General features: G+C 34.3%; 15 protein-coding genes, 1 long non-coding RNA gene and 2 pseudogenes across 19 annotated transcripts; 6 read left to right on the forward strand and 12 right to left on the reverse strand.

Moving 5' to 3' along the window:
- The first annotated feature begins 11,596 nt into the window (after nt 1-11,596).
- On the forward strand, nt 11,597-14,219 carry LOC103854503 (probable 2,3-bisphosphoglycerate-independent phosphoglycerate mutase). 2 transcript variants are annotated; one of them, XM_009131441.3, is made up of 6 exons: nt 11,597-11,716; nt 11,835-12,161; nt 12,398-12,543; nt 12,623-12,899; nt 12,976-13,248; nt 13,534-14,219. In XM_009131441.3, exons 2-6 carry the CDS (start codon nt 11,850-11,852, stop codon nt 14,011-14,013), a joined length of 1,488 nt encoding a protein of 495 aa, XP_009129689.1. In that variant the 5' UTR covers nt 11,597-11,716; nt 11,835-11,849; the 3' UTR covers nt 14,014-14,219. The 2 variants fall into 2 exon arrangements, with proteins under 2 accessions (XP_009129689.1, XP_009129688.1); XM_009131440.3 differs by having other exon boundaries at nt 11,604-11,716; nt 11,806-12,161.
- Nucleotides 14,220-19,971: 5,752 nt separating this feature from the next.
- LOC103855060 lies at nt 19,972-26,683 on the reverse strand. The gene is made up of 6 exons (XM_033285896.1): nt 23,936-26,683; nt 23,160-23,864; nt 22,569-22,954; nt 22,409-22,490; nt 22,187-22,326; nt 19,972-20,366 (listed from the first exon to the last, which is right to left on the reverse strand). The coding sequence occupies exons 1-6, from the start codon at nt 24,812-24,814 to the stop codon at nt 20,120-20,122; spliced, it is 2,439 nt and encodes an 812-aa protein (XP_033141787.1). The 5' UTR covers nt 24,815-26,683; the 3' UTR covers nt 19,972-20,119.
- LOC103854505 lies at nt 26,681-32,876 on the forward strand (annotated as a pseudogene).
- Nucleotides 32,847-33,796, reverse strand: LOC103854504 (the record flags this gene model as incomplete). The annotated part of the gene is made up of 2 exons (XM_009131442.3): nt 32,847-33,350; nt 33,509-33,796. Coding segments are annotated over 2 exons (663 nt in total), but the record flags the coding sequence as incomplete, so codon positions are not given.
- Nucleotides 33,797-34,014: 218 nt separating this feature from the next.
- Nucleotides 34,015-40,863, forward strand: LOC103854506 (protein ACCELERATED CELL DEATH 6). Its single transcript, XM_033285897.1, has 4 exons — nt 34,015-35,479; nt 35,574-37,760; nt 37,841-38,379; nt 39,943-40,863. The coding sequence occupies exons 2-4, from the start codon at nt 37,076-37,078 to the stop codon at nt 40,555-40,557; spliced, it is 1,839 nt and encodes a 612-aa protein (XP_033141788.1). The 5' UTR covers nt 34,015-35,479; nt 35,574-37,075; the 3' UTR covers nt 40,558-40,863.
- Nucleotides 40,864-41,212: 349 nt separating this feature from the next.
- LOC117132015 lies at nt 41,213-43,682 on the reverse strand (annotated as a pseudogene).
- Nucleotides 43,683-43,925: 243 nt separating this feature from the next.
- Nucleotides 43,926-45,549, forward strand: LOC103854508 (NADH dehydrogenase [ubiquinone] 1 alpha subcomplex subunit 2). Its single transcript, XM_009131448.3, has 3 exons — nt 43,926-44,113; nt 44,235-44,341; nt 45,237-45,549. The coding sequence occupies exons 1-3, from the start codon at nt 44,028-44,030 to the stop codon at nt 45,338-45,340; spliced, it is 297 nt and encodes a 98-aa protein (XP_009129696.1). The 5' UTR covers nt 43,926-44,027; the 3' UTR covers nt 45,341-45,549.
- A 3,817-nt stretch (nt 45,550-49,366) lies between these two features.
- On the forward strand, nt 49,367-54,444 carry LOC103854509 (respiratory burst oxidase homolog protein D). The gene is made up of 8 exons (XM_009131449.3): nt 49,367-50,307; nt 50,390-50,552; nt 50,765-50,813; nt 51,095-51,208; nt 51,953-52,765; nt 52,860-52,955; nt 53,192-53,984; nt 54,069-54,444. The coding sequence occupies exons 1-8, from the start codon at nt 49,680-49,682 to the stop codon at nt 54,176-54,178; spliced, it is 2,766 nt and encodes a 921-aa protein (XP_009129697.2). The 5' UTR covers nt 49,367-49,679; the 3' UTR covers nt 54,179-54,444.
- A 1,661-nt stretch (nt 54,445-56,105) lies between these two features.
- Nucleotides 56,106-59,917, reverse strand: LOC103854510. Of its 2 annotated transcripts, XM_009131451.3 has the most exons (2): nt 57,035-59,917; nt 56,106-56,927 (listed from the first exon to the last, which is right to left on the reverse strand). In XM_009131451.3, the coding sequence occupies exons 1-2, from the start codon at nt 57,556-57,558 to the stop codon at nt 56,921-56,923; spliced, it is 531 nt and encodes a 176-aa protein (XP_009129699.1). In that variant the 5' UTR covers nt 57,559-59,917; the 3' UTR covers nt 56,106-56,920. The 2 variants fall into 2 exon arrangements, with proteins under 2 accessions (XP_009129699.1, XP_033141789.1); XM_033285898.1 differs by having other exon boundaries at nt 56,815-59,917.
- A 363-nt stretch (nt 59,918-60,280) lies between these two features.
- Nucleotides 60,281-61,165, reverse strand: LOC103854511 (40S ribosomal protein S27-2). The gene is made up of 4 exons (XM_009131452.3): nt 61,050-61,165; nt 60,849-60,950; nt 60,742-60,770; nt 60,281-60,558 (listed from the first exon to the last, which is right to left on the reverse strand). The coding sequence occupies exons 1-4, from the start codon at nt 61,050-61,052 to the stop codon at nt 60,438-60,440; spliced, it is 255 nt and encodes an 84-aa protein (XP_009129700.1). The 5' UTR covers nt 61,053-61,165; the 3' UTR covers nt 60,281-60,437.
- A 766-nt stretch (nt 61,166-61,931) lies between these two features.
- On the reverse strand, nt 61,932-65,525 carry LOC103854512 (chaperone protein dnaJ GFA2, mitochondrial). Its single transcript, XM_009131453.3, has 18 exons — nt 65,206-65,525; nt 65,038-65,131; nt 64,873-64,947; nt 64,711-64,802; nt 64,541-64,624; nt 64,430-64,468; nt 64,243-64,338; nt 64,082-64,126; nt 63,902-63,989; nt 63,752-63,816; nt 63,582-63,656; nt 63,351-63,423; nt 63,029-63,120; nt 62,874-62,945; nt 62,702-62,758; nt 62,501-62,549; nt 62,323-62,389; nt 61,932-62,222 (listed from the first exon to the last, which is right to left on the reverse strand). Exons 1-18 carry the CDS (start codon nt 65,290-65,292, stop codon nt 62,129-62,131), a joined length of 1,344 nt encoding a protein of 447 aa, XP_009129701.1. The 5' UTR covers nt 65,293-65,525; the 3' UTR covers nt 61,932-62,128.
- Nucleotides 65,526-65,557: 32 nt separating this feature from the next.
- LOC103854513 (laccase-15) lies at nt 65,558-70,448 on the reverse strand. Its single transcript, XM_009131454.3, has 6 exons — nt 69,144-70,448; nt 68,906-69,057; nt 68,410-68,654; nt 68,208-68,336; nt 66,221-67,159; nt 65,558-65,867 (listed from the first exon to the last, which is right to left on the reverse strand). Exons 1-6 carry the CDS (start codon nt 69,222-69,224, stop codon nt 65,734-65,736), a joined length of 1,680 nt encoding a protein of 559 aa, XP_009129702.1. The 5' UTR covers nt 69,225-70,448; the 3' UTR covers nt 65,558-65,733.
- Nucleotides 67,549-68,197, reverse strand: LOC117132168. The gene is made up of 2 exons (XR_004455692.1): nt 67,934-68,197; nt 67,549-67,879 (listed from the first exon to the last, which is right to left on the reverse strand). It is a non-coding gene; the product is annotated as an uncharacterized LOC117132168 (long non-coding RNA).
- Nucleotides 70,449-70,679: 231 nt separating the features above from the next.
- Nucleotides 70,680-76,608, reverse strand: LOC103854514 (MMS19 nucleotide excision repair protein homolog). Of its 2 annotated transcripts, XM_033285895.1 has the most exons (21): nt 76,351-76,608; nt 76,200-76,262; nt 76,076-76,130; nt 75,911-76,008; nt 75,669-75,827; nt 75,522-75,581; nt 75,032-75,220; nt 74,882-74,935; nt 74,698-74,784; nt 73,887-74,595; nt 73,408-73,787; nt 73,205-73,278; nt 72,905-73,010; nt 72,455-72,805; nt 71,967-72,421; nt 71,712-71,787; nt 71,529-71,640; nt 71,382-71,458; nt 71,193-71,273; nt 71,040-71,119; nt 70,680-70,947 (listed from the first exon to the last, which is right to left on the reverse strand). In XM_033285895.1, exons 1-21 carry the CDS (start codon nt 76,420-76,422, stop codon nt 70,914-70,916), a joined length of 3,372 nt encoding a protein of 1,123 aa, XP_033141786.1. In that variant the 5' UTR covers nt 76,423-76,608; the 3' UTR covers nt 70,680-70,913. The 2 variants fall into 2 exon arrangements, with proteins under 2 accessions (XP_033141786.1, XP_009129703.1); XM_009131455.2 differs by having other exon boundaries at nt 71,967-72,805.
- A 2,393-nt stretch (nt 76,609-79,001) lies between these two features.
- On the reverse strand, nt 79,002-80,659 carry LOC117132135 (polygalacturonase-like). Its single transcript, XM_033285757.1, has 4 exons — nt 80,476-80,659; nt 80,082-80,390; nt 79,476-79,994; nt 79,002-79,390 (listed from the first exon to the last, which is right to left on the reverse strand). The coding sequence occupies exons 1-4, from the start codon at nt 80,584-80,586 to the stop codon at nt 79,136-79,138; spliced, it is 1,194 nt and encodes a 397-aa protein (XP_033141648.1). The 5' UTR covers nt 80,587-80,659; the 3' UTR covers nt 79,002-79,135.
- A 12,913-nt stretch (nt 80,660-93,572) lies between these two features.
- LOC117132119 (polygalacturonase-like) lies at nt 93,573-95,334 on the reverse strand. The gene is made up of 4 exons (XM_033285707.1): nt 95,118-95,334; nt 94,724-95,032; nt 94,118-94,636; nt 93,573-94,032 (listed from the first exon to the last, which is right to left on the reverse strand). The coding sequence occupies exons 1-4, from the start codon at nt 95,226-95,228 to the stop codon at nt 93,778-93,780; spliced, it is 1,194 nt and encodes a 397-aa protein (XP_033141598.1). The 5' UTR covers nt 95,229-95,334; the 3' UTR covers nt 93,573-93,777.
- Nucleotides 95,335-101,991: 6,657 nt separating this feature from the next.
- On the forward strand, nt 101,992-104,595 carry LOC117132173. The gene has a single exon (XM_033285909.1). The coding sequence runs from the start codon at nt 103,039-103,041 to the stop codon at nt 104,533-104,535; it is 1,497 nt and encodes a 498-aa protein (XP_033141800.1). The 5' UTR covers nt 101,992-103,038; the 3' UTR covers nt 104,536-104,595.
- A 5,359-nt stretch (nt 104,596-109,954) lies between these two features.
- On the reverse strand, nt 109,955-111,699 carry LOC117132121 (polygalacturonase-like). The gene is made up of 4 exons (XM_033285711.1): nt 111,504-111,699; nt 111,108-111,416; nt 110,502-111,020; nt 109,955-110,416 (listed from the first exon to the last, which is right to left on the reverse strand). The coding sequence occupies exons 1-4, from the start codon at nt 111,612-111,614 to the stop codon at nt 110,162-110,164; spliced, it is 1,194 nt and encodes a 397-aa protein (XP_033141602.1). The 5' UTR covers nt 111,615-111,699; the 3' UTR covers nt 109,955-110,161.
- Nucleotides 111,700-117,471: the final 5,772 nt, after the last annotated feature.

The raw sequence follows: 117,471 nt of genomic DNA on the forward strand, positions 1-117,471 counted from the left end.
TTGGCTGGAGCTGATGTAAGGAGGCTTATCTGGCACGTCGAGGAGTTCGGCGTTTTTTCTAGAATTGCATCACTGCTGCTCGTTTTTCTTAAAAATACAAATTCAAGGAGCCAAGGATCTTTGGAAGGGATATGTGGCGTGGAAAGGAGAGAGAGCTCACGTTTTTTTATTCTAGTTTTGTTAGCAAATGATCGTGTTGGTGATATTGGGTTGAGTATGTTTATGTTTTCGGGGTATTTGAGTTATAAAGGAGACGCTTTCATTTTTCTTGTGTGTATGTTACCGTTTTATATAGATTGGGGCAAGGAGATGGATGTATTTTTCAGGGTCTTTGTTGGGATATGGGAATCTTTGGATTGGAGGGTACGTAACATATACGTAAGGAATGGAATCTTCTCACCCATGTTGATAGCTCAGAGGGAGGAGTTTTCTTTTCTATTACAAGTAGTTATATTTTCTGCATTCTACGTGAAAAAAGAAAATGGCAAATATGGGTGTTTAAGGCCTCAAACAAAGAACAATAGGAGGTTCATGGAAATAGGGTATCTTTACACCCGTCAATTTGGCTTTTCGGAGCATAGTAAAAAACAATATTTTAAATGAGAGTATTAAGTTGGAATTGTCGAGGAATGGTAAGTAAGTGGACCATAAGCTATTTGAAGGAGATAAGGCATAAACATAAACCAGATTTTTTATTTTTAGCAGAAACGAAGCAAAATTCAGAGTTTGTTCAAAATTTTCAAGCACATATTGGTTATGATAATCTGGTCACAGTGGATCCAGTGGGGAAAAGTGGAGGATTAGCGCTTTTTTATAATAATGATTATGAGGTCAAGGTATTATATTCTAGTAACCGTATGATTGATGTGGAAGCGGAGATCCTTGGCAAAAATTGTTTATCTTACTTTTGTATATGGAGATCCAGTTCAAAAGATGCGAAAACAAGTGTGGGAGCGATTAACTAGATATGGACTATCGCGATCCGAGCCTTGGTTCATTAGAGGTGACCTTAATGAAATCACTGGTAATCATGAGAAAGACGGAGGATCTATACGGAGCACGGATTCGTTTATTCCTTTTAATAACATGATAAGAAATAGTGGTTTACTAGAATTTCTTGCTCGGGGAAATAAAATGTCTTGGCAAGGAAGAAGAGGAAAAGGGAAAGGGACAATGCTGGTTAAATGTCGATTAGATCGTGCTTTAGCAAATGAAGAGTGGCATACTTTATTCCCATGTTCTTTTACAGAGTATTTACGGATGGTGGCTTCGGATCATCGACCGGTGGTGGCTTATCTAGAAGATAAAATTCCCAGGAGGAAGGGACAATTTCGGTTCGATAAGAGGTGGATTGGACAAGAAGGACTTATGGAATCAATTACAATGGGTTGGCTAGACCATAGCGAAGGAGGTGTAGAAGGGGGAACGGAGAGTATAGTGGCACGCATTAGCAATTGTCGTCATGAAATTGCTAAATGGAGGAAAAATAATCCACCCTTTGGAAAGAAAAAAAATAAATGATTTACAACAAGCACTTTAGGAGGTACAAACAGATAATACTAGGTCTCAGGAGGATATTCTCGAGGTGTCAAGGAAGTTACAAGATGCATATAAGGATGAAGAAGAGTATTGGCACCAGAAAAGTAGGAATATGTGGTATTCCTCTAGGGATCTTAACACGAAGTTTTATCATGCTTTAACCAAGCAACGAAGGGTTCGTAATAGAATTGTTGGGTTACATGATGAGGATGGGACTTGGATTACAGGGGATAAGGGTGTGGAAAATGTAGCTATTGACTATTTTGACAAATTGTTTACTACCACTTCTCCATCGGATTTCAATAGTTTTCTGGCAGAGGTTACACCGGGTATTACTCCCCAGATGAATCAACGGTTGTTGAGATTAGCGACGGAAGAGGAAGTCATAGAAGCTTTGTTTATGATGCATCCAGAGAAGGCGCTCGGGCCGGATAGCATGACTGCTCTTTTTTTCCAACACTCCTGTCATATTATTAAGAATGATTTGGTAGAGATGGTGAATAATTTTTTGGTTACGGGAAAAATGGATACACGATTAAATATTACTAATATTTGTATGATTCCAAAAACGGAAAGACCCACAAGGATGACGGAATTGCGGCCAATCAGTCTTTGTAATGTAGGATATAAGATTATTTCCAAGGTTTTGTGTCAGCGACTAAAAATCTATCTTCCCTTACTTATATCTGAAACCCAATCGGCTTTCGTGGCAGGAAGGCTGATTTCCGATAATATTCTTATAGCCCAGGAAATGTTCCATGGACTACGAACAAACAAGGCATGTCAGGGAAAGTTTATGGCAATTAAAACGGATATGAGCAAAGCATATGATAGAGTAGAATGGGACTTCATCAAGGCCCTACTACAAAAACTGGGTTTTGACATCCATTGGATTAAATTGATGATGGAATGTATATCGTCGGTTCAATATAGGGTACTTCTTAATGGTCAACCATGTGGACTCATTATTCCACATAGGGGTTTACGTCAAGGGGATCTTTTATCGTCTTATTTATTCATTCTTTGCACTGAGACCTTAATTGCAAATATAAAAAGGGCAGAGAGGGGGAAACAACTGACGGGAATGAAGGTGGCAAGAGCTTGTCCATCGATATCCCATTTGCTTTTTGCAGACGACAACCTCTTTTTTTGTAAAGCCCAAAAAGAAGAGTGTCAAACTATTCTTCGGATTTTAAAGGAATATGAGGCAGTTTCGGGGTAGTTAATAAATTTTGAAAAGTGTTCAATTCAATTTGGACATAAGATTGAAGAATCAGTACGACAGGATTTAAGGGATATTTTGGGTGTTCAGAATCTTGGAGAAATGGGATCTTATCTTGGTTTGCCAGAAAATATGGGGGGTTCAAAGATCCAAGTGTTTAGCTTTGTTCAGGATCGATTAAATAATAGAGTCAATGGATGGATTTTCAAGTTCTTCACAAAAGGAGGAAAGGAAATGATCATTGAATCAGTGATTACGGCATTACCAAATCATACGATGTCATGCTATCGTTTACCTAAGGCAACTGTGAAAAAACTGACGAGTGCGGTATCACAATTTTGGTGGAGTTCAGGGGGAACCATAAGAGGCATGCATTGGAAATCATGGGACAAATTATGTTTAGATAAGGATGAAGGTGGTCTAGGGTTTAAGGACATCACTGATTTCAACACAGCGATGCTTGGTAAACAGTTATGGCGTCTAATAGAGAAGCCAAACACATTATTCTCTCGAGTTTTCAAAGGTCGGTATTACAGGAATGCTTCACCTCTGGAACCAATTCGTTCATATTCTCCGTCATATGGCTGGTGGAGTATCGTCTCTGCTAGATCTCTGGTAAGCAAAGGACTAACCAAAAGGGTGGGATCAGGTTCTTCCATATCTGTATGGAATGATCTATGGCTCCCAACCACTCGCCCAAGACCAGCAAATAAAAATCAACATAATTTATACCCGGATCTTACAGTGGAGTCTCTCATTGACTCTACCTCACGTACTTGGAACTCACAGGCAATTCAGTTATTGGTGGATCCACAGGATGCGAAACTTATAGAAAGTTTACCACTGAGCAGGATTCAGAGGGTAGACAGAGATGGGTGGCACTTCACAAAAAATGGGAAATACACGGTCAAATCGGGTTATCAGGTAGAACGGATTTATCCAGATAGGAAGAGACCACCATTGCTGATTGGCCCCACAGTGAATGTTCTGAAGGCTTTATGTTGGAAGATAAGGTGTCCACCAAAGTTAAAACATTTTCTATGGCAATTGGTGACAGGATGTATATCAGTAAAGAAGAATTTACAGGCAAGGAGAATTCAAGGGGATCTTTGTTGTGCAAGATGTGGAGCCCATGAGGAATCAATAAACCATGTATTTTTTGAATGTCCTCCGGCACTCCAGGTCTGGGCTCTCTCGAAGATACCATCAAATCCAGATATTTTCCCAACAAGTTCTCTCTTCACAAACATGGATCATCTATTTTGGAGAGTTTTTTCGCAGCTGGAAGATCATCACTTTGCATGGATACTATGGTACATCTGGAAAGTTAGGAATAATAAAGTCTTCAGTAATTTGGATATGGATCCCATGGATACACTTAAATTAGCGGAAACATAATCAACACTGTGGGCTGAAGCACAAATATTGAATGAACATAGGATAATACCACAACAAGTGGATACGACATTGCCGTCAATTCCAGGAAGATGGTGTTTCACAGATGGTTCATGGAAAGAGGGGGACATTTTTTCAGGACAAGGTTGGCTCAGCACCTTAGAAGGATTTGAGGGATTGTTGGGGGCAAGGAATGTGAGGGCTAGTATCTCTCCCCTTCATGCGGAGATGGAAGCGCTTCTTTGGGCAATGGAATGTATGAGGAATTTACGTCAGTTTCAGGTTACGTTTGCAACGGATTGTTCTCAATTGGTGAAGATGGTTTCTGAACCAGATGAATAGCCAGCTTTTGCAAATTACTTGGAGGATGTCAAAACCCTAAAAGAGAGCTTCACCAGATCAGAGATCATCTATGTACCAAGGACGCAAAATACAATGGCGGATAGACTAGCACGCAGTGCTAGGAAGCAACCGTCTTTTGTCGTTCACATGGATGCAGATCACCCGGTTTGGTTTACAGAGTCATTATGAGTCTGTAATAGTTGACGACAAAAAAAAAATAGAGTAAAATATGATATTTCTCTATATTTACTCTATTATAGAGTAACACAATTGAAGCAAAAATTACATTATAATATAGTTACTTTACTTTTGTGTAAATTATAGAGGAAAAAATAGAGTTCCATTGGAAATGCACTAAGTACTCAAATAAATTGTTCAATCCCATCTTCATCGAATCAATAAATGATACAGAAACTGACTCAATTTGACAATATGACCAAAATTGAGTTTATATATCTAAATAAAAAAATATCAAGTAGTGCTTGATTCGCGAATATTTGATTTGAATTTTATAGACAAATATATTTTGTATAAATGGTAATATAAATTTTAAATGTATCTGCATTAAAAAAATTGTTTAACATAACATTTCTAAATACAATAATATATAGTTTATATTGAAAAAAAAATATTTTGTTTTTTAAATCGTCAATTATATCATTTACATTCTTAGATTTTTACCAATGCATCCACACAAATATATTTCTATTTTTTACAAATCAAAATTTAATGTATGATAAAATTGGTATATATATATATATAACTATTAAAATTTGGTAATATATATTTTATAATCTTCTACATTTATCATATTAAATTTATATTGGATTGTTATTTACATGAAATATATGACATATTAATTTATATTTTATTTATATATTATATAAATAACTTCTTACATGGCTTTAAATTTTTAGTTATTATTAATAAATAGTAAGAAATATAACTAATCTTTAAAATAAATTTTGTTTAAGATTTAGTAAATGAATAGTTAAATCAATTTAGGTGGCTTTATGGCTGTTTTTATCATTTTTATTAATAATATAGCATTAACATATCTAAAACGATATTTCTCATGGATTTATTTTTTAGCTAAATCAATATAGCTTTAGTTGTTTTTATCATAATTATTAAATAGTTATTTTAAATATTTGGTTTAACATTAACTATTTTGAAGATCAATTTAAGAATGTTTTATGGTTGTTTTAACTGATAATAAGATAATAAATGCTAAAAGTTAAGTTTATGGAGTTTCTTAATTGCATTAGAATATAATTAAGAAATTACTTTAATAATATAGATATGAACTAAACAGTTCCAAAATTATGATTCATATAAAAATAAAATTTTAATTCTTGTTTGATATTTAAAATAGAAAATAAAACCTTTTTGTATCAAAAGAAAATTAAATTTTCAAAATGAGGTAAAAGGCAAACAACCGCCATGCTACATTATAATTTTCATGGGTAAATTTGATAATTTATTTGTTCGGACCAGTAGAATAACTCATGTGTGTAAAATAAGTCTGAAATATTGAACCGAACCAAATCAACTAAACCAAATCAAACTAAAATTTCAGTTAATTCAGTGAGAATTTCGGTTTGATTCGACGGATTTATAAAAAATAAAATTTGGTTTTCTATTCGTAAACAGGTTAGTTCGATGTTTTTTAAAAAAACTTAACTAAATTTCAAACCGAACTAATTGAATCAACCAAAATTTTGAATTGAACAAATTAACCAAAATTATCTAAAATTACCTGAATTCAACAGAATTTTAACCAAAATTTTGGTTATTTCGGGTAAAATTGTTTAAAATTAAGTTACCCAAATATCGATCCAAAATTTTTTTGGTTAAATTTGACGAGATTTTGGTCAAACCAAACTATCCGAATTTCAACTATCCAACCTAAACTATCCGAACTCGCATGCCTAGTCTAAACATTATTATTTCGATTTCAATCTTGAACATGGCTATTATCTTCAGTTATTCTAATTTTGACAGTTGGCCTGATAGCTTTAATGTGTTATTAATAATACTTTTGTTTCTTTTTGGATAGTGTCTTGTTTTTCCTTTGAAAAACCTACTACTAAAATTAGTTTTTGCCACAGAAGTCTTTTCATTATACTATCTCGTTTATTAAATTAATGATTAAAATAGCCCAAATTTTAAAATTCAGCCATTGGCGTCTTAAATTATAGGCACGGCACTGTCTGTGTTCATAATCAAACGCTAATAAGATAAAACCGAGCATATGTCAGTGTCATGGACCTATGGTACTACAAAAGTTCACGATTTCTTTGCGTCTTATTCAAAGAATCATTAGTTTTCCTCCTAGCTTCCTCTCGTCCGTCAATAGAGAGTTGAAAGCAGAATTAGAAACAAAATATATACTATATAACAACCATGGGAACATATACATAAATAGATAAACACAAACTCAGAATTTACCTCCCAAAATACGTTCTACCAGCTAGATATTCATACATTTTTCCTGGATAACCATTTTTAATTAGTTTGTAATTATATTTTAATACCATTTTCCTGATGTGTAGTATTTTTCGTGGGGACTACATACCTAGTGTAAATCTATCTAGTACTTTTATACTTTAATAGGATAGTGAATGCAACAAGTTGAGTCCTTCCGAAAACCCCACATGCCAAAGGTTTTTAGAATAATGAAAATGCCAGCCCATGAACTGCCAAATTAATTTAATTGTGATGAGTCAAAAATGAGTAGATGCCAACAATGTTGGAGACTTCTCAAATTATTAAATTATACATGTATATATATATATATATATATGCATTCCACATATTATTTCATTATGTAGAAGTAGAAATGTATATCTGTGGACCTAGTTAGTTAGACCCCTCAAAAATGCATGATTAGTAGTTAAAAGTCAAACAGATTACTACATGACTGAAATATGATAAAATAGATCAACATGTTAACAGAGAGGCAAGGAACAGAGTGGCTCGGATTTGAAACACCGGCTCGGATTTGAAACACCAAGGACAAATAATGGTCTTTGGTAGGGAAAACGGCCATTTCATACCTAACATATCGCGATATGTTCAATTCATATCCGACTTATATGGTCATGCTAAAACATATCTGAATTTTCAATTTTTTTCAATAACATACCTAATATTTATTTTTTTGTTCAAATCATACCTCAGTCACCACATCAGCTAACACATCATCTAATTTTGCTGACGAAGATGTCACGTGTTCATTTTTTTGAAAAAAAGAAATAATCATTTTATATAAAAAAATTTTAAAATGTTAAATTTATAAATTTATAAATTTTTATCATTTAGTAAAAGTAACATATCATAAATATTTTAAATAATAAATTTAGATTAACATATCATAAATATTTTAAATAAACACAACCACAATTAATTATGAATATGTTATTTACATTTAAAGAATTTAGATTAACATATCATAATTTTTTTTCAAATAAACCCAACCATTATTAATCGAGAGTAACACAACTGCAATACTAGCATTGAATTTGAAGAATTACAACACATATATAACTCTTATAAGGGCGGTATTGTGATATGATTGAAACATTTACAAATCTATCTCTTATACAAGATTAAAATTTAACTATTTAATTATTTTTGTTAATTTCCCTAAATAATAAAATTTTATAAAATTTTACATTTTCTAAAAAAATATTTTTATAAAACGTATTTTTTTGTTTTTTTTTAAATGTACATGTGACATCTTCGACAGCTCCAAGTCAGTAAAATTAGATGATGTGATAGCTGATGTGATAATTGAGGTATGATTTAACTAAGAAAATAAATATTATATTATTTGAATTTTTTGAAAATTCATGTATGTTTTAGCACGATCATATAAGTCAGATATAAATTGAACATATTACAATATGTTAGATATGAAATGACCGTTTTTCGTCTTTGGTCCTTCGGATAGAAAATTTGGTATAAAGCTATTTTACGATTCAGCTAGCTTTGTGTCAGTATCTGAATTCAAACAAACTCGTATAGTGTTATGTAAAACAAAATTCTCGACTAAAAGAAGTGTTAACTGGATAATTAATTTACTCTCGCTTTGCACGTTCATATACAACAACCGACTGTATTAGGCCTAGACTGAATAAAAACGAAGCCATATCACAACCGACTGAGTAAAAACGAAGTCATATCACAACCGACTGAATAAATACGAAGACATATCACAACATCAATGATTCAATATATGATGATAAGCAAACTATGATATAAATATCTTTGTAAGAACATTTTCAAAAGACACTCTATAACTTTAAATATGAAGTTTTTTGCTTTTCAAAAAGAAACTATAAAACTTCAAATTTGAAGTTTTGAGAAGTGAAACTCTATATTTGAAGTTTCACTATTCAAAGTTTCATATTTTTATTTGCATTTTGGTTCCTACAATCATAAATCACCTTTATGATTCATAAATATTTTCTCGTTTATTGTTTTAATTCTTAAAAAAAATTATGTCTCATAAACATTTAAATTTTGTTTACAGATTTTAAATTTTACAAATAAAATTAAATAAAACTTTAAAATAAGATTTAAAATATTTTAAGCTAGATTTAAACAACAATAATATACAAAAAAAACTTAACAAAAAGATTTTTAAAAATTACATGAAGACATAACTATTACACATATTTAAATATTACAATAATACTAATAGTTAGGTAAGCTTGATCCGGAACCTTCAAATTTTCAAATATTGTCCAAATTATTTTGTGTAACTGAAGATGGTTGTTGTTGTTGTTGTTTTTGATGTCTTTTTTTCGTACAATTCTTTCTTGTTTATATCGATTATATTCACGAGTATTAATATCATCAAAAATAAATTAGTCTTTTAGCAATATTTTATGTTTCTCTTTTATTTTCTTGTTCTGATCTAATGTATTTACAAGTATCAATATTACTCGATTTCAAGAATTTTTAGCTCGTAATCTAAAAAGTAAAAATGAGGAGAACTATTTTTACTTTGAAATGCACTAATAGATCATATATGCATTACGAAAAATCATTTTATGAAATAATATAGTATTTTGTTTAAAGTTTAATATTAATTAAGTTATATTTACTTAATTTTTTATATTTAATATAATATTTTATTAATTAATATTGTTGTAATATGTTTATATATGTGTTACTTATTTATAATTTTTTTTATGAATTCAAATTAGTTATGATAAGTACGAGGATCATATTATAAAATATAAATAGTTTTGAAGTTTTGTTTCGGAGAAAAACACTTTTAAATTTTAAATATAGAGTTTTAGAAACTTTAAAAATAGAGTTATTTTTTGTAAATGCTCTAAAAAAGAAAAATAAGCGCCGACCAGTTGTTTTGAAAGAAATAAAAATGTTTGTTTAGGTCATTAATTAGGTCAACTAATGTTTAGTGGCGAATGAGTGGTGCAACTTGCGCACTTCATACCAAACTCCAAGTTTTCTCTCACAACGAGGATATTGTAAATCACAAGCAAAGTGAGATTTTCATGAACGTAATGTAGTCATCTCTATTTGTCGGTTTGACTCGATTTTCATTTCTTTCTTTTACACTTTATACTAATTTTTTTTTTTTGCTAAATTGTAAATGTCATTCATGGAATGGAATGAAGGTTTGGTTACAAAGAGATTGGAACCAGAATCTGCTAGAAAGCCATTCTGTTTCTAGTGACTGCAAAAAAGTTAAAAAAAAGTCCCTAGAAAACAAGCAAATTAGTCCTAGTCTAATGATAAACTTTGGAACTAATAATTAAGAAGAACAAACGACAACAATATTTCCCCAAGATAACACTTCTCAATCTTCCAGTGAACCAGTTAATCAAGAGTATAGCTCATACAGGTTGCTTGAAGTTCCAGTGGAACACTCACCCGAAAGTGGCTCCCTTGGGCTTTATACTAATTTTAAGGTAGAATCAAAGATGAATACTAGATAAATACCAAAAATCATACACCTTAATAATATAATTAACCAACACGACGACGAGTATCCGTTATTTTTCAATCACGAAGCCTAATTAAAAGTGGACGAGCTTTGGATTCTTACCAGAATTTAGAACGATGAATCTCGCAGGTAAATTGATTAAAATTTCACAATACTTTAAATAGTTAGTAATCAAGTACGTCAACATTTTATCAAGATATGTGAATTTAATCCAAAATATTATCTCATCCATAGATTTTACAATTTGAATGTATTTTCCTTTAAGTTATAAGTTCTAATGTTTTTGTTTGTTTGTTTTAAGTTGGGAATATTCATGCCGGAACTTAACTAGTCATCCAAATCATCCAAAAGAAATAGTACCGATGATTAATTCAACTTTAAATTTTCTAATAAAGTTAAAGATACGGCTCTTCTTTATTTAGTTATGTGGTACCAACTTCGTTTTTACTTTTTAGCAAGATTTGAATCCAATATTGACGGATTTACGCTTTGTTTCAAATTTTTCCTAATGAATTTTGAAGTATTTTTGAAGTCATTCTTTATTCTTCTTTTTGGTATATTTGAAATTAGTTAGCTAGTTGGTCTTACGCCAGAGTTAGTTCTATACAATTCTAAACTCTGTCTGCCCATGGCCAGTCCTGGACCAAATCGGATAAAATATTCACTTTAAGCTTCTAATTTTTTTAAAAAAATTATATATAAATAAACCTTTAAATTTGTTAAAAAAAATGTTTAGGCTCCAAAATATTAAAACTCTTCTTAAATTTAGAGCCGACCCGGTCTGTCCGACTGAAAAGCTATGGGCAGTTTAGTGAAACATACCATTACGGCCGACCAACACGTTAGTGAAGAAAGTCAACGTAAACTCTTTGGAAGTTGAACCATTCCCATCGACCAACACGTCGAAGACGATGCTGAGTGCTATTGCTGACACAAAGTTTGGTTACTAACCTCCCTTCTTGATTTGGTTACATAATGGGCCTAACCGCCAAAGCTAAAATAGATGATTAATAATCTTACCTTGGACTTTATGTAGTGGCCCATCAAATGTCCATATAACAAAAAACCCCACAAGGCCTGTTCAATCTAAACCGGTCTATTAATATTCTGATCCGGTTTGAATTAATTTAAAACCCTTTCTTTTGTACAGACAGATTCTTAAAGACAAAACAATCTGAAACACAAGTCATGATGCTAGAGAATCACATTCTTTGAAGATCACTTCTCTTTGTCAGGTAACGAAGTTTCCGATCTTGCAAATACTAAAAATCGAGTCTTTTTTTTAATTCCGAATATCAATTCTATTGCTTTGTTTCGTTTCTAGATTACCCATTAGAACATAATCACTTGTAGAAAAAAGACAGCCAGATGGAACATGGTGATCGAGAAGTCAAAAAGAGAGTTGCTTTTGTCCTGATCGATGGTTTGGGAGATGTCTCGATACCGAGATTAGGCTACAAAACTCCTCTACAGGCAGCAAACATACCTAACCTCGACGCAATCGCGTCAGCTGGTATCAACGGTCTAATGGATCCAGTGGAAGTTGGATTAGGATGCGGTAGTGACACAGCTCACCTCTCTCTGATGGGTTACGACCCTAGAGTTTATTACAGAGGACGTGGCGCGTTTGAGTCAATGGGTGCAGGGTTAGCTATGTCACCTGGTGATATAGCTTTTAAGGTGTGTGTTCTGAATCTATCTTTACCATCTTGTAGATTCTTTTGTTGATCTTACAAGTTTGAGACCAATGCCAGGTGGCGGTTAGAATCTTTATAGAATATTATTATCTAGGCCTATGTTTTTGAATGTCTAGAGATTTAGAAAAATCAAAATTTTAGACCTGATTTGCCGCCTAGGCGCCGTCTAGACCGATTTTTAGAGCAATGTTTGAGACTGTGAATGTTTAAGTTATGCAGTCTAATTTTGCGACATTGGATGAGAGTTCTGGAGTTGTTGTTAGTAGGAGAGCTGATAGGCATTTTGAAGAAGAAGGACCTATACTTTGTGCAGCTCTTGATGGAATGAAGCTTCCTTCTTTCCCTGAGTATGAAGTGAGAGTCAGGTGCACTATGTTATGTTACTAAGTCTCTTTATGATAATAGGGTATAGGGTTTTGGCTAAAGTAAGATGATCTTATACAGATATGCAACGGAACACAGATGTGGTGTGGTTGTAAAAGGGCCAAGGCTTAGTGGGAACATATCTGGAACAGATCCATTGAAGGATAATCGTTTGCTTCTTGAAGCTAAACCTTTGGATGAATCAGAAGAAGCCAAGCACACAGCTAAAGTAGTTAACGAGTTGTCCAAAGAGATCTCACGCATTCTTGTTTCACACCCGGTTAATATAAAGAGACTTTCACAAGGCAAGAACGTTGCCAATCTTGTCCTTCTACGAGGCTGTGGCATTCGAATCGAGGTACGTGTGTTTTCAGTACTTCAAATAGGTCTCTATATACATATCTGTAATGGTTCTTTTTGTTGTGTGTATAAAGGTTCCTCCTTTTGAAGAGAAGCATGGTTTGTGGCCTTGTATGGTAGCACCAACAAAGATTATAGCAGGACTTGGTATGTCACTTGGTATTGACATTCTTGAAGCTCCAGGAGCCACTGGTGATTATAGGACACTTCTTACATCTAAAGCAGTTGCTATAGCCAATGCACTCTCAGCTCCTTTGAATCCTTGTCCTAATGTCTTTGTACCGGGAGAGGATGGGCATAAACCGGGAAGGTCAGATGGTTATGATTTTGGGTTTCTTCATATAAAGGTGAACACTTCGTTTCCATCTTTTAACACAAAATTTTAAAGTTAATCGTTTCATAAAGATACATTTTTTAAAAATATTTACAGTGCGTTTTTATGAACTAATAATGATTAATTGTAAATTTCAAAAAAAAATTGCATTTATTGAATTCTTATTGATTTAGAATTACCGGGAATAGATAATCACAAAACATTATGCATTTATAGCTGAAATTTAATATGTTTTATTAATCTGTGAAAACTCTAAAAAATCTATTATTTTGAAACGGAGAGAGTATAATGCTTGCAGGCTATAGATGATGCTGGTCATGACAAGGCGACATTGTTCAAAGTTCGAGGCTTAGAAGCTGTGGATAAGGCGATACGTCAGCTTGCTAAGCTGTTATGGCAAGCTGAAACTTCTACAAATTATCAGTACTTCTTGTGTGTGACTGGTGATCATTCAACACCAGTTGAGTATGGAGACCACAGTTTTGAGCCTGTCCCATTCACAATGTGTCGGTTAAGAGAGTTTGTGAGCGCGGTTGGAGGAGAAGCAGCCTTGTTAGAGACGTCTTTGGAGCCTTTTCCACTTCCAACGGTTGTGGAGTCTGGTGAATATGTCGCTGGAAAGGAGGAAGACGGTGAGAGGAGGGAAACTCCTGAAGCGGTTGGTGGAGATTCAGTTGTGGAGTTGAATGAGATTGCTGCTGCAAGAGGATGTCTTGGCCGTTTCCATGGTGGTGAAATGATGGGAGTCATCACCAAGTTCCTTAAGGTAGATGTATGAATTTCGCAAATTTAACATTTTTATTTTCCGACAGTTTGGATTTTTGAAGTGTAATAAAAGTGTCAAACTCTGATTGCTTCAGTTTAGTTTGTCCTTTAAGCTCTCTGACTATTTGAAGCATGTGAGTGCAAGACGGTTTGGCCTGTTCCCTTGCTCTCTGGCTTCTTCATGTGTTTGTTATAATAAGAGGAGTTTGCGAGAGTATACATTAAGTTGTTGTAGAGAGTGACAGATAACTTGTGGAGAAAGAAAGGTCAGGTATAGGGATAGTAAAATTCTTGGTTTACGTAAAGGGCAAGCTTCTAGTGAAGTACCATTTGCTCCGACAAATACAAATAACATGAGTTAAAATCTTATCAGTCATATGAAAATGGAGAAAGTTAATAAATTTTCATAAATTATTAGTTATATATCTAACATTTTGTTTTCTTGATTTGACATTTCTTCTTCTTCTTTTCTTCTTTAACGACACTCAACCTCACCTTTCTTCAAAATGTTGATTAACACTATGGTTTGTTAGTAACAGTGCGGCACCTCAATTCGACACGTCCATTTCTACCAAACCAAGTACAATAGAATACATAACCCACGTTCCAAAAGAAAAAGACTAATTATGTGAGAATATAAGTTGGTACATTCAGAATTTCGATAGGACAAAAAATTATTTGAGGAATCTGAGTCATCTATTTATCGTTAAATGGTTTTTAGGAGTCTATGATAAATATAAATTTAAAATGATATTTGGGTCCGAACACACATTTGTCAATCTGAATATAAATCGATTTGGTCTATCGAAAGAGTCATGATCGATTTTAACCCGATTTGAACCGAATTTATCTAGCCAATCTGACCTGAACCGAATCTTACACGATATTATCAAAATTAATAGTTATATGAACCATAATTTCAAGGAAGGTTGTAAGAATATAAGCTTCTATTTCATAAGTTTTGATAAAATATAAATAATATATAAAAGATTTGAATCGTTCTATTTATCACCGATTAATTTTAAGTTGGAATTTTATGATAATTCTAAATTTAAATAACAGATGTCAGATATACATTTATTTATTTTTATTTTTTATTTTTTTTGTTTAATAGATATACATTTTATTGAAGGGAAAATAACAAAGGAGTGGAAATGTGACTCGTGAGGAACGGCTCTTGGTCTTGGGGCAGTGACTTGCCCATAAAGTCTATATCTATGGGACCACTTCGCTACAGCCATGTGACCACGATTCCTCAGCCAGCTCGCATTGTCTCTAATCGTGGACCCTTCCCTAAAAGTCGTCCTTTGCTTCTTCTTAATATTATCATGCGCGTTAAACTGTCAAAGAAAAATATAACCCTTTTTGACAACGATTGTATCAACTTTTTTTATATGGTTTAATGTTACGGTTGCATATATTTAATTTCTCTTGTAGCTATCACTAATATCGCCATCGGGTAGTGCTAATCTGGTTTTCTCTTCCCCTCTCAATATTTAGATTAGCATGGCCGTCTTTGCTTCAAGGTTACGTCAACGTCACCAACCCATTTCTATTTGGCGGTGTGTGTCTTCTTATCTCATAACATCTAATACCAAACTGAATATAAAAAGCTTAACTTGGATGTAAAAATTTAACCAAAACGTTAGTCTTTAGCTTGTTAAACATATACATCTATACATTAAGGTTGGTTGTTGACTCAAAGCTGGCAAATTTTAAGGAAGACAAGATCAATACTTACAGCAAGATGAGTGTAGTTGGAGTTTAGGCAAGCATATAATTGCCCCTTTTTACGCCGGAAAATCTAAGTCCAAACCAAACCATAAAGCTCATGTAATAAATAACTACAGTAGTCTGGTATGTACAATTGTACGTGTAGATAGTTAGATGCAAACAACCCACTCTTAAAGAGTATGCATGTGCACTTTGGATCAGACCATATCCGTACTTATCTAAATTACTTAAATTTGTTTTGGATAGATGTAATAATGATGATCCGATAGGATAAAAAGTTAAAAGCAATTTATGGATGGGGTAATAAATTAAGATATTCGGATTATCTATTTCAGTAATCAAAAATGTAAAAACGTAATCTAAGGAGTAAGGATATTGTTACTAGTTGTATGAGTTGAAGTTAAATCTACTAGATTTATGATTATCAGAATAAGTTTTTATTTATTCTATTTATAATTTAAGAAAGCATATTAAATTTTAGTTATAAATGTATTTTGTGATCAAATATTAAGCAGATATATTTAGTTTTGATTATAAATTCATTATGTTTATGATAATTAGAATTCTCATTTGAGATGCAACTTCAATTTTATTATTTAAAATAAAACTAAAAATCGAAGTACACAAACCATGTGAGGACATAACAAAAAATTGTTTTAGTTAGTTGGATACTAAGTAAACCTGAAATTGATTTAAGAAAAACTAGATTTTGACCCGTGCAACCGCACGGGTGTTTGTTTTCATTTTTCTATACATAAATTATTGTTTTAGAATATAAGTGGTATATATTTTTAATGTTAATCATATATTTAAATATTTATATAACTATTTCAAATATAATAATTTTATAATTTACATGTTATAATTAATTAATTGTTTAAACCTTATGTATTTACCACTTCTTATTATATATTTATCTTATTGTATTTGCATTTAGTTATTAAGAAAATTAATGTATTCATGAGAAAATATATTTAAAAAATATTTTGCATTTAATTTATGCTAAATTCTGACCCGTATTTAAAAACTGGATTTCTTTTTACCAATATTTTTATGCTTAATCATTTTAGATAATTTATTATTGTATATATAAAAGTGTAAGATATATTAATTTTTAGACATGTATTATATAGTTTGTTAATTTTAAGTCGTTCTATCATCATATTATATTTTAAATAAATAGTTTATATTTATGAAAATAAAATTTATAAATTTATCAATTGAATATAATTTTATCATATTTATTTTAGTATAATAATTATATTTTAACATGATCATGATTATAAAAATAGATAATATAGGATATAATTTATTTATTTTCATTTCTAAACGATAACTTAAAATACATTAAGTTATTGTTTAAATATTACACAGATTTATTAGAATTTTTTAAATATAATATATAAATGTATATTATATTTAAAATGAAAATATATTATGATTAAAGTAGTTACAAAGATTTTATATTATTAACTTTAAATAAATACATGTTAATTTTTATACATGTATTATATAGTTTGACAATGTTAACCCATCTTACCAACATATTAGATTTTATTTTTAAACATAAATATTTTATAATTACGAAAATAAAATATATAAATATATAAATTTAATACAATTTTATTATATTTAGCTCAATATAATAATTTTAATTTAATATGATTGATTATGATTATATAATAACTAAAATATCATAGATTTTTTATTTTTCATTTTATATAACTGAATATATTAATGTATAATAATATTTTAAGCTAATTTCGAAATTAGTGAAAATATTTAAATATAATTTCAAAAATGAAGATCTTGTAAAAATCTTTTTAAACAGATTTGTTAGAATTTTAAAATAAATATATCTTATATTTAAAATAAAAAGATATCAAAAGATACTATGATTAAAATATTTTAAATATTATATTTATTATTAGTCTGAACTAAAATATAGTATGAAGTTTTATGTATAGGTCCATTAGGTCCATTTTTAAAAAAAATCACACATGAATCAAGGTTGTGACTTCTGTTTTAATATATAAGATACTTTTTTTTGGGAAAACTGTTTTTTTAGAGCAAAAAAATAGTAACTATGTCCCTTTAGACTAATCTATATTTTGTGTCATATTTTCCTATAATACCCTTTAATATTTATGAAAATAATTTTAATAAATAGTTTTACAAACAAAAAAAATTTGGAAAAATAGTAACATTTGTTAAAATACCTATATGAACTTAATGGTATATTTTCCAGTTATAAAAAAGTTATAATTATAAATTTCAGATTATGTTCTAAAAAAAGTAGAAATGACATTCTACGAAGTAGAAAACGAAATCTACTTTTTTCATTGAATCTACAATGTTTAGAATACGTGATCTACGTAAATAGGAGTATTCTACAAATATGTAGAATACACATTCCGCGCTTAACCTAGCATTCTACAATTCTTAGAAATCAAAATCTACACATTAATCTAATTCTAAAACATGTAGAAACCGACTTCTACAGATTTACTATAAATCTAAAACATGTAGAAATCAAATTCTAAACATTACTATAATTCTAAAAAACTGTAGAAATTGATTTCTACATATTAGTTGTATTCTACGGATAAGAAATCAGTTCCTAAAAATATGGAAACAAAATATTTGAGAATATTCACTTTTATTTTTTTAAAAAAAATCGATTTTTAAAAAAAAAAAAAAAAAAACGAAAAAGAACAAAAAAAAAACGACAAAAAATACCTTGGCAACCTTCTTAGCCGTCTTCTATATTCCATTGATTGTTCACAAAATTTTCACAAAATTTTCACATTATTTCTACCATGATTCATGTCTATGCTTCATGTGGTGTTTGGGAATTGGTTGTATCTTCAGGTTGGAGTTTTAATGTTGATAAAAAGAAAGGGGGAAGGTTACTTGCTTTGGAATTGAAGTCTTCTCTGGAAGAGTTACAGAAAATTGTTATAGAGGATTTTGGTTTTGAAGAAACAGATGCTGATTTGGAGTTGAGTTACCTTCCTATTGGATTGATCAATTCATCAAATTGTCCACCAGTGATCATTGGAAACTCAAGGCAAGTTCAAAATTTTCTAGGGTTTTGTAAGAAGCATCAGTCAACTCAATTGTGTGTCAGCTATAAAGCAAAGCAAGGAAATCCAAATAAGATCGACATTGATCTTAATAAGATGCCAACTGATGCAAGCACTAGTGAAGAGAACAAGCGAAATCCTTGTGACATTGGGACCGCTTCAAATACTGTTAAGGGGGCTAAGCATAACGAGAAGAAGAAAGGGAAGATGAAGCAAAGTGAAGTTGATGGAGATGATTATGATGCTGACAAGCATAACGAGAAGAAGAAAGGAAAAATGAAGCAAGACGAGGTTGAAAGAGATGATGATGATGCTGAGAAGATCAATGCTGAAAAAGAAAACAGAGAAAAATTGGCAAAGAGTCAGGTGGTCGAATTGGTTAAGACGGGAGATCTTTTCCTCAACAAAACAGTTTTGAAAGCGAGGTTTGAGTTATGTGCAATGAAGCATAACTTTCACTACACAGTTACCAACTCCAATAAATCAGTTTGGTGTATTAGATGCGCTGATAAGGTGTGCTTTTGGGGTGCTCGAGCTGAGTGTTTGAAGGGCTCCACATATTTTATTATTAAGAAGTATGTCGGTGTACATTCCTGCGCACCTTCAAACAAAACCAGTGCCGGAAGGACAGCTTCAGCGAAAACGATAGGCAATCTGATAATGCATAAATATGAAGGTATCAAGGAAGGGCCTAAAGCGAAAGATATTGTTCAGATTATGCGCAATGATTATGGATGTGAGATCTCTGAATCTTTAGCATGGGATTCCCGTGAATATGCAGTCAACGCTGTTAGAGGTATTCCAGAGGAAAGTTATGGGAAAATACCAAAATATTTGCACATGCTGCGAGAGGCCAATCCGGGTACACATTCCTCTTACAAGACTGACGTCGATGGTAGATTTCGATATCTGTTTATAGCGTTTGGTCAATCGATCAGAGGCTTTAACACAGTCATGAGGCGTGTCATTGTTGTCGATGGAACATTCTTGAAGAGTAAATTCAAAGGGGTGCTACTGGTTGCAACTGCTATAGATGGAAATTCAAATTTATATCCTATTGCATTTGGGATAGTAGACTCTGAGAATGAGCAGTCTTGGGAATGGTTTATGAGAGAATTAAAAGTTGTTGTTGCTGATGATAATGGTTTGGCTTTTATTTCGGATAGACAAGTGTCAATAGCGAAGGCAGTGGAGAAAGTGTATCCCCTAGCGAGACACGGTATCTGTATTCATCATTTGTTGAATAATGTGATATCATATTTCAAGGGGAAGGGATTAGCTGGGTTGATTTCTAAGGCTTCAAAGGCTTATAGAGTGGTTGATTTCAAGAAGACGTTTGCTCATGTTTGCAATATCAGTCCAGCAATTGGAACGTATCTTATGGAAGCAGATGTCAGAAAGTGGGCTAGATGTCAATTTCATGGATACAGGTATGACATTAGGACAAACAATCCTGCAGAGTCGATAAATTCTGCGTTGCGTTCGCCGAGAGAGTTTCCCGTAATTCCTTTGTTGGACAGTATTAGAGAAATGCTGACACGTTGGTTTTTTAAGCGTAAGAAGTTGATTTCAAAGCACACCCACCGTTTGACCATAGATGTGGAGGAAAAGATTGATAGGAGAATTGGAAAGGGGAAAACTTTCGCAGTTTACCCTGTAACCGATAGCCAGCTGCTTGTTAAAGGCGATACAATTGACTGCTTTGTTGATTTGGACAAACGGACTTGTTCTTGTGGGAAGTACGACCTCTCGAAAATCCCTTGTAGACACGCAATAAAAGCTGGTTTCTTTGTTGGTAGAGAACCATATACATTGACTGATTTTTTGTATACCACGGGAGCTTGGAGAGAAGCTTATCAAGAAAGCATAAATCCCATTTCAGTTCCTGAAGATGGTTGGTCTGTCCCACAAGTTGTGGAAAATTCTGAAGTGCTACCGCCTGAGACAAGAAGATCTCTTGGAAGAAATAGAAAACGCAGATATGAAACTGTTGAAGACAAAATCCGATCATCACAAGGATCACAGGGGGGTCAGTCTCGTAAGTGCAGTAGATGTGGTCTTGGTGGTCATAATAGAGCAACTTGCAAGATGCCAATATAGTGGATTTGTTGGCTGTGTTCTTCACAATTTAGTGAAATTTTAACAAACTTCTTTTGCTTGATTTCTAGTAACTTTGTTTCTGTTTGTGACAACTTTGTTTCAGTTTTTCAGATTATATTTGCTTGAATATTAGTAACTTTGTTTCAGTTTGGGAGGACTTTGTTTAATCTTCATGCCGTATTAACTTGGTTAGGAGATCTGATTCAATCAATCCCTTAAACAAACTGTGATGTCCACGAAGTGTGGATCGATCGATCTGTATATTGAACGGTCGATCCATTGGTCGATCCTGATCAATATGCAAAACAAACAAAAACACGGACAATCTTTTGATCGACCTGGTATAGTTCTCTCGATCGGCAAAGCTCGATCTCGTCCCGACCGAGCTGAAAGCGATCGAGCTTTGCCGAACGAACGTACTGGAACAGGTCGATCAAAAGATGCTGCGCGTTTTGTGTTTGTTCTGCATAATGCTCAGGGTTCGGGATCGATCGATCCGAAAGACAGATCGATCGATCCCGAACCCTGATCAAGCTTTGCCAAACGAGCGTAATGGAACAGATCGATCGATATACTTAGATTTACCGGATTCGCAATTGTTAATGTTGTCTTTTATTTTGTAAGATCAAGTACTGTATATAGAAAAAAACCATTAAAACACAAACTCCTAAAATCATTACAAAATAAGTTTAAAAAAGCATAACCAACAATAAATCATAAATCATCAATCTCAACATACTCGGCAGGCTTACTACACTTAATAGGTTCATACTTTGACATTCTCTCAATCAGTTCTAGATCATTAGCTGCTTCCCATAGATCCCACATAATCTTTATCCGAGCTCCCCAGATGTTCTCATCATTCACCATAAATATGTCCAACCCAAGCACGTGGCATTCGATGTGTTTTATAGTGTACACACCACAATGACATTGAAGTCGGTTAAGACCACTCATAGGTACATAGGAAACATTGTACGGAGTGATGTGGAGATGCTTCTGTATTGTCAATGACTGCACGGCCTTGACAATCCGAGGAATAAGCTGCGCGAAAGCTTCCACTTCCTTGATTTTTTTTTTACCCCCGCAGTCAAACACCTGGATATTCCTAGTCACAAAACTGATGCATAAAGCAATCCAATGGTTGCAATTGACCCAGACAGGAACGTACATCCGATCCACATCGACATTCCACAACATTTGTGTTCTTCCATGGGAAGGCAGTTCACCTTTACCGTATTGCAGTAGTAATGGATCCTAGTGTATTTTTTAATTCCCTTACAGAAATTCTGGTAATCCTTAGCAATGAGGTCGCTGAAGACGCATGTCATGAAAGCAACACGATCTACGTTCCATCGTTTCAATGTTGTTCTTTCCCGGAAAACATACATTATAGCATCAATTTCCTGCAAAAACGAAGACAAATCTGTAATGTATACAGTAATATAATAGGTAACATTTTATAGAAATAACCAGTCGAATGCTTACGTAGTTTTTAAGCCAACTGCTGGCAGACATAATACGTCCGGCTAGATCACCGTCTAACATAGAAGGACCAATCTGTATAGCTCTGTAAACAAAATACAATGGTAGAGATGTCAATTATTAAGAAAATCAACCGAATGATATATACAAAGGAATAACATACGTTCGTGTATCTTGCCAGTCCTGCATCTTCTTAAAATCTGTAGGATGCACAAACACCAAGCAGCGATCAGGGAAATTTTCGCCGTCTAGCTCTATATCTCGGTCATCTAATCGGACCGCTGGCTTCTTCAATGATTTTTGAAGTTCCAATGAATCTGTTGGCTTCTTCAATGATTTAGGAAGTTCCAACCAATCCAATGAATCTTCGACTTTAGCTTGAGAAGGATTCAAACCTTTCACAAATGTGTCTAATGGAAGGTTCTTCATGCAACTTTCCAAAAACTCTTGTGTACCCATACGAAGATCACTAGCTGATGATTGAGTAACTTTTGCACGAGGTAAATTGACACACGAATCAGCAGTCTTTAACTCTTGGTTTTTTACAGCCTGTTGACAAACACGTACAATTACAAATTACACATACAAGTTTCATGTTCAAAATAGAGAATAGACATAAACGCCAAGTTCGAAATCCATAATAAACATACAAACTTCCAAATACATATTACATCAAACCTAGCTTCAAAGACCTACATTCCATCGCCTAGTTCCAAGCTTTCAACATCTTTTAACTCTTTCTCTTAGTAGTTACCTTTTTCTTTGTTGGAGCAGTTCCTTTTTTGCTGGTGCTAGGACCACTGTTGATTTTGGTCAAGCTAGGACCGCTTGCTTGATCACTCTTTCCCACCAATTCAGTCACCACTAAACTTGTCCTGAGCTGTGTAACCTCAGCCTCAATTTTCCCCAATCTGTCGGTTACAACGGTCTCAAATTGCTCAGTTCTCTCTGAAGCTGTCCTGAGTTGTGTAACCTCAGTCTCAATCTTACCCAACCTGTCCGAGAACTGCTGACAGAATTTCTCCCCAAAAGCAGTAAAAGAAGCTTGTACCAGATCCTCCAAGAAATTTTTCATATCTGTGTCAATATTTCCTTTTGATGAAGCAGCTAGGTGGCACAAAACATTCTTTTTCCTTGACTCTGCTCCTCGGTCTGCATGCTTTCTCTTGTTTCTTCCCGAAACATCAGCTGTGCCATCAACATTCCCTGCAACATGACTATTTTCACCTCTCTCAGTATCAGCTGTTTGATCCTCTCCTTTCTCTTCGCCAGATTCCTCAAATTCAGAGTTCGTACCTTCTTTTACTCCCCAAACATGATTGTTCCAATCATGTTTACTATTGATCATATCTAAAATACGATCTACTCTTTCATCTTTCTTCTCATCCTTCTGTACAAAATCAGTTGCCAAAAGGACCACTCCATCTATGTGGGATTCCATGAATGAATGCAAAATTCCCTACATCAATCAAATCATTAGTAAAGTGAACAAAACAATAAATATTTTAATTTGAAAATAAATTTGCATACGTTTTCTGGGAATAAGTTCTCAACGCCAATGATATCTTCATAAGAACATTTTGCACATCCTCTCCAATTACCACACAGTGGACCTGTAAAATCTTTACTGACTTTTGTGCCACAAATCTCTCCTAAAGCAGGAACAGCTTCCATTATCCAAATTTGGAAACCAAACAAGAATCCTTCCATCAGATACCCCTCTTTCTGCTCTAATTTATGCCTTGTTTTATCAATTTGCTTCAGAAGGAAATCAAACGAATACAGACCCCATGGATAATTCCGAAGCTTCTCCAAATCCATCGCCAACTTCATGTACAGATGCGGGATATTCACCTTCTCATCCTTTCCCATCACCACACCCATAATAACGCAAAGATATATCAGTCTCACCCTATCAACCCAAGTCCAGGTATTGCTCTCTTCCAAATGCTTCTTTTTTATGATCTGCAAATTTATTTTTCCATTTGTCTTTATCTGCTTGCTCCAAAAACCATTATCGTCTTTCCATGTCACTAGCCCACTGTTATTCTCTCGCTTCACTTTCAGACCAGTGACAGCATGATACTCTTGCAATCCAAAACGCAGAGGTCTCCTAGCGAAAGTGAACCACTTCTCATGTCTCTTGCTTGTCATCAACTCCTTACACAAAAAAGAGTGTACCAACCTCGCCGAAAACTTCAGATCATTCTTCTGGATAACCATAATCTGTGAAAAAATGGGATCTTTCATAACTTCATCGAATTCTGGTTCCATTTTTTCTTTTAGCAACTCGAGAAGTTTTAGTCGGCAGCTGTTATTAATCTTCTTAACCTGAGGTTCCAATCCCTCACCGTATAAACGATTAGGCAACTCCAACTCCATACCTGAAATTTGAAAACAATACAACATATATCTATTAATAACAAAAACCTAAAATCCCTAAATCTATCCCGAAAATATGATTTAAACCATGATTGTGTACAAAATCTTCTCTAATCATCACCTTAACACATGATTGAAGTCTAAATATCTTAACTAACTCAAAAATCTACCTTTTACCTTTCTAATTTCAAACTCTAAAAAGAAGTGGAGATAGAGTTTCATACCTTTGCAGAACGAACTAAAGAGTGATAGATTCGTAAAAAGCTCACGAAATTGTATGAGTTAGGCCAAATAATCGTCCAAATCAGAGAATTGAGTGAGTTAGGGTTAATGAACTTTGGGTGAGAATTTGATTTTCTCTCCCTTTGTTCGTGAATGGGAAATTAAGGGTTTTGTCCCAGAGAAATCGAGCTTAAAAAGTTGAAATCATGCTTGGTCGGTTCAAATCAAGTGGGAATCAACCCGGATATAATCATACAAAACCAAAAAAAATCGATTTGGGATTCTTTCCTGGGCACGGGATCGATCGATCTATTCTTAGTGGATCGGTCGATCTGTACGGAATCGACCTTTGCCGATCGAGTGAAATGGACCAGGTCGATCAGTATATATTTCGCGTTTTTTTTGTTCTGAATAATTATCGGGATCGATCGATCCACTGTAACTTGTAAATCTGGATCGATCGATCCCGATTGTCGAACTCATTATTTATCTTTTTAAAAAATTACAATTTTAAGGGCATTACTGCCATTTTCGAAAAAATTAGTCTAATAGGACATAAAGTAGTACAGATTAGTCTAAAGGGACATAGTTTCCTTTTTTTTGCTCTAAAAAAACAGATTTCCCCTTTTTTTTTTGAAAAAAAAAACTGGATATCTTGAAAAAGAATAAACGATGATAATAAGTGAATGATAATTTATTTTATTAACAACATAAAATTTAAAGGTAAGAATTTTAGATTTTGATGGATATATTCACAGATGAAGTTAAATTCAGATTCATCCAAACTCATTCAATTAAAGCGATTGTAAGAATCTACCAAATATAAACAACAAAAAAGTAAATTTTATATTCAAAACTTTAATTAAATAACAATAAATTTTGAACTTACCAGTAACAAAATTGAAACCACTAATAATAAGTTTTACAATTTAAGAAAATATTTTAAATACAATAACTAATAATACGAAATTTTAAAATTAATAATTAGATAACGATAAATTATAAAACCAAAAAGCTATTTAAGAGTATTTAGAATTGTTAAATTCAATTAAAAAGCAATTCTATTTTTCTAATATCATCCAAAACTATCCATAATAATCTAATATGCTCAAACATAAGCCCGACCTTTATCAGTTTGGATGGTGATCTTAGATTTTAGTTACAAAAACTACATATATTCTACTCACTACCTATATTATCCAACTTATTAATTACATTTCAGATAGTTATGTTGATATTCTATAGTAGGTATTTAAATGATCTCTATCCGATTGTTTACCCAAAATGAAGAGTCAAAACCTTAAATGCCTTATGATATAAATAACTAGAATCATTTTGGTAAGTACATGATGATACATAGACAACCCACTAATAAAGAGCAAATGGCACATGCAATAAAGTAAACTCATCTTGATCTCATTTCTCCACCATTAGAGAGGGCAAAGAGTGGAAGCAAAGTCACGTCGGTCCGTTTTGGTCTGAGAGAGACAGTAAGCCAAAGAGTGAAGCCTAAGGGAAGATAAAGAGAAGGCCTCTTGTCGTTGCAGTTAAGCTCTCTCTCGCCATGTCTTTCTAAATTCCATTTCTACCCCTTCATCTTCTTCTTCTTCTTCTTCCTGCTTCACTCTCTGTTTCTCATTTCACAATCACTCCTTCTCTCCTCTTTCATCAATGGAATCCACGACGCCGCCTAATGATTGTTCCGTTAAAGTTGCTGTCCATATCAGACCGCTCATCGGCGACGAACGGCTTCAAGGCTGTAAAGATTGCGTCACTGTCGTTCCCGGTAAACCACAGGTACTGTTTCTTTTCCAGCTTCAGACAATGCCAAAGCTCTCTCTGTCTTGACTTCAGAATAAATGTTCTTTTCATAAAGTTATGTCTAAACTGATTAGCTTTGTTGTCTGAATTGTCTCCTTCCCTGAGATCTAGATCTTGAGACGGCTTAGAATCAGTAATGATGTTCTCTTTGCTTTTGACTTAGTCAAATTCTAAGACCATGTTATAATTATTGCTATTAACTTTTTCTCCTTAATTAATTTGGTCACAAAATCAATTTATTTTGTTGCCAGTTCTCAAAACTTGGTCTCTTCCGGCAAAAAACAAAAATAAAGTCTTAAATTTTGGATATGTGAATTGGGAAAGGTAGTAATCTGAATTAAAAAAAAAAACAAAAAGCAATCTCTAATGTTTTACTTTTATTGATGTCATTAGCTCAACCGGAAAGGTCCCCCGGTTTGGTTTGAGTAACTGCTCGGACAAAACTAATATTACATATGTTAAAAAATGTTATATTGCTGGCTTTTGAAGTATTGTCAAAAAGTTGCATGGCTTGAATATAATAATAAACAAATATTATCGTTTTTGGATTGTGTGTTTGTGAATATAATTGGTGCAGGTACAAATTGGATCACATTCTTTTACATTTGATCATGTATATGGAAGCTCTGGTTCTCCATCTACCGACATGTACGAACAATGCGCTGCTCCACTAGTTGATGGTTTATTCCAAGGCTACAACGCTACGGTTCTTGCTTATGGACAAACTGGCTCTGGTAAAACATACACAATGGGTACTGGCTCCGGAGACAGCAGCCAAACAGGAGGGATCGTACCTCAAGTCATCTCTTCACCAAGATTGAGACTCTCAAGGATCAAATCGAGTTCCAAATACACGTGTCTTTCATCGAGGTGACAAGCTGAAACTCTTTGTTTTGAGTGTTTTGTAACCTCACCATTTAATGATTTTTTTTTTATTTGCTAGATTCATAAAGAAGAGGTGCAAGATTTGCTGGATCCTACTAGTACTGGCAAGGTAGCAAATGTCCCTGGGAAGCCACCAATACAGATACGAGAAACATCCAACGGTGTCATCACATTAGCAGGATCCACTGAAGTAAGCGTTAGTACTCTCAAAGAGATGGCTGCTTGTCTCGACCAAGGGTCTATCAGCAGGGCTACTGGTAGTACCAACATGAACAATCAGTCAAGGTGACACTATGATTCTTGTGTTATTATTATCATTAAATTGGACATTGCAGTCATAAAAATTTCTGTTTTTCTTTTTTTTTTTTTTTTGTATTGGCATGCAGTCGTTCACATGCCATTTTCACTATCACTGTGGAGCAAATGCGCAAGATTAACACAGATTCTACTGATAATGGGAGCTTGAAAGAAGAATATCTGTGTGCTAAGCTGCACCTAGTGGACCTTGCCGGTTCAGAACGAGCCAAAAGAACAGGCTCTGACGGTATGAGATTTAAAGAAGGTAAGTGTTCTTTCTCTTGTCATTTTGTTTTAGAACCAGTAATAAAAGTCTTTTTTTGATTCACTGTGCTTTTTTCACCAGGAGTACACATTAATAAAGGCCTCCTTGCGCTTGGTAATGTCATCAGTGCTCTAGGAGATGAGAAGAAGCGTAAAGACGGTGCTCATGTTCCTTACAGAGACAGTAAACTTACACGCCTTTTGCAGGTATTATTTGTTGAATGTCACATCGCTCAGTGTTTTGCTTCTTTCTCAAAAACTTTTTCATGTTAAAACTCTTTTTAGGATTCTCTTGGAGGCAACAGCAGAACTGTGATGATAGGTAACCCTGCAGTTAAAACTACTTTTGAATGTTAATATGCTCGTTAATGTCTCTAATGCTTTTGCTATTCTGGTTCCAGCTTGTATCAGTCCTGCAGATATTAATGCTGAGGAAACTCTCAACACTCTTAAATATGCAAACCGTGCTCGAAACATCCGGAACAAACCTGTTGTAAGCTATTCACTTATTGTCATGTCAATCAAAGATATTAGTTATTGACTTAAATTAGATTACTCTAGTTTTTTTTTTCTTTTTATTAATTTGTATTGTTAAAAACAGGTTAATAGAGATCCTGTGTCCAGTGAGATGCTAAAAATGCGCCAGCAGCTCGAATACTTGCAGGCAGAGCTCTCCTTACGGAGTGGAGGATCCTCATGTGCAGAACTCCAGGTATGTTGACCTTTACTGTCTGAATCTACTTGGCTAATTAAGAATAAAAGTTGTGGAGTATAAAGGCTAAGAGTGAGTTTGTGATGGTGTAGGTTCTTAAGGAAAGGATTGCTTGCCTTGAAACTGCTAATGAAGACCTTTGCCGTCAACTTCATGAGTACCGAAGCAGATGTGGTGGTGGTGTAGAGCCTTCTGAAAAAGACTTTAAAGACATACAAGCTGTAATCTTCTAAACAGATAACTTTTTTATTACATGTGGATAACTTTGTTATAGATATGAAACGTTGGATTGTTTGGTGGTAGGATGAAATCGTTGGTTCTGTCAGACCAGATGGGCTGAAAAGGAGCTTGCAGAGTATAGAGTCATCTAATTATCCCATGGTTGAAGCCACAATAGGTAAAAGAAAGATTAAAAAAAGTTCTGAAACTAATAAACAGAAATGTTGTTGAAGGAAAAGAGTTTTGTATTATACGCAGGTGAATCAAGGGAAGTAGATGAAGAGGCTAAGGAGTGGGAGCACAAGCTCTTGCAGAATAGCATGGACAAAGAGTTGCATGAACTGAACCGCCGTCTAGAGGAAAAAGAGTCTGAAATGAAGCTTTTTGACGGCTATGATACGGCTGCGCTAAAGCAATATTTTGGAAAGAAGATTGCAGAGGTGGAGGATGAAAAGAGATCTGTTCAGGTGGGAATAGATTTTTTTTGCATTAGTCCTTCAGGTGGAAGTTTCAATACATAATGAGTTGTTGAACTGTTTTGTTCTTCAGGAAGAGAGAAACCGTTTGTTGGCTGAAATTGAGAACCTTGCTTCTTCTGATGGCCAAGCTCACAAGCTGCAAGATGTGCATGCTCAGAATTTAAAGTCTCTTGAAGCACAGATTCAAGACCTTAAGAAAAAGCAGGAGAACCAGGTTCAGCTACTGAAGCAGAAGCAAAAGAGTGACGACGCGGCTAAGAGGTTACAGGATGAGATACATTCCATCAAGGCACAAAAGGTATATATATATACTCATGTCATATCTTCTCTTTTGAAGATGCATTTGTTTGATTCTCTTTCTTGGATATATATAGGTTCAGCTGCAGCACAGAATGAAACAAGAAGCAGAACAGTTTCGGCAGTGGAAAGCCTCTAGGGAGAAGGAACTTTTGCAGGTAACAGTTTTACCTTAACTCCTTTTGTTGATCTTAGATTCTAACTGTAGCTTTAAAACTGAAACATACCTAACACAGTTACGGAAAGAAGGGAGAAAGAGCGAGTACGAAAGGCATAAGCTGCAAGCTTTAAACCAGCGCCAGAAAATGGTAAGCACAAGAACGTTACTATGTAATTTTGAAAGTTTGGACTTTGAGTATTGTTCCAAGGTCTCTGAAAAGTCAAGAAAAAAAGAAGATTCAGAAGTTTGTAACTCTCAGGTTCTTCAGAGGAAGACAGAAGAGGCTGCAATGGCTACCAAGAGATTGAAAGAGTTGTTGGAAGCTCGAAAATCGTCCCCTCGTGATCACTCAGGTATGGAGCCTGATGCGTAGACAGCTTGTGCCCTAGATGAAGTAGTTGATATGTGGAGCCTGTTGCATTTCAAAGAATAAGATGGTGATTTTTTGTGATTTTGAGATTCTAAGTAAAACACTATCTATGCAGGTGGTACAAATGGCTTTGGAACAAATGGTCAGGTGAGGTTTGACCATAATCTCTTTTTTCTTTACTAGTTTGTATCATTGTGATTCTTTAAAAAAAATCTATTTCATTGCATACACTTTTAGACCAATGAGAAGTCGTTGCAACGATGGCTAGATCATGAGTTGGAAGTCATGGTAAATGTGCATGAAGTACGTCACGAGTACGAGAAACAAAGCCATGTGTATGTCCCGAGTACTTTTAACCTTTGTAATAAGTATATCATCACAAGGTTAACTGATTTTGATAATTTCAGACGAGCTGCTCTGGCGGAAGAGTTGTCTGTGCTAAGACAAGTGGATGAGTTTGCGGCGAAAGGATTAAGTCCTCCAAGAGGAAAAAATGGATTTGCTAGGTACATTTTTTTTTTACATGTACTTTTTAATTTTGCTATGGTTCTTATTTACAAGTTTATGTTTTCAGGGCATCATCGTTGTCACCTAATGCAAGGATGGCTCGTATATCTTCACTTGAGAACATGCTGGGGATATCTTCTAACTCTCTAGTAGCTATGGCGTCACAGCTTTCTGAGGCAGAAGAACGAGAGCGTGCTTTTACAAACCGTGGCCGTTGGAACCAGCTACGGTCAATGGGAGAGGCTAAGAACTTGCTTCAGTATATGTTCAACTCTCTTGCAGACACAAGGTACCTTTAGTTTCCAAGCGAAACACCTACAACTAGGCCTGCCCTTATTAACCGAACCGAAAAGTTCGGTGAAGGTTCAGTTCAGTTCAGCAACCAAAAAAAATCGGTTTTGGTTCGGTTTCTAAAAGAAAATTACCAAACAATACAATATTGACCAAAATTCTGAACCGAACTAACCAAAATAACCAAACTCAACCAAAAAATTTCGAATTTTATTCAATTTATAAACTGAAAATTTAACCAAAAACCAAAAACTTTGGTAGAAAATTTTGAAACCAAATTAACCAAAAACCAAACCTAACTGAATTTCTTTTCGGTTCACTTCGGTGAGATTTTAACAACTAACCGACCTGAACTAACCAAAGAAACCGAATCCACAGGCGTACTACCTCCAACATAGAAAACAAATTTGATTTCAGCAGTAGAGTTAGTCTCCAATCAATATCATCATGACATTTCTTTTCTTTATGCCCCATGCAGGTGCCAGTTATGGGAGAAAGATGTTGAAATAAAGGAAATGAAAGATCAGTTCAAAGAAATCGTTGGCCTTATGAGGCAGAGTGAGCTGAGAAGGAAAGAAGCAGAAAAGGAGCTTAAACTAAGACAGCAAGCACTTGCAACTTCCTTAGCTTCATCTCCACTTGTAAGACTATGCCACCTTTCTTAGTTTGGTTTTGGTTAGCAAAATAATGCATGAAATATAAACTGTTGGTATAGGGAACACCACCGAGTTCTGTGAAACATTTAGCTGAAGACATGATCACACCTTCTCCAATGACCATGCCAACACAGAAACAGCTCAAGTTCACTCCAGGGATTGCTAATGGCAAAGTGAGAGACTCTGCTGCATTTATTAACACAAACAAGAAGGTTATAGTACTCATTACATTCTACTTCCTTGGGACTATGATGGACTAAGATTCTTATGTAGTTTTTGATTGGTGCAGATGGTACCAATGGGACAAGTATCAATGAGAAAACTAGCAGCCGTGGGACAACAGAGTGGGAGACTTTGGAGGTGGAAGAGAAGCCATCACCAGTGGATTGTTCAGTTCAAATGGAAGTGGCAAAAGCCATGGAGGCTCTCAGAGTGGATTAGGCAGAGTGACGAAACACTTGTCAGGACTAAACCTAGACATAAGGCTCTGCCTAATAAGATCATGTGATATCTAGTTGCTTGAGAGAACTGTCTTTTTTTTAGTGTCCAAGCTCTCTACCTGTAAGTATGAATGTGTGCAGGTAATCAATCTTTCCTAAGATTATTCAAGCAACTTATAGGAGGATTGTCTTTTTTCTAACGAAGATCAAACTCATGCACTAGCAGAAACTGGACTTGCTTCCGTGTGATATTGGAGACGCACTAGGACGAGGGGTCGCCTTTTAGGACTCAAGAATGTTCTTTTTTCATTGTTGATAGAATTGACATCTTATACATCACTAATGGAACTAAAACTCATCTTCAAGTTGCATATAATTTATTTGTATAAAGAATTTACCAGTTTATTTATTTTTTTTGGTTTTGTTGTAAATGATAACATATAAAAAGCACAAAAAAAGTTTAGAGATACATATGATTCAGTGTCTTTCCTTCAAGCTTTTATTGATATGCATAAGAAACATTACAAGTCTATAAGATGATGAGTTATGAAATAGCATCATTCTTGTATCACATATTACTACACCAGTACGCATAGTGTTCATCTCTCCTATGGACGCTCACAAGACCACCGCATTTCAGACAGATAAAGCTGCTACCGTCAGCAAAGGCATCAAGCATGATCTGTGACCTCCCGCTTTTCTCCAGAATAGATACGCCATGAGCATCCGCTGTGACTCTTTCTTTGGTACTACAAAACAAGTCTGCTGATGTTGGCTGGTGCCCAAGAGGCTCTGCTTCTCTAATGGCACACTCCGCAAATAAAGAAGCCAGCTGATCTACACTAGCTGTTTCTTGGATTCTACGCTTGTAGAGTTCACGGGTACGGTTCAGTATCTGGAGTACCGCCTCATCTCCTCCTTGGGTCCTCATTGCCATCACCACCTGTTCAGAACAAGATCATCAAGGGTCAATGCTGAGCATACACATGAAGTGAATAATCTATACACTTATCGAAAGAGTAAGTCTTGAGGAGATCAAAAGAGTAACAAATCAACGAATGACAAAAAAGGGAGAAAGGGTAGAGGAAGAAGAAGGTGTACGGCATGGAGAGCTTGTGAAGGCTGGCCTTGATCGACGAGCCTCCGAGCGGCGGAGAGCAAATCCCTGGCGCTGGATGGTTTGTTGTCAAGAGCGAAAGTCTCACCACCGGAGTCTATCTCCATCGTCTCGGCTTTGAAATCACCCTTCATTGCGTAATATGCATCTGCAAAGAACACAGGGGAGAGAGAATCCAAAGAGACAAAAAAGAGAGAGAGAGAGAGACCAGAAGATTCTAGGAGGAGTTGCGAAACTTCTTGTCGGATTTTACTATTTCCTCTCCTCGTACAAATTTAATTTAATTAATTAATTTACCACCTCCCCTTTTAATTCGGTAACATTTATTTTCTTTTCAAGCCAAAGAAGGAAAAAAAAGAATTAACAGCAAATCAAAGATGTGCAGTTAAAATTGGTAGTGAGTGGCTCTAAGCTTATTATTATTACACATTGTGAACTTGGGCTACCTAATTGAATAAACATGATGTCCCGTTGCTATCTGTTTCTCTCCATGTTTGGTCTCTCCACGTTACATTGAAACAATCATCAAATCCTTGTGTCTAACATACTCTTTAATATCTCTGCCGTGGTCGACGAGGAGTTTCTCACTAAGTGAAAGAACTTCTGGATTCCAGACTAATTGTGAACTGTCTTCGAGTAGAAAAAGGTATATATGCTAGCTTTTTTTTTCCCTTTGTGTGACAAAATGATTTTATATAGCTAATGGCTTAAAGGAGTCATAAGAGGATCGTGCGTTATGTGCTTTTGTGCTGCCTACAAAGGAACTCAGGTTTGCGATTGGACCTACATATATAATGTCCTAGCAGGCAGAGCCGGCCCTATGGGGAAGCAGACCAAGCATGTGCTTCCGGCCTCAATATAATAATTAACATTTCGGCCACATTGTTGAATATAATCCTTCAGCAGATTTGGTTCTGCATCTTTAAGAATAGGGAAGAGGTACCAGGTTCGAATATTTCTTTCCACATTTACGTTTTTTCTTTGTTTTGTTTTAATTTTATAAATTTATTAGGCCCAAAAAATTATTTAGCTTGTGGCCCATATAATGTCAGGACCGGCACTGCTAGCAGGTTGATGTAATATTTTCAATTTCCTTTCCACAGGTGGTAAGCCCCGACCGCGTACCAGCATCATGCTTCTAGGACAAACAAAGCGCCCACCGGAGTAAATTTTTATTGGAGTCTGTATGCACATGATGTCATGAATTCAGTAAGAATTTCTTTCTACTTTGCATATTGTACTTAAATTCAAACTGTGTTACCTCTAACGTGAAGATGATTAGCCAACATGGAGACTGCATACGACAAGGGTTGCAAGAGTATCTGGGTTTTTATAGCATCCTACAGTGACCACAAACTAATTTTCACACTTGCACATATACATAAAAAATCCAAGAAAGCCGTGCAGTGTGAGAAATCAAGCAACAACAATACAACATTGATCTATAAGAACTTTGATGCATGTCAAATCTGATGGATTGTAAAGGAAAACACAAGGATTTTGATAAGTTTGTTTGGTGACTCAGTCTCTTACCTATTCACATGGTTTCTTTAGCTGGACTAAAAGCGTTCAATATAGATGTTTTCTTTTCCTCCAGTTGAATATTGTATGTTCTATGGATGCTACAGTTAAATTGACTTGCGGAAGCAAGGTTCAGCTCTAAAGACACTCAATCGAAAAGGATTTAGCTGGCAACATCATTGGATGATCTATACGTGGACGGCATAGAAAAGCTTTCACGGTCACTCAAACGCGTATTGTACAAGTAAGGAAACAAAAACAATCTTTCATGCTTTTAATATTTTTGGTTGCTGTGAATTCTAACCTCAGTTCTTTTTATTCACTACAAGATCGATGCTCCACTGAATGAGAGGGATGGAAGACTTCTAATGATGGTTATACTTCTCCACCACAATGGAGCTGCGAAAATAGGAACAAGCTTCCAGTAAATTAAGGTAAATCATAAGAGAAACTCCATTCAAAACTCATTGTGTCAACAGAGAATAGAAGTTCCAGTTTTTCAAAATCAGGTTTTGATTTATCACGCAGGTCTGGTTAATGTGTTTGTCACTGGTTGTTCCCAACTCTGATTGTGCTATGTACAATTATACCAGTGTTTGTCTCAAGCTGTCTAATTATTTCTCTAACGATCTATAACTATTCGGATGAAGATGAGACGCTAAGAAGGATGATATACTAGGTATGTTTTCACGTGCTATCTAGCGGCTGAGGAAGTTTGCAACTAACTATCTTATTATATAAGATACAATCATGTGTCAGACGTGGCCTACACATAATTTTTTTTAACTCACTGAACTTTCATATATCTTTTTATTTAGTGTTAGTTGGATTGCTAAGTAATCAGTAAGGCCTTATTACAATCTAAATTTGATGTCTTGTTTGCAATTTCTATTTTCTAATATTGGGAAAGTTTGGTGATCAAATCGGACTGGATGGGAAGATTTTAGCTGACGGAGAAACAAAGAATTATCAAAGATAAATTTACAATTGTAAGAGCTCCCACATGCATCACATGGTCTGTAAAAAAGAATATTCTTTGCTTAGAACATAACATAATTGTTACAGGTAAGGTGTTATCGCAAAATGATTACAAAATTACACTAACTCACTTTCCAATTTTTAGTTTCTTTCTCCTTATTTTCAAAAAAGTTTATTACTTCCTTTAATATTCACTTCATAACTGTAATTTTATTTTATAAACTCATAAAATATGTTCATTAGGCCTTTTATATTTGTATTCGTCATGCTTCACTTCATATTTGTTATTGGCCATGCTCTGCGTTTTTTTCAAGATCACTAATGTTAAAGAAAGGATAAAAAATGATCTCAGCATATCAATGATAATGTCAGTGCAAAAAAGAGAGATAAATGAAAATGTAAAGCCGAATTTAAGCCAAATTGTTATATGTAAATATGGATAGAATTGGTTAAACATGTATTATATAAAACTACATATATAAATATAATTACTGGATGAATTAATGTTAAGTAGTCCAAACCATAAAATATCACACATGGCTAATAAGTTTAAATGCTATTTTCGTGATTAAAACTGGATGTTAGTTAGTTGGCTAGTAATATTAATAAATTGGATTAATTATTTTCTAAATACTATTTTAGTGATAAAACTAAAAAGTGCTATTTGTGAGATTTGCCAAAAAAAAATAAAATACAAGTTGTATGGTAAATTGTTTTTTTTATCTAGTTGGAATAATTAAAGATCAAGTCACTTCCATGTATCCTTTCGTATATCAAAAGTTGCATTGAAACTAAAATCGCTGGGAGATTATTTTACTGATCTGAGCACGTCTAAATATTCCTGACCTGCTCATAAATTAAAGAATATGCTATTTTCGGGTGATAAATTTGCATTCTATCAAACCCTTAGTGTGCTGTAGCAAATTCAGTGGTAACAGAAAATAGCTGGTATTATTTTCACTACATTATATCAATTATTCCCATTTTAACATAAATGATCATTTCATTCACTGATATAATAGCTAGAAATATTTTCAGATTCGATATTATCAATGGGAAGGCCTGATGTGGACTTTGATGGACGAGTAGCACAACCTTCAATACCACCAATAAACAATGTTATATCCACACCATCTCTCAATGGTGAAACTATATCGATGGATCCAAAGACGATGTCTGCCGTAAGAGCGGGTAATGTAAATTACCTGAGAGATAACTACAGCTACGTTAGACTTGCTCCACGCTTAGTGACCAATCATGGAAATACAATGCTTCATCTTGCTGCATCATCGGGTCATGCCAGTCTAGTCCGTTATCTGATCAACCAATGCCCAAGTTTGCTGATGAAGTCAAACCTGATGGATGAAGTTGTTCTCCATGTTGCAGCAAGAACAGGCCATCTTGATGTTATGTTGAATCTAGTTGATTTCATAATAGAGATATCTCGTAATGCTGTCGGTGTTGCAAAAAGGATATATTTTGCTAAGAACAAAAACCAAGACACTGCTTTGCATGTTGCCTTAAAAGAGAAACACATGTTGGTCGCTTCCTATTTGGTCTCTACAGAGAAAGATTTGTCTTTCGTTGCCAACAGCGATGGGTTTTCTCCCTTGTACCTTGCTATAGAAGCTGGACAGGCAGATCTTGTAACAGCTATGTGTCACCAATCATCTGATTTACGTTCAAAGGTTGGAGGAAGATCCATCGTACATGCGGCACTGAAAGCTAAGAGGAAAGGTTTGTTGTTAATAGCCACTAAACATATATATAGAACTTTAAGTTTCTTGTTCATGCTACTCATATTATTTCTCGAACAGATATCCTTACTGCTTTACTCAGAAAAGATGCAAGTCTTATTGACTTGAGAGATGAAGGACGGACTTGTCTTTCTTTTGGAGCGTCCATAGGATATTATGAAGGGATCTGCTATCTCTTGGACAAATATCTAGACATGGTTTATCTCAGCGATGATGATGGCTTGTTTCCCATTCATATGGCGGCCAAATATGGCCATGTCAAAATTCTTGAGGAAATACTTAAACGTTGTCCAGAGGCACTTGAGCTGCTTGACAAAGACGGTCAAAATGTTCTTCACGTTGCAGCAAGGAATGGAAAACTTGAACCCATCAAGTTTATCCTAAGAATTTATAAGGATAAGAACAAGAAAAAGTTGGTTAATGAACAAGATGTGGATGGAAATACACCGTTGCATCTAGCCACCAAAAATTGGCACCCTAAAGTTGTTAGTATGCTTACTTGGGACAATAGAGTTGACCTTACGAAAACAAACAACAAGGGTTTCACAGCTTTGGATGTCGCCGAGGATAACATTGTTTCAAACTATGTATTCCATCAGGTAATATGTTTCTTCCATTCAAGGTAGTTTCAAACTATTTCAAGGTTATTTGAAGCTTTTTTTAATTAAACACCAGTTTTTTTCTTTTATTTTCCCTTTTATTCAACTAAAAAGAACCCAGTTACTGGGCTGGACATGATTTTTTTTTAAATTAAATATTTAGCATTGTCAAGTGAAATAACAAATCAAAAAAAATTCTTATTTTTAAATTCGTGGAAAGTATCAAATATCGTTATTTTGATACTTGTTTGTTGCTTGTCTTGTTATGTGTTGCTTGTTAGTTGTTCACGAAAATATTTGTTACTCAGTAATTACGTGTTATCCGCTAAAATGTATTTGTTACTTACTAAAAAGTACTTTTTTTACTCGTTAAAAGGTAATAGTATTTTTATATATATTTTGTTTTCAAATACTTTCAAACTAGTTGATGTTTCGCACCTTGTGCGGAATAATTCTTAATTCTAATGTTTATTTTTATTAAAAATAATTAAATTAGATACTAATTTATGTTCATTATAATTATAAAACTTCAATATTCATATTGGTAATCAATGTGTTAAATTATCTTCCTTTGTTTCATATTTTTATTTATGGGATGTGAATTTTGGATTAAAAAAAAAATCTATAGTAATAATCAAATTAGAAAACTTGGATTTGAAATTAAACACTTATTGTATTTGGACTGAATGAATTACAATTAATTACATCCCATAAAACGTTAACAAAATAACAATAGCCTAGGGATGTTCAATTCGGTAAAACGAACCATTTAAAACCGAACCGAAATAGAGTAGATAGTTTGGAATTAGTAGTATCAAATAAACCGAATTGATGTTATTTTGAAAAGCTTAGTATATGGATATGGTTCAGTATATTAACCGATCCAATCGAATAAACCGAAAAAACTAAATAATTAAAATATATTAGTATACTTATATATATATATTTATAATAATCTGTATTTGGATCACTATTTCCAATAAAATCAGAGAAACTGGCTATAATATTAGTCATTAAAACCATAAACTAAATATAAGATATAGATAATTATGATATTATCCGTAGATATTGTTAACATCAATTGTTAACATATATTTAATTAAATGTCTAAATATCATTATAATTATATATTATTTTTAAAAAAAATAATAGTATATATATACGTAGAATAAGTTAATGTATATTAATTATCTTTAATAGATTATGATAAATTTATATATTAAAATAAAAAATTTAAATAATATTATTAATTAAACTGATGACTTATCCTAAAATAATAGAGAATATGCAAGTAAGCAATTTTACTAAAATCGCGGAGAAGATGACAAGTAAGTAATTTCATTTTTCAAATAATAGTATAAATAATATAGGTAATCAAGTATTTTGTAGATTAGCATTTGATTTTTTGACAAGTAACGATTCAAGTCAAATAACTTGTAGGTATTAATTTTTTTCGTTGTATTTGATCCAACAAGTCAAGTAAACCAAATCCCTTATAAACTAGCTTAACCCGTGTTGCCATGTGTAAATTTTCCATACTAATGTGTGTATTTGTATGTACAGAGATTGACTTGGTTGGCTTTGCGGAGTGGTGGTACACCAAGGAGTCCAACTACAAATGATCGTAGAATAATCATGAAGTTAGCAGATGGTGGGAGGTACAAAGATCAAGTCAATACTCTTCTGCTGGTTGCAACTCTTGTAGCCACCATGACTTTTACTGCAGGACTCACATTACCAGGTGGTTACAACGGTTCTGCTCCCAACTTGGGAATGGCCGTTTTGACCAAGAAAACAGCTTTCCAAGTCTTTCTTGTATGCGATACATTGGCAATGTACTCTTCCATCATTATTATAGTTGCCCTCCTTTGGGCACAGCTCGGTGATATTTCTATCATACTCAAAGCGTTCTACATGGCACTTCCATTTCTCGGACTTGCGCTTACGTCAATGTCGATAGCGTTTATGGCTGGCACATATGCAGCGGTAAGCCACGTCCCTTTGCTTGGTTGCTTCGTTTTGGGTATCGGTGTCATCTTCCTGCTGGTCTTGTTGCTGTTCCTTGTTCCTTACGTGGCTCCAATTGGTAATATCCAATCCATTCTCGGACACCTTTTATACTACCCCTATTTCCTTAGGCTTTTGGCTGCTGGTGACAACATCAACAATAATGACTAGAGAATCCTGGCTAAGCAACTTTCAGGTTTCTTGTTAGTAACTCTGACCTCCAAATAAAACTTAACTTTCATGGTTATCTTTATATATAAAGTTGGGTTTGCTTCCCTCCTAGGCTGTCCACGTAGGTGGACACGTCACTAATTCGAGTCTTGAGAAGCCGACACGTATCTCTTTTATTCGATCCGCTGCGTTTCATTTATTCGTTTGGGCTTTGTGTTAAATGTTATTTTTATATTGTAAACTAAATTGTGATATATTTTCGTAATAATTAACTTAATATAGTAATATGTTTGACATTTTCATACACTTTATTCGAAAATGTTAGTACACAATATATCTTCTTTTTTAAATATAGTATTAAATAAAATAAGATTATTTGATATAAAATAAGACTATATGATATAATATAAGACTATTTGATATAAAATAATAATAAATTCATGGTAAATTTGTAAAGTATATAAAATTATTCAAATGTATATTAAAGCCAATGCGCAAAAATAATATTCACATATTAATCAGATAAAAATAAAGAAAATAACCAATTATACTTTACAACTAATAATAATATTTGTTTAAAATCCTAATCGGTTTGGATGATATAGTTTATTCGATAAAATTTTCAGTAAGTATAAATATTTTTGAATAGTAACAATCAACTCGACCCAATCGCTTCTGTGCTCTGGAGCTTTGCAGCTTCTCCATGTGCTTTGTTCTGGCAACATCGATCAATGAAGCGACGACTCCTCTCTCGCAACATGAGCCTCTCCGGATCATCTTCATCACCAAACCTGAACAGCAAAGCCGCCTTCAATGAGTCCCAGCTCCGATAACGTAACCTCGATTGGTTAACATATGTTTTCGCTTCTCTGTCAATCAAGGTTTTCGCCAGATCCAGCTTCCTCAAGTTCGAAATCTTAATCTGCTCAAACTTTTTCTCCAACCAGTCAGTCAATCCATTGACATAAAGCAAAACCTTCGAAAATAAAAATCTCCACAAAACTCATGGCGTTTGATCCGATCTAGCTCACGAACGCACCAATTTGATAAGTTCGTAACTCGTATCAACACAATCAATCTCGAATACGTAAAGAAACTCTCGATCTCATTGGAACCCAAAGCAACGTTTACAAGATGAAAAGGATAAACGAAAAGCTGTTAAAGTGAATCTCAGATCATGATCTCATGGCGATCCGTGTCTGAGGATTCAATCACGATCGTGATGAAAGGAGACTCATGGCGTCTACACTCTCTACAATATTTAGCATAAGAAACTAGAACGAAGCAGCCGAGTTATTTATATGACGTGAAGAAGTCTTGAGCAAAGACTCTATCCCACTCAGAGTCTTTGCTATCCACCTTGACCATCCCCGACTCATATGTTTCTTCTCCCCCAAGCTTCTATCCTCCTCATAGCTCCTACGAACTGGAACCTATCAGATTGCTACTCAGACTCATCATCACCATCACTAACATCCAAATCCTCTTCTTCATCAAAGTCAGCAACATCAAGCTGGTAACGAAGTATCCCTCCAACTCCTCCAAACCCTTTGCAAAACTTATCCCCTTCCTGCGACTTGTTGGTTACAAACTCCAACGCACAGCCGAAACGCCTGTACTCGTTAGCCTCGGTGTGGAACTTGTTGTCACAGAGGTAGAGAGTGTTGTTGATGGGCCTGAAAGGCTCAAAGTCAATAGTAACCTTCTTCTCCTTGCCTTCTTCGTTGACAATGGTGCCAGTGTAGAGGACGAGACCATTGGGAGGGACCCTGTTGTAACGCTTCAGCCTCTGCTGTGCAGAAGTGATGGCTCCCAAGACAGACAGGCGGTTGACTCTGCTCTTGATGTTTGACGCGGTTCCGTACTCATCGCACAACAACTTGGTGGCACGAGAGATGTGATCACATCATGCTAGTTCCGTTCCCCTTAGGAGCTTCAAGTGACTTGATCAGCTTCTTCATCTTCCAAATCTCAATGCTCTTGTCGTATTGTTGATTGTCTCCCATTGTGAGACACGTATCTTTATTCAAGAATGCAAAAGAGTCGCACAATAACAACTATTAGAGATCACAAGTTTAATAAGTAAACGAAGCCTGTTTAATATTGCTCTTGATCTTTCTCTCTTGCTCGTTATTGTCTGTGTTTTCGGATGATCCTTAAAGCCTTGTCTACCTCTCTATTTATAACTCCAGCCACCGTCATTAGATTTCCTATTCCTGATTGTATTCAACGCTTTATCTCTTGTTGAATGTGATTATTCCTTTTGTATTTTGTTGCAGGTCTTCAAACGTTGCTGGACTTGTGTGGGCCAGGAATTGGGCCTTTACTTCACAGAACCACAGTAACAGAAGCTAGGTAATATATATATATATATATATATATATATATATATATATATATATAGTGATTATTTTCTGTCAATACAGGGAAAGAATATAAATATTTGATATATTAAAATAATAAATAAATAAATAAAGAAAAAATAACTATACCACATTTATCGTAATTTCATTTTTATTAATAAGCAAAGATCTAACAAGATTTATATAAAATGTTAATTTACCATAAATCAATTCACTTTTTTTTTTAGAGAAAAAGACCAAAATAGCACTAAATCAAGTTTTTGTTCCTAAACTAGCACTCAAGGTCAAAAGTCACATAAATAGCATTCAAGGGATGGGGTTTAGGGTTTAGAATTTAGGGTTTAGGGTTTAGAGTTTAGGTTTTAGGGTTTAGAGTTGAGAAGTGAGGTTTGAGGATAAGATTTCAAATTTTGAAAAATAAAAAAATTTAAATTTTTCAAAAGATAAAATGCTATTTTGGTCATTTTAGTTTTTGAGTACTATTTTTGTGATATAAACTTAGAAAGGTGCTATTTTGGAGATTTGCCCTTTTTTTTATAGAAATTTTATAGTTCTGAAATTTATTGAAATTTTCCATAATTATTTTTTGTCAACTCCTATTAGAACATTTACAAACTCAGATATCATTTTTGTTAAATATGTGTGTATGAATTTCAGTAGATAAATTTCTTAAAAAAATTAGTGTTAGTTTACCATAATCAATATTTTATTTTTGATCAGTCAACTTATATCTAATTTTATTTAAAAATAAATAGAAGGTAGTTTTCCTAATTTAATTGACTGTAATTACCTATATATAGATAAAGATCATGTGCAACAGTAAAAAGACCAGAGAGTATAAATATTTGTTATCGAGATAATAATAATAGTATATATATATAAATTATTTATCATAAATATATATATATATCTATCTCTAAAATTAATAAAATATTATATTAGATATTATTATCATTATTAATTTTGATAAACAAATATAAACAAAGGCCTGCGTTGTAATCTAATGGGCCAAAGCCCAATAAATTCAATAACTCCATTTTCACCTGAACCATCAGAGGTCGTCCCGTCTCGTCTTTGACTGTAGGAGGAGGAAGAAAGAGAAGAGCAATGGCGTGGAGAGGAAACATATCGAAGTCTCTCAAAGAGCTCAGGATCCTTCTCTGTCAATCCTCCCCTGCTAGCGCTTCCGCCAGGTTTCTTCTCCACCCTTCCCTTTCGTTATGGTCTCCGATCGAATCAAACTCTGTTAAGATCGGCGGTTCAATCTCCGTTAGGGTTTCGATTTGTGTGTGACATTGAGCTGTTTCGATTCAGGACGTTCGTGGAGATGAATTACAGAGATTTGAAGACTCTAAACCCTAAGTTCCCCTTCCTGATCCGCGAATGCAGTGGGATCCAGCCTCAGTTGTGGGCACGATATGGTAATTGGCTGAGATCTCTCTCTCATCTCTTGATTAGAGTTTGAATATACACATTGGCACCAACATTCAAAGCGTTTGTCGTTATTCTGCTGCTACAGTAGAGAACGTTTGGCTTGAAAATGTTCAATGTAAATAGAGTAGAGAGGATCAGTGTGCTTCTTGGTTGTTGGTGATAGTGAGCTGTATGTTCTTTAAAGATTTGGTATGAATGTGCTCATGCTAGTGACGATGAGAATGTTATATGCATATTGGCTAGTGCTTAGTTTACCTCTAGGGCCTTGGCAGCACCGGTTCTGAGATTTGGGAGGCCATAGGCGATTTATTAAAGATTTCGACTAAAACTTTTTTTCTCTAACAAATTTGAGGGCCTAAGACTAATGTTTCATTTCGGCTTTGCCCAGGATTTGGGTTAAAATGTAATGTTTGTAACCATGAATTAACTTGACATGATTTCTGCTGAGTGATAGTTAAAGAATGTGACTTCTTTTTTTTTAGTAGTTCCTTGTTGTGTGTTTCATGTGAATGTTAGAATTTATAGTTTATGATAATGCATACTGCTGTTGCTCTTTTTTTTTTTTAACTTTACGGTAAATTCACATATCAGTGCCTTGAGCAGCTAAAAGCTTTCAGGCCATCTCTACTAAAAGCTTTATAGAGATCTGTCTCGCCATGCAGGTGACATGTTTAGATTTTGAGAGCAGAAGCCTATGCTTTAAGACTCAGCTCCTCATGGTTATTAGTATTAGGGTTTAGCTGAAGGAGGAAACATGATGCTTTCTTTTGGCTAATATACTTGTTTAAAATTTATGTTCTTGTAATCGACCTTGGCAACTAGTACTATTATTATGTTAGTGTGTGTGTCCGCTAATTTTGTGCACACATACAATTGTTGCAGATATGGGAGTGGAGAGGTGTGTAAACTTGGATGGGATGAGCGAGTCACAGATTCTCAAGTCTCTTGAAGACCTTGTCAAAGCCGGAGGAGCAACAAAAGCCTAAGGTTATTTGTTATTTGTTTTTTTTCCAGATGATCCCGAATAAAGCTTTAACCGGAAACGCTCATTTGACATTTTTCCTGTCAATCTACTATCGATTACTTTCGTTTTGAGTTGTTTTTTTTAATGATGTAATCCTTGAACTTGGTATACATCAAACCATTCCATATGATATGATTGAAGTCATGAAGAAAAAAAGAGGAAATAAACATATTGTAGGCCATTTAAAGCAATTATGGGTAGTGTGAAGTGCGTTTCCGAATCATGATTTGTCAATTCTAGCTATGAATTTGCAAATTCAATAATCTAACATATACTACAATTAACGTTTGTAGCCCAAAATCGTTAGTTTGCTTGGATCACATGAAATTGTAAATTTGCGTAAGCTGCGACCATAGCAACTTGTCGAATCTCCTAAAAGGAAGGGAGCTGAAGAAGCGTACCATTACTTGTTGACAAGATTCAATCTTGTTAACGCAGGAGTTGATACGGTAAAGAAGATTAAGCAGTACTATAGAAAACAATGTAGATAAACTAATTCCTCCTAATTACCGGATTGTTAAACGTGAGATCAGTGGTGATCTTTGACCATGTTTAGCTATAAGCCGTCGTAGATGTAACTTACCAACCAAACCAGGTCTAATACAGATACATCGTATGTTATAAAAGTTATTGGTATAGATTAAATACTTAAAAACTTATGTTAAAAGGTTCTAGAAGCTAAAGGCACTAACTAATGTTTGAAAGAGGAGAGGGGGACCAATGTCGTTATTGACAATATAATATCAAAATTCACTTTGCATTTACCACGCCAACCCCTTTTTCATATTTTTTTTTTGTCAACAACCCCTTTTCATTATTTTAAATTGAGTTTTTTCCTTTCTAAAATGAAGTATTTTCTTGTTTTCAACCAATATAATATATAAAATCTGCAACAAATTGAGACCATATATGTTAATGATAATATAGTTATAATTAATATTTTAGATGTTACAAAAAAAGAAAATTATATAGAACAATTAATTTAAGTTATGTGGGAACTCTTTAAATTGACAATAACTTAGATGTTTCTCAAACAGTTTTTTATTTAATTTCCTAATAACTCTTTAGCTATTCTAAATTTATAATAGAAGCATTTTAACTTTTATTTTTTCTCAAAAACTAAAATTAAAAAAAAAAAAAAAAAAAGAACTGAGAAATTCCTATGCAGATTGATTTTCCAGAGTCCACGAAAAACGGCTAATTCTAAATGTCATTGTCTACGTATAGAATATCAATCAACCTTCATGCCTAGCTATAAGTCTTGTTGAAATAAGATAACATACGCGTACGTAGTAGATAACAACAGAAGCGTTTCAAACAAATATTCAACCGCACATGTGGAGAAAGTTAATTTGCTGATCTAATGGAAGGTTTAGCTACGTGTGAAGTTAGGGATTAATGTTCACATTTCTATATTATAAGATTTTAAATTAAAGGATTTGTACGTAGATCACATATACATATTAGGTTAATTACGTATAATCTTCGAACTGTAACCAAGATGTATAACGACTGATAATTTTTTGGCCGTGACGGCAAGATTTTTGTTCTCTAAAAGGTTATCAGTAAAACACACAAGAAAGTTATGAGGAAAAGAAAATACGCCAAAAATATATATATAAATTAGATTGAAAATCAGCTGACCAACTATACATAGTATGTCGTCTACTTGTAGAAGTTGGAACGTAAGCTCTACCATCTTATTCTTTTTACTTAAAATCTTATACTTACAGTTTTAGAATATGATTTCTCTTTTTTCATTTTTATCAAATACATTAGTCAAATCCATCTAAAGTATCATGAATCATATTCTTGATCACCAATCGGAATAGTAATATTCTGTGACTTGATGGTAAACATCGTTTTCAGTTTTGTTGGATAGTACGACGTATGTATTATGGTAACGTAAGTTATTAGTATGGTATGTCTTTTGGAATTTAGGATCAGTTTAATTGCATGTGGAAAGCACTTACGGCTTTGAAATTACATAAAAAGAGCATAGCAAAGGAGATATTTAAAGATTCCTCCACTTATAGACTCGCAACGATTTCATATCTTCTTAGCCACCTTTCCTTCTCATCGGTCCTAATAAAATAGAGACAAAACAAAGTAAACCCCATCTACTTCTACTATGCGCCCTCAATTATATCATATGTTTTGTCCTCATATTATCTCTCGTTTGTCTCTTTCTTTTTTGATTTTGCTAAATTGTGGATCTCTCAAACTGACTTTTCTCTCGTGGCGGCTTCGAAGCAATATTTGGTTCATAAGTAGATATCGTATATGTTCATGCCTGCTGCAATTCTCTATTGCTATTCATTAGGCTCCCATTTTTTTACACTCTTCGATTTATCTCTCTTTCGAGGAATCTGTATATTTTCTACACATTTAAAATACTTCAATATACTAGAGAAAAAGGGAAATCATATGGATGAAAAAACTAAACTTTTGGCATATCTTTTAATTAACGGGTGTTTAAGATGGTTTCTAATGGAACTATCTATACCGGATTCAGATACGGGGTATCCGAAGATATTGTGCCACGACTTTTCATGTGAGTACTAATTGTAATTTTGTAACGTTGCTAGTTTCCTATTACATGACACTGAGGTTCACGCGTATGGCTTAGTAGACCTAAAGGTGTCTTAAATACCTTGTTCTCAGGAGATATGCTTTGATATGTCCCATTCTGAACTCTGAAGTACCATGTGCGTAAGGTTTGTTAGTTTCTTTTGCTCTTGGTAGACTTTGAAGTCTACTTATACAATGATTATGCGGGAGATGTGTCCTCGCATAGTTCCTTACGGATCTGAAAACCACGTGTTGTACCATACCAATATTGTAGCAACCGCATATGACTACTCTTATTAAAAACAAGAAAAAAGATTTCAAAATAGATACATCGACTCACAAGGAGCTGTACATGAATGATGTCTGGCTATAACTTTAGGTGCGGTAACTTACAAGTCAAACGTCGGAAGCAACACATGTATTACAAGGTTCAATAACTCTAGTTACTCGAACTTACACGGCGGCGAATCTACAACAATCGGTGGCGTTAGGGTTTATAGAGTCGGATTGTGTGCGGCTTGGACACCCTGCCATGAAAATCTTGGAAACTGGATAGAGAGTCACCGGTGTTCACACGGAGGAGGAAGCATCTTCCTTTGCCTTCTTTCCCTTGCCTATGTCTCCTCCTGCTGTTTGTTTTGTTGTGATGATTTTTAGTAGCTAAGTATGTAACCTTGCCTACGGTTTATTCACGATTCCGGCGTCTGTAACATTCTCCGATATGCCCCATTTTTAGGGGTTGATTTTAATATATTTTATTATTAAAAAAAAAAATATAACTCTAGTTACAAGTGTAGACAAAATTTAAATAAAGCAAACCATCTACGAAATTGAAGTCTCTCTTTTTCTCTTTGCAAATTCACACGGGGTTTATAGAGTTTTTCTTGGGTTCACCCCCTAGGGTGAACCTATAGGTTCATCATCCAATTATAAGCTCAACAGAGGAATAGGGTTACGACGGCGTTAACAACGTTTTCCTTTTTTTGTTTTTTTTTTAGCGTTAAAAACTAATTAATTTTTCCATTTTTTTTCTCAAAAACTGATTATGACATGGCAAATTATAATTGGATGGTGAACCTATAGGTTCACCCTAGGGGGTGAACCCAAGAAAAACTCCATATATAAACCCGAGTTTTTCTTGGGTTCACCCCCTAGGGTGAACCTATAGGTTCACCATCCAATTATAATTTGCCATGTCATAATCAGTTTTTGAGAAAAAAAATGGAAAAATTAATTAGTTTTTAACGCTAAAAAAAAAAACAAAAAAAGGAAAACGTTGTTAACGCCGTCGTAACCCTATTCCTCTGTTGAGCTTATAATTGGATGGTGAACCTATAGGTTCACCCTAGGGGGTGAACCCAAGAAAAACTCTTATATATGTGGACACATTAATGACTCGGTGGAAATAGTAAACAAACAAAATACGAAAGCTCATAAAAAAAAGTCAAAATAAATGATCAGAAAATGGTTTGACCGGACCGGAGACGTCCATTTATCCACAGTTTCGCACTACCTTCCGATATTTATCACATTATGAATTGCAATTTGCATGTACATTTATTTCATCTCTTCCTCATTTACTCTCTATATATTTTAAGCAAAACTCAATTTTTTCCATATACAAAAAAAAAAAAAATCAAACACCTTTTGGGAGCAGAGATTTCTCTCTTGATTAGTAGTATAGTAACCTCACAAATATCGTTACTCTTGAAGAGGTGATTTGAAGCAATATGAGACGAGGCAGTTCAGGTAACGACCATGAACTTGGGATTCTACGAAGAACTAACTCAGACACCAAGTCCGACAACGAAACCATCCCCAGCAACCGTTCCGCCTTCAGCGGCCCGCTTGGCCGGCCAAAACGCGCGTCCAAGAAAAACGCTAGGTTCGCTGCGGATCTCCCTAGGAGAAGCAACAGTATCAGCGGTGTCGGTGGCCGTGAAGACGATGAGTACGTGGAGATCACGCTAGACATCAGGGATGACTCGGTGGCCGTCCACAGCGTCCAGCAAGCGAGCCCCGGAGGACCTCAGAATCTTGAGGATCCAGAGCTGACACTCTTGACTAAGAAGACGCTCGAGAGCAGCCTTAACAAGTCCAGCTCACTTTCCTTCTTCCGTAGCACCTCCTCGCGCATCAAGAACGCATCACGCGAGCTCCGCCGCGTATTCTCCAGACGCCCTTCCCCCGCCGTGAGGCGTTTTGACCGCACTAGCTCGGCCGCCATCCACGCTCTCAAAGGTCTCAAGTTCATCGCCACCAAGACCGCCGCGTGGCCAGCGGTGGAAGAACGGTTCGATAAACTCTCTCTAGATTCCAACGGCCTCTTACTCTCTTCCAAGTTTTGGGAATGCTTAGGTACATATTAACTCTTAACTTAATCACTTATGTTTATGCTACAAGATGTTTTCCATATATGTTTACTTCGGACTTTCTTTAGGAATGAACAAGGAATCAAAAGACTTTGCTGACCAGCTCTTTAGAGCACTAGCGCACCGGAACAACATCTCCGGCGATGCAATCACCAAGGATCAGCTCAGGTTCTTCTGGGAACAGATATCAGATGAAAGCTTTGATGCAAAACTCCAAGTCTTCTTTGACATGTAATCTTTTTTTTCTTATCTTCACCTAACCCATTAATATCTACGGTCGATATATCATCACTATTCACAATGGTAGTTTTATTATTAGTGTTTTTTAAATTAAACGGGCACCAGAAGTTCAGGATCAATATAATACTACTAGTTAGCTATTTTAATCATTTTTGAGGTTTAGTGCATTTGTAACTGAACAAATGATGTCATTGTGTGGTCAGGGTGGATAAAGATGAAGATGGGCGAGTAACAGAAGAAGAGGTGGCTGAGGTGAGAAACGAACCACACACCATTCAATATTTATCATCTTTCTATCATAATCTATTTTTATATATTCTTACTAGTGACCAAAAAAAAACATACATATCCTTTAGTTGATTACCTTGACAAATTTGTCCACGCGCAAACCCCACTGACTTTATCTGTTAATGTCATAAATATCATTAACTGCATGTGAACACGAAAATAATGGTAATTGATTAGATGGAGTAGTGTTTATTACTTTGTTTAGGCTATTAATTTATGTCCCACTTTTTGGTGATTAATTGCAGATTATTAGTCTCAGTGCTTCGGCAAACAAACTCTCCAATATTCAGAAGCAGGCCAAAGAATATGCAGCCCTGATAATGGAAGAGTTGGACCCAGATAATGCTGGTTACATTATGGTACGTATGGTCCACCTTCACCACTCAGCCACTAGTGGTACATATTGTAAATTCACCACGTTTAAAACACACACTAGAAACAACCTAAAAAGAATCCATGGTTATAAAAATCTTGGTCAAGTTTAACGGGACTCTTGATAAATTAATCAACAAAAAGTCGTCAAGCGTTGATAAAATGATAAGAGACTGATTAATTAGGTATAGGTGTGTTACCTAGTACTATATCTACATAATTTATTTTAATATAGTAATACCAGGAAAAAGGTAAAACAATAAATAGTGACCAAATAGTAAAAATGAAAATAGTAAATTTATACTCATTCCTTAATCATGTTCAAAAAAAAAAAAACTCATTCCTTAAAATTTATATTAATTATAAAGAATATATGTTACCTTATTATTCCTCTAATTTTAAGAAATTAAAAAACAAAAAATATATATATATATATATATATATATATATATATATATATATATATATATATATCAAAATTAGCAAGGAATAATGATACATATTCCTTTTTATTTTTCTTATATTGTTTACAATAATATTTTCTTTTTATTTATACTGTTCATTTAATGAAATACCAGTTGTGTTCTTAGTTATTATACGGCATCTAAATATCCGAGTATTTAAAAAAAAAAATGGAAACTGATGTAAAATGTTTAAAAATGAATTTGTAACGTTAATATTGGAATGTAATATTATAGTTAAATAATATGACGTGAAAACTGGTGTAACAGATTGAAAACTTGGAAATGCTGCTGTTACAAGCACCAAACCAGTCTGTACGGATTGGAGATAGTAGGATACTGAGCCAAATGCTAAGCCAGAAACTGAAACCGACTACAGAGAGCAACCCTCTGGTGAGATGGTCAGAGAAAATCAAATATTTCGTAATTGACAACTGGCAGAGAATATGGATCATGATGCTATGGCTTGCCATCTGTGCCGGCCTATTCACCTACAAATTTATTGAGTACCGGAACAATAAGGACGCCTTTGGCGTGATGCGTTATTGCGTCTGTGTCGCAAAAGGAGGCGCAGAGACTCTCAAATTCAACATGGCTCTTATATTGCTGCCTGTTTGTCGCAACACCATCACTTGGCTTAGGAACAAGACCAAGCTAGGTGTTGTTGTTCCGTTCGATGATAATCTAAACTTCCATAAGGTTATTGCAAGTGGGATTGTGGTCGGGGTGTTGCTCCATGTAGTGTCACATTTAGCGTGTGATTTCCCGCGCTTGCTTGCCGCTGATGAGGAGACCTATGAGCCGATGGTACAGTACTTTGGGGAGCAACCGGAGAGCTACTGGCATTTTGTGAAGGAAGTGGAAGGGTGGACCGGTATTGTGATGGTTGTGCTAATGGTTATAGCTTTTACACTCGCTACGCCTTGGTTCCGTCGTAACAAGCTTAACTTACCTAACTTCCTCAAGAAGCTTACGGGTTTCAATGCCTTTTGGTACTCTCACCATTTGTTCATCATTGTTTATACTCTTCTTATTGTCCATGGTATCAAGCTCTACCTCACAAAGATTTGGTATAAGAAGACGGTATGCTCTTTAAACCTAATTGCTCTGTTTTCCTATCTAGTATTTTTTTCTTATTATGGTTAGTTAATACTTAATGTTTGTGTCATTATTGCAGACATGGATGTATCTGGCTGTACCGATCCTTCTGTATGGGTCGGAGAGGCTGATCCGTGCTTTCAGATCAAGCATCAAACCGGTTAAGATTGTCAAGGTCAGATATACATACCTAGATTTCTAGAAATATAATTGATTGAGTTGCACATTTTTATATACTAAACATTATTTTTCTAAATTTTCAATCTGAGACTTTAATTGATATCTCAATATATCGTATTTCAACTAATACTTTAAAACCATTTTATATCAAAACAAATATTTGATTTAAAGTAGAGAAAATTTCCTTTGAACAATTTTTTAAATAGTTGTATATATATATGTAACAAATAGGTGGCTGTTTACCCCGGGAACGTGTTGTCTTTACACATGACGAAGCCACAAGGATTCAAATACAAAAGTGGACAGTACATGTTCGTGAACTGTAGAGCCGTCTCTCCCTTTGAGTGGCATCCTTTCTCCATCACATCCGCACCAGGAGACGACTACGTGAGCGTGCACATCCGCACGCTTGGTGACTGGACACGTAAACTCAAGACCGTGTTCTCTGAGGTATGCAAACCCCCTACCGCCGGTAAAAGCGGTTTGCTCAGAGCGGACGGAGGAGACTCCATCGCCTTCCCAAAGATCCTCATCGACGGTCCTTACGGTGCTCCAGCACAAGACTACAAGAAATACGACGTGGTACTCCTCGTAGGTCTTGGTATTGGAGCCACGCCTATGATCAGCATTCTGAAGGACATTATCAACAACATGAAGTCTCGTGACCGTGATAGTGACATAGAGAACAATAGTAGTAATGGGAATAGTAAAGGGTTTAGGACGAGGAAAGCTTATTTCTACTGGGTGACTAGAGAGCAAGGATCGTTTGAGTGGTTTAAGGGGATAATGGACGAGGTTTCAGAGCTGGACGATGAAGGGATTATCGAGCTACACAATTATTGCACGAGTGTGTACGAGGAAGGGGATGCTAGGGTTGCTCTTATTGCTATGCTTCAGTCATTGCAACACGCTAAGAACGGAGTTGATGTCGTCTCGGGGACACGGGTCAAGTCACACTTCGCTAAACCTAACTGGAGACAAGTGTACAAGAGGATCGCTGTTCAGCATCCCGACAAAAGAATCGGTAAGTAACTAACTAATCTTGACCGCTTTAATCTTGTTATCATGTGATAAACGACTTAATGTAAATAAATGAATTTGATTGCAGGAGTCTTCTATTGTGGGGCACCAGGACTGACAAAGGACCTAAAGAATCTAGCTTTGGATTTCTCTCGAAAGACGAGCACCAAGTTTGACTTCCACAAAGAGAACTTTTAATTCCAATATATATCAGTTGGGAGGAAGTTGCGTAGAGAAATAAAACAAGAAACTGCATATAGATATTTTTCTTTTAAAAAAAATATTTGAGTTGTATTCCTTCGTTTCTTTTTTCCTACTTTATGATCAGTTTTACGGAATTTAGTTTAATGCCGAATTAAGTATAAAATCGTAGAAGTATAGTTGCAGATTTGATGTTGTGAATATGTAATAATATATGGAGTTACTGCAACATAGTTTTCTACTCGTAGTTATCATATCTTTAATGAGTACACAAGGTTTTGATTTTGAATTTTGACACTTATTAGTTACTCCCTCCGTTTTTTAATATAAGTCGTTTTAGAGAAACTTTTTTGTTCCAAATTATATGTCGTTTTCGGTTTTCTATGTAAAATTTATTAATAGTTAATGTTGTATGAGCAATGGTAATATATCTTCTATTTTTCTATTGGTTGAATTGTGGTTAGGTAAATAATTAATGATGTTTTTGTTTAGAAAATATAAAAAGTTAATGATTTTCTTAATCTGCGTGCATAGCTGTAAAACGACTTATATTAAAAAACGGAGGGAGTATTACTCCTTTTCCGACACCCTCAAAAGAGAACAAGCTCAGGTCCTTTATTTACCCACTAGGTAATAACCCGCGCCTTGCGCGGGAAGTGATTATTAGTTTCGTTATTTTTAATAAAAACACATTAAATCTGTTTAATCTGGATATTGGTTCAGTTTTAACTTATTTTTTGGTTTATTCTGTTAGAATGTTTGATTTTTTAGTTTTTTTTGGTAAAAATCAAAAACTATTATTATTTGTTTATTTTTATGTTATAAATTTTAGATAATCGTCATGTCGAATCAATAGTTTCATATTATAGTTTGTAAACGGATAATAGTTCAAGAAAAAGAAAATAAAATTATTAAGACTAATCATTTCACTACAATTTGGTCGGTAGTGAAAGAAGCATTAAGAAAAAATATATTTCAACTTCCAGAAAAAAAATAGATACTTCAGTAGTGGTAAACACTTATAAAGTGCTCACCTCAAGGTGCACATGTATATGTATGTAAAAGTATATAAAAATAAATGACAAATATATAAAGATATTGTTAATTAATATTAATGACATTTTTGTTCTAAATAATACATGAAAGATAAAATTAAAATTAATTAAAAATTAAAAGGCCTTGACATTAATGAATTTTTTTAAATAAAAAACTCAACTGTATCCATAAATAGTTGTGGGCACAGATCGAATATCCGAGTATTTGGAGGCATTCATGTCGATTCAATCTTTAGCCACTTGGATAGTCGGTGACTATGATATTCGAAATGATTTAGAATTTTAAAGAATATCTGATTTTATCCGTAAATAAAATTTAAAAAATAATTGAAAATTTAATAATAACGTTTTATTACAAAAATAAAATATTATTTACTTTTTAAATTTTAATACCTAATATAATAAATTTAATTTATAAAAATATTGTAAAACTTATATAAACTATAATATATATAACATATATATATATATATATATATATAAAATTCTGTACATATATGTATATATATGCATATAATAGATCGAATTTGATAATCGCTCCTAAAAATATTGGTATTTGTGATTTGCTTTTCTTTAATTGTAGTAGTTGATTTGCTTCGTAAAGTTACGGATATCCATATTTTTTGGTTCAATTCAAAAAGGATAACGAATTGAATCAAAACTTATAAATATTTTGTCCAACTTTATCGGTAAACAATAAAAATAATATATATATAGTTTAGCTTTTGATTCGTTATTTGTTTTGATTCGAACCGAAAAATCCAAAGTTTTATTGGAACCATGCATATGAGTTTTATATTCAAAAAAAAATACAAAGTATATAGTGTGAACATATTTATGAATATAGTGTGAACACATTTATGAATATAGTGTGAACGCGTTAACATATTTATTATCAAATCATTGTGAGGCTGCCACGTGTCTATTATAGTGTGAATGCATTTATTTCCTTTAATATATAATGGATTATCTAATTACGCTTGCGTTTTTTTTTTCTTTGATTAACCTTATATATAGATATAATTGGCAATCACAATCACTTCATAGTACAACCAACTTCAAACATTTATTTCTAAAGAATATTGCACTGTACGTATATTGTTACGGACCTCTCAAGTCGGTTGATAACTCCATTCCACCAAGGCACCAATTCTAATTTTCTTGTGATTCGGCACATGTTCTTAAACACATATAGACATTTTACTTTAGTGACTTTTGCAGTGCAACCACAAAAGTTACAGACATCTACACCTTTGATAATTCTGGAAAAATCTTAAACCTCTGAACATCAGTATGAATTTAAAGGATTATAAATTTATCATATACACAATCAATATAAAATCTTTAAAAAATATTTAACTCATTTTTTTTGCTTTCTTAAATTTCTTTTTATCTTCTTCTAAGTTAATTCATGTATCTTCGTAAAAGCTTTTTATTTGTTAGCTTATATATTAATAAGAAATTTAGTAATTAACAACTATTTGTTTTGATTCGAATAAATTTAACATCATTAAAAAAAACTACTTGTCAATGTAATAGTTAAGAATTTGACTAACTGAAATTTATAAGCCAAAAAAAAAGAAGAATGTCCAATATTATAGCATATTAAATATTTTAAACATATAATACCACCTCGAGGTGGAAGGAACACACATTGCAAAACAGATCCTTCCTTTGTCCCAACTTAATAACTGAAATCATATTAAATAGATTTACAAATGAGAGACTGGAAGGATTTATGATTGACAACAAAATATGAACGTTAGCACATATCGTAATATGAATCTATTCTTCATACCTCTTAAAGGACAAGAGTTTCTGAAGCTTCATCTGCTTATGAAACCTTGAAATGAAGAGATCCGCTACATGGTCGATCTCATCTTCTAGCTTGAAACTCTCTCCTTCTTCTTCCTTCGAGTTCCTCACCATATCTATCACAGAACTTCCTTGGCCTTCCTCCAAGTCCCCAAAATCCTCCTCTCCTTCGAACAACGTGTGCCTCAGATCAGGATACTTGTCGTTTTCCTCGTCTTGTACGTCATAACTCTCACAGTGAGCCACTTCCCCGTTGTTGTAGAGGATTATAGCCTTGCTATTGTCTTGGTCATGGTTGTAGTCTTGCTCTTGATCTGAATGGCCTAGGAGGTTGTGGATCTTGTTGGAAATTGAACGGAACCCGAGCTTTTCGTGTTTCACAAGGGACAACATGAGGAGTCTCGTCTTGAAAGCACTTGTTTTGTTCTTTATGGCTATAGATTTCGCCCTTGCTGCGGAACTCAACAATGCAACGACATGTTTCATCAATGCCGTAGCTTTCTTCATTTCTCTCTTTGTAAGAGCTATAAGCTTTTTTAATCAATAAATGTTAATGGTGTTTCTTTTACAGTGTAATAAATATATAATAGGATGTTGCTTAACTAGCATGGAAAGGAACATTGGTGCTGAGGGCCTTCAAGGGTTTATATAGGAGTGTACTCAAAAGGTACGGTACCGAGTCATGGCTTTATGAGTCTTGTCGTATTGTTTAAATTTAATTAATGGCTAAATGGTTTACTTAATGGCGGAGCAATCTTCTCACAATTTGACACGTCGAGATTACACCATTTGATGTAGTGGATGACTTACCTTTTATGTTTAACTTTTGGCTTTATGTCACGTTGCCTTTCATCAAACTGCATCGTGCCTACAATTTCACAAACGTATGCAATTGAAATGTCTTTTACTTTGTTCAAGATTCTCGAGATACTAATTTTATGTTAATTTTATATATAAATGTGACCTAACGGGTTACTTTGGAGATGAGTCAGATAGGTTTTATTTTCATATTTTAAAGTATATCAGACCTACCATTAAATTTGAAACGAATAAAAATGTTCGCTTAACTTGGTTCATGTTCGCTACGTCTTAATAGATGTGCAACAACATGTGTAAGTAGACGTGCAGTCGCAGAAAGCCCATGGAGCGTCTTTAGCTGATTGTCTAGTGCATGCATGAGGAGAGAATTAGTACGGCGAACTAACTATGTTAATGTTTTGAAGGGTTATTTAGGTAGATAGCCTTTAAAGGTTTATTTGTACAGGAGACCTTAAATAAGTTGATTTGTTTGTGTTTAAGTCAAATAGTAACTAGTTTTTGTTTGTCATCGTCTTAAACAAACTCAATTAAAACTTTGCAAACATCTAGCTGGTTTGTGTTTGAGCTCATACATATTTTCCGGACTAAACATAGAAAGACAAATAGTATTCCATGTGGTGAGAGGAGTCAACCGTCCTATGTCGTTCAGATCAAGTATCAAGTTAAATAATGCAGTAACAAAAAAAAAAGCATACAATTCTGTTCTTTGGTCTATTTATTTTTTATTTTTACCAACGTATCATACTTGTTAACTAGTATTGCATCTGATAACAAATTAAAACTCGCTATTCATGTCATATTCACAAGAAGTCCAAACCATTTTCCATTTCTGTTCAAAGATTTGATTGAATGACGACTAGTCGAGTTATTAAATGTGATTAACTTTTCCTACAAAAGCATCTTTACAACCAAATCATCAAAACAAAAGTGTTACTCCCTCTGTTTCTAAAAGTATGATGTTTTACAAGAATTTTGATGTTCCAATATATAAGATGTTTTCATTTTTCGAAGTAATTTTTACTTTATTAAAAACTGTGTACCCAATCATATTTTAATAGTCTATTTTGTAATTGGTTGAATACAATTAATTTATAGTTTTAGTGATATTTTCTAGATAAAAAGTAGTTTTCTTAATATGTGTGTTTCTAACTAAACATCCTATTTTTAGGAACAGAGGGAGTATTTTTTACCTAAAAGAGGTTTTCATAAAATTTATGTATGAAAAAAAAGTATCAGAATGGGAGAAGATGCTTGGGTAATTACAGACAGCTTAAGCGATCCAGCGGCGACGTAATTCATTGTACTTCTCTTAAAATCGTAGCTTTAACAATTACTTTCCTAATTTTTTTCTTTCTTTATTAAAGTTATTCTTTATTTACTTTTTTAAAATCCGGAGAAGGAAACTGATTGCCATGTGATGGTTTTGTATAACTGGAAAGTGCTTACGTACTTTGGTCTCACATTTCAAGGCGCCGCGAGTTTTCATGCTCAATTATAAGATCCTCTTTATAAGATTCTCTTTCACTCGTAACCACACTTGGATTCTTGCTCTAGTCTTCTAGATACTTTAATTTCTAGACATTTTACTGTCTTGTCGTCTATCAACACTCGTTAAAGTATGTGATTCCAAATCCAAATCTCACAAACTCAATAAGATGTTTAGTGGATATCCGGATTGAGGTTTTTAGATAGAAAGGAAAAAAAAAACAATATCAAAATCGCTGATTTTTAATCTTAAGAAAAAAAAAACGAAACCAAAAGTAAATTTTATCTTAAAGAAAATATAGCATGTGTCAAATATGTGAAGTGTATAGTTTAACAAGCAGTCGGGACTGTAAATATGAAAGCATTCTATGACCTCAAGCTGTAGATTTCATATCATATAGCATGTTTGACGTTTCCAGTAGTACGCATAACCGATAAGAACATTTTACAAAACTAGATTCTTCTGAGTAATTAAAATGCCACTGTTAGATATTATAACCAAGGTTTTTGGCTACTTGCTTTAGAACAGCGCTTCTCAAGGTCACCTGTTCAAATCTTGCCGTCTACAAGGTAAAATTAATATTTTACATGTTCTATAATTGGGCTCAAGTGGATAACATCCTACAAGCCCACTACTATTGGCAATTAGAATAAGGCGGCCGAGATTGCTGAATAGATACCATTATAGCAAATGCTAAGAACAAAAGACGAGTCCAATTCATCAAATCAGAATCACTAATCTGCTGCATTCAGTCCTTTCTAATCGTAGCAATACCACAAATGCTTTCCCAAAAGCCATTCAACAAGTCTTATATATAGAAGTAGAAAGCTTCCATAAGATTAAAGAATGGCTGTTTAGTGCTTATTCAACGAGTGACAAAACAACAGACATGTAGACAAGACAATAAACAAAGAGACCAGACAGTTGATGCGAAGCGAGAATGATTTATAACTAAATGAAAGCAGAGGAATTAGAACCAAAATCTTCTCATAATCAAAAAGGAAAGAAGGTCACAATACAATAAGAAGTACTAAGCAAACTGAATAAAGATCTTGACTTCCCTCACAGATAAATTATTCTTTCACTTCTTCCTGAAAGAGCATCCCTCAGTGAGCCTGGCTTTACCACCAGTGGGCTGGCACAGAACCGTCTGACAGTTCCCACACACTACAACTGTTTGCGAGTGGCTGAACACTGTCGTTCTGCAAAATAATAATTACACAAACAATACTGTTTAGTCTCTTTGCTAATACTAATCTCTCCAATTAATAAAAAAAGTCAACAGTGTTCTTACAAAACACTAGACAGATTCTTCCTAACACTGTAATACAAATATATATACTCAAACATACGAATCAATGACGAGAGGATTAGAAAACACTCACATGTTGAAGCATCCCTGGCACTTAACGTCCTGAAACACAAACACAGACACCGAACATCAGACTTAATTGTGTCTTAATGATTAAAGACAGAGGGAGAAAGACGTTACCATGAAGAAGGAGTTAGGAGACTGCACGAGACGCTTGAGCTTGTGCTTTCTCTTCTCGAGCTCAGCTGGAGGGTTGAGCAGATCGATGTCGTTTTGGAGAACCTAAGAGAGCCACAGATTTAAAAAAAAAAAAACTCAGAAAATCAATAAGAGGAAGAGAAGAGAGGAAGGAAGAGGAGAGACGGAGGAAGGAGGTTTCACCATTGTTGCGTTGAGGAAAATGCGACGAAGACGAGCTGGTGAAAACCCTAGACGGAGGATGCAAGAGAAACTCACTCTAAAATGCGGCGGAGGCAGAAACTATTTTTGAGGACTGTATATATATGGCTGTGTGTGGGCCTACGTTGGGCCCGATAGGCCCAGGCCCATTACTCGTTCTGGTTCGGATTGTAATGAGAACTATCCCAAAGACAAGTTCACCAGACATGTCTTCACTCCTGCTCCAACAGAGACTGAAGATTCAAAGCTTGTCTAGACTCTAGACTCTAGTATCAGTTTAGCATGTGTGCGTGACTCATGAGTCTACCTCAAATAACTTAGTGAAATAACATATTCGCCATTTGACATGAATGGAATCAATATTCCATGAATTCTACAATTAAATAGATAAAATACGAAGAAAATCATTCCATAAAAATTTTGATTATAAATGAGTGGAATGAATTCTATTTCTTTTTTTTTTTGTTTGTATTCCATTTTTATAATTCTATTTATTTTAGTTCCTTCAGTTCCTAAACATTTTTTACCAGTTACATCCATTGTATTTGCACGTTTGTAACATGTTAGATTTCATTAACAACAAAAAAATTGAGTCATAGTTGAAGAAATTGGTAGACATGTTTGGCTTTGTCATGGCCTATACATTTAGCAGATATTTCATGAGAACAATTGTTCTTTGATCTGATATATCCATGAGAACGAACTTGAGACTAAAGGAACTAAGATACCTTTGTTCCTGGAGAAGACATTGAAAACTAAAGCAAAAGGTTATTGCTGAACACCATAGGATCATAACTGAAAGTGCCTGAACAGCAAAGCTATGATATAATATATCTGACGTGTTCGACCCACCATTGTATCCACAGAGAAAATGGTCCAGACAAAATCTTATTACTTTCAGCGAGTAATATTGAAAAATGGTTCCACAATCAAATTTTCCATTTTCTATAGAATCAGTTCGAAGGAACAAAAACAAAAACGATACTCTTTCACTAATTCTAACGCAATATTGATCTCAATCATGTCTGACTGGTATATCGATTAAGAAAGATGGTCCAGAATTAGGAAGATGCAGAAGCAGTTCGCTTCTCATAATCGCCTTGCTCTTCTTTAATAAACTCCTCGAGCAGTTCACGCTGTCTTTGCGTTATATTTCTGCCAAATAACATAAACCAAAACATATAACAGATTACAAGATGCGTCAACGTGAAAAAACTACAGAGCTCTACTTGGGGATTTATGGGGGAGGACTTACGCAGGGATGCTGACGTTGAAATGCACATATTGATCCCCAAATTTAGTTGACTTTCTTGCTCTAATACCTGTTTTTTTGTATAGTATTTCATTTGATAAGTACACAAACAGAGAAGATCACACTCACAGTTTCAAGGATTCTATAACTGACGACACAAGGAAGAAGAAAAGAAGCTCACCTTTATTTCTTAGGACTACCTTCTGACCAGGTTGGGTTCCAGGACGGACCTGCACCAAAAAGAGTTTCCAAGTTTAGAATTCTAAGGCAGTTCCAAGAGCAGCCTTTAAACTAAACTGAAACTGTAATTAACTAGCAATTAACCGGCAAGTTACGGTAAAATTTAAAAACATGTAAGAAATGTGAAAAAATATTCAGAAACCTTCACAACAACATCACCGGTGAGGGTTGGAACTTGAATGGTTCCTCCAAGAATGGCCTGACAAGATGAAGAATATACAATTAGTTAAAATTGGTCTCATGGACACTACACTAGAAGTTCAAAGCACCTATGAACAATTTAGAGACATGATTGATAAGAGATGTTACTTCACCTGAGTAACACTGATAACCGAATTCACATGAATATCTGATCCCTCTCTGCGGAACACGGGATCTTCACGAACCTTAAAACGAACACAACCGAGTTATTGAGAATGTTACTCAACTATGATTGTCCATTGGAAAGGTTGTAACTAAGTAAAGTCACCTTAAAAATAACATATAGATCTCCAGGTTGGTCACCATCAGGATCAGCCCCACCAGACTTTGACACCTTTAAGGTATCAGTATTGTCAACCCCTGCAAAGATTCAACAAATGTGTACAACTCAAGAGCTTGAAGGAGAGTGAAGACTACACAGACTTTTTTCAGTGCTCTAAAAATCGATCTCAAATCGGATTTAAACAAAATAAATTTTTCTAAACCGATAACACTTAAAATATCAATCTAGACATCCGCTTAATCAATAATCTTAATTAAAAGGTCTAGCGATTATGAATAATATATGCAAAAAAAAATAAAAAAATTACCTGGATCAATATTGACTTTCACTGTCTTCTGTCCTCGAACCACTCTACCCCCTCTACAGGATTTGCAAATACTCTAGCAAAACCCCAACATAAGAAAATTGATGAGTGGTCCAAACCTACTCAAAGGACCAAAACATTTGGGATGATTCTAATAGAAAATGGTATTATTTAGACATACATACACAGATAAACACTATTCATATGATATATATAAAGTGTAAAATGACATACCGAGAAGGTTTGACCAGCTCCACCACACTTATCGCATGTTCGTTGGATGCTTAACATACCCCTTCTCATTGTTGTCTGCAAAAACGTAACTGTCTCACCTTAAAAACCATTTAAAAAAAATAATCATAATTACAGTGGCCAAACTAGAGTTTTTGTAACATGACACTGACCATCCCAGAGCCGTTACAGGCTTTACATCTCTCACGTTTGGTGCCAGGAGGAACACCTTGTCCACCTAAATGTAAGAGGACGAACAAAAATTATAACTTTAGATTGATACAAATATCAACATATAAATGATTGTAAGAGTATATACATACCACAAGTGTTACAAGCAAGTTCGGTTTGAAAAGTCACGGTTTTGGAGCATCCTTGAACAGCTTCCATGAAAGAAAGCTCAAGCAAAACCTTACACAAGGAAGAAAAAAAATAAGAGAAAAGTATTAATCATGGAGCATAAAAGTTATTCTTAGAAAAAAAATAAGCAGATGGTAATATACCTTGACATCTTGGCCTCCGAACTCTTGCTTGTTCCTGCTGAAGATCTGATAATTTAAAAAAGAAATAGCGTTTTAACATTTGCATTCAAAATATAAACGAATATGAACTGTAGAAAATACTATATTGTATGCAACATATTAGATGAAAATAAAAGTATTACATCGAATATATCAAATGGGTTAAACCCTTCACCGAAACCTCCATCATTTGGATACCCACCACCACTAGCATTTTGCTCAAATGCTTCATGCCCAACCTGCAGACATTACAACAAACTTATATCACATCTGCACAAACACTACAGCTTGTAATAACGAAACTCAAAATAAAATAAGAGGCCTATGTACCTGGTCATATAGGTCACGCTTCTCCTTATCTTTCAAAATCTAATCCAAAAATAAAAAAAATCCCTTCAGTATAAGATTCTAACGGATGATACTAAACAAGTTCAAACTCACTTCATAAGCTTTTGAGACCTCCTGGAACTTCTTCTCAGCTTCAGGGTCATCTTTATTCATATCAGGATGGAGTTTCTTAGCTAGCTGCAAAAAGAAAAAGCATCAACCAATGAGAAACAAGCAGACCTATCAACTTAACAAACTAAACGATGCAAAGCACTCAACCATACCCCATAATAAGCCTTCTTGATTTCACCATCTGGAGCATTCTTGCTCACTCCAAGAACTTCATAGTAGTCCTTAGCCGACATAAACGACGAACCTGGTTGTTCAAAAGACCGTTATAGATTCAATTACAAAACTGTCAGAGACAAAGAAGCTCCAAGGCTAACCTGTTCCATGAATAGACCTTGTCGAACCAAAACTAGAATTAAAACCTCCAAAATTGATCCATTTCCGACCATCCCCTTCATTACAAGAACATAAAACAATGTCAACCTCTCCGACAACAACTCAATTAGACTCATTAACACACACAAACCAATTCACAAATTTACCAGATTTGGAAGCGTAATCTCCAAGAAACTTGGCAGGATTGGTAGTACCAGTATTCAATCTCCTAAAGCTCCCGATAGCTACTCCCCTGAGTCTCTGCAGATTCCAAAGAACTGAGTGTGTGAGAGAGATAGAAAGAGAGGTAAAGAGAGTGAGAGAGAAGAACCAACCTGATTGGTTAGATCTTGTACAAGCGTTGAGGAGAGACATCGACGAGTCAACAAGCGAAGAACCCTTGCGCCATTGGTAGGGATCATTCTTCTCGAGAGTCTTTAAAAGATTCGATTTTTATAAATATCTAATGCTCTAATTTAATGGAGATTTAAGGTTTAGGGGAGAGCATCAGACAGAACAGCCAACGACTTAAAACCCTAGCAAAACCCTGTTTTGGAAGATGCTGCTGCTTCAGAACTTTGTAGAAGACGCAGTTTCTGTTTTGTTCGCCACACAATACCGGGTCGACCCGACCCGGAATATTATTACACATTTAATGGGCCGGTGGGCCCATTAAAAAGCCTGAACTCAATTAGTAATGCTTCTTCTTATTCTTTAATCAACTTGTGGAAATTAATTCACACAAAGTTTTAGGATTATTACATTGGAGTAAATTTAGGTTAATACAACAATAATTTACAATAGATTAATGTCATTTTTGGTTAAGAGACATGATAGTTATTTTTACATAATTGGATTATTGATTAGTAACAAGGAGGCAAGTTAGGAGGTGGAGGCAGAATCTGCTGGTTTAGTCCTCTTCCATTCATGACAATGAAGACAACTTTCATTCCCCACGTGAGATGTCTATCAAAGTGGCAGTGCATGAACCATACCCCTACAAACACACAAATTACAAACATGACTATATTAATGAAGAAGACACCAAGGTAACGTTGATCTAGGTTTATAACGAGGACCATGTCCTTCACATATGCAAATGGAACTTTCTAGAATTCTAAAATTGTAAAGAGTTAATATAAATTACATAAACCTTAGTTTTTTTTATCGTTCATATTTTGTTTGGCTTTTATTTCTTGAAATGATATACATTTTTAGAAGAAACAATTATTTTTAAACCTTTGAATTGTTAAAAACTGAAATTTTATGTAAAATGTTTGTAGGTCCAAAAATTTAAGGGCCGGGCATGTTTATAATAATAAGCTTGTATGAATAATGCAATTTACGTACCAGGATTATCAGCTATGAATCTGATAGCGACCCAACCGTTTCTTGGCACAGTCGCAGTGTTTATGTACGGAGGATCTTTGAGATTATAGTTCGACGGATCTTCAGTTACGTTATAGTTACCAAACCCGACACCAACCTCGTAGAAACTAAAACCATGGAGATGCATGGGATGATCGATTCCACCACCAACTAAACTCGTCCCTTGGAGAACAATCTCAACACTTTCCCCAAACTTCAGTATTTTCACCTCCGTAGCAAATCTTGGAGTCTGCAAAAACAACGGTTGATCATCCGCGGTAAAGTTGAAAACCAGCGGTGGAAACTCCGGAAACCGCGTTCCGTAAACGCCCCTAATGTGATAATAGTAAGCTTTTAGTATGTCCACGTGACTTGGTGTAACGAACGATATGTTGTTCATACTCGCCGCTAGTCTCGACCCGTTTGGACCTTCACACAAGTTGTTGGGACACATAAGGTTGTTTATTGAAACCGTCGAGATTATTCTACGTGAGATCTTCACGGGAACTTGTCCGGAGTATAAGCATTTGATACTGGTGAAGAATCTAAACGCTGCTGATGTGTCATTGTAATAAGGAAGGTTTGGGTAGTGTTTTGAAGACGATGAAGTTGAAGAGGTGTAACGTAAGATCCCTATAGTTGTGGAGTTGTTGAAGTTGATGTTAGGGTTGCTATGGTAAGCTCTGGCGGCCATGTAATAAGTGCTTTTTGGGTTTTGGTCGGCGTGTAATAACAAGTCTAGCGTTTGGCCTGGAGATATGGTGATGTAAGTAGCGTTTATTGGTTTGGTGTAGTGGCCATCGGCGGAAACCACGGTGAGGTTGTGTTTTGCGATTGCGAAGAAGAGGATTAAGTTCAGTGCGGCGTTTACCATCCGAATGCGATAGGTTTTGCTTTTCTCCACCATGAGCTTGAATGTATCTGTTTAGCATTTAGATATGCATGTCAAATAACGAATTATTTAATAAATTTAAACTTTAAACATATGCATATGCATAATGCATTCATATTGCATTTTTCAAATATATAACACAATATATAAAAAATGCAGAGACAGCTCTTTTGGTTGAATTAATATGCCTCACGATTTCGTTATATATCAATCAGTGAGAGACTCACAATTCCTAACAAGTTTAACAACCAATATAATCAAATACAGTTAATATCTGATCAAATCCCGATTAACTAACCTATGTACCTAATTGTAAAATTTATTATGTTTTCATATTATATAGTATTAGATAGAAAGGTAAGGATCTTTTGCTTGCATGCAAACATAATTAATTAACGCTATATATTTTGTTTTATCATATCTAAAACTATATTCAGTTTTCTTAACTAATGGACATTCGAGTGTCTCTAAAATGAAGCATATATATTTCTCTATCTGTTTAAACTAAAAATCATGATAAAATTATTTTAGGATAATTAATTAAAGTATATAACGTTTTAAAGTAACTAAGTGTGCAAAATAAAATTTTGTACTAAAATGTGTTTGATCAAACACTATGATTAACTAATTAGATGAGTAAATTTTTGAATACATGGACTTTTTTTTTTTAAGATTACTTGAATAATCCGTTAAAGACAAAATAACGATTACTTGAAACAGATGCTCATTTGAATAATTTTACTTATTTTCTTAATCTATTATATAACACTACTGTTTCCACAATTTTTATTTCATAGTCATACTCATTACCCGTTCATGTCTTTTCATCTCCATTAAAGTTGGGTTTATTTGTGAAATAAACAAAAGAAAAAGGAAAATTAGATTTGTAATAAGATGGTAGAGAGAGATAGGAAGAGAGAGGGTAGGGTTTTGATTATTTAGTGAATTATAGTTTTTTGGGTTATTGGGAATAATTTCCCTTTAAAGTTTTTATCCAACAGTTTTAATCAAAAACCAAAAAAAAACATTAAGAAAGTACTCATTACATGAAGGGATAAGATTTATTAATAATAAAACCTGATTTAGAGCAAGGATACAAGAAACCAGGATGTCCATTGATGGTCAAAGCATCGGACACATTTGGGTCACCTCCTGTCCTCATGAACAGCTCCACTACTTCTCTCACATCCTTCTTCCACCACTCTCCTAAACATTTTTATAAAATTTTAAACATTTTGTTCAGTTAAGAAAAGTATATAGTATATGCTTTGTTTTGTACCAAAAATCAAAGGGACTTCGTGATCCGATTTTGGAAAAGGGAGGGATTTCGGGGGCCGAGGATACACAAAAATAAGACCGTGTACAGTGGCACGCGTCCAAGAGCTATGAGCATGCCACCAAACAGTCGTCTCTTCGGTGGAAAATATGACTTCATAAATAAAGTCAGACCCAGGTCGAATTGGGCATTGTGTGATGTATTCTGGTCCATCTGACCATGGGTTTCTCGGCTGCTCTACACCATGCCTGTATTTATTCAACCACCGAGAAATCGTTATATGTTTGTAATAGGCACGGTCGGATTCGAGATTGAGAAAACTATAAACATTTTGGGATATTTTCAATACATAATTTTTTTTACAATTCGGGAGTCACTTGATCTATTATAATAACTTTAACATTTGAGGACTAAGACGTCGAGATTGGCCAAAAATAGACTCTGGTAATAAGTATAATCTACTCAAACAGGGAAAAAGACGGTGTGGTTTTAGATTTACCAATGCATGGTGATATTTTCACTAGCTCGGTTACGAACGTTAACGTAAATGGTGTCTCCTTTGTAAACCTTTAAAGTTTGTCCAGGAAACCGACCATTAACTGTTAAAATCTTCTTCGTGCTACACAGTTTCTTATATGGAACTTCCTTAACCTGCCAGTAATCAACTCTTACTTTATGACCGATCCAAGTTAGTTTACTCACGTCCTATTTAGTGATCATTGAAAAAAAAAACTCACCGTGAATGTGTGGCGATGTGCAGTGCAACTTCTGTAGAGGGAAAGAGAGATTAGAAAGTAAATGAACAAGGGATGTGACATTTTGAGAGTGCTTTAGCAAATGCTTATTGGAACAAAGGTTAAGCGGAGAAGATAGAGGCTTGCGTGTGTATTTTATATACGCCTCTCTCCACGTCTTTCTCAAGTTGGTTAGTTTCGTATATAAGAACTACGGAATTACAAATTTACAATATTAGTATGTTCTTCCATTGATGTTCATACACAAATCCTGTATTTATAACGTAAACGTTAAATATAAGATATATACTCCACTATATATATATATATTATTACTAAAAATCATGACTATAGTCTATATATGTTGTTGATCAAAAAAAAGAAAGGTCTATATATGTTATATAGTAGTTTGAATAGTTAAATAATTTTATTAATTGTTTTTAACGATTTAATTAATTAAGGTACGTAAAACTAGCAATGTGTTTCTAGAACAATTTGCGAAATAATTTTATGAATCTGAATTTTTTTGGTCGACAATGACAATAAATGTAACATCTCGTTTGTCCAATTTTAACTTATGGGTTTCACATTGTCAACAAATATGTAACTACATCGCTTTGGTCAAACGAAACGTTCAATTTAGCTAAAACAGTATAGTCGTTAAGAGTGGGAAAATGAATTTTCATTAATTTGAGTAGTAGTTAAAAATTATTACTATGTATTCCAGATCATTTGAGAACTTTTAGGTGTATTTTAAACATCTTAAATTTAATCGCCTAACCCATTCTCATACCGTTCGAATATATTGAGTTACCTCAAACATATAACATTTCAACAGATATGTTGTACTTGTATAGGTATGTGACGAAACAATTGAAACTTATAATATTCCATTGCATTTATGTCACTATAAATAGTCGAAACTGTTACTCAACTATAGAGATATATCCTTGGAAATTTCTAATGTATCTAAACTACATAATCGAATCTTATTTGATATCTAACACAAACATGTTCGCAAATGGACAAGTTTGATTTCTAGTTAAACAACATTGAGTTTGATTAGTTGAAGCTTTCTTCCTTTATAGAAAATCCAAAACAAAAAAATATTTAGAAACTCGTTAACTTGTATTGTTGTGATGTTCGTAATATCCGTGAGCTAGCATTACCCTAAAGCGAAGGAGATGTTTATTACCTTATACCGAAATAATGTTATAAAGGTATCTTTGCGAATATTTTCCCAAGTTAATGTATATATGTACAACACTGAAACTTTTAAACCGAGACTGGTGAAATGTCGATTTATATAATCCATTACCGACAGACTAGAATACACTAACTTTTCTTCTATACTTCCCATACACACGTAACATTTTGAAATTTGTCAAAGCTAATCCTTAGTTTTATTCCAAGTGGTTTCAGTTGTCATGCTTATCTTCTAGCTCGGATTGTCCTCGAGAAATAGGGTGCCCTAGTCAAGATTATTATTTTAATTGATTTATAATTTTTAAAAAGGAACTAGATGTAGTGTAGTGAAAGTCTAGGAATGACTCGATCAATATTAGATTAGATGGAGACTTGTCTATTAATATCCTTCATATATAACAGAATAGCAAATAGGGGTATAAATGTGTCATAAAGACCAAAAGACTTGAGACTCGAGAGGATACATGTGCCACTGCCCCTAAGGAAACTAACTCTATAAGAATACAGTAAAGATACTGCATTGCTTCAAGAAACATAACTTGGCTTCATGAAACTCTGAATCAAACTTCAGAAAGGGGTACTCCTGGATGAGATCGACGTCCTGCTTTTGACAATTCATCAGAATCATATCCCAAGATAATGGCTAATACGAGTCATAAACAAGACTTATGGATCATTTTAATGTGGACTTACCAAGCCTGCCTGCATTTAATCGCTTCTTCCCGAACTCTACGTTTTGGATCATCAAGTGCCTTTGTTACCGCTTGTAAAACCTTAAAAACATACTTTCAAAGTCATGAAAACTGATTTCTTTTCTAAAATCTGTGTTAAGATCTTTCAACTAACCTCTCTTCTGAAAGGATAAATTCTTCTATGGGGCAATTCCAACAAAGTAGCAAGACACTGAATCGCCGTCTCCCTTACAACCTGCACACCATTTTAACATAAAATCTCCTTAGAAGATCTAAGAATCAATCCCACTGGGAGCAAAAATAAGATATACAAGATGCGTCTGCAGAGAAAATGATTTGTTACCATTAGATGTGAGTATGACGCAAGCTTGACCAAGCATTCAATGATTCTATGTGCATTATCACTGACAGATTGCCGTCCTGCCAAACAGAGCAACGAGGTTTCATATAATGCAATAGCTTTCAGATTCCAGCATCTAATTTTTCTTACCTTTAATATCAGTAAGCGTTCCAGATAAAACCAGTAACAGACTGAAAAGTATTTCTTTATGCACAGAGTCAACGCTTAAGACAGACAAGCCTTCCAATATCACCGGGAGCAGCTGCACAGACAATGGTCTACTAAGAAACTGTTTATAAAGGTAGAAAATACAAACTCTATCTTGCGGCTTACCTTTTTGGTATTGTCCAGTATGACCGTGACTGGAACATTTGATATAACATGCGCGAGAGCGACATGCAACATTGTTCTGAAACAATGACGAAACTTGTCAGCTGGAATTGGTTGTTACAATACACAGAAGCTTAACTATCTATAATGTGTACTTAAACTTGGCGCAACAACAAAGAAAATAAAACTATTATGAGTTTCATTCAAACCTACAGCATATAAAGAAGTAACTAGAAATAGAGTTAAAGATTGGTTTACCTCGACAGTGGAGTCTGGGAATTCACAATCAACGACTCCAAAATAGGAACTGTTATAGAGAAAAAGCGTTGCTTATAGAGTGGCCGTATAACTGCATGAAGCTTTCTGTTCAGGCACGCTTCCGAATCAGACATTAGTGTGAGGAATGCATCAGCTGCATGTTTCATGGCAGTAGGATGCAGAGCATTTCCGGAACTGTTAGTGGATTTTAAGCATTCCACAAGTACAAGAGCTATCTCATTAACTCTTTTATCACCCCGCATTAGTAAACCTTTCCCAATCCACGCTAGACCTGTTATAGCGCGGGTCTGAAGGTCCAGCGAACCATAGAAACCTAAACATATCTTTGCCAAAAGTGTCTCACTTCCACATATAGTTTTACTAGTCACATCAGAAGAATTAGTGTTTCCAGATTCAAAACTCTCGTGGAATATTATATCACATGCCTCTTCCAAGGAACAATCGCTTGAGGTATTTGTTCCACCAGAACCCACCCCCAATTTGTTAACCATTGAACCCAAAGCTTGGGCTGCTGGGATATAACCCTTGAGAGAGGATACCATAAACAGCTTTATAAGTGATTTCACATCTGGAATGGACGCCATGGGAGATGCACCTATGATAACCGACGCAAATAGTGAAAGTATCAACTCATCCCTAGTGGACAGGTCATGTTGTAAGCCCTCTAATGCAGCAAAGGTCAGAGGAATAGACTCCATAGCTGGAAGCGTGCTTAATGAGATCACATTATAAGCTTTTTGGATTATACTATTCTGCGAGTTTACCGAAGCAACTCCTACAATTTGCCGCATTGTTTTCATTGCTGCCTCAACAAACTCCTGTAGTAGAAGAGCAACACATTCAAAACGTCAACAATAGATTGAATCAAATCTACTTTGAAGAGAAACAATTGGTATAAAGTTTATAGGAGCACTTACCCTGCCATTAAAAGCATAACTGAAAACGACAGAGGATTCAATTTGATTCCACATACTGATAGCAAAACTCACCAAGCTTTTCTCGAGACCATCGATCTCTGTCACACTATTGGAGGTCAAAACAAAATACCACAAATCAAGATTGAGGGGGAACGAAGAATACAGTATAAATTCATATTAAAACCAACAAGCAAGGCAATCGATAAGATGTATCATACATAATAGTTGGCTCTTTATAAGCAACTAAGAGTCTAACTAAATACACACGCTGAAAAGCTAGTTTAAGAAACGACTGCATACCGTGGAAGCAATTTATTGGTCACACACTCCAGGAGCTGAGAACAATTTTCGATTGACTTGAAGTTTCCATTGACCTGACAAGTGTTTTCCAAATAGTAGTTAGATATGAGGAAGCTCTCAATCCCTTGCTTGTTGGAGATAGAAACCACTTAACGAAAATATAATGAAAACTTTCCAATCTAGTCATGGGGGCAAAGACTTACACAGAAATCAGAGAAACTGGAACAGAAAGCTTCTTCAAATCCTTGAACCATTTTCTCTACATACGTTGGGCTAGTAGAGCAAACTTCTGAAGTTGCTTCTAATATCATTGGATGTGGAAGAGAACAATGACTAGAGCGAACAAGCGAAACCAAATTTTCGACAACTATACCCATGTAGCTCATAGCCTTTTCACTCTCATGATACTGATCAATAAATGAACCCATGCAGACAAGCGCTTTCAATGCCAATTCCCACTTCACTGTTTTGGCACTATTGGCTGCGATGATTGATGTTAAAGTCGTCAATATCTTCTCGTATTCAGATCTCGATACAGGAGAAGAGCCGCCCCGGAACATACCCATAGCCAGCAAACCCTTAACTGGATATTGATCAAGGAAAAAAAATTAGAGAACAGGAATAAAAAAAGGAAACCTAGAAGGATATGTTAAATATCTGTTAAGTAAGCACATGCATTCACCTCCAAGATATGCATCTGCAGTACAATCATCATTAGAGCTTTGTACTGCAGAAGTGAACGCCTCGATCAGTGAAGCTGAGAACTTGTTAACTATAGAGCACCATGATTGCTGCGCGCATCCAGGTGTTGAAGAATCTTCCTCGGAACTCGGAATAAGATCTTTTGATGCTGTAAGAAGTTCGATGCAAAGATGAAGACCTCCATGGTAGAGTCTAGTAGAAACCGTCGAGTTTTCGTTGTGCACAAGATCACCAGTTGACGTTGACTCTACAATCCCTAGAGTATTCATAAGGCGGACGAAAAAAGTTTCAAAGATTGTATTGCATGACTCAACAGAAGCTCTGGCAGACACAGACAGTATCTGACTGACAACAAGAACCTCCAGTTTGCTCGTGTCAAGCATTTCTTCATACCGCGAGTATCTAGAAATGGTATCGAAGATCATCTTTACACGTATATCATCAGCAACAAGACCTAAAAACGAGATATCTTGCTTAACAAGCCTCTGAAGGAGATTAACAGCTTCTCTGTGGATCTCATTCATTTCAAACCCTGGACTAGTGAGGGATTCTAGACCAAAGGATAAATCTGTCCCGGTGGAAGCATAAAGTGCATCTTTTATTGCCGACCAAATGCCTTCATAGTGCTTCTTCATTCGGTTTACTCCATAGTTCACAGCGCAATCTTTCAGACATTTCAAAGAATCAACCTAGACAGATTTTAATGGAACAAAAGTAACTATACTTGTCCAGCATCCAGAGTAGCAAATCATCTAGATGTATTAGAACAGAAAACTACATGTTCAACAAACCTTTGCGACTGGTAGAGAGGATGAAAGCTTTTCAAGAAGCAACGGAATAGCATACGGTTCAAAAAAAGGAGTGGAAGAGATTGCCAGCTGCAAAATTGAATGAAGTACATCAGCGAATTCAATATAATGCTATGCATTGACAGCAAGAACTTATGCAAACAATAAATAGCGAGGAAATACTCACAGATAGTCCCCTTGAAAGGTCTTCTCTTGGAATACTAGCTTCATCACCCTTTGTCTAAAATCCCAAAAAGAAAACACCAACAGTTTAACGAAAGAAAGATAAATCCATCAATAAGTCACATCATAAAAAAAGGGTAGGCTTCAAACTCACATGCGTATAGTGAAGTGGGAAGTAGCAACTTATAAACTCAAAAAGATCAGATGCCTCAGACGCAACTGGACCGGAGGGGCTGGGAAACAATCGAGCCAAAAGCTCCACTACATGAAAAGCTACCATTAAGCATGGAGGGTCTTTTTCTCCATCGATGGCCTCGCATGTAGCATACACCATCAAATCTCCCTAGAAAAAAATATCGTTTAGTCAATAGGACTGTGAGAAAAACGAGGAAAGGCCCACACCCCCACAGTAGATATAAACAAAGGAAAACAGAAAACTAAGATGAAGTTATTTGTTTGTAGAGAGTTATAAAATTAAGAGAACTAGGATAACCTGAACATGAAGCTTGTGACAAGATAAGAGCATGTATTACATATTTTCATATTAAAATAATTATATCAAATTTATTTGAAAACATTCCTCATACACTAGTCTGAACTTTGGATTCTAAACTACGTTTCGCAAGTAGATAGCATTAACATACCAAATTTATCATAGCTTCAGGGTATTGCTCTAGAAGGCACTCCAACAGTTCAAAACAGAGCTGCAAAAAACATTCGTAAGAAGATAAATCAATAATAAGGAACACAATGATTCAGAAAACAGAATGCTACTAGTAATAGTTTTACACCTTGCGATCATACAGTGCTAAAGACTGCACTTGAACACTCTGTGCCATTGACTTGGCCACAGCTTCTGCATCAGTAGCAGTGACCAAACCAGCTACGCCTTTCCTCTTAATCAGAGCCAAGCAACCAGAAAGTGCACCGCGCACCGATCTCCACTCTGCCTGGCACAACAACATCAACATCACAATTTTTAAGAAAAAGAATAATCACTGTACCCCCACAAGAACTAGAAGAATCAAATCACCAGCTTCGCGGTAAAGAATCCAACGAGACTATTGACAACTGCATTGTCCAAAGGCTTTGACTTTAGATAATCCAGCATCTCCGCAAGCAAGAGAATACCTAACAAAAAGACAAACCCTTTCTCAGTATCCTAACCGTTACATTTAAAAACATTTCAAAGAAGTACCTCGTGCTCGGACAACATCATCAGTGGTCGTCAAATACATGTCCATCTCCACGACCTACACTTCACACAAGAATACATAAGACAAGGAGATTACATAAGATGATGATTAAAAGAATGTTTTTACCAACTGGTTTATAGACAAGACACTCTTCTCCAAGGAAGTAGCAATCGCTTTCAGACTCTCAGCCTACAAATCAAAATTGATTTAACCACCACCAATGTGCAAACAATACTAAGGCGGGAGCAAGTATCTCAAAGAGTAAGTAAGTAAGTACATGGTGAGTAGGGGAACGAGTGACGTCGACGAAAGCTTCGAGGTGCTCGGTGAGATTATTCAGTGCAGCCATCTTCGCACGGAGTTGAGACCTTAGATGGCTTCGATTTTGACCTAGGGGGAGAGAATTGGAACCAAGTCACGGCGGCGATGGCTGCAACAGTAGAGAGTGAGAGACGAGAGAGAGAGAGAGAGACGCGTGCGGCGGCCTCTGATGCTCAAGGAGGAGGGAAATAAAATAGAATAAGTTTTTTTTTGTGGGTTTAACACTAGTCCTTTATATTATCAACCGACTGTAAATAAATATTTTCTTATTAATTACTTTTCTGTATGTTGAAAAAAAGAGGAATAAATAATTACTTTTCTGTATCAAAATAAATCATATATTATTGATATAAATTGTAGAATTTTCGTTTATGTGTAAAAATGTTTTCGTTTATCAAAATAAATCATATATCAAAATTCACGTTTACGTGTAAAAAATGTTTTAAGTATTCGTGTGTTTATTTATTTCTAATTTATCAGTATTATTGATATGAATTGTAGAATTTTTCTTAGTCATCCTCTATATATTAATTGAGGAACATTTGAAAAGATGTAACCTCAATTTTGTAATAATTAAAAAAAAATTTGCTTATGTGTCAATCAATTATGTAGTTAATTAGTTCTACGTGTCATATGACTATTTAATACCATGTTGGTCCAATTCGATTTTTATATCTCACTAGAAACATTTAATACCAACTATATGATATCATATGATATTAACTAAAGAAAGGTGGCTATTTATTATATATTATTTCTTTAAATAAAATCTACGAAATTACCTAATGTGATTATGATATATATATAGTAATTAATGATTTTAAATAATGAAGTTTTGCTAATAATGTGTATGTTTTCTATCATTTTTGTTTAATTCTTTACTATTAAAATAAATTATACAATTACATTAATCATATATTAAAAATTAAGATTTTTTTGTATATGTTGTATTTTGAATTTTTCAAAACAAGTATAAATTACTAAAACTGTTAAAAGTCTCACATAAACTTTTGTTATCAATGTTTAAATTGTTTTCTATAAAGATACAATGATAAAAAAATTATATAAGTAAATAAATTTATTTTAGTAGGTGCTTATGTTAATATATATATATATACTTTATATGGTTTAAATTTAATTATATATCATATACGATATATAAGATTGATTGTTTTGATTTATTTATTCTAAAATGATTGCGAATAAACAAGAGCGGTCATTTGATTTATATGTGCAAACTAATTTATTACATAATAATAACTGATTTCTTAGCTATTTAATATATAATTATTATTTTACTATTTCATAATATGCAGAAATATATAAAATAAGTATTTATTCTGTACAGGGCGCATATCTTAACCTAAATATGTATCTTTTTAATAATTTTGAATCTTAAACATTTTCTAAATCTCAAGCCAAGATAAAAGAAAGAAATGAGAATAAACTCAAAAAAATCAATATTTATATCGAGCAATAACCAAAATGACACAAACAGGAAAAAACTATCGAACATAGATAGGATTGGCACGTGAACGTAAACTTCTCATAACCATTATTAATTTTTAAATTGCTAAATCATGATATAAAACCGAGCTGACATAGTTTCATTGTAACCAAATAGTAGGCATGAGATTCTTTAACCTAAACGTTAGGTTTTTATGCGATAATAATTTTTTGACATAAAATATTTTTTAAAATGGAATCAGTTCACTAATAAACAAATTATGTAATTAACAAAAAAAGTTTAAAAAATTATTTAAGAGCTAAATATATTAATTTGATCAATAATATAATTTTTTTTCATACAATTTTTTTAAAAATATTTTTTATAAATTAACCATGCGCCTTGCGCATGTCTTATCCTAGTTATTCTTATTTGGATTTAAATATGCGAGTCCATCAGATACAGAGTCTTAGGATGTGAAATACGTTTATATACATAATTATCTTCTGATCCAAATTGTCCTCTTAAATTTGAAATCGACTCAATAATGAAAATTTATTTTCGTTAGTGTTGAATTTTATGTATCATTTACTTATTGTATTTGTTTATTTGTTTCCATATTATTTTCTGGTTATAACAAAAATATATATTTACCCAAGTTAAAAAAAAAAAATTCTTAAAGGCTAAAAAACCCCATAGATTAATAGAATTGGTTATGGAGGAAGCAGTGGTGAATGTAGCTTTGGGTTGGGAACAGGGGATATGCTAGAACATAATATCTTCTTCTACCTCTGTGGGAATAAACGAGAAAAAGAAAAGAGAAAACTGATTCTATGCAAAGATATTTTCTCTGATTTTTTAGAACCTTTTTCTATTTTTCATTATATTAAATGTGGTTAATTGATTTTAAAGTGATTATATCAAATAAAAGTGTGTATTTTTATTTTTTTGAGAACTTTAGGAAAGTTCTACCATCAGCAATGGGGAGTTCTCACTTTAGTCTTTCATGAATATACAGGGAAAGAAACAGTTTTTTTTTTTACCATATCTACGAGACCAATCATAGCTTTCTCATTTACTATGTTAATTGCAGTGAAATCTTAGTTTCTCATTGCTACATTATTATATTTTTACAAGAGTGATGCATTTTATACAATCAATAAAGCTAGCAAAAATGCAAAATTTTGGGGGCCAAAGCGGCAAAAATAAACAGTTTTTTTTTACAAAGAATCAAAGGAAATAACATACACTAGGGTGTACATTTTAGAGTATATTTTATATACACTCCGAGCTTCTAGTGGCCTGGTAGCTTCGTCACTGGGCTGCTACAAGCTTTAGGGCACTGTTTCCCCACCAACTTCGGAGATACGTTGGAGCACTGGAACGTTGCTGGACCGTCTTTTCCATTATATGTAATATCAATGTCGCCGATCTCCACGTTCTTACACGGAAATCCCTTGCTGCACAATAGCTTCACTGCGTCTTTGTTCCCTGATGATCCTTTGATATTCTTGAACTTTATGTCCACCAGCTTGATGGATGATGGTTTCTACAAACAAATAAAACAATTGAAAATGATAATCAATGGACTATGATCGTTAAGATTTTCTTGAAAAGTACTTTTCTGTACGTACATTCTTGTTGCATCGGTTCCAGGGGCAGTACTCTTGGTCGATGAGGATAGGGTTGCTAACATTGTGGAGAATAATATTCTCGAAATGGATACCAGAGGCGGTCGTGGAGCAAGCTGCAGAGGGCCATGTCTTGATTCTCACACCATTGTCAGTATTTCTGAGGGTGCAGTTCACGACCTTGACGCCAGTGACGTCTTCCTCGTGCCCGTATAATCCGAGGCTTCCAATACTGATTCCGTGTCCCGGACCGCATGAAACTCTTTCGACAAGAAGGTTTTTCATCCCGTCCCCAACAGAGATACAGTCATCTCCTGTTTTGATGTTGGTGTTGATGATCTTGATTCCGTCACTCCTTCCCACGTGGATTCCATCGGTGTTGGGACTCTCTTCAGGGGCTACGATCCTGATGTCTTCGAATGTCAGGTTCTTTGCCCCGATCACGTTAATGTGGAAGTTCTTTGCATCTAACGAGGTTATGTCTCTTACCTTACCGTCAGTTATGTAATCAAACCGTATGCTCTGTTCAACAATGACAAAACATCAACAAACTAACAATGCTATTTGCTATTTAGCTGAGTTATTATAGATAAAAGATAGACAACATACGATAGGGAGTCTCTTGCACTGAGTTAATGACGTCTTGTGGCAGTTATTAGCCCTCCATGAAGCGTTACCTTCACCGTCAAAGATACCACCTCCGTTCAATCTAAAGTTAGTAATCCTGCGGAAAGCGACCCAAAAGTCCTTCCCGTTAACGTTCCCATCAGCTCTCACAGTGCCTTGAAGAACAAATATTATAGGAGCTTTGCATGGACCCATCATCTCTATTTCCCCAAGCTTGAATTCACCTTTTGGGATCAAAACGGTGCTCTTGTCCACGCACTGACATGCCTCCTTGAATAGTTTCGACAATTCCTGCATCCCAAAGATCTTTAGTTTGCTTGAAGAACAAGAAAGCTAATTGGTTAATGGGAAGATGAATAAGGTATTAGAAACTTACGCCGGTGATATCAGAACCTGGACGAGCAGTGATTCTGAATTCTCTAGCATTTGCTGATAAAGCTAACAAACAAAAAACAAAGAATGCTGATACTCCAAAATGTACACCCATTGTTGTGATTTATTCTAGTCACTAGTGATTACAGTTTTTTTTTATGTTTTATTTCTTTTTGTAAACCACTAGGTTTTGTTTTTTTAGTATTTGAAAATTTAGTTTTCGTATTTATGTTTTGTTCCTTGATTTGTCTGCCATTATATAGTCTATATAAGAGGAGAGAGTTTTTAAAGTTGGGTTTCTTATCCACCGTTCCTTTCACCTCTTCTTACCGATATTTTTGGAAACTTTTTAGTCGGAGTTTTTTTTTTTGGTAAGCTGCAGGAGACATTAGTCCCCTACTTTTTATTTAAAAATATAAAATTACATGCAAAACTGCCGAGGTCTCGATACCCCATTAATATCCTCTAAAGAAATAGCACCAACGCTATCAGGAACAAACTCGAAAACATGCAAACCAAATGATAAAGAAAGAGCATAAGTAGCTAATCCATCGGCTAGATGATTAGCTTCCCTATACACATGCGAAATCTTGACTATCCAGTCTCTTGTTATGAAGCCGTAGCACAGACGTACTAGGAATGACAGGGGATGAGAATCATTAATCCCTGTCCGAAGAAAATCCACCACACTCTCTGAATCCACTTCCAGCTCTACCCGACTTTTTAGTCGGAGTTTGACATAGACAAACACTAATAATACCATTGCTTAAAAATAAAGCTTATATTACCTTAATGCACATCAATTGGAGACAAAAAAAAAAATTTCAAATATCTATAAATTTAAATTCATTTATTAATTCAGGAAAATATACATGTATGCCCAAAAATATTTCCCCAATTCTATCGTTCGGCATGTTTCTCGTTTATGCTGCATGTTATGCACATGGTGCACCCAGTCTTCATTCAGCAGGATTCATGTCGATACAGTTTTATCTTTGTAGATATCTTAACCTTTTAATTAATTGTTTTAGTTTCGTTAGTTAAAAAAAAAACAACTAAAAAATTCTTCTTGAATGCCAAAGACACATAAATTAATAAGTTTGGGTATGAAGGAAGTAATGGTGAATTTAGTTTTGGCTAGGGAACATGAGGATATGCAAGAATAGCACTATCTTTCTCTACCACTGTGAGAACAAACACTGGCTATGATGTATGTCTTGTAGAATTTTATGAGAATGCATGGTGTGGTTTACAGTGATCCGACTTCGAGCTGTTATATATGATGTACGGAAGTGCTTAAGAAAATTGATTTGGCTACCTACATCACTAAAGTGCGCTTATCTTTTCTGGTACACATCCGTTTAGAACTTCGGAGTTAATCGTATTTGAACTGGAGTAATGGAATGATAAGTGACCTATCGAGAAGTGATTCACGATAGCGTGCGAGTGAGGCCAAAAAACAGGAAAATGTCATGTGGTGATTGCATGGATCAGTAAACAATAATTTTGAGCCTTCGAAAAACTAACGCACCGCTCGTTAAATGGGATAGGACCCACGGGTCGAGTGAGCGGGCGTGAGTGACCCATTAGCCGTGGGCGGTCGGAGCGTAACAAGTGGTGTCAGAACTGGTTAGACATCTCGATTCTGACCCGAGAGGCGTCTTGAGACATGTCGTAGGACGCAACGAGGACGTTGCGTTCTTTGAGAAGGGTGAATTGTAACATTCCGAGTTATGATATATGGAAGAGCTTAAGAGAATTAATTTGGCTACATATGTCACCAATGTACGCTTAACTTTTACGACACACATATGTTTAGAACTCTAGAGTTAAGCGTACTTGAACTGCAGTAGTAGAATGATAGGTGACCTATCGGAAAGTGATTCATGATAGCGTGCGAGGGAGGCCAAAGAACGGAGAAAATTCATGTGGTGATTGCAGGATCAGTAAACAATAATTTCGACCTTTCAAAAAATTAACGCACCGTTCGTCAGATGGGATGAGGCCCACAGGCCGAATGAGCGGGCTTGGATGGCCCATTAGTTGTGGACGGTCGGAGCGTCACGAATGAATTACACAGAGACAAGTCGAGTTTATGAATAATTTTGCACAAATATTTTTGAAAAAAATATCATATAAACTATTCTGATGTGGTTTTATTTACAAATTTAATATATTGACGATGCATGAATTGCTATTTAGAACATCTTTATTCATAGTACTATGGAAAAATTCTCAACAAAATAATACTGAAAATATAGTTGATATATTCATGGGGTTCCCAAAATCTTGAGATATGCATGCAATTGCCTCAATGAGTATCTCATTTTTGAAAACCACACATATACATGTTAATTAGAACTGAAGTCAAGACCTTGAACCCACCTAGTCCTATAAATTACTTGTTTAGATTTAGTTTTATATGATCCCAAAATGATTTTTTCTAACTAAGCTTATTTGGACTTTAGATTTTTGGTCTGAAATCCATTTGGATTAAGACTAGCCCGAAAAAACTAAATCTTTATATGTTTTAATTTATATGTGATTATTTAAATCTTGTCAAATTTGATTTGTCTATAATTTGATTTTAAAGTTTATGAAAAACACTTTTGTTAAAGAGGAAAATTTTAAACAGATTTTATATTCTAAGACAAAAAGTTGAAACCGATTTTTATGAAAATTTAGATGTTTTAAAACGGTAAAATGATAGATATAACAATATAATTAATAATTTCGAAAACCCTTATAGCTCTTTTAGAACTGTGTGATCTTTTTTTTTGCGGGCCGAACCAGGCTAAGTTTAAATAATAATAAATTTTATAAGTTTTGGGTCGGGCTGCAGCGCGCTAGCCCAATTGACACCCACAACATATAAAGATACTATGTTTTTCATATATTGTTTTGTTGAGAACTTTTCCTCCGTACTAGAGATGGAAATGTTCTTAGTACATGGTTTTGACTTAGAGCATCCACAGCGTTAAAAGACTATATTGAGTTCTTTAAAATTGAAAAGTAAAACAAACATGTGGAGGGAAAGTTTCTTTAAGAACAAGAAGAGTACGGTCGCAGAGAAACTTCTCTGATTTTCTTTCTTACTTTACCTATTTGTTTAAATTTTTTAATCTCTTGAAACTGATTGAGATACTAGCACTGTGGATGCCTTTAGAACACCTCTAATGGTGAGTATTAGAATAGGTTATAAGCATTTAAGAAAAAAAAAACAAAATAAAGAAATTAGAAGAGAAAAGACCAAAAATTCTTATTTCAGAATTTTTTAAAAATTCTTAATATCTTTAAGAGACACATGTTATCATGTGATAGGAAATTAATGTTTTGTTTGGTTTAGAAAAAAAGAACATGAATGAATAATTATAATAGTAATATTTTGTTGTTTTTAGAAACATGTATGGTTTCTATCCGTTGGAGTTGCTCTTAGAATGCTAATACTTGCAGGGTTTCTATAAAAAAAAATATTGTAGCTATTTAGTTTTTTTTATACACGTTGAAACATTGTCTAAAGGACAACTTTTTTTTTAAGAGTTATTCTTGGGTTCACTCCCTAGGGTGAACCTAAAGGTTCACCAACCAATAGAAAATTATCATTTTAGATCTACTATCTTTTAATTAAGGAAACCAAATAACTTGGCAAATTATATTATTTTTTCAAAATAAAATTTAAAAATAAATAAAAATAATATATAAAAAAACAAATTCAAAAAAAAAAATGTTGTCAACAAAACACTAAACCCTAAACTCTAATACTAAACCCTAAACTCAAATCCTAAACCCTAAACCCTTGGGTAAACCCTAAATCCTTGGGTAAACTTTAAACCCTTGGAAAAACACTAAACATATTGTCAACAAAACACTAAACCCTAAACTCTAATCCCAAACCCTAAACCCTTAGGAAAACCTTAAACTCTTGAGTAAACCCTAAACCCTTAAGTAAACCCTAAACCCTTGGAAAAACACTAAACATTTGGATAAATTCTAAAATATAAATCTTAAACACTAAACTCTAAATCTTAAAAACAAATACTTTTTTAAAATAATATTTTTTTAGAACTATTGTTATTTTTATTTATTTAATCTTTTATTTTTTATTTTAAAAGCATAATATAATTTGGCAAGTTATTTTGTTTCCTTAATTAAAATATACTAGATCTAAAATGACAATTTTCTATTGGTTGGTGAACCCAAAGGTTCACCCTAGGGGGTGAACCCAAGAATAAGTTTTTTTTTAAATACCAAACCGGTTAGTAATTAAGAACTTTTGTGATGTTTCTCTTTTCTAAATTATTAGTTTTCATTTATTTTTATCAAAAACTCTTTTTCACTTCCACGTCGAGGTGCTCTTATCTAGACTGAGACAAGCTGAACAACTTCTCATGGCGAATCCTATTTACATTTCCGTGGGGCGAAACTGTTGGGTTTTCCTTAGGGGTGGGCAAAAAACCCAAACCGAATCGAACCAAACCAACCCAACCGAAGTTAAACCGAACCAAACCAAACTATGCTCTTTATGTAATCCAATTGGTTTATGTTTTACTCAACCCGAACGGTTTGGTTTGGTTTGATTTTTAACCGAACCAAACCGATAATCCAATATATATAGTAAAAATATATATGATATATATATGTATTAACATATTGCAAATTTTAGTTAAAGTTTCGTTTTTCATTTTTTCATAACTTCTATATCTTTAAAAAAAAAAAAATATGATTCAAATAATACTATTATATATAAAATCATGTAGCATAAGTTTTTATATTCTCACTCTATCATTTATGAGTTGATTATTTTTTAATAAAAGTATGAAACTGATGCCTTCATATTTTATAATCAACCCGAACTACACCGAACCAAACTAGACCATAATAATGTAAACTGAACTAAATCTAAACCAAACCGAACTGAACCGAACCGAATTAAACCCAAACCGAACCCAAACCAAAGCTACTTTGGTTTTAATTGGTTTGAATTTTATAAAACCCAAATTACCCAAACCAAACCGAACCCAAACCGAACCCGAAACTAAACCGAAATGCCCACCCCTAGTTTTCCGTCCTCCATTAACCAAATCCAACTAATAAGTGGATAAGGATGATGAATAAAATCTAATAAAGATTAGAGAGTGTTTATAGAATTAGCTTGTTACCTTCACTAGTATAAGTAAGATGTTTTATTTCTTTTCTTTTTTTCTGAAACACAAATAAGATGTTTTAATAGCATTTGTATTTTGTAATCTATCCAAGAACAAACACTAAGAAAGCAAATCTAAGCGAGAAACATTTTTTTGAGAGTGATCACAAAAAGAGTTTTTTTTTACTAAATTCTCTTTCCTAAGAGCACTCGCAATGAGAATCCTTAAAGAGAAGTCATTAAGAAAAAAATAATTAAATAATCAGTAGACTCCACCAAAAGCTAAGGATTTAATCCTTAAAATCCTTAAATAAAAACTATTTCTTAGTGAATTTTTGCACTATTTACGGGTCCCCATGACATGTGGTGACTCACGATTGGTTGATATTATTATTTTTTTAATCTAAAAAGAAAAGAAAAAATAATACTTAAAAATCAAAATACACTTTTTCTAAGTACTCTCTTTGGATAACACCATTGCGGATGCTCTAAATAGAAACGTCTTTCTATAATTTGAAGTTGTCTCCTCCCATATCAAACTTGTGAAAGACATTCGGCTAGCTTTCCCAACAGAAACCTCTTCACCACCTTTCCCTAGCTAAATGGAGTATCCTGATCCATCGAGTTTTGGCTCACATGGTATGATTGATTAGATGATATTGTCGAGGTCTAGGGACCAGGTTTTAACAGAAGTCGGTCATGTTTTCTTATTCGTATGACTAGAAAATCAAATCACTGTTCATTAGACCTTCATGTTGTATAACATCTGCAAAATAAATCTTTTTAATGACTAGGAAGTTTTGAACACGAAAACACGCAGAATAATTCTTTTTACAGCGCAGATCTCTCCCAACAAAAATAACTATATAAATTCTAGTTGACAACAAAAATCGTGTGCAAATTTAATATGCATGCATACTCAGTTTTATTATTTCAGGTGTTTGATTTCAAACATCGATCTGATAATGGGATTTGGATGTAACCAAAAGGAACAAAAGGCAAACTTAAATCCGTACCAGATCATCATAGAGCATCCATGCATCTTCCCATTTACTATACTTACTAGGTGTTTTACCCGCGATGCGGGCTTAAACATTTTCATAAATTTTTGAAAAGTTATTTGTATACTATTCTAGTTATATTGTGTTTTCCAAAAAAAATTCTTGCGATCAATTTAGTATCATCTATGTATTGTCTACTCTCGAATATATAAATATATATATTTCTGAACAATTAAATATTAAAATATTTTAGTGGTATAATTTAAACTTGGGTCTCTAGTCAAAAAACAAAACTTGTTTCCAATTTATGTAAAGAATATTATTTTTTTGAATGAGCAAAGATTTAAGGATGGTTATTTTTTTAAGAACATTAACTTGTTATTTCTGAACAATTAAATCTTAAAATATTTTAGTGTTATAATTTAAACTTGGGTCTCTAGTCAAAAAAACAAAACTTGTTTCCAATTTATGTAAAGAATATTTTTTTTTTTTGTGAATGAGCAAATATTTAAGGATGGCTATTAGCAAATAAATGTTTGAGAACTTTAATTTTTTTTTTTGAGATTCTACTGCTATAGTAGTTTAAGGGTTTTTGAAATATTACTAATTAATTGTTATTGATTCGAAGATTTTCAAATTTCATCAAAATTCTTTATTTATTTATGACAATAGTTTTTCATTCTATTTTAACAAAATTTAACTTTATTAAAATATAATTTCCCTTTTTTATTCATAAGATACAACTTTAAAAATATTTTGACAATTAAAATAATGGATGTAAGATTTAAAATCCGCTATGTAATTTGTATTTGAATATCACAACAACAATTTACATAGCGGTAGAGTTTAGGTCTTTCTAGCTTTAAGTTTTAAGATTATTTTTTAGTGTTTAGGGTTGGTAGAGTTTTAGCGTTAGATGAGATTTATGGTTAGGTTTATGTAGGGTTTTAGGATTAGGTTTAGGCAGGGTTTAGGGTTAGCAGGGTTTAGGGTTAGGTACGGTTTTTAGGGTTAGGCAGGGTTTAGGGTTAGGAAGGGTTTAGGGTTAGGTAGGATTTAGGGTTAAAAAGGGTTTAGGGTAGGTAGAGTTTAGGGTTAGTAGGGTTTTGGGTTAGGTAGGGTTTAGGGTTAGGTAGGGTTTAGGGTTAGGTAGGGTTTAGGGTTGGTACGGTTTAGGGTTAGGTAGGATTTAGGGTTCGGTAGGGTTTAGGGTTAGGTAGGTTTTAGGGTTAAAAAAGGTTTAGGGTAGGTAGGGTTAGTAGGGTTTTGGGTTAGGTAGGGTTTAGGGTTAGGTAGGGTTTAGGGTTGGTAGGGTTTAGGGTTAGGTAGGGTTTAGGGTTCGGTTGGGTTTAGGGTTAGGTAGGTTTTAGGGTTACGTAGGGTTTAGGGTAAGGTAGGGTTTAGAATTGGGTAGGGTTTAGGGTTAGTAGGGTTTAGGGTTAGGTAGGGTTTAGGGTTAGAAAGGGTCTAGGGTTAGAATGGTTTTAGGGTTAGGTAGGGTTTAGGTTAGGTAGGGTTTAGGGTTAGTAGGGTTTAGGGTTATGTAGGGTTAGGGTTAGGTAGGGTTTAGAATTAGGTAGGGTTTAGGGTTAGCATGGTTTAGGGTTAGAAGGGTTTAGGGTTAGTAGGGTTTAGGGTATGTAGGATTTAGTGCTAGAAAGGGTTTAGGGTTAGGTAGGGTTTAAGGTTAGAAGGGGTTTAGGATTAGGTAGGGTAGAGGGTTAGAAAGGGTTTAGGGTAGGTAGGGTTTACGGTTAGGTAGGGTTTCGAATTAGGTAGGATTTAGGGTTAGGTAGGGTTTAGGGTTAGAAAGGGTTTAGGGTTAGTAGGGTTTAAGGTTAGTAGGGTTAGTAGGGTTTAAGGTTAGTAGGGTTTAGGGCTAGAAAGGTTTTAGGTTAGGTAGGGTTAGTAGGGTTTAGAGTTATGTAGGGTTAGGGTTAGGTAGGGTTTAGGGTTAGTAGGGTTTAGGGTTAGGTAGGGTTTAGGATAGGTAGGGTTTAGGGTTAGGTAGGGTTTAGGGTTAGGTTTTAGGTAGGGTTTTAGGGTTAGGAAGGGTTTTAGGGATAGGAAGGGTTTAGGGTTAAATAGGGTTTAGGGTTAGGTAGGGTTTACGTTTAGGGTTAGGTTGGTTTACAATTTGATAGGTTTAGGGTTTAGGTAGTATGTAGGGTTTAGGGATTAGGGTTTGGTTTATGTAGGGTTTAGGGTTAGATAGGGTTAAGGTCTAGGTTTAGGTAGGATTTAGGGTCATGTAGGATTTAGGGTTTAGGTAGTAGGAAAGGTTAGCGTTTGGTTTAGGTTGGGTTTAAGGTTTGGTTTAGAATAATGCTTAGGATTATAGGGTTTAGGGTTTGTTTGTTTTTTTGTTTATGCATTTAGTGCTGAGTTTTTCGGATAAAATTTTATATTAATATTATTGATTCATAATTTTTCTTAAAATATTAAAATTATTAAAGTGATTTTTAATGTTTTTAAAACAAAATATGTATTTTTTTATTAAGTTTTTTGTGACAATAAGTTGAATATATTTTAGACCACAAATCATAAATATTCTCAGTCTTATACAATTTGTTCTTTAAGTTATTGTTACTTTTATTTCCTTTTATACATTTCTCTTAATATTTATGTATGCATGCATAATATTTCTTTAAAAGGATTTTTCATTAACTAATGTATTTATTGTAGTTTTAAATATATTATAGTTTTCGTGCACTTGATTAAAATTTTTTGGCGTTGGTGGTATTTGAAGTTGTTGAGAACTTGAATGTATATTTACTTTCATAAAGTTTTTGGTGTATGTTTTAAAATAAAAAATTTTAAAGGCTTTTAAATCATATGAATATAATATTCAACACACTACTGTTGACTATTTATATATTTAAAATTCTGAAGTAGGCAATTACAAATTTGCTGAATTTATAGATTCGTTGCTACTTTATAAATTGTCACACGATGAGGTACATATGGTAAAGTTAAACTCAAATCTGTGTTTTTTTTTTGTTTTATCTACTATGTATTAAGAAATAATTAACACATTCAATAATATTAAAGAGTAAAAAGTCATATCAATTGTTCATAGTATAAGCCTAATGTTAAACTCAAATCTAGCCAAAGAAATAAAACCCAGATACGCGTGTCGGTCTATCAGATAGTGACTTTCCACGTGGATAGCTTAGGAGAGAGGCAAACATATTTTATATATATATATATATATATATATATATAGATTCATTACTAAAATAGATCTTAAGATAACTCAATATTATATTTTTAATTATATAATTAAAAAAATTATTTGATTAATATTTAATTATATAATTTACGTTTTTAAAGTTTTACTAAAATACTTTTTTCATATAATAATACAATATATATATATATATATATAAAGGGGTTTTTGCCAAAACTAACCCACAACTTGATTTTAATCTCAAACCTATACCCAAACTTGAATCAAATGCAAAACTAACCTAAAAGCCTAGTGAAATTACAGCTCAACCCCTTGTGACCAAACAAAAAAACAGAAGCCATTTTTACGAATATAGCCCCAGTAAATCGTCTGAGTCGTCTGAGATGTTGGAAGTCGTCTGGACGACTGAAGTGTAAGTCGTATGATACCAGTTTATTTTAAAAATAATTTATAAATCTTGTAAAAAAATATTTTGATGCGTAAAAAATAAAAATCAAGTAATTATAAACAGTTTTAACTGATATAAATTAAGATATGATAAAATTGATTTGTTTTGAAGATAGATGAGTGGAAGTAGTGAATCATGAAATACTTTGGTTTAGGAGTTTGGCAAACATATGTTGTAGTATTGTATGTATTGTTAGGGTTAGATTTTGGAAAACTAAAATATTTTTTCAAAAATTAGTTTTCACTTATATGTGTTTATTTCTGTGTATAGTAAACATTTTTCAAGTTTGATTTGGTTTTATGAAGTGTTTAATTAGATAATTAAGTTTAGGGGTTATGTTTAGGGTGTGGACGACTTTTATTTCAGTCGTCTGTTGAATAATTTACCCGGACGACGTATATTTCAGTCGTCGAGACGACTTACTTGTAAGTCGTCTGGAAAGTCTTCTATTTTAGTTTCCCGCTAAAAATATTTAATTTCCCGCTAAAAATATTAAACTCTTCTGGACGACTTACATGTAAGTCGTCTGTTTTAATTTCTTCACCAGACGACTGAAATGTAAGTCGTCCAGGAAGTCGTCTGAGTCAAAAATATTTAATCTAATTGGATTTTTTGTCTCCCTATATAAAGAAAAATTTACACATTCTCTCTCCTCCTCTCCAATGGCTGCAACAAAAATGTAATGTTCATCATTCTAAAACTCTCCAACCTCTCTCTAATCTCTTTGACTTGAAAACACCAAACTTTATATGAATTTTTCAGTTTTGTCTCATGTATTTCTTATTAATCTAATGGTCTTTTTCTCATCATAATAAACAAGAATGTTGGTAAGAGATGGAAACAAACAATAGTAACTAGTCAAAGCATATCATATTTTTTATAAGTTTGCATTGAAAAACTTAGTCAAATTTAGTAAAACTAAGGGAGAGAACATATTTTGTAAATATGAGTTTTACATATCTTGAAGTTACTTATCACTCTTAAAAATACAAGTTATTCAAAAACTAACGTAGAAGACTTAAAAACTAGTGGAGAAGACGCGGACGACTTCAATCTAAGTTGTCTAGACGACTAAACTATATGTCGTCTGGTCAACGCAGAGGTTATTTTTGCAATTGACTTTGAAATCTGTTATTTTGGACGACTGAAAGTTAAGTCGTCTACTATTGTTTGGTTAAAAAAAAAACTCCAAAAAAGCTAGACGACTTACATTTCAGTAGTCAGAGGTTAGTTTTGCATTTGACTGGATTATTTCAGAAGTTTGAATTTTTGGACGACTTACATTTCAGTCGTCTAGTGAAAATTAAAATAATAATATTTTTTTAAAAGTAGACGACTTAAAGTTAAGTCGTCATAGGTTAGTTTTGCAATTGAAAAAAAAATCTTCAAGATTTAATTATATACAGACGACTTATAATTCAGTCGTCCACGAGACGACTGAAATGTAAGTCGTCCAGGATTTACGAGGTTTGACCAGAATCTCGGAAAAAAGTCCTGGACGACTTACAATTAAGTCGTCTGGTGGACGACTGAATTATAAGTCGTCTGTGTATAATTAAATCTTGAAGTTTTTTTTTCAATTGCAAAACTAACCTATGACGACTTAACTTTAAGTCGTCTACTTTTAAAAAAATATTATTATTTTAATTTTCGCGAGACGACTGAAATGTAAGTCGTCTGGGGAAGTCAAACTTCTGAAATTATCCAGTCAAATGCAAAACTAACCTATGACGACTGAAATGTAAGTCGTCTAGGTTCTTTGGAATTTTTTTTGAAACCAAACAATAATAGACGACTTAACTTTCAGTCGTCTCAGGTTACAGATTTCAAAGTCAATTGCAAAAATAACATCTGCGTTGACCAGACGATTTCCAGGTAAGTCGTCTACAGCCAGACGACTGAAAGGTAAATCGTCTACAGCCAGACGACTTCCCAAGTAAGTCGTCTGACGAACAGATCTGGAAAAAAACTCGATGTCATACCTTAAATTGGTGAGATAAGTTCCTTAGCATACATAAGGCTTCTCCAAGCACACAGAGTCACAAACGAAAGTCACCCACCCATAATCGTTAGCTTCTATGACTCTATGAACCATAAAAATTTTAGAATCAAAATCTTGGGTTTTTTTTAGCTCATTGTGGAGAGAAAGTGAGAGATATGTTGTGTTTAGTTCACAAGAATGGAAAAAGAAGAAGGGTAAATCGATTTTGGGAGTATTAAGAGCTTCAAATTGGTTGTTCATGGTGGTTGTGGTATTCATGACAATGGCAATCTTGTAATTACTTGAAGATGATGAGGGTGAGAGAGTAAAAATGTCATTTTCAAAAAAAAAAAAAAAAAACTGATGGCATTTTCGTAAATTATATGAACTTGTGGGGTGAATAGGGCAAAACAAATTTTCAAAAAAAAGGGAGGTTAGTTTTGTGTTTGACTTTAAGTTGTAGGTCAATTTTGCAAAAATCCCATATATAAATTATCTTTTTTAATTATAATTTTTAGATTTTGGATAATTCAATATTCTATTTTTAATTATATAATTAATATTTAGTTATAGAATTTATGTTTTTAACTTTTTACTTAAGACTTTTTCAGATAACAATACAATATATACAAAAGTTATCTTTTTTAAAAAAATTATATTTTCAGATTTTGGATAATTCTTACTATTCTTAATATTGATCAATTATCTAATCAAAATCAATTAAAATTTTGTTCTTATTTTTTAATTTATTTATACATTTTATTCATTAAGGGTTAAACGATATTAACCACTCTAGCTTTCAACGTGAGAACTCCATTGCGAAAATTTACTTCGCAAATAATAGTTTTAAATTATATAATTAAAAAAATTGTTTGATTGATATTTAATTATATAATTTATGTTTTTAACGTTTTACTAAAATATTTTTTCAGATAACAATACAATATATATATAGAAATTATCTTTTTAAATTATATTTTTAGATTTTGGATAATTCAACATTTCTGTTTTTAATTATATAATTAATAATTTTATTTAATTAATATTTAGTTATAGAATTTATGTTTTTAACTTTTTACTTAAAGACTTTTTCAGATAACAATACAATATATACATAAGTTATCTCTTTTTAAAATTATATTTTCAGATTTTGAATAATTCTTACTATTCTTCATAATAATCAATTATCTAATCAAAATCAATTAAAATTTCGTTTTTATTTTTTAATTTATTTATACATTTTATTCATTAAGGGTATAAACGATATTAACCACTTTAACTTTCAACGTGAGAGCTTCATTACAAAAATTTACTTCGCAAATAATAGTATAGATTGCACTGAAATCTTAGTTTCTCATTGCTATCTTAGATTTTTTTGCAAAAACGACGCATTTTATACAATCAATAATGCTAGCAAAAATGCAAAATTTTGGGGGCCAAAGCGGCAAAAATAAACAGTTTTTTTTTTTTTACAAAGAATCAAAGGAAATAACATACACTAGGGTGTACATTTTAGAGTAAATTTTATATACACTCCGAGCTTCTAGTGGCCTGGTAGCTTTGTCACTGGGCTGCTACAAGCTTTAGGGCACTGTTTCCCCACCAACTTCGGAGATACGTTGGAGCACTGGAACGTTGCTGGACCGTCTTTTCCATTATATGTAATATCAATGTCGCCGATCTCCACGTTCTTACACGGAAATCCCTTGCTGCACAATAGCTTCACTGCGTCTTTGTTCCCTGATGATCCTTTGATATTCTTGAACTTTATGTCCACCAGCTTGATGGATGATGGTTTCTACAAACAAATAAAACAATTGAAAATGATAATCAATGGACTATGATCGTTAAGATTTTCTTGAAAAGTACTTTTCTGTACGTACATTCTTGTTGCATCGGTTCCAGGGGCAGTACTCTTGGTCGATGAGGATAGGGTTGCTAACATTGTGGAGAATAATATTCTCGAAATGGATACCAGAGGCGGTCGTGGAGCAAGCTGCAGAGGGCCATGTCTTGATTCTCACACCATTGTCAGTATTTCTGAGGGTGCAGTTCACGACCTTGACGCCAGTGACGTCTTCCTCGTGCCCGTATAATCCGAGGCTTCCAATACTGATTCCGTGTCCCGGACCGCATGAAACTCTTTCGACAAGAAGGTTTTTCATCCCGTCCCCAACAGAGATACAGTCATCTCCGGTTTTGATGTTGGTGTTGATGATCTTGATTCCGTCACTCCTTCCCACGTGGATTCCATCGGTGTTGGGACTCTCTTCAGGGGCTACGATCCTGATGTCTTCGAATGTCAGGTTCTTTGCCCCGATCACGTTAATGTGGAAGTTCTTTGCATCTAACGAGGTTATGTCTCTTACCTTACCGTCAGTTATGTAATCAAACCGTATGCTCTGTTCAACAATGACAAAACATCAACAAACTAACAATGCTATTTGCTATTTAGCTGAGTTATTATAGATAAAAGATAGACAACATACGATAGGGAGTCTCTTGCACTGAGTTAATGACGTCTTGTGGCAGTTATTAGCCCTCCATGAAGCGTTACCTTCACCGTCAAAGATACCACCTCCGTTCAATCTAAAGTTAGTAATCCTGCGGAAAGCGACCCAAAAGTCCTTCCCGTTAACGTTCCCATCAGCTCTCACAGTGCCTTGAAGAACAAATATTATAGGAGCTTTGCATGGACCCATCATCTCTATTTCCCCAAGCTTGAATTCACCTTTTGGGATCAAAACGGTGCTCTTGTCCACGCACTGACATGCCTCCTTGAATAGTTTCGACAATTCCTGCATCCCAAAGATCTTAAGATTTCTTGGAGAACAAGAAAGCTGATTGGTTATTGGGAAGATGAATAAGGTATTAGAATCTTACGCCGGTGATATCAGAACCTGGACGAGCAGTGATTCTGAATTCTCTAGCATTTGCTGATAAAGCTAACAAACAAAAAACAAAGAATGTGGCTACTCCAAAATGTTCACCCATTACTGAGATTTATTTTACTCACTAGTGATTACAGATTTTTTTATGTTTTTTCTTTTTTGTAAATCACTAGGTTTTTTTTTTAATATATAAAAATTTAGTTTTCGTATTTATGTTTTGTTCCTTGATTTGTCTGCCATTATATAGTCTCTGAGAGGAGAGAGTTTTTAAAGTTGGGTTTCTTATCCACCGTTCCTTTCACCTCTTCTTACCGATATTCTTGGAAACTTTTTAGTCGGAGTTTGACATAGACAAACACTAATAATACCATTGCTTAAAAATAAAGCTTATATTACCTTAATGCACATCAATTGGAGACAAAAAAAATTTCAAATATCTATAAATTTAAATTCATTTATTAATTCAGGAAAATATACATGTATGCCCAAAAATATTTCCCCAATTCTATCGTTCGGCATGTTTCTCGTTTATGCTGCATGTTATGCACATGGTGCACCCAGTCTTCATTCAGCAGGATTCATGTCAATACAGTTTTATCTTTGTAGATATCTAAACCTTTTAATTAATTGTTTTAGTTTCGTTAGTTAAAAAAAAAACAACTAAAAAATTCTTCTTGAATGCCAAAGACACATAAATTAATAAGTTTGGGTATGAAGGAAGTAATGGTGAATTTAGTTTTGGCTAGGGAATATGAGGATATGCAAGAATAGCACTATCTTTCTCTACCACTGTGAGAACAAACACTGGCTATGATGTATGTCTTGTAGAATTTTATGAGAATGCATGGTGTGGTTTACAGTGATCCGACTTATAGAGGATCGAAATCTGAGCAAGAGTGTAACATTTCGAGCTGTTATATATGATGTACGGAAGTGCTTAAGAAAATTGATTTGGCTACCTACATCACCAAAGTGCGCTTATCTTTTCTGGTACACATCCGTTTAGAACTTCGGAGTTAATCGTATTTGAACTGGAGTAATGGAATGATAAGTGACCTATCGAGAAGTGATTCACGATAGCGTGCGAGTGAGGCCAAAAAACAGGAAAATGTCATGTGGTGATTGCATGGATCAGTAAACAATAATTTTGAGCCTTCGGAAAATTAACGCACCACTCGTTAAATGGGATAGGGCCCACGGGTCGAGTGAGCGGGTGTGAGTGACCCATTAGCCGTGGGCGGTCGGAGCGTAACAAGTGGTGTCAGAACTGGTTAGACATCTCGATTCTGACCCGAGAGGCGTCTTGAGACATGTCGTAGGACGCAACGAGGACATTGCGTTCTTTGAGAAGGGTGAATTGTAACATTCCGAGTTATGATATATGGAAGAGCTTAAGAGAATTAATTTGGCTACATATGTCACCAATGTGCGCTTAACTTTTACGACACACATATGTTTAGAACTCTAGAGTTAAGCGTACTTGAACTGCAGTAGTAGAATGATAGGTGACCTATCGGAAAGTGATTCATGATAGCGTGCGAGGGAGGCCAAAGAACGGAGAAAATTCATGTGGTGATTGCAGGATCAGTAAACAATAATTTCGACCTTTCAAAAAATTAACGCACCGTTCGTCAGATGGGATGAGGCCCACAGGCCGAATGAGCGGGCTTGGATGGCCCATTAGTTGTGGACGGTCGGAGCGTCACAAATGAATTACACAGAGACAAGTCGAGTTTATGAATAATTTTGCACAAATATTTTTGAAAAAAATATCATATAAACTATTCTGATGTGGTTTTATTTACAGTTTTAATATATTGACGATGCATGAATTGCTATTTAGAACATCTTTATTCATAGTACTATGGAAAAATTCTCAACAAAATAATACTGAAAATATAGTTGATATATTCATGGGGTTCCCAAAATCTTGAGATATGCATGCAATTGCCTCAATTATGAGTATCTCATTTTTGAAAACCACACATATACATGTTAATTAGAACTGAAGTCAAGACCTTGAACCCACCTAGTCCTATAAATTACTTGTTTAGATTTAGTTTTATATGATCCCAAAATGATTTTTTCTAACTAAGCTTATTTGGACTTTAGATTTTTGGTCTGAAATCCATTTGGATTAAGACTAGCCCGAAAAAACTAAATCTTTATATGTTTTAATTTATATGTGATTATTTAAATCTTGTCAAATTTGATTTGTCTATAATTTGATTTTAAAGTTTATGAAAAACACTTCTGTTAAAGAGGAAAATTTTAAACAGATTTTATATTCTAAGACAAAAAGTTGAAACCGATTTTTATGAAAATTTGGATGTTTTAAAACGGTAAAATGATAGATATAACAATATAATTAATAATTTCGAAAACCCTTATAGTTCTTTTAGAACTGTGTGATCTTTCTTTTGCGGGCCGAACCAGGCTAAGTTTAAATAATAATAAATTTTATAAGTTTTGGGTCGGGCTGCAGCGCACTAGCCCAATTGACACCCACAACATATAAAGATACTATGTTTTTCATTTATTGTTTTGTTGAGAACTTTTCCTCCGTACTAGAGATGGAAATGTTCTTTTTTTTTTTTGTCGGGGATTTATTTAGATATTACAATTATGAGAAAGATTACAAAGACGATTCGATTACCGATAATACTACCTGCCTTATATGGATCTACGCCTAACTGTCTCATTTGAGCCGTCCTATGAAGATCACGCCTGACCGGATTTACTTGCACCATGTTGAGAAACTCTTGTAAGCCTTTCTTCCGTAATCGCATAATTGTTGAATAAATCGTTTGCTCCGGGAATTGAAACCTGGATTTCCTGTGCAATCTGCAAGAAATTGCATAGTCTGGGATTTGAACCCCAGACCTGAGTGTAGAAGCCTTTAAACCATAACCACTAGACTACGGTGCTTCCACAGATGGAAATGTTCTTAGTACATGGTTTTGACTTAGAGCATCCACAGCGTTAAAAGACTATATTGAGTTCTTTAAAATTGAAAAGTAAAACAAACATGTGGAGGGAAAGTTTCTTTAAGAACAAGAAGAGTACGGTCGCAGAGAAACTTCTCTGATTTTCTTTCTTACTTTACCTATTTGTTTAAATTTCTTAATCTCTTGAAACTGATTGAGATACTAGCACTGTGGATGCCTTTAGAACACCTCTAATGGTGAGTATTAGAATAGGTTATAAGCATTTAAGAAAAAAAAAACAAAATAAAGAAATTAGAAGAGAAAAGACCAAAAATTCTTATTTTAGAATTTTTTAAAAATTCTTAATATTTTTAAGAGACACATGTGATAGGAAATTAATGTTTTGTTTGGTTTAGAAAAAAAGAACATGAATGAATAATTATAATAGTAATATTTTGTTGTTTTTAGAAACATGTATGGTTTCTATCCGTTGGAGTTGCTCTTAGAATGCTAATACTTGCAGGGTTTCTATAAAAAAAAATATTATAGCTATTTAGTTTTTTTTATACACGTTGAAACATTGTCTAAAGGACAACTTTTTTTTAAAATACCAAACCGGTTAGTAATTAAGAACTTTTGTGATGTTTCTCTTTTCTAAATTATTAGTTTTCATTTATTTTTATCAAAAACTCTTTTTCACTTCCACGTCGAGGTGCTCTTATCTAGACTGAGACAAGCTGAACAACTTCTCTTGGCGAATCCTATTTACATTTCCGTGGGGCGAAACTGTTGGGTTTTCCTCCATTAACCAAATCCAACTAATAAGTGGATAAGGATGATGAATAAAATCTAATAAAGATTAGAGAGTGTTTATAGAATTAGCTTGTTACCTTCACTAGTATAAGTAAGATGTTTTATTTCTGTTTTTTTTTCTGAAACACAAATAAGATGTTTTAATAGCATTTGTATTTTGTAATCTATCCAAGAACAAACACTAAGAAAGCAAATCTAAGCGAGAAACATTTTTTTGAGAGTGATCACAAAAAGAGTTTTTTTTTACTAAATTCTCTTTTCTAAAAGCACTCGCAATGAGAATCTTTAAATAGGAGTCATTAAGAAAAAAATAATTAAATAATCAGTAGACTCTACCAAAAGTTAAGGATTTAATCCTTAAAATCCTTAAATAAAGATTATTTCTTAGTGAATCTTTGCACTATTTGCGGATCCCCATGACATGTGGTGACCAACGATTAGTTGATATTATTATTTTTTTAAATCTAAAAAGAAAACAAAAAATAATACTTAAAAGATCAAAATACACTTTTTCTAAGTACTCTCTTTGGATAACACCATTGCGGGTGCTCTAAATAGAAATGTCTTTCTATAATTTGAAGTTGTCTCCTCCCATATCAAACTTGTGAAAGACATTCGGCTAGCTTTCCCAACAGAAACCTCTTCACCACCTTTCCCTAGCTAAATGGAGTATCCTGATCCATCGAGTTTTGGCTCACATGGTATGATTGATTAGATGATATTGTGGAGGTCTAGGGACCAGGTTTTAACAGAAGTCGGTCATGTTTTCTTATTCGTATGACTAGAAAATCAAATCACTGTTCATTAGACCTTCATGTTGTATAACATCTGCAAAATAAATCTTTTTAATGACTAGGAAGTTTTGAACACGAAAACACGCAGAATAATTCTTTTTACAGCACAGATCTCTCCCAACAAAAATAACTATATAAATTCTAGTTGACAACAAAAATCGTGTGCAAATGTAATATGCATGCATACTCAATTTTATTATTTCAGGTGTTTGATTTCAAACATCGATCTGATAATGGGATTTGGATGTAACCAAAAGGAACAAAAGGCAAACTTAAATCCGTACCAGATCATCATAGAGCATCCATGCATCTTCCCATTTACTATACTTACTAGGTGTTTTACCCGCAATGAGGGCTTAAACATTTTCATAAATTTTTGAAAAGTTCTTTGTATACTATTCTAGTTATATTGTGTTTTCCAAAAAGAATTCTTACGATCAATTTAGTATCATCTATGCATTGTCTACTCTCGAATATATAAATATATATATTTCTGAAAAATTAAATATTAAAATATTTTAGTGGTATAATTTAAACTTGGGTCTCTTGTCAAAAAACAAAACTTGTTTCCAATTTATGTAAAGAATATAATTTTTTTGAATGAGTAAAGATTTAAGGATGGTTATTTTTTTAAGAACATTAACTTGTTATTTCTGAACAATTAAATATTAAAATATTTTAGTGTTATAATTTAAACTTGGGTCTCTAGTCAAAAAACAAAACTTGTTTCCAATTTATGTAAAGAATATTTTTTTTTTTGTGAATGAGCAAATATTTAAGGATGGCTATTAGCAAATAAATGTTTGAGAACTTTAATTTTTTTTTTGAGATTCTACTGCTATAATAGTTTAAGGGTTTTTGAAATATTACTAATTAATTGTTATTGATTCGAAGATTTTCAAATTTCATCAAAATTCTTTATTTATTTATGATAATAGTTTTTCATTCAATTTTAACAAAATTTAACTTTATTAAAATATAATTTCCCTTTTTTATTCATAAGATACAACTTTAAAAATATTTTGACAATTAAAATAATGGATGTAAGATTTAAAATCCGCTATGTAATTTGTATTTGAATATCACAACAACAATTTACATAGCGGTAGAGTTTAGGTCGTTTTAGCTTTAAGTTTTAAGATTATTTTTTAGTGTTTAGGGTTGGTAAAGTTTTAGCGTTAGATGAGATTTATGGTTAGATTTATGTAGGGTTTTAGGATTAGGTTTAGGCAGGGTTTAGGGTTAGCAGGGTTTAGGGTTAGGTACGGTTTTTAGGGTTAGGCAGGGTTTAGGGTTAGGAAGGGTTTAGGGTTAGAAAGGGTTTAAGGTTAGGTAGGGTTTAGGGTTAAAAAGGGTTTAGGGTAGGTAGAGTTTAAGGGTTAGTAGGGTTTTGGGTTAGGTAGGGTTTAGGGTTAGGTAGGATTTAGGGTTGGTAGGGTTTAGGGTTACGTAGGGTTTAGGGTTCGGTAGGGTTTAGGGTTAAAAAGGGTTTAGGGTAGCTAGGGTTTAGGGTTAGGTAGGGTTTTGGGTTAGGTAGGGTTTAGGGTTAGGTAGGGTTTAGGGTTCGGTAGGGTTTAGGGTTAGGTAGGGTTTATGGTTAGGTAGGTTTTAGGGTTACGTAGGGTTTAGGGTTAGGTAGGGTTTAGAATTGGGTAGGGTTTAGGGTTAGTAGGGTTTATGGTTAGTAGGGTTTAGGGTTAGAATGGTTTTAGGGTTAGGTAGGGTTTAGGTTAGGTAGGGTTTAGGGTTAGTAGGGTTTAGGGTTATGTAGGGTTAGGGTTAGGTAGGGTTTAGAATTAGGTAGGGTTTAGGGTTAGCATGGTTTAGGGTTAGAAGGGTTTAGGGTTAGTAGGGTTTAGGGTATGTAGGATTTAGGGCTAGAAAGGGTTTAGGGTTAGGTAGGGTTTAAGGTTAGAAGGGGTTTAGGGTTAGGTAGGGTTTAGGGTTAGAATGGGTTTAGGGTAGGTAGGGTTTAGGGTTAGGTAGGGTTTAGGGTTAGGTAGGATTTAGGGTTAGGTACGGTTTAGGGTTAGAAAGGGTTTAGGGTTAGTAGGGTTTAAGGTTAGTAGGGTTTAGGGCTAGAAAGGTTTTAGGTTAGGTAGGGTTAGTAGGGTTTAGAGTTATGTAGGGTTAAGGTTAGGTAGGGTTTAGGGTTAGTAGGGTTTAGGGTTAGGTAGGATTTAGGGTAGGTATGGTTTAGGGTTAGGTTTTAGGTAGGGTTTTAGGGTAGGAAGGGTTTTAGGGTTAGTAGGGTTTAGGGTTAAATAGGGTTTAGGGTTAGGTAGGGTTTACGTTTAGGGTTAGGTTGGTTTACGATTTGATAGGTTTAGGGTTTAGGTAGTATGAAGGGTTTAGGGATTAGGGTTTGGTTTATGTAAGGTTTAGGGTTAGATAGGATTAAGGTCTAGGTTTAGGTAGGATTTAGGGTCAGGTATGATTAGGGTTTAGGTAGTAGGAAAGGTTAGCGTTTGGTTTAGGTTGGGTTTAAGGTTTGGTTTAGAATAATGCTTAGGATTATAGGGTTTAGGGTTTGTTTGTTTTTTTGTTTATGCATTTAGTGCTGAGTTTTTCGGATAAAATTTTATATTAATATTATTGATTCATAAGTTTTCTTAAAATGTTAAAATTTTTAAAGTGATTTTTAATGTTCTTAAAACAAAATATGTATTTTTTTATTAAGTTTTTTGTGACAATAAGTTGAATATATTTTAGACCACAAATCATAAATATTCTCAGTCTTATACAATTTGTTCTTTAAGTTATTCCTCAGTTCTTAACCAAGAATAATAAATAGTAAGAGTTTTTCTCTGACTATGTTTCTTTATATATTCTAATAGTCGAGTGGTACGAGCATGGACGTAATGGCAGAATTTGTAAATATTTACAAGTACAACTTTTCATCGTAAGAATCCCTACTGTACACGTTAATAGAGACACATGGTTGTGGTTTTTATGGAATAATTATGGTTAACGAGCTTATTCAACATGTTGTTAGTAATCTCCTATATATACTCTTCTCTTTCTCTTAATAAACAGTCCTCCTGCTTAAATTCTAACGAAATAATTTTGCGATGGTCCCTGCGGATGCTAACGCAATGTGATTTCTGCCCAGTGCTCTGAATGTCAAAGTGAAGAAATTCAACCAAGCGCGGGTAAACGGCGGGAGTAACTATGACTCTCTTAAGGTAGCCAAATGCCTCGTCATCTAATTAGTGACGCGCATGAATGGATTAACGAGATTCCCATTGTCCCTGTCTACTATCCAGCGAAACCACAGCCAAGGGAAGAAGTGGAGGCAAAGCTGATTTGAAAACGCATCGTTTTGGAGAGGCGACAGAAAAGGCGATAGAGGCGATTAGCGATTACGAGCAAGAACGGCATGAGTATGGCGGATCCGCCGGGGTTACCTCCATCTCCGCAGAGTGGGGGTCGATCTCGGGAGGGTACGCAAGGTTCTGACGAAGTGGCACGACTCAATCTAACCATTTTGGATCCCGATCAAATCACTGATTTGGATTCACAGAGTATTACGATGGATGGAGCCAAGGTTGCGTCACCAAGGAGGATAGATCTGGAAAGGAAGGATAAGGGATCGATTCAAGACACGATTGCTGGAGGATCTAAAGGATCGTGGGTTGGAGCAGTTCAAGGGCAAAAAGTTCTGAAGAAATATGATGTGGAGGTAACAATGAAGGATGGAATTGGTTCGGTAACGGTTCCGGAGGAGATCACGAAGGATGCTGCACTACTATGGGATGATTTCCTTATTGGAAAATTCCTGGATAACGCTCCGCACATTGCTAAGGTTCATGCGATAGTCAATAAGATCTGGAATCTTAATGACAAAACCCAGAGGATTGATGTGTATGAGGTTAATGAAACATCGATGAAGTTCAAGATTCCAAATCAAGCTGATCGGAACAGAATACTGAGAAGAGGTATGTGGAACCTAGCTGGGATTCCTGTGGTTCTGACGAAATGGTCACCGGTGACGGAGAAGGAGAAGCCTCCAGTGCAGTCGATTCCGATGTGGGTACATATTAAAAACGTTCCTCTCAACATGATTTCGTGGCAAGGGTTGAGTTTTGTGACGAGTCCTATTGGCAGCCCAGTCAGACTGCACCCAGAGACAGCGCAATGCTTGAAGCTTGATGTAGCAAAGATTTTTGTTAATGTAGATCTGACAAAAGATCTGCCAACAAAGATGAACTTCAACATTGAGGGCAAGGAAGTGTTGATAGAATACACATATCCGAAGCTTCCAACGAAATGTTCTATCTGTGAGTCGTGGGGTCACTCAATAAAAACCTGTAAGAATGGTAAGACAATTCAGATAGAGAAGCAACAAGATAGTTTGGAGGAAGGGGAAATAGTGGATAAGCAGAAGGAGATAATAAATGACATGGTGCAAGAGTCTTCTTCGGAGGAAGTTACTGGAGGGTTAGAAGGGAATAAGGAAGTTGGTAACTCAAAGGAAGGAAGTATAAGTATGATAAAGGTGGATGATATGATAGCTGAGGAAGTGGTGGAGAAAAGAAACGAGTGGTCAGAAGTTACTCCAGGAAAGGCTAGTCGCTCTCCTGGTAGAAGGGAACTGGAGTTTGGGTCGGTAACCTTACTTACCAACTCTAGATTCTCTGTTCTGATGCCAGTTGTTGAGCAAGAGGTTGAGGCACTTGAGCAGCAAGATATAGAGGTGCAATCTGAAGAGCAGTCTGAGGAAGATATCTTAAAGGAAACTGATGAAGAGATTCCTCGTCGAATATTGCCTAGAGAATCAAAACTCAATCATCGGTACCTCAAGGTAAAGACAAGTCAGAAAGCTATGGAAGCAGATCCAAGCTATCTGAATAAGAAGAAGCCCCGACGCCAATAATATGTCTGGTTTTTACTGGAATATTAGAGGTTTCAATCAATTTTCGAAGCATAAGGTGGTTAAGGAATGGGTGAGGAAGTGTGGGCTTCAGTTTGGATGTTTAATAGAGACGAGGGTTAAGGAAAACAAAGCGAAGAAGATATTGGAGGAAGTGTTTCCAGGGTGGTCTTATATAACGAATTATGATCATCATCGGTTAGGGAAAATTTGGATTACATGGGGTCCGGGGGTGAGAATCACTCCATGTTTTAAGAGCACTCAGCTAGTTACATGCTCGGTGTTACTAGAGGGAATGGAGGATGAGTTTTATTGCTCTTTTGTGTATGGATTGAACTTGGCGGAAGAACGGAAGGAGTTATGGAGCGATCTTATGGTTCATCAAGATTCTCCCATTATTAAGAAATCTCCGTGGATTGTTTTGGGGGATTTCAATGAGATCCTAAGTGGGTTAGAGCATTCGGTAGAGGATTCTGGTCATGACTCTCAGGGGATGAGAGAGTTTCAGGACGCAGTGAAGCATTGCTCTCTTCTAGATATGTCTTATCAAGGGCCTCGCTTTACTTGGTGCAATAAGAGGGAGAATGGAATTATCTGCAAGAAGCTGGATCGAACGCTAATGAATGATGAATGGTTGCGAAAGTTTCCTCAATCTTATTGTGTTTTCGAGGCGGGAAGGTGTTCTGATCATCAGAGATGTAGGGTTGTTTTGAAGACTGAACTATTGAAGCCAAAAAAGCCTTTTAAATTTGTGAATGCTCTTGTGGAAATGCCGGAGTTCCTTTCTCAAGTTAAGGGGTTTTGGGATGACACGGAGCCTTTATTCAACTCCACCTCGGCGTTGTTCAGATTGTCTAAGAAGTTGAAGGCTCTGAAGCCAGTCTTGAAAAGCTTAAGTAGAGAGAAGGTTGGCGAGATAATTAAGAAGACAAGAGAAGCGTATAAGACTCTTTGTGATGCTCAATCTAAGACGTTGGCAACTCCTAATCAGATGAATATTCATGAAGAAGCTGTGGCTTATAGAAGATGGGTTTTTCTGTCGGCTTTGGAGGAAAAGGTATTAAGTCAGAGAGCTAAAGTGCACTGGTTGAATGTGGGGGATGGGAATAATAAGAGTTTTCATAGAGCGGCCACAGTAAGGGAGATTCGAAATTCTATCAGGGAGATTAAAAGGGTGGATGGTACAATTGCGAATAATCAAGAGGATATTAAGCAGGAGGCAGTAAATCATTTCTTTACTTTCCTAAATCATGTTCCTGAGGATTTTAGGGAGGTCAGAGTGGAGGAGTTAAAGGAGCTACTAAACTATGAGTGTACTGAGGAAGATAGAGATATGCTTATGAGGAGGGTAACTGCAGAGGAAGTGAGAAAGGTTGTGTTTTCAATGGCTGCAGACAAGTCTCCGGGTCCTGATGGCTACACAAGCGAGTTCTTTAAAGCTTCTTGGGGTATTACAGGATCGGATTTCGTGATTGCAGTTCAAGCTTTCTTCGACACAGGATTTTTGCCAAAGGGTATTAACTCTACTATATTGGCTTTAATTCCAAAGAAGAATGATGCAGTATCTATGAAAGACTACCGTCCTATCTCATGCTGTAATGTGATCTACAAAGTAATCTCCAAGCTTCTAGCTAACAGGATGAAAGGTCTGCTTCCGCTTTTCATCTCTTTGAACCAGTCTGCGTTCGTTAAAGATCGTTTGCTTATGGAAAATGTTCTCTTAGCTTCAGAATTGGTGAAGAATTATCATAATGACTCGGTTACAGAGAGATGTGCAATGAAGATTGATGTTTCCAAAGCCTTTGACTCTGTCCAATGGTCTTTTCTGTTGAAGGTTTTGGCTGCGTTGAACTTCCCGGAGAAATTTATTACTTGGATAAAGAAATGTATTGAATTAGCCTCTTTTTCAGTACAGATAAATGGAGAGTTAGCAGGGTATTTTAATAGCAAGAGAGGATTGCGCCAAGGCTGTGCTCTATCGCCATATCTCTTCATTGTTTGTATGCAAGTTCTCTCCAAGCTCCTTGATAAAGCTGCAGTTGAGAAGAAGATTGGCTATCATCCTTACTGCAAGGATATAAACCTGACGCATATTTGTTTTGCTGATGATGTCCTGGTTTTTTCAGACGGGAAGAAGACTTCTATTGAGGGTATCCTAGCAGTTTTTCAAGAGTTTGCAAGGGTTTCTGGTCTGAACATTAGTTTGGAAAAATCAACGCTATATTTGGCTGGAGTACAAGCAGAGGATAGTGAAGCTATAATGGAGCAATTCCCCTTTGAATCTGGATCTTTACCGGTGAGGTATTTGGGGCTTCCTTTACTCACGAAAAGAATGAATGCTCAAGATTATAGCCCGCTTTTATCGCGAATTAGAAGCCGTATTTCCTCCTGGACGGCTAGACATTTATCATTTGCGGGTAGGCTTCAATTGGTTGGGTCTGTTCTTTACAGTATCACCAATTTTTGGATGTCCGCCTATAGATTACCAAGCTCCTGTATCAAAGAAATCAATAGCCTCTGTTCAGCTTTTCTTTGGTCAGGACCAGCTTTGTCAACTCATAAAGCGAAGATTGCGTGGACGGACGTTTGTAAACCAAAGAATGAGGGCGGTTTGGGTTTAAAGAACTTATCTGATGCTAATCGAGTGGCCTGTTTGAAGCTCATCTGGAGGATCTTCTCAAAAAAAAACTCATTGTGGGGTCATTGGATTTGGAAGTACCTTATTAGGAAAGGGTCATATTGGAGTGTGAATGAAAAAAGCTCTCTAGGCTCTTGGATGTGGAAGAAGCTTTTGAAGCTAAGGCCTTTGGCTAGACAATTGTCGAGAAAAGTGATAAACAGCGGTTCAGGGACTTCTTTCTGGTTTGATTGCTGGTCACAGGCTGGGCGACTAATAGAGCTAACAGGGGAAAGAGGGCCTATGGATCTTGGCATTCCCATAAATAGCTCAGTGGAGAGTGCTATTCAGCTTTATAGAGCTAAACGGCATAGAGCTCCAGTTCTTCAATTAATTGATCAGGAAGTTGTGAGGCTAAGGAATAAAGGTCTTAACAACCAGGAAGATCTCAGCCTTTGGAAGAGGGAGAATGGGGATTTCAAGGAGGATTTTTCAACTGCGCAAACTTGGAATATCATCAGAACTCAAGCTCCAAAGGTTTCTTGGTTCAAAGGAGTTTGGTTCTCTGGTGCAACTCCGCGGTTTTCTTTCATGGTCTGGATTGCTATACATGACAGACTGGCTACTGGAGATCGGATAAGTAGATGGAATCCTCAGGCCATTGTCCATTGTTGGCTATGTCAAGGTCAGTTTGAGAATAGAGATCATTTGTTCTTTGAATGTGGCTATTCAAAGGAGGTGTGGTGCGAACTTGTTAAGAATCTAGCAGGAAGCAGGAGGATATATGAATGGTTAAGTGTGACCCGTGAAGTAGTGAGAGGACTTAGGGGAAGGATGGAGACATTTCTTTACCGCTACTGTTTTCAGCTGGCTGTCTCTGCTATTTGGAGAGAGCGAAATGTAAGAAGAGTGGGGGAGCACGCTCAGACGGCAGCTTGTCTCACAGCCCGTCTGGATAGAATGGTAAGGAATAGAGTTACCTCGCTAAGAATGAAGACTGGAGGGAAGTATGAGAGAGCAATGGAAGTTTGGTTTGGTAGATACTATTAGAGCATTTATGTAAAGTCTAAGAGTATTTTTCTTTGCTCATAGAGGAGGCAGTGTTTATACTGCAACAATGTTTTTTTTTGATTGAAATAAATTTAAACTTCTTTCAAAAAAAAAAAAGTTATTGTTACTTTTATTTTCTTTTATATATTTCTCTTAATATTTATGTATGCATGCATAATATTTTTTTTAAAGAATTTTTCATTAACTAATGTATTTATTGTAGTTTTAAATATATTATAGTTTTCGTGCACTTGATTAAAATTTTTTGGCGTTGGTGGTATTTGAAGTTGTTAAGAACTTGAATGTATATATACTTTCATAAAGTTTTTGGTGTATGTTTAAAAATAAAAAAATTTAAAGGCTTTTAAATCATATGAATATAATATTCAACACACTACTATTGACTATTTATATATTTAAAATTTTGAAGTAGGCAATTGCAAATTTGATGAACTTATAGATTCGTTGCGACTTTATAAATTGTCACACGATGAGGTACATATAATAAAGTTAAACTCAAATCTGTGTTTTTTTTTTGTTTTATCTACTATGTATTAAGAAATAATTAACACATTCAATAATATTAAAGAGTAAAAAGTCCTATCAATTGTTCATAGTATAAGCCTAAAGTTAAACTCAAATCTAGCCAAAGAAATAAAACCCAGATACGCGTGTCGGTCTGTCAGAGAGTGACTTTCCACTTGGATAGCTTAGGAGAGAAGCAAACATATTTTTTTATATATATATATATAGATTCATTACTAAAGTAGATCCTAAAATAACTCAATATTATATTTTTAATTATATAATTAAAAAAATTATTTGATTAATATTTAATTATATAATTTACGTTTTTAAAGTTTTACTAAAATAATTTTTTCATATAATAATACAATATATATATATATAAATTATCTTTTTTAATTATAATTTTTAGATTTTGGATAATTCAATATTCTATTTTCAATTATATAATTAATATTTAGTTATAGAATTTATGTTTTTAACTTTTTACTTAATACTTTTTCAGATAACAATACAATATATACAAAAGTTATCTTTTTTTTAAAAAATTATATTTTCAGATTTTGGATAATTCTTACTATTCTTAATATTGATCAATTATCTAATCAAAATCAATTAAAATTTTGTTCTTATTTTTTAATTTATTTATACATTTTATTCATTAAGGGTTAAACGATATTAACCACTCTAGCTTTCAACGTGAGAACTCCATTGCGAAAATTTACTTCGCAAATAATAGTTTTAAATTATATAATTAAAAAAATTGTTTGATTGATATTTAATTTTTTATAATTTATATTTTTAACGTTTTACTAAAATACTTTTTCAGATAACAATACAATATATATATAAAAATTATCTTTTTAAATTACATTTTTAGATTTTGGATAATTCAACATTTCTGTTTTTAATTATATAATTAATAATTTTATTTAATTAATATTTAGTTATAGAATTTATGTTTTTAACTTTTTACTTAAAGACTTTTTCAGATAATAATATAATATATACATAAGTTATCTCTTTTTTAAATTATATTTTCAGATTTTGGATAATTCTTACTATTCTTCATAATAATCAATTATCTAATCAAAATCAATTAAAATTTCGTTTTTATTTTTTAATTTATTTATACATTTTATTCATTAAGGGTATAAACGATATTAACCACTCTAACTTTCAACGTGAGAGTTTCATTGCAAAAATTTACTTCGCAAATAGTAGTATAGATTGCAGTGAAATCTTAGTTTCTCATTGCTATCTTAGATTTTTTTACAAAAACGACGCATTTTATACAATCAATAAAGCTAGCAAAAAATGCAAAATTTTGGGGGCCAAAGCGGCAAAAATAAACAGTTTTTTTTTACAAAGAATCAAAGGAAATAACATACACTAGGGTGTACATTTTAGAGTATATTTTATATACACTCCGAGCTTCTAGTGGCCTGGTAGCTTCGTCACTGGGCTGCTACAAGCTTTAGGGCACTGTTTCCCCACCAACTTCGGAGATACGTTGGAGCACTGGAACGTTGCTGGACCGTCTTTTCCATTATATGTAATATCAATGTCGCCGATCTCCACGTTCTTACACGGAAATCCCTTGCTGCACAATAGCTTCACTGCGTCTTTGTTCCCTGATGATCCTTTGATATTCTTGAACTTTATGTCCACCAGCTTGATGGATGATGGTTTCTACAAACAAATAAAACAATTGAAAATGATAATCAATGGACTATGATCGTTAAGATTTTCTTGAAAAGTACTTTTCTGTACGTACATTCTTGTTGCATCGGTTCCAGGGGCAGTACTCTTGGTCGATGAGGATAGGGTTGCTAACATTGTGGAGAATAATATTCTCGAAATGGATACCAGAGGCGGTCGTGGAGCAAGCTGCAGAGGGCCATGTCTTGATTCTCACACCATTGTCAGTATTTCTGAGGGTGCAGTTCACGACCTTGACGCCAGTGACGTCTTCCTCGTGCCCGTATAATCCGAGGCTTCCAATACTGATTCCGTGTCCCGGACCGCATGAAACTCTTTCGACAAGAAGGTTTTTCATCCCGTCCCCAACAGAGATACAGTCATCTCCGGTTTTGATGTTGGTGTTGATGATCTTGATTCCGTCACTCCTTCCCACGTGGATTCCATCGGTGTTGGGACTCTCTTCAGGGGCTACGATCCTGATGTCTTCGAATGTCAGGTTCTTTGCCCCGATCACGTTAATGTGGAAGTTCTTTGCATCTAACGAGGTTATGTCTCTTACCTTACCGTCAGTTATGTAATCAAACCGTATGCTCTGTTCAACAATGACAAAACATCAACAAACTAACAATGCTATTTGCTATTTAGCTGAGTTATTATAGATAAAAGATAGACAACATACGATAGGGAGTCTCTTGCACTGAGTTAATGACGTCTTGTGGCAGTTATTAGCCCTCCATGAAGCGTTACCTTCACCGTCAAAGATACCACCTCCGTTCAATCTAAAGTTAGTAATCCTGCGGAAAGCGACCCAAAAGTCCTTCCCGTTAACGTTCCCATCAGCTCTCACAGTGCCTTGAAGAACAAATATTATAGGAGCTTTGCATGGACCCATCATCTCTATTTCCCCAAGCTTGAATTCACCTTTTGGGATCAAAACGGTGCTCTTGTCCACGCACTGACATGCCTCCTTGAATAGTTTCGACAATTCCTGCATCCCAAAGATCTTAAGATTTCTTGGAGAACAAGAACACTAATTGGTTAATGGGAAGATTAATAAAGTAGCAGAAAAACTTACGCCGGTGATATCAGAACCTGGACGAGCAGTGATTCTGAATTCTCTAGCATTTGCTGATAAAGCTAACAAACAAAAAACAAAGAATGCTGATACTCCAAAATGTACACCCATTGCTGAGATTTATTCTAGTCACTAGTGATTACAGATTTTTTTATGTTTTTTCTTTTTGTAAATCACTAGGTTTTTTTTTTAATATATAAAAATTTAGTTTTCGTATTTATGTTTTGTTCCTTGATTTGTCTGCCATTATATAGTCTCTGAGAGGAGAGAGTTTTTAAAGTTGGGTTTCTTATCCACCGTTCCTTTCACCTCTTCTTACCGATATTCTTGGAAACTTTTTAGTCGGAGTTTGACATAGACAAACACTAATAATACCATTGCTTAAAAATAAAGCTTATATTACCTTAATGCACATCAATTGGAGACAAAAAAAATTTCAAATATCTATAAATTTAAATTCATTTATTAATTCAGGAAAATATACATGTATGCCCAAAAATATTTCCCCAATTCTATCGTTCGGCATGTTTCTCGTTTATGCTGCATGTTATGCACATGGTGCACCCAGTCTTCATTCAGCAGGATTCATGTCAATACAGTTTTATCTTTGTAGATATCTAAACCTTTTAATTAATTGTTTTAGTTTCGTTAGTTAAAAAAAAAAATAACTAAAAAATTCTTCTTGAATGCCAAAGACACATAAATTAATAAGTTTGGGTATGAAGGAAGTAATAGTGAATTTAGTTTTGGCTAGGGAACATGAGGATATGCAAGAATAGCACTATCTTTCTCTACCACTGTGAGAACAAACACTGGCTATGATGTATGTCTTGTAGAATTTTATGAGAATGCATGGTGTGGTTTACAGTGATCCGACTTATAGAGGATCGAAATCTGAGCAAGAGTGTAACATTTCGAGCTGTTATATATGATGTACGGAAGTGCTTAAGAAAATTGATTTGACTACCTACATCACCAAAGTGCGCTTATCTTTTCTGGTACACATCCGTTTAGAACTTCGGAGTTAATCGTATTTGAACTGGAGTAATGGAATGATAAGTGACCTATCGAGAAGTGATTCACGATAGCGTGCGAGTGAGGCCAAAAAACAGGAAAATGTCATGTGGTGATTGCATGGATCAGTAAACAATAATTTTGAGCCTTCGGAAAATTAACGCACCGCTCGTTAAATGGGATAGGGCCCACGGGTCGAGTGAGCGGGCGTGAGTGACCCATTAGCCGTGGGCGGTCGGAGCGTAACAAGTGGTGTCAGAACTGGTTAGACATCTCGATTCTGACCCGAGAGGCGTCTTGAGACATGTCGTAGGACGCAACGAGGACGTTGCGTTCTTTGAGAAGGGTGAATTGTAACATTCCGAGTTATGATATATGGAAGAGCTTAAGAGAATTAATTTGGCTACATATGTCACTAATGTGCGCTTAACTTTTATGACACACATATGTTTAGAACTCTAGAGTTAAGCGTACTTGAACTGCAGTAGTAGAATGATAGGTGACCTATCGGAAAGTGATTCATGATAGCGTGCGAGGGAGGCCAAAGAACGGAGAAAATTCATGTGGTGATTGCAGGATCAGTAAACAATAATTTCGACCTTTCAAAAAATTAACGCACCGTTCGTCAGATGGGATGAGGCCCACAGGCCGAATGAGCGGGCTTGGATGGCCCATTAGTTGTGGAAGGTCGGAGCGTCACGAATGAATTACACAGAGACAAGTCGAGTTTATGAATAATTTTGCACAAATATTTTTGAAAAAAATATCATATAAACTATTCTGATGTGGTTTTATTTACAGTTTTAATATATTGACGATGCATGAATTGCTATTTAGAACATCTTTATTCATAGTACTATGGAAAAATTCTCAACAAAACAATACTGAAAATATAGTTGATATATTCATGGGGTTCCCAAAATCTTGAGATATGCATGCAATTGCCTCAATTATGAGTATCTCATTTTTGAAAACCACACATATACATGTTAATTAGAACTGAAGTCAAGACCTTGAACCCACCTAGTCCTATAAATTACTTGTTTAGATTTAGTTTTATATGATCCCAAAATGATTTTTTCTAACTAAGCTTATTTGGACTTTAGATTTTTGGTCTGAAATCCATTTGGATTAAGACTAGCCCGAAAAAACTAAATCTTTATATGTTTTAATTTATATGTGATTATTTAAATCTTGTCAAATTTGATTTGTCTATAATTTGATTTTAAAGTTTATGAAAAACACTTCTGTTAAAGAGGAAAATTTTAAACAGATTTTATATTCTAAGACAAAAAGTTGAAACCGATTTTTATGAAAATTTGGATGTTTTAAAACGGTAAAATGATAGATATAACAATATAATTAATAATTTCGAAAACCCTTATAGTTCTTTTAGAACTGTGTGATCTTTCTTTTGCGGGCCGAACCAGGCTAAGTTTAAATAATAATAAATTTTATAAGTTTTGGGTCGGGCTGCAGCGCACTAGCCCAATTGACACCCACAACATATAAAGATACTATGTTTTTTTTATTGTTTTGTTGAGAACTTTTCCTCCGTACTAGAGATGGAAATGTTCTTTTTTTTTTTTGTCGGGGATTTATTTAGATATTACAATTATGAGAAAGATTACAAAGACGATTCGATTACCGATAATACTACCTGCCTTATGAGGATCTACGCCTAACTGTCTCATTTGAGCCGTCCTATGAAGATCACGCCTGACCGGATTTACTTGCACCATGTTGAGAAACTCTTGTAAGCCTTTCTTCCGTAATCGCATAATTGTTGAATAAATCGTTTGCTCCGGGAATTGAAACCTGGATTTCCTGTGCAATCTGCAAGAAATTGCATAGTCTGGGATTTGAACCCCAGACCTGAGTGTAGAAGCCTTTAAACCATAACCACTAGACTACGGTGCTTCCACAGATGGAAATGTTCTTAGTACATGGTTTTGACTTAGAGCATCCACAGCGTTAAAAGACTATATTGAGTTCTTTAAAATTGAAAAGTAAAACAAACATGTGGAGGGAAAGTTTCTTTAAGAACAAGAAGAGTACGGTCGCAGAGAAACTTCTCTGATTTTCTTTCTTACTTTACCTATTTGTTAAAATTTTTTAATCTCTTGAAACTGATTTGAGATACTAGCACTGTGGATGCCTTTAGAACACCTCTAATGGTGAGTATTAGAATAGGTTATAAGCATTTAAGAAAAAAAAAACAAAATAAAGAAATTAGAAGAGAAAAGACCAAAAATTCTTATTTTAGAATTTTTTAAAAATTCTTAATATCTTTAAGAGACACATGTTATCATGTGATAGGAAATTAATGTTTTGTTTGGTTTAGAAAAAAAGAACATGAATGAATAATTATAATAGTAATATTTTGTTGTTTTTAGAAACATGTATGGTATCTATCCGTTGGAGTTGCTCTTAGAATGATAATACTTGCAGGGTTTCTATAAAAAAAAATATTATAGCTATTTAGTTTTTTTTATACACGTTGAAACATTGTCTAAAGGACAAATTTTTTTTAAAATACCAAACCGGTTAGTAATTAAGAACTTTTGTGATGTTTCTCTTTTCTAAATTATTAGTTTTCATTTATTTTTATCAAAAACTCTTTTTCACTTCCACGTCGAGGTGCTCTTATCTAGACTGAGACAAGCTGAACAACTTCTCTTGGCGAATCCTATTTACATTTCCGTGGGGCGAAACTGTTGGGTTTTCCTCCATTAACCAAATCCAACTAATAAGTGGATAAGGATGATGAATAAAATCTAATAAAGATTAGAGAGTGTTTATAGAATTAGCTTGTTACCTTCACTAGTATAAGTAAGATGTTTTATTTCTTTTTTTTTTCTGAAACACAAATAAGATGTTTTAATAGCATTTGTATTTTGTAATCTATCCAAGAACAAACACTAAGAAAGCAAATCTAAGCGAGAAACATTTTTTTGAGAGTGATCACAAAAAGAGTTTTTTTTTACTAAATTCTCTTTCCTAAAAGCACTCGCAATGAGAATCTTTAAAGAAGAGTCGTTAATAAAAAAATAATTAAATAATCAGTAGAGTCCACCAAAAGCTAATGATTTAAAATTCTTAAATAAAGACTATTTTTTAGTGATTCTTTGCACTATTTGCGGGTCCCCATGACATGTGCTGACCCACGATTGGTTGATATTATTATTTTTTTAATCTAAAAAAAAAGAAAAAATAATACTTAAAAAATCAAAATATACTGTTTCTAAGTACTCTCTTTGGATAACACCATTGCGGGTGCTCTAAATAGAAACGTCTTTCTATAATTTGAAGTTGTCTCCTCCCATATCAAACTTGTGAAAGACATTCGGCTAGCTTTCCCAACAGAAACCTCTTCACCACCTTTCCCTAGCTAAATGGAGTATCCTGATCCATCGAGTTTTGGCTCACATGGTATGATTGATTAGATGATATTGTTGAGGTCTAGGGACCAGGTTTTAACAGAAGTCGGTCATGTTTTCTTATTCGTATGACTAGAAAATCAAATCACTGTTCATTAGACCTTCATGTTGTATAACATCTGCAAAATAAATCTTTTTAATGACTAGGAAGTTTTGAACACGAAAACACGCAGAATAATTCTTTTTACAGCGCAGATCTCTCCCAAAAAAATAACTATATAAATTCTAGTTGACAACAAAAATCTTGTGCAAATGTAATATGCATGCATACTCAATTTTATTATTTCAGGTGTTTGATTTCAAACATCGATCTGATAATGGGATTTGGATGTAACCAAAAGGAACAAAAGGCAAACTTAAATCCGTACCAGATCATCATAGAGCATCCATGCATCTTCCCATTTACTATACTTACTAGGTGTTTTACCCGCGATGCGGGCTTAAACATTTTCATAAATTTTTGAAAAGTTCTTTGTATACTATTCTAGTTATATGTGTTTTCCAAAAAGAATTCTTGCGATCAATTTAGTATCATCTATGCATTGTCTACTCTCGAATATATAAATATATATATTTCTGAACAATTAAATATTAAAATATTTTAGTGGTATAATTTAAACTTGGGTCTCTAGTCAAAAAACAAAACTTGTTCCAATTTATGTAAAGAATATTATTTTTTGAATGAGCAAAGATTTAAGGATAGTTATTTTTTAAGAACATTAACTTTTATTTCTGAACAATTAAATATTAAAATATTTTAGTGTTATAATTTAAACTTGGGTCTCTAGTCAAAAAAACAAAACTTGTTTCCAATTTATGTAAAGAATATTTTTTTTTTTTGTGAATGAGCAAATATTTAAGGATGGCTATTAGCAAATAAATGTTTGAGAACTTTAATTTTTTTTTTTTGAGATTCTACTGCTATAATAGTTTAAGGGTTTTTGAAATATTACTAATTAATTGTTCTTGATTCGAAGATTTTCAAATTTCATCAAAATTCTTTATTTATTTATGATAATAGATTTTCATTCAATTTTAACAAAATTAACTTTATTAAAATATAATTTCCTTTTTTATTCATAAGATACAACTTTAAAAATATTTTGACAATTAAAATAATGGATGTAAGATTTAAAATCCGCTATGTAATTTTATTTGAATATCACAACAACAATTTACATAGCGGTAGAGTTTAGGTCTTTTAGCTTAAGTTTTAAGATTATTTTAGTGTTTAGGGTTGTAGAGTTTAGCGTTAGATGAGATTTATGGTTAGGTTTATGTAGGGTTTTTAGGATTAGGTTTAGGCAGGGTTTAGGGTTAGCAGGGTTTAGGGTTAGGTACGGTTTTTAGGGTTAGGCAGGGTTTAGGGTTAGGAAAGGTTTAGGGTTAGAAAGGTTTAGGGTTAGGTAGGGTTAGGGTTAAAAAGGGTTTAGGGTAGGTAGAGTTTAGGGTTAGTAGGGTTCTGGTTAGGTAGGGCTTAGGGTTAGGTAGGGTTTAGGGTTGGTAGGGTTAGG

The sequence above is a fragment of the Brassica rapa genome, chromosome A02 (assembly GCF_000309985.2).
Source record: "Brassica rapa cultivar Chiifu-401-42 chromosome A02, CAAS_Brap_v3.01, whole genome shotgun sequence".
Classification (NCBI taxonomy): Eukaryota; Viridiplantae; Streptophyta; class Magnoliopsida; order Brassicales; family Brassicaceae; genus Brassica; species Brassica rapa.

Excerpts from the sequence above, each read along its gene's own strand:
- LOC103854503 (XM_009131441.3), top strand. The coding sequence starts at position 11,850 with ATGGAACATGGTGATCGAGAAGTCAAAAAGAGAGTTGCTTTTGTCCTG. Across the intron at positions 12,544-12,622 it reads GAGTATGAAGTGAGAGTCAG|ATATGCAACGGAACACAGAT; the intron begins GTGCACTATGTT and ends GATCTTATACAG. Across the intron at positions 13,249-13,533 it reads TTGGGTTTCTTCATATAAAG|GCTATAGATGATGCTGGTCA; the intron begins GTGAACACTTCG and ends TAATGCTTGCAG.
- LOC103855060 (XM_033285896.1), bottom strand. The coding sequence starts at position 24,814 with ATGTTGTATTGTTTTCAAATTTCAGGTATGGAGTTGGAGTTGCCTAAT. Across the intron at positions 23,865-23,935 it reads AGAACTTATTCCCAGAAAAC|GGAATTTTGCATTCATTCAT; the intron begins GTATGCAAATTT and ends TGATTGATGTAG. Across the intron at positions 22,491-22,568 it reads GACTGGCAAGATACACGAAC|AGCTATACAGATTGGTCCTT; the intron begins GTATGTTATTCC and ends TTTTGTTTACAG.
- LOC103854506 (XM_033285897.1), top strand. The coding sequence starts at position 37,076 with ATGGGAAGGCCTGATGTGGACTTTGATGGACGAGTAGCACAACCTTCA. Across the intron at positions 37,761-37,840 it reads ACTGAAAGCTAAGAGGAAAG|ATATCCTTACTGCTTTACTC; the intron begins GTTTGTTGTTAA and ends TTTCTCGAACAG. Across the intron at positions 38,380-39,942 it reads CAAACTATGTATTCCATCAG|AGATTGACTTGGTTGGCTTT; the intron begins GTAATATGTTTC and ends TTGTATGTACAG.
- LOC103854508 (XM_009131448.3), top strand. The coding sequence starts at position 44,028 with ATGGCGTGGAGAGGAAACATATCGAAGTCTCTCAAAGAGCTCAGGATC. Across the intron at positions 44,114-44,234 it reads CCTGCTAGCGCTTCCGCCAG|GACGTTCGTGGAGATGAATT; the intron begins GTTTCTTCTCCA and ends GTTTCGATTCAG. Across the intron at positions 44,342-45,236 it reads TCAGTTGTGGGCACGATATG|ATATGGGAGTGGAGAGGTGT; the intron begins GTAATTGGCTGA and ends CAATTGTTGCAG.
- LOC103854509 (XM_009131449.3), top strand. The coding sequence starts at position 49,680 with ATGAGACGAGGCAGTTCAGGTAACGACCATGAACTTGGGATTCTACGA. Across the intron at positions 52,956-53,191 it reads AACCGGTTAAGATTGTCAAG|GTGGCTGTTTACCCCGGGAA; the intron begins GTCAGATATACA and ends TGTAACAAATAG. Across the intron at positions 53,985-54,068 it reads GCATCCCGACAAAAGAATCG|GAGTCTTCTATTGTGGGGCA; the intron begins GTAAGTAACTAA and ends ATTTGATTGCAG.
- LOC103854510 (XM_033285898.1), bottom strand. The coding sequence starts at position 57,558 with ATGAAGAAAGCTACGGCATTGATGAAACATGTCGTTGCATTGTTGAGT.
- LOC103854511 (XM_009131452.3), bottom strand. Across the intron at positions 60,771-60,848 it reads CTCCTAACTCCTTCTTCATG|GACGTTAAGTGCCAGGGATG; the intron begins GTAACGTCTTTC and ends TTTGTGTTTCAG. Across the intron at positions 60,559-60,741 it reads TGCCAGGGATGCTTCAACAT|AACGACAGTGTTCAGCCACT; the intron begins GTGAGTGTTTTC and ends ATTATTTTGCAG.
- LOC103854512 (XM_009131453.3), bottom strand. The coding sequence starts at position 65,292 with ATGATCCCTACCAATGGCGCAAGGGTTCTTCGCTTGTTGACTCGTCGA. Across the intron at positions 64,127-64,242 it reads ACCCATTTGATATATTCGAT|ATCTTCAGCAGGAACAAGCA; the intron begins GTAATACTTTTA and ends TTAAATTATCAG. Across the intron at positions 62,550-62,701 it reads CCGGTGATGTTGTTGTGAAG|GTCCGTCCTGGAACCCAACC; the intron begins GTTTCTGAATAT and ends TTTTTGGTGCAG.
- LOC103854513 (XM_009131454.3), bottom strand. The coding sequence starts at position 69,224 with ATGTCACATCCCTTGTTCATTTACTTTCTAATCTCTCTTTCCCTCTAC. Across the intron at positions 68,337-68,409 it reads CGAAGTCCCTTTGATTTTTG|GAGAGTGGTGGAAGAAGGAT; the intron begins GTACAAAACAAA and ends AAAAATGTTTAG. Across the intron at positions 67,160-68,207 it reads GTATCCTTGCTCTAAATCAG|ATACATTCAAGCTCATGGTG; the intron begins GTTTTATTATTA and ends AATGCTAAACAG.
- LOC103854514 (XM_009131455.2), bottom strand. The coding sequence starts at position 76,422 with ATGGCTGCACTGAATAATCTCACCGAGCACCTCGAAGCTTTCGTCGAC. Across the intron at positions 72,806-72,904 it reads GTTATGCTTTTAATGGCAGG|GAGTTTGTTGAGGCAGCAAT; the intron begins GTAAGTGCTCCT and ends CTTCTACTACAG. Across the intron at positions 71,274-71,381 it reads CGTCATACTCACATCTAATG|GTTGTAAGGGAGACGGCGAT; the intron begins GTAACAAATCAT and ends AATGGTGTGCAG.
- LOC117132135 (XM_033285757.1), bottom strand. The coding sequence starts at position 80,586 with ATGGGTGTACATTTTGGAGTATCAGCATTCTTTGTTTTTTGTTTGTTA. Across the intron at positions 79,995-80,081 it reads AGTGCAAGAGACTCCCTATC|AGCATACGGTTTGATTACAT; the intron begins GTATGTTGTCTA and ends ATTGTTGAACAG. Across the intron at positions 79,391-79,475 it reads GGAACCGATGCAACAAGAAT|AAACCATCATCCATCAAGCT; the intron begins GTACGTACAGAA and ends ATTTGTTTGTAG.
- LOC117132119 (XM_033285707.1), bottom strand. The coding sequence starts at position 95,228 with ATGGGTGAACATTTTGGAGTAGCCACATTCTTTGTTTTTTGTTTGTTA. Across the intron at positions 94,637-94,723 it reads AGTGCAAGAGACTCCCTATC|AGCATACGGTTTGATTACAT; the intron begins GTATGTTGTCTA and ends ATTGTTGAACAG. Across the intron at positions 94,033-94,117 it reads GGAACCGATGCAACAAGAAT|AAACCATCATCCATCAAGCT; the intron begins GTACGTACAGAA and ends ATTTGTTTGTAG.
- LOC117132173 (XM_033285909.1), top strand. The coding sequence starts at position 103,039 with ATGAGTATGGCGGATCCGCCGGGGTTACCTCCATCTCCGCAGAGTGGG.
- LOC117132121 (XM_033285711.1), bottom strand. The coding sequence starts at position 111,614 with ATGGGTGTACATTTTGGAGTATCAGCATTCTTTGTTTTTTGTTTGTTA. Across the intron at positions 111,417-111,503 it reads CAGGTTCTGATATCACCGGC|GAATTGTCGAAACTATTCAA; the intron begins GTAAGTTTTTCT and ends TTTGGGATGCAG. Across the intron at positions 110,417-110,501 it reads GGAACCGATGCAACAAGAAT|AAACCATCATCCATCAAGCT; the intron begins GTACGTACAGAA and ends ATTTGTTTGTAG.